The 138,499-nt window shown below is 33.1% G+C and overlaps 6 protein-coding genes across 8 annotated transcripts; 2 read left to right on the top strand and 4 right to left on the bottom strand.

Moving 5' to 3' along the window:
• Nucleotides 1–14,248: 14,248 nt before the first annotated feature.
• LOC133184456 (transcription initiation factor IIE subunit beta-like) lies at nucleotides 14,249–66,536 on the bottom strand. The gene is made up of 2 exons (XM_061319544.1): nucleotides 66,523–66,536; nucleotides 14,249–15,593 (listed from the first exon to the last, which is right to left on the bottom strand). Exon 2 carries the CDS (start codon nucleotides 15,581–15,583, stop codon nucleotides 14,726–14,728), a length of 858 nt encoding a protein of 285 aa, XP_061175528.1. The 5' UTR covers nucleotides 15,584–15,593; nucleotides 66,523–66,536; the 3' UTR covers nucleotides 14,249–14,725.
• LOC133184451 (uncharacterized) lies at nucleotides 16,888–31,018 on the top strand. Its single transcript, XM_061319535.1, has 9 exons — nucleotides 16,888–17,047; nucleotides 17,157–17,379; nucleotides 22,266–22,549; nucleotides 23,952–24,092; nucleotides 24,381–24,479; nucleotides 25,168–25,403; nucleotides 25,711–26,880; nucleotides 27,428–27,677; nucleotides 27,868–31,018. Exons 1-9 carry the CDS (start codon nucleotides 16,895–16,897, stop codon nucleotides 28,351–28,353), a joined length of 3,042 nt encoding a protein of 1,013 aa, XP_061175519.1. The 5' UTR covers nucleotides 16,888–16,894; the 3' UTR covers nucleotides 28,354–31,018.
• On the bottom strand, nucleotides 37,351–55,234 carry LOC133184453 (AP-3 complex subunit delta-1-like). Of its 2 annotated transcripts, none has more exons than XM_061319537.1 (34): nucleotides 55,020–55,234; nucleotides 53,701–53,796; nucleotides 53,458–53,538; nucleotides 52,828–52,908; nucleotides 51,898–52,005; nucleotides 51,547–51,676; nucleotides 50,892–51,031; nucleotides 50,453–50,526; nucleotides 50,296–50,345; nucleotides 48,311–48,339; nucleotides 47,364–47,412; nucleotides 46,935–47,080; nucleotides 46,467–46,615; nucleotides 46,072–46,198; nucleotides 45,779–45,882; nucleotides 45,365–45,596; nucleotides 44,972–45,117; nucleotides 44,518–44,616; nucleotides 44,184–44,244; nucleotides 44,031–44,099; nucleotides 43,847–43,922; nucleotides 43,462–43,634; nucleotides 43,052–43,128; nucleotides 42,658–42,820; nucleotides 42,210–42,353; nucleotides 41,835–41,969; nucleotides 41,561–41,725; nucleotides 41,336–41,383; nucleotides 41,063–41,200; nucleotides 40,039–40,179; nucleotides 39,662–39,747; nucleotides 39,101–39,225; nucleotides 38,713–38,792; nucleotides 37,351–38,563 (listed from the first exon to the last, which is right to left on the bottom strand). In XM_061319537.1, exons 1-34 carry the CDS (start codon nucleotides 55,113–55,115, stop codon nucleotides 38,474–38,476), a joined length of 3,708 nt encoding a protein of 1,235 aa, XP_061175521.1. In that variant the 5' UTR covers nucleotides 55,116–55,234; the 3' UTR covers nucleotides 37,351–38,473. The 2 variants fall into 2 exon arrangements, with proteins under 2 accessions (XP_061175521.1, XP_061175520.1); XM_061319536.1 differs by having other exon boundaries at nucleotides 48,311–48,360.
• Nucleotides 61,850–91,958, top strand: LOC133184457 (uncharacterized). The gene is made up of 17 exons (XM_061319545.1): nucleotides 61,850–61,991; nucleotides 64,976–65,269; nucleotides 67,210–67,330; nucleotides 68,382–68,581; nucleotides 72,400–72,548; nucleotides 77,287–77,449; nucleotides 77,967–78,067; nucleotides 78,703–78,922; nucleotides 79,226–79,347; nucleotides 81,968–82,139; nucleotides 82,739–82,891; nucleotides 83,811–83,984; nucleotides 88,175–88,262; nucleotides 88,765–88,831; nucleotides 89,242–89,352; nucleotides 89,521–89,968; nucleotides 91,330–91,958. The coding sequence occupies exons 1-17, from the start codon at nucleotides 61,901–61,903 to the stop codon at nucleotides 91,845–91,847; spliced, it is 3,192 nt and encodes a 1,063-aa protein (XP_061175529.1). The 5' UTR covers nucleotides 61,850–61,900; the 3' UTR covers nucleotides 91,848–91,958.
• Nucleotides 74,070–76,112, bottom strand: LOC133184477 (uncharacterized). The gene is made up of 8 exons (XM_061319566.1): nucleotides 76,010–76,112; nucleotides 75,702–75,913; nucleotides 75,474–75,600; nucleotides 75,183–75,354; nucleotides 75,009–75,088; nucleotides 74,671–74,879; nucleotides 74,361–74,545; nucleotides 74,070–74,232 (listed from the first exon to the last, which is right to left on the bottom strand). The coding sequence occupies exons 1-8, from the start codon at nucleotides 76,110–76,112 to the stop codon at nucleotides 74,112–74,114; spliced, it is 1,209 nt and encodes a 402-aa protein (XP_061175550.1). The 3' UTR covers nucleotides 74,070–74,111.
• A 4,310-nt stretch (nucleotides 91,959–96,268) lies between the features above and the next one.
• LOC133184454 (nuclear factor 1 X-type-like) lies at nucleotides 96,269–117,315 on the bottom strand. 2 transcript variants are annotated; one of them, XM_061319538.1, is made up of 12 exons: nucleotides 117,102–117,315; nucleotides 114,090–114,245; nucleotides 112,781–113,156; nucleotides 112,411–112,473; nucleotides 106,058–106,150; nucleotides 105,461–105,808; nucleotides 103,894–104,121; nucleotides 103,087–103,232; nucleotides 102,161–102,341; nucleotides 101,682–101,815; nucleotides 100,708–100,942; nucleotides 96,269–100,311 (listed from the first exon to the last, which is right to left on the bottom strand). In XM_061319538.1, the coding sequence occupies exons 1-12, from the start codon at nucleotides 117,108–117,110 to the stop codon at nucleotides 100,130–100,132; spliced, it is 2,151 nt and encodes a 716-aa protein (XP_061175522.1). In that variant the 5' UTR covers nucleotides 117,111–117,315; the 3' UTR covers nucleotides 96,269–100,129. The 2 variants fall into 2 exon arrangements, with proteins under 2 accessions (XP_061175522.1, XP_061175524.1); XM_061319540.1 differs by lacking the exon at nucleotides 103,894–104,121 and having other exon boundaries at nucleotides 117,102–117,314.
• Between the last annotated feature and the right edge of the window lie 21,184 nt (nucleotides 117,316–138,499).

The following is a 138,499-nucleotide window of genomic DNA, read 5'->3' on the forward strand; positions in this document are numbered from 1 at the left end:
ATTTTATTCACCAACTTGTTTAAAAACAGTACATTGCTGAAGTCTAAAACTTTCAGATCTGATAGTCAGTCTTCAGTTTATCTACATCATGTAAAAATCGTACGTTTCCGTCACTTCCGGTCGTGACAGGAAGCGATGAAAAAAAAGTGAATTTTTCAAGTTTTTTTTTCTTTTTACAGAAATGTTAGGCTAATGCAGATGTTAGATAGACTATAACCATGCAATTTATTTTCACCGGAAGTGCCAAACGAAAAACCGGAAGTTGTCTCAAACATGAGTAGTTTTTCATGGAAACTTTTAGGGAGGATCAGTTGTGAATAATTTAGGTGTAGAATGAACATTTTATTCGTTTGGAGTAATTTCGTTCATGATGAAGTACATAAAGAAAACAGGAAAGTAATTCCGTTTGTTTTTCTTTGTATTTACATATCTTTGGAAGCCTTGAGATAACTTTTGTTAATTATTTAGAGTAATCATATTGACAAGACCGTGTTTTTTTTTTCGAAGAAGTCAAGAAAACGGAAGACCTGTTATTGCCTAGGCAATAAGTATCTAGTTTTTTTTTTATTATTCCTGCTGGCCCTGATTCTATTGAAGTCATTTTATAATGACTTCAAACTTCGATTTGTCAAAATAACTCCAAGATAATTTTAACACATGCACTGATAATTTACTGGTATACAGCCTACGGCATTTTTTAAGTACAGTAAAACTCGGTTAAATCGAAGTTCTGGGGACCTGCAAAGAAATATTGCACTCTAACTCTCGATTCCCACCTACATTTTATAAACATTTTATTCAATATTAAATGTCAATTTGGCCATACAATCTTTGTTGAATGCAAGTTCAATGGTAATGGATTGATAATTTTAATACCAGTGTTAAATACTGTAAAATCATATATTTTCATGGGGTTAAATTTTTGGGGACTGAAGAAAAAATATGGGTTCATGGGGATTTGATTGTGTGGATGATGAATAGTTGTGTAGTTAAACATATAAAAATTTACATGGTTTGTGTAGTTAAACATATAAAAATTTACATGGTGGACATGATTTCGTGGGTCTCTTCGCACCTCGAAACCATAAAAATTAACCCCCCCAAAAATTAGTGATTTCACAGTAGTTTTTTTTTTTTTTATTAAAAACATATGCAACATACAACATATTGGGCATAGATTATATTATACATTACAATTAGTATTTTAATGATATATCAGAATTATAATACTTCTGCAGAGAGAGAGAGAAAAAAAAATATGCATCATACCTGTCTAATAAACATTCTACTACTTTTACAGCATTTTCTTTAATCAAGTGTTTTTTTTTTCAGCAAAATTTTTTAAAACACGTATAAAGATTTCACAGTAGTTAATTACTCTCAATTCCAACTCTTTTTATGAGGGTAGATGATGTTTTCCATTAAAATCGACCCTTAAAGCATCACCAGATTTTAAAATATTCATATGGATAAATGTTCTTTAAATCTTTTCTTATGCTCAACACGTATAAAAGTAAACATATATGATTGATAAAATACAATGTTTTAGTTGTAAACCCCTTTGAAATTGGTGATGAAATGAGCATTTTTGCTGGTTTTTGTCTGTAAACCAATCCCTCCCCCCCCCCCCCCCCAACCCCAGTGAAACAACAAAAGCTTTGGAATGAATTTGTTGAATAACAATTCTTTATGCCTGTAAAAGAGAATTTTGCTGGGGATTGAAAAAAACTTCGCTACATCCGTATAATCACTATACTTGTGTTCGTACTTAACAAGTTTTACTGTATATCTAAGCTTGGGTTATTACTGGAAAAATTTACGAACCTACGAACCAAATCCAGAAATCGGTAGATTTTCTGGTTGTTTGGCAAAAAATCAGGTGAAAAGCATGACCCATCATGTCATAAAAAAAAATCAGGTAAGGGGTAAAACAAACAATTATATTCAGGTTGGTTGGCAACTACGGTTACAACATATTTAAAAATCCTTGCATATTTTTTTTATTTAATGTACATTTCATTCACATTAAGTGAAAAAAAGGAATACTGTAAAAGTGGTTATTTACGCTGGTTGTTAAATACGCGTTTGTGACTGTCAAACATTACGCACGGGTGTAATATTGTGCGGTTGCACGAGTTATCGAGAAAAATTTATGCGGCTATCATAACTAACATCGTGATGTTCCCCTTTGAAAAGGTCAAGTAGTTTACACGCATGAATAAGAAAAAATAAATCAGAAATAATTACAAACAAAACAAATTAAAAAATTAATACTGGTCATCGATATGTGCATGTTCCTTGGAATGTTAAATAATGGCTATCTGCACAGTCAAAAGCGGTAAAGTGTGAACAACTAGTGTACGCTGTATTGTAATTATTTACGCAAGCTCAAACTTCTAAGTGGGATCTACTTATCTGTATCTGCGTGGCAAGTGTTGACAATTTTAAAATTCAATAGGTATGTTTGAAGTGACTGTGAGTTTCTGTAACATTTTGGACTAATTATTTGAAATTACAGCAAGAAGGGCATAAACGTACATACAAAGGAAAAGAAAATGAGTATCGATGTTTTGAAGCTCTAATTGCGTGACATTGCTTTAAATTATTTAATATAAAGAGGCATTTTTCATTGCAAAATTAAGGAAATTTTTTTTTACATTTTCCTGAATGTTTGTGATGTAATTATCTACTCATGTGCGTTCAATATCACGACTGGTCTAGAATGATTCCAGAACTTTGAAATTTTGTGACCATACGCGCGGGGGTATTTTACACGGTTCTAGTCTTACCACGTAAGTAGTGTACACTTCCCCCATGGGTAAATAACCACTTTTACAGTAGCTTATTTTAAACAGTAAAAATTTCCATACATGATCATAATGGAGCCCCACGTACCCTAACTACAGTACCCGTCTCAGGGGCCATGAATTTCCCAATTTAGGTAGAAACTCTCTTGTTCATCATAACCATGTACTTAATAGTTTGTATTCTAAATAGTCAGGGGCATATAAGAAGATTTTCAAAGAATTAATGCATTTTCAATATATAATTAAGTCTTCTCTAAAACCAGAACCTGATCCAGGGCAAGAGGCACCCTTGCTCATCACATCTATAGACCGTTTGTCTAGTAAATATACAGGGGAAGGGGGCAAAAAGAAGACTTTCTAAAATGAATTTATGCATTTTTATTATATGATCTCTAAGTTTGTATGATCAAATTACAGGTGACTCTCGATGGCTCAAACTTCGGTAAACATAATAATAGAACCATAATAATCAGACTTAAAAAATTACGGAATTCTTTTGCCTTTCTATCTCTCAAACCCCTCTATCTCTTTAACTTTTTTAAAGGTCCCTTGAACTTCGAAAGATCGAGAGTCAAACCAGCTGTATAATCAAATCCATGATAACTGGAATAAACCTGCTAAACATTAAAATCACATGCCTATCTGTATTACTTAATGCAATTGACTTTATGGTTTCTTCTAACAGAGTTAAATTCTTATAGTGAAAAAAAATGTAGTGCTGTTGATCTTTTTTTTAACACTTTAAATGAAGCAATTTCAGATTGTATGTTGTTTTACTTCCCATTCGAGAATTTTTCACTCATATAGAGACGTCACCATATACCGGTGAAGAGCTTCAAATTTTGACCTTTACTCGGCACTCAGGGCCATTGAGCAGTGAGGGATCTTTATCGTGCCAACGCCTGCCGTGACACAGGGCCATGTTTTTAAGGTCTCATCTGAAGGACCCGCAACTTTCACTTCAAAGTGCCGAACGCAAGGCGAAGGATCAGTTGCTATCCATTTTTTTATCGACTTAGCTCAGTCGCGGCCGAGATTCAAACTCACGACCTCCCGATCACGGAGCGAGCACTCTACCGACTGAGCCACCATGAAGCAATTTCAGAGATAAGCTTCATATTTAAAACATATCCTTTTAATATTCAAGATCTGATGACATAGAAAGATTACATAGTTCAGTGAGAAGAGAGTGGGATAACAACAAAATCCAATCTATCTTTTTAAAAGTTTAAATTATTTATTAAATTTATTCAGAGAGGGAGACGTAAGTAAGATTTGTTTCAAGTTAATCTTTTGACTTATCACTTACCGGAAAGTCCACGACGTAGTCGCTGAACCAGCGGGGGCGCTGCCTAATTCTTGTAGATCGTCTTGGCTCCATCCTATAATAATGAAAACTTGATTACAAAACAAACTTAATTTCCATGAATTTCATTTTATAGTAAAACAGTAGCAAAGCAAACACACTTATAATGAATTTACACTTACAAATCTTTATTCCCCATTGCATTAAAATATTTTTTTTAACTTAAAGCAATTTGAGCTGCATTTTTGAGAATTTAATTTTATTGTTGAACTATGCTATTTTGATAAATTTTTATGTAATTTGAAGCTTTCTAATGAATTTGACTTAAATAAAGTATTAAAATGTTTCAGAAGAAAGACTTCTGTACAATCGAATATATTATAATAGTATTATATAAGAAATCAATATTGTACATGATGACAATAATGTAATTCTGCTTCAACCAAAGCTTAAAAGTAGTTCTTCCATCGCAAATATAAACACATAAGTTTATAAATGTTCTTTTTTCCCTGTATCTTTTCAAGATATTTCGGTTTTGAGGTGGGGGGAGTGTGATAGGATTGGATTTTACTGAGTAAGAAAATAAGGAAAACTTGGATTGGTTAGATCGTTTATTATACTTTCGGAAACTTTCTAGCTTTATACAATGATTCGAGAAACGTCCTTGTCTGGGTTATACACAGAACGTATATTTTGATTGGATAAGAGACACACCTTCAGACCGCAGTGTATTTAAAGTCCAGTATTTCATGTATACTTCAGTTGGTTTGGAACCTTCTCAAAGGTTCGTACCAGCTCACTTTCTAATAATCGGGGTGGATCCCAGTCTCTGTCTCTGTCCCGTTCAAAATTCTTGGTAATGAATTGTCTCGTTCATTCGTTTTAGTTGTCCTTTTTGTTTTCCTTATTTATAGTCCATTTTATTGTTAATTTCCAGTTCCTTATTTCTATTTTTGGTAAACCAGTTAATTAGGTTAGGCATAGTAGATTTTTCGTGCAGGGGTGGGTCACTTCTCTTCGGACTTAGCATTGGGTAGGACGGGCTCTGGACTTAGGTAGGCACTAATTTTTTATTGAGGCCCATAAGTATATAGGAAGGTCGTTAGTACATCAGTTTTTGTTGTAAATATATAAATGTAAATATTTTTGTGCTGTTAATTAAACACAATTGTTGCCATAATAAATACTTGTTAATTTGCAAACTCTTGTTATTAAAATTCTTGGGTTAGTAAGTCACTTTCGTGACTATTTGAGATACAAAAGGTTTATTAATTGGTTAATAAGAAGTTGGTACAAAACGCGAAGTACTATTATTGATAAAGAAAATGTGTGTTATTTAATGAGTTAATTTTGAGAATAAAAGTACTTTCATGCGATCAAATACGGTTACATTGGTGCCGTGAGTGGTACCTAGGTTTGAGGGTAAAACCAAATCCTGTCACACATGATACACCAAAGGCCATTATGCCTAAAATTATCAAGCAAGCCAATCACTTGATAATTTTCCTACATATTTCTATTTAAGACTTTGATCCTCCATTGTGGCCCCACCTGTAGTGTTTGTACTTGTAAGTGTTTCATGTAAGAAAGATTACTCTATTTCTGTATGTTTAATTTTATGTTGAGTTATCACCCTTGTCTTAGTTCCGGTTCAATAAATACATGTCTTCAATGACGACGAGTGTTGAGTCGATCGGGTCTAATCCGTATGTGTAGCAAGTGTGAACGCTACATTAAAGTTGGCGACGAGGATATCATTGAACATGTGGACGAGCCGTGTTCGTGGGTATCTCCAGTTGTTTGTGTACCCAAACATTCAGGTGATGACATCAGACTCTGTGTGGACATGCGCCAGGCCAATACTGCGGTGCAACGAGTTCGTCACCCTATTCCGACAATTGATGAAATTTTGCATGAAATGAATGGTAGTACTGTGTTTAGCAAACTTGATGTTACCTGGGCATATCATCAAATTGAGTTAAAACCCGAATCTCGAGAAATTACTACTTTTGTAACACATAAGGGTTTATTTAGGTATAAACGTCTTATGTTTGGCATTAGTTGTGCCCCAGAAATGTATCAAAAGGTCATGCAACAAGTATTGCAGGGTTGTGAGGGGGTGCATAATATTATGGATGATATCATTGTACATGCAAGTAGTCAAGCAAAACATGATAGATGTCTTGAAAATGTTGTTAAAGTGTTGTATGAAAAGGGGTTTACCCTTAACAGGGACAAATGTGAATTGAACATGTCAGAAGTTGTATTTATGGGTCATGTGTTGTCTGGTCGTGGCATAGGTCCGTCGGATGTCAAAGTCAAAGCTGTTGTTGAAGCGTGTGAACCGAAAACTTCTAGTGAAGTGCGCAGTTTTTTAGGGCTTGTAAATTATAGTTCTAGATTTATTCCAGATCTAGCAACGGTAGCAGCTCCGCTACGGGAGTTGACACGCAAGAATTCAATTTTTAGATGGGGAAAATCGGAACAAGATTCATTTGTAGAGTTAATAAAAGCGTCGTCTTGCAGATGCCAAAACATTGGGTTATTATGACAAATCTGCGCCGACAAAAGTCATAGCTGATGCTAGTCCTGTAGGACTCAGGGCGGTGCTTGTGCAAGAGCAAAGTGGAGAACATCGTGTTCTTTCATATGCAAGCCACAGCTTGAGTGATACAGAGCGCCATTACTCACAGACAGAGAAAGAGGCCCTAGCTTTAGTATGGGCGTGTGAAAGGTTTCATGTTTATCTGTACGGTACAGAGTTCGAGCTACTCACTGACCACAAGCCGCTTGAATGTATATACTCTCCCAAGTCAAAAGTCTGTGCTAGAATAGAACGATGGGTGCTGCGAATGCAACCATACACATTCAAAGTTCAGTATATTCCTGGTCCATGGAATATCGCAGACACGCTTTCGCATCTTGTTAAGAATGACCCTGCTCAAAAGTCACTAGATTTGGAAGATGCTTATGTTAGGTTTGTAGCTAAAGAAGCTACACTGATGGCGATGACAACGCGTGAGATTGAGAGAGCATCAGAGAATGATCCAGAACTGTGTTCTGTAAGACAGTGTCTTGTTACACATGGAGTTTAAGCAATATTTACCAGTACGTGCTGAATTGTGCTCGATTGGAAAGTTAGTATTGCGCGGTACACGAATTGTTATACCCTAACAGTTGCGTGATCAGGTTCTGGAGCTTGCGCATGAAGGCCATCCTGGCATTGTTGCAATGAAATTGCTGTTAAGAAGTAAAGTATGGTGGCCAGGGTTGGATAAGAATGTTGAAAAATTTTGCAAGAGTTGTTACGGTTGTCAGTTAGTGGGTCAACCCAGTAAACCCGAACCGATGAAGCGCACGGAATTGCCTTCCGCGCCATGGCAACATCTTGCCACAGATCTTTTAGGTCCATTGCCAAGTAAAGAGTAAATATTTGTGCTTGTAGACTATTACAGTAGATATTTTGAGGTCGCGGTCACGAAAAACATTTCGTCAGAGAACATAACAAGTTTAATCTCGAAGTTTTGTTTAACTCATGGATTGCCATTTTCAATCCACACTGACAATGGTCCTCAGTTTTTAAGTGAACATTTTAAGGATTTCATGTTAGACAATGGCATAGTTCATCACAGGACAACTCCTCTATGGCCGCAGGCAAATGGCGAGGTAGAGCGGCAAAATAGGTCAATTATGAAACGTGTTCGAATTGCTTTTGCTGAAGGCCAAGATTGGAAATCTGAACTTGACAAATTTCTTGTCATGTATCGAAATACACCACATTCCACAACTGGTGTTTGTCCGTCTCAGTTACTTTTTGGTCCTAAACTTCGCACAAAGTTGCCTGAGCTTTTCGACTATAATGTTGATGATCTTGAATTACGCAACCATGATGCGGAAAGAAAGGAAAAGGGTAAAATGTATTCAGATAAACATCGTAGGGCAACAGAGACCGATATTTGTGTCGGTGACCAAGTTCTTGCGAAACAAGACCGTGAAAATAAATTGTCTACCGGTACTCCGTTCAACACCTCACCTTTTAAAGTTGTTCAAATGAAGGGTAACAGTGCAATTGTAGAATCAGATCATGGAGTACAATACAAATGAAATGTTACTCATTTAAAGAAATTTAATGAGAGAGACAGTACTTGTAGATTAAATGAGTTACAATATAATGAACCACAACCTGTTGCTGGTGATGAAATTGTTGATGATAACTTGATACAAATGCTGATTGTAAACCAGAGAGTGATTGTAGTTCTGACAGACTGCACCTGTTAGTATTTCTAATGATGCAAGTATTGAAAATAGTGATCTAAATGTCAGTCACAGACCTGTAAGAAATAAGAAACTTCCATCAAGGTTTGAAGGATTTTCCATGTATTAGTCTCAGACTGTATATTGTGAACTGGATCATGTATGCTAAATGATGTACTATTAACTGACTGTACATTGTATGTTCTACAATATATGCTTGTCATTTTTCTTTGGACAGTAAACTATGATTTCTGTTGATACAAAGTAGTATCACTTAAGTGTGAATTGTAGAAGATAGTATTAATTGAGAATTATAGTTGTTTTTGAGCAAGAAAGGAAGGGATGTAGTGTTTGTACTTGTAAGTGTTTCATGTAAGAAAGATTACTCTATTTCTGTATGTTTAATTTTATGTTGAGTTATCACCCTTGTCTTAGTTCCGGTTCAATAAATACATGTCTTCAATGACGACGAGTGTTGAGTCGATCGGGTTTAATCCGTATGTGTAGCAAGTGTGAACGCTACACCACCCTATCCCCGGGGGTCATGATTTGAACAAACTTGAATCTACACTACCTGAGGATGCTTCCACATAAATATGACTCATCATTGCTTTGCTGTTCTTGTGAAGAAGATTTTTAAAGATTTTTCCTATATATATCTATGTAAAACTTTGATCCTCCATTGTGGCTCCACCCTACCCCTGGGGATCATGATTTGAATAAATTTGAATCTACACTACCTGAGGATGCTTCAATATAAATATTACCAATCAGGGCTTTGCTGTTCTTGAGAAGAAGATTTTTCCTATATATTTCTCTATCAAACTTTGATCCTCCATTGTGGCCCCACCTTACCCCATGGGGTCATGATTTGAACAAACTTGAATCTAAACTACCTGAGGATGATCCCATATAAATATGACTTATCATGGTTTTGCTGTTCTTGAGAAGAAAATGTTTAAAGTTTTTTCCTAATGGTTCTATATAAAACTTTGATCCTCCATTGTGGCCCCACCCTACCCCTAGAGGTCATGATTGGAACAAACTTGAATCTTCACTGCCTGAGGATGCTTCCAAATAAATATGACCAATCAGGGCTTTGCTGTTCTTGAGAAGAAGATTTTTAAAGATTTTTCCTATATGTTTCTATGTATAACTTTGATCCTCCATTGTGGCCTCGCCCTACCCCCAGGGGTCATGATTTGAACAAACTTGAATCTACACTACCTGAGGATGTTTCCACATGAGTTTCATCTTTCCTGACCCTGTGGTTCTTGAGAAGAAGATTTTTAAATGATGCTATTCATTTTTCACAAATTCTTAATTATCTCCCCTTGAAAGAAGGCGTTCTTCATTTGAAGAAACTTGAACCCCCTTTACCCAAGGATGCTTTGTGGCAAGTTTGGTTGAAACTGGACCAGTGGTTCTGGAGAAGAAGTGGAAATTGTGAAAAGTTTACAGACAGGCAGACAGCTAGACAGACGGACTACAGACAAATGATCAGAAAAGCTCACTTGAGCTTTCAGCTCAGGTGAGCTAAAAATGATACTACAAATACATGCCTGCATTATACAAAAAAATAGAAAGAAAACAAAAAATGCAACTCTAGAATAATTGAGCACGGCATTACATGGGCAGTGTTGACTTTTGTTATTATTGTTTTTAAAATAAACACGTTTTGGTCACCTGAAATTTATTTTGAATTCCCCCCCCCCCCGAGCATGCAGTCATTATGCATGATATCGTTTCCCACTATAACTTACATATTTTAAACTGTACAAATTATACAAAACTAATAAATATGTTTAACTTACAATATATGGTAATAATGTTAACAAATTGTTCATATAGTAATACCAATCTAAATGAGTGGCTAATATTTGACAGTGACCTGAAATGGCGGCGGGAAATTTCGAGTACTCACCGATGTTCACGTTTTCAACAAAAACATTGTATATGGTCACAAATTAAGGATTACAACAAAAATACACTTACCTAAATCTGAAGTAATCTTCTTCTGTGTCTTTTACTGGTGAAAGAATGCTTTGATAGATTGCTTGGAAGGCTTTTGCAAAAGCAAATGCAGATCACTGGTATTGTCAGCTAGGCTTTCAATCTCAGTGTGAGGAATTCTCGTTCAGGGTCAGCTCACGTGATCATTGCTGGTCAATAGAGCGTGATAAACAGTGAAAGGAGAGAGAGAGAGAGAGAGAGATTTACAGAAAGTTTTATTCAATTTAGTTGTTATATAAATAACAAACATAAAAAAGATCGGGTGCGTATTTAAATTGTTTAAAATTCGATGATGGGTAGGAGGCAGTGTTTAAGGGACATGGCTCTAACCATATAAGCTTCTCATTAGAGTCAAGATTAGGGAAATTGGTACATACCTAATTCTGAGACAGATTTTAAAGCTATATATGGCGTGTCTGAGCTAAAAAAAAAAATAATAATAAAAATACGAGATATAGTTTAGGTGAACATGCTATTTATTATTAGAAATTAAAAGTTTCACCGATTTTGAACTTGAATAACTCCGTTTCTTTAGTTAAATTGACTTTAAACTGTGTCTGATATTTAAATGCAGAGTCGGTAAATAAATCGGTTATTGTTTTAAATTTCTAATATCTATGAGAAGCGATTGATTTAAATTGTGTAATTTACAGGAAAGTCCTATCTTTATATAAAGTAATGAAACAAACAGAAAGATCTTTTTAATTTTAGTTAGTCTTAACTTTTCAAAAATACGCCAAATATGACTTTAAGAAAAATTCTCGTTCATCTTTGAATTTAGTGCAATTCAAGAGAAAATGTATTTCGTCCTTCACCTCATATATATCTTCAGGCCCGTAAAATTAAGAGAAAGATCCATCCAACCCCCAACCCCCCACGAAATAGGCTTTTCGAGTTTGGGTAGTTTACGTTTTTTTTATTATTATTTATTTTAGATTACCCCCCCCCCTTTTTTTAAGGAAAAAAACTGCTGAGAGAGAAGCGAACGGCAACTCTCATAGAAGATTGCTACGAAGTTGATCTTTTCGTAAGTAAAAACAACTCTTTTGTTACCCTATCTCTCAATTCTGACTCTCTCGTGCAGTATTCCATTTTAAGATATTAGATTTCAGGTATCATTCCGAGAACATCTTCCTCAACATTTATTTTGATTTGCCCTTGAACGACCCTAGATTAAAACATTTTTGTTTAAATTTATTTACTGGTCATATGATATGGGGGAGGGGTGGGTAAAACAAACAAGCAAAGAGGAATAATTGGTTAATTTGTTTTTCAGTCGGCCAGGGAGAGCAAACTTTCAAAAAATGTTGTACCTAATTGATTGGTATATCAGAACGAGTCCATATTTTCGGCGAAAGTTTAGTTATCACATATAGTACTTTTTTTTGGGGGGGGGGGGGCTTTTTTGCTAGGACAATGTTTTGCTTTTCATTTAGAATGGAAATTTTTACTGACAGCCCCCCCCCCCCTCTTTGTTGTAGTATGGTCAATTCATACAAGGTGAATGATATCCTATGAAAAAAATTCCTATCGCAGAGTTGGAACAGTTGCTGTTAATTTAATACCCCCCTCCCCCGATAAAGATTGCTTGAGTTTGGATAATTTCCAATTTGCTCCTTTTTTGAGGGGGGGGGGGTGCTGTTAATTTAGTATGAACATTTTCACTGACAGTCACCCCCACCCCTCTTTTTTTGCGGTATGGTAACCCAAGAACAACCCCACTCCCGAAAAAAGTTTTTCAACTTTTGGCAATATCCAATTTTCTTTTTTTTTTCTTTTTTATTTGTCAAAATTTTATGACTGTCCAACCCCTTTCAAAAATTATGGTCACGCTACGTACGTGCCTGAATTATATTGACAAAACAATAACCGATTTATTTACCGACTCCGCAATTAAATAACAGACACAATTTAAAGTCAATTTAACTATACAAACATGAGGTTATTCAAGTTCAAAATCGGTAAAAATTTTAATTTGAACGTAAATAACATATATCATGTTTATCTACACTCAACCTTGTGTTTTCATTTTTTAGCTCAGATATGCCATATATAGCTTTAATATAAAATAATGTCTTTCCATTTTTGGATATAACGCCTTTTTCAAACAGACCGGTAGTGCGAGTGGGGGGGGGGGGAGGGGGGGGCTTCCCCTCCCTACTTTTTGGGAGAATAGTCTTGCTATAGTTTAAATATAAAAATTCATCTACTGGCTGCTTGGTCCCTGAAAATTTTATTGCAGTAGGGTCAAACTCTGACAAATTATTGCATTAATATAAAAAGTTTTGCCAATAAGTTAGAAAAAGATGTCCTCGAGTTTAGGCAACTTAGTTTTTCTTCGGGGGGCGGGGGGGGTGTCTTGTATTTAGTTTGCTTGTCTTTTTTTTGGGGGGGGGGGGGAAGGGGGGAGGTTGCCCTCCTTCAAAAGCAATGACCTGTCAAAGGCATAATAATGGCTATTCAAAAGGCATAATAATGCCTTCTGGAAAGGCGTAATAACGCCTTTTAATTTTTGTCCTCCATAGATTGATCCTAATAGGCTTTCGTACAAAAGCACTCAGGAATTAAAAGGTTTTTGGTTCGATCCTCGCATGTAGTGTTAAGGTCAGACGACACGATCCCCAAATATATATTTTGTATACCTTGGTATTATATCAAAATTTATTAAATGTCATTCTCTCGTGATTTCTAACTTGTTTTCAATATGTTTGTAATAATAAGTACACCAAAAATTGTGACATCGGCAATTTAAAAGATTGCCCATAAGGATTATACAAGAAATATCGCCCTCTGGTATCTTGCCCAAATGCCTGGTAAGGTACCTCAATTTTCGATGAGGAAACTTGTTTAGGAAGTTAAACTTCAATGACTAGTTCTTGGAAAAAATTATATATTTTCTAGGAACGTGTCGTCTGACCTTAATTTTTTATGCAATCAATTAAGTCGTTTGTCAGGTTAATTTTATTTACTAATTTATTACAATAGAATAAATAAATTTTGGTTCAGTTGCACCTATATCGAAAGCAATTCTTCCAACATACTGAAACTTTAATATAATTGCATTTAACTATACCCTTCTATCTTATGGGTGTGTATTATTTATATATCTGAAGTGTTACCTTGTTATCGTGACTTCTAAAATAAGCGGAAATATCACAATTTGACAAGGTATTTCATTGCAAATATAACATTCTCCTATGTGTGTGACTGTAAAGTCTGTCCAGCTGTGGTCAGCCGACCAATGGTGGACATTAAAACTACACGTTTTGTATTTATAAATGACTCTGGCCTGCAGATCACATGCCAGATACGCCCATCTTCTCCGGACAAATTAAATATATCTGTATGAATTTTCCTTCCCAGAGAGCTACAGTTTTGCAAAGATACTTAAAACAAAGTTGAGGAAAAGGGGTGGAGTTGGGGATTCGGGTGCAGAGGCTTACAAAAGGAAGAGAAGCTGCAAAAAACAGTCATGGAGATTGAAATGCTGTGCAGCGTTATGTACAAATGTTCTTTTCTATGCTTCTTAAATTCAGCATCACAATCTAATTCTTTCCATTCTATGATCATATGGAAAGCTTGAGTTGTTACTAGTATACTCAGACTTTCAGAACTCCAAATACTGAATTTACTCAAATCTTTAATACTTTTTTTTAAAACAGTCTCTTCAAAATCATTTTTAAATTTTTGAAATGTGAAACCCACTGGTCTATTTTGTCAGTATGATTACATATGAAATACTGTATTCATTGCATTGTAACCATTTTATTTTAATTTTAGATTCACAGGGCTCCTGTATTTGTCCTTCAATAGATAATTCAGTATTTATAAGTGTCATTTACATGACAATGAAGTTATGTGAAATTCATTTCTGCATTCAAACATTTATTTCATGTAAAAAAAAAAAACCTTACCTGACAATTTGTAACTCGAGGAGATGTAAAAAATGACAATTAAATCTGTGATACAGTGAAACAGAATTACAATGAACACAGAAATGCACATAGCAAATAATTGCTTAAAGCAAAGTTAAATTTTGACACTACAAAGTTCATACCACTGAATGTCAAAAAGATATAAATTACATATGAAACAAAATGATTTTTCCTATGCTTAGCATCCCATTTTTTGTACATGTTTTACTGCACATTGTTCGTAAAGCATGTTAAGAAAATAAAATACAAGTACTGAATATGTTTAAAATGTCACAAAATTGGGTGACTGGAACACTAGAGCAATTGAACAAATTGATGGTTTGGAAAAGAATCTAATTAATCTGCTCACAAAAGTCACTGACACATATGCTGCATATTTTCCTGATAAATTTTATCCATCAAGATCTCCATTATTTGACTGTCTCAGAATAATCCTCCAATACTCCATCCAAATGCTCATTGTGCTTCTTAAATGTTTTTCTTTTTCCGCCGCCTTTCTTGCGTTTAATTTGAGCTGCTTTTTTCAATCCAACATCCTGCATAGAGGAAATTCCCTGTTTTTCTAAATATTCTTCTATTTTCTTGTCATCAAGTCCATCTACTGAAACCCCTCTCCAAAGTTTCTGAAATTCTTCATCAACTTTGTATCTGCAATACTTGTCATTATAAAACAGAATCTCTTTTTTGTCATTTGGTCTAACTATTGTGATGATGTGTTCCCCCAAACTTTTGAGAGCTTTCTCAGCATTAGGAAGTGACTCTTCTACATCCTCTTTCAGCACACCACCTAATCCATGCAGGTCTTGATACTTCAGTAACTTCATTAGACTTGTTTTATCACGAATGTCAAACTTGGGCTTAAAAGCATATTTCTGCCCATTTTCAACAACTTTGATTTTAGGATTGTTGTTCAGTGCTTCAGTGATAAGCCAATGTTTAATCTTGCTGCCCACATCCAACTGATTTGTTTCATCTAGAATCTCATCAATTGTCAAAGGATGTGTGTCTCCATTTAAATGTCGGGATTTCATGTATTTCACTATCTTTGCCAAAATAGCGAATTTGAACTGAGAGCTACCAGAGGAACTCTTATAATCAAATGGGGCTGAATTGGACTCACTCTTTGGTTTGAATGAAGAACTGGACTTGTGCTTTTTTGCTGCTCTGTCCTCTGAAACATCTTTGCCTTTCTTTCTTTTTTCGACCACAGGCTGGGCCTTAGCTCGGTCTATAAAAGCCTTCCTCTCTTTTAACAAAGCTGGATCCATTTTTAGGTCACTGTAATAAATTGTATACAATGTAAATGATTGCATTTATTTCAACAGAAAATGCACTGTCATGCAAGATCTTTTTTTCCACACTGATAGTTCATCATGACTATAACAATTTTAATTTTTGGGGGATAGGGGGTATCCTTGTTTTAAATAATTGATGATTTTAGTAAATTTTTGTGTTCAAATTGTTTTGTGTGTGTGTATGTGTGTGTGCGTGATAAAATTAATCATGTTTTACTTATTAATAGGGAATAAAATGACATTTATATTTAAAGGTACATACCACAAACAAATTTTATTATCTCCCACACATACACACACAAAATGCATTGCAATTTTTCAATATTTCTTTCAATTTAATGTCTAATTAGGAAATTCTAATTGTGTAAAATGTAAATATAGAATTTTACAAATGTTTCCCAGAAACTTTACAGTAACAAATCCTCATATATTTTGAAAACTTTGTAATAAAATTATTGAACTGAAAGTTGTAATTTTTCCCATGATTTTCACCAAATTATGTGTCTCTGTCAAACACAATGTTGTTTAAATAAATAGATATCACAAATTATGTGTCTCTGTCAAACACAATGTTGTTTAACTGAATAGATATCACTTCTTTACTGAGCATGGTGAGAGAGGTACTATTTATAAGTAAAGATACTTGAATTTTGGAAGGAAGATTTTTTTGGTATTATTTATCCTTTAAAATGTATTAATAAGTGATATCAATATTATAAGTTTAAAAAAAGGAATTTAAACATTTATTTTCACGACAAAATGTCGCGAATTTAAAGCGTCACGCGCAAAATCCCCCATGGGAATTTTCAAAAGTTGGCATGTAGGAAATAGTCTGACATTTAGATCAGAGGAAACAAGAGAGTAATTTTTATTTAATTTATTTTCGGAAGTTAACACTTTTGCAGTCATATCTCCATTAAGAAATGTTTATGAAGACTACTGGTAAGTTATTTTAAAATGTTTTGTCAACCCTGTGTTTCTTACCAAGTTAATAGTCTTCCATTTTGATTGAGGTAAAAGTGGGAATATTAGTAAATCTGCATTTTTTCCTTTAGAAATTCAACATTGTTATTCTAAAATTAAAAATATTAATCTTGAATATAAAAACTACTGGATAAGAACATTTTAAATAATATGGACACTCGAGGATAATATGGACAATAATATGGACAGTTTGGAGTTTGCCCCCGAAACAATAAAGTACAACTTCTCTATTGCCATTTTTGATATTCTAAAAGTCGGGTAGAGTTCGGCTGAACAATTCCCACAAGCAGACGCCAGAAGATGGAAGAGGATGAATTAGACAGGTTAAAGCTTCCGAAAACACGTCAAGTGGCTAGAGAACGAGAGATCGATATATCAGGTCTAAAAAATATTGGTGAAATTCGCTGTACCCTGAAACGCCATTTATTGAAGGATAGAAAGTCGCGTGATAGTGTGAGTTATCAATCTGTGCAGCTAACGGCTTCTTTCACTTTGTCTGAACATTGAACCACAACGATATAATTTGCATATAATTTTTGTTTGTTGCATTTTTTTTTTTCAGGTAATACAAGGTCTATCATCTGATGCTGAAAATGACAGCATCCTTCGGATGAGGCTTGGTGAAATTTATGTGTCTACCCTTCAGGCTCTTCATGATTTAAAACAGAGTGGTGACACGCTTTTGGATCATCTTGATCATTGCTTTCCTAGCCTGATTACTAATCTGGAAAATGAACAATCCAAGTTACTCAGCAAAAATATGACCTGTCCAATCATGGTGTTAGGTAAGATAAAATGTTAACAAGGTTAATGGGTATTTTATGAAGACCAGAATTCAAAGTTTAACTGCTTAGGCCTTTTTCTCTCGAGTTGCAACAATTTGTGGCTAGATGTTGGAACTTCTCAAAGCCACATTAGTTCATGCAAGCAAACTTTTGGTGGGTTGAAGTGGGCAAAGCTGTACCTGCACCATATTTAAGCATTCAGATACTAGAATATCAATAATGTGTGATTTTTTATACCACCCTGCACACAAAGTTTTCCTTGGGGGGGGGGGGGGGGGGTATATAGTAGTGTTGTACCGATAATCAGAAAACATCGATTGTCGACGAAAAAATGCTACCGATTCCGATGATCGATTATAATGTTTCATAATCGATCATCGGAAACATACTTCTAATACAATACATTCCGGAATATCCATTTCTGGTTTAAAATTTATTTTAAAGAAAATGGCGTCTGCATCTGATACTAGCCAACTAGCACGAAGCAGAGGTGATTAAGAACCGAAAGGTGCATATTCAGAAAGTGTAAAAGAAGCAAAACAACAAAGAAAATAATATATTATATATTTTATATATAAATGTGAAAGAAATAATATGAAATAATTGTACTAGTCTGCTTTTTATATACAAAACTATGACATCCGATTATAATCGGTAAAATCGCATCGGAAGCAGTAACCGATTCCAACCGATGATTGATTATGAAAATTAACCGATGTCCCATCACTAGTATATAGGAATCACCTTGTCCGTCTGTCCATCCGTCTGTCTGTCTAGCTGTCTGTGCAAACGTATCCGGTCCATATCTTTCTTACAGAGGAACATTAAAATCTACTGCTTTACACAAAGATTGTTCATGACCTGAGGGTGTGCCCTGACCTTGACCCAAGGTCATTTGGGCAAGTTCAAGGTCACTGAAAGAAAAAGTTCATAATCCATGTCCAGTCCATATCTTTCTTATGGATAAACTTGGTGAGTTCCCATTTTACACAAAGATTGCTTATGACCTGAGGGTGTGTCATGACCTTGACCCAAGGCCATTTGTGCAAGTTCAAGGTCACTGACAGGAAAAGTTCATAATTCGTGTCCGGTCGGTATATTTCTTAAGGAGAATAATGTTGGGATATTGGGAGTTTCCACTTCATATAAAAATTGCCTATGACCTGAGGGTGAGTCATGATCTTGACCTATAGTCACTGTAAAAAAAAAATGGATAAATAATGCATCCATACTTTTATCTTTACTTTTAATAGAGAAATACTAAAAATGTAATGAACAGTTACTGATAAACTTTCACTCTAAATGTTTAAACAAATTGTCAACACCTCTTAGATCCATCAAATACTAGTATTAGTGACTTGGCACCTTCTATAAAAAAAACAGTGGGGGTATTTGTCCATTTTGGACAGTTCTAGTTTTTAATTTACAGGCCTTGAAACTTGCAAAAGTCAAAGTCAAGAGTTCTTTTTTTTTTAAAAAAAGTCAAAGTCTGCAGCTGGACCTGATATAGCCTAATGGATAGAGTTTTCTCCTCTCCATACTATTAATAATTACTCCTTAATATTTAATTGTATTACAGGAATCTTAAGTTATCTTAAGTTAAAGTTAAGGATATTTTACATGATATTTTTGAACTTTATTTATTTGGATTTCAGCACATGTTAAAATTTAATTAATTTGGTCAAAAATATATTGAACTGGACAGTTGCATCAGTACCTTAAAGAAATCTTTTACCAGTGTTTGATGTATCCTGTGAAAAAAAAGTTTATTGGTTAATAAAGGTTGTAAAATTTAATGTTAGATATTTCTCTACCAGGGATAATCATTCCCTTCACTTGACTTTCAGGCAAGTAAAGTTTAAAACATTATTGTCTGATTCTTATTTTGTATTGCCTAATCTAGTAAAGGGACCAAAAAAAGAGATAAATAAAGTTTATCTAATAGATGGGATGAAATATGAGAACAAATGTGATCTCTATAAAAATTTCTGTGAAGAAGAAAGCTCAGTCTGTAGATATTATGTTGTGTAATTTGTTATTTTATACTTTCATGTAAATAAGTTGAATCTGATAGGTCGAGAAACATTTATTAAAAAACACTATTACCCGTTGAATATTAAGCCACGTCCTCTAGCGTAGCAACAGTCAACATTGCTTGACGACAGGTGATACTCCAAAAAATATTGACTGTGCAGAATTTATGTGCTCAAGGTTCACTGTATTATGTATTTATATAAAACATTCAGTATAATATAATAAATATTACTGGTACATGTGGTTGAGTGTAACATTGACAATTTTCACCCCAAGAAAACCATTGTCAACCGAGGCACAGCCAAGGTTGACAATGGTTTTCTTGGGGTGAAAATTGTCAATGTTACACTCAACTACATGCAATATTTATATATTGTTTCTCATTGTATTCTACTGAATCCATCATTTAACATAAAGATCTCTAAGGATTCATAACAGAAATTTATAGTAGTTTGCATGAAGTAAGCACCACATCATCAAACCTGTTTTTTTAAACTTTTATGTGAATCAGTTTGCTATTCTATACCTCATAGTCGAAACTGAAATCATAGAATACAATTTATATAAACAGTGAACCTCCCCCCCCCCCCCCCCCCCCCCGAAAAAAAAACAAAAAAACAATGTGTCTGAGAATAATGTAATATTGAATTGTATTGGAGTATTTCATAATAACTGGTTCTTTTGTATTGTTTTGATTGGAATGAAATGAATCAATGCTGTTTGCTGATACATTTTAATCTTGAAGTTGTAACTGCTAATATTTTTAAGAAAGTACATGCGTATATTATAAATGAGAAATTTAATTGTAAAAGTAGTACTGGTATATGAGCCCTTAAATAGGTGTTAGTAGGTTTTATTTGTCCAATAAAAAGTTTTAGTGTTCATGTACTAGAGTAGTTAGTGTAAATTCTAATTGTATGCTTTGTTACAACGCACTTTGAAAAATTACGCACTTTGAAAAATTTTTTCAAAGTGCGTTAATTTTGGGACCACGTTAACGCACTTTGAAAAAAAAAAATTTCTTTTCAAAGTGCGTTAATATCGACCATACTAACGCACTTTGAAAAAATGTGCACAGCTTGGTCAATATATTCTTGCAAATTTTAGGTATGATAAATAATTATAATAATTCTTTGAACCTGGTTGGACAACTTTTCGATGATGACGTCAGAATCTGAGATGTAGACGTTTTAAAGATTTTTAGGAGTTGTCTTGTTTCCAAAGGCTCTCGTAACTGTTATAAAAGGGAAATGGGTCTTAGAAGTAATGGAGGAATGATTGTTTAATAGCACAGTTTTTTTTCTTTTTTAAATTTTATCCAGTCTTTAATAAGTTTGGTAGATGTAGGTGTCGATAACTGACTTAAAGTATCTCATTTTTCTTAGGAAAAAGGGAGCAATTATGATTTTTCCATGCCATGAAAATTCTCTCTCTCTCTCTCTCATCTATTTTTCTATCATATTCATCTATCTATTATGAACATATATGAAACAATGGTTGACTCATTTATTTGATGGTAAGAAAATAAACCTTAGCCACATTACTCACTCGACTGAAATTTTTACCTCGTTCACTAATTTTTTTTCTCAAAAAAGTTATGCAGTCAGATTACTTCCAAATCTGTAATTTGATATCATAAAAATGCTCCGGTATATACATGTCAAAAAGCATGTTTTAATTACCATGTAAATGCATTTTTTCTGAGGAATCAGTGTGGATACATTTTGAATAAAGGTTATGTGGCTTTCTTCTTTATTATAATAGGGTGCGTAATTATTTTTTTTTCAGAAAAGCTCATATAAATTTTTTATCTATTATTTGTTCACTCAAATTTATTCAGAGAAATAATAACAATGTCATACCAATTATGTAAATACAAATATTTGTGTAGGAAAGATAGAGTTGGGCTGAGGGACCTACTACATGTCTTCTCCTCGTTCTCGATGAGGGTAGATCAATTCATCAGTTTTTCGGAAGAAATAGAACAAATTAATGCTGTCTATTTTGAAAATCTAAGTCCAGAATTTTTGTTTTATACGTATTTTTTCAAAGTGCGTTAAGTGTCTCCATCGTAAAAAATGTTGATGTACAATCTTAACGCACTTTGCAAAAAATGTTCAAAGTGCGTTGATTTTGTCCAAAATTTAACGCACTTTGAAAAATTTTTTCAAAGTGCGTTGATTTTGTCCCAGTTTTAACGCACTTTGAAAAAATTTTTCAAAGTGCGTAATTTTTTCAAAGTGCGTTGCCACAATGCTTTGAATTTTTGATATTTCAAACCATTTGGGAAAGATTTAAAAAATATTATGCAATAAAGATGGAAACCTGAAACGATACTTTACGCATTACATGATATACAGAGAAAGGTAAAACTTATTCATCAAAACACATGAACATTACACCACAACAGATGATAAGGAAATCTGAAGTTCACACTTTCATATAAGGAAGTTATTAAGTTGGGTTATGAATTATAAGTGACAGTATATGTTGCTGAGTGAAAAAAACAAAAGTAAAGTTTCTCGTTTTTAAATAAAATATTGAGTCTTCCAAAGCATTGCTTTGAAGTTTCAGGACAGAATTAAATGTTCATAAACCTTACTTTAAGCTAGAAGGATTTTAAATTAATTAATGCATATCATAAAAACTTAGCATGCAAAAACCAGAGATTTATTTAATGTTAAGGGAAATGTAGTCATTATACAATAATGGATGGGGAAGGCTAGTCTACCTCGATAGTTCAGATCAAGTGTTACCCACTTAAATTTAGAGCATTATATTCCTGTCATTAACATATCTCTTTTGTATACAATTTACTATTGAAATTACTAGTTCTGCACTGAATATTTCAGGAGAGACAGGATCAGGAAAATCCTCCTTTATTAACCTACTCTTGGGATGTGAGCTGTTGCCTCACTCTTTACTAAGTAACACAAATACCATTTGTGAAATACAGTACGGAGATGATTATAAAGCCTGCTTCCATCCCATTGACAATGCTGAGTCTAAGATGGAGATAGGCTTTGGAAGTTTACAAGAAATGCAAGGAGCTCTAAGTGACAAGATACAGAAGAAAGGAGAACAAAAGTCTCTCTATAAAAGGGTGGAAATTTTTCTACCGAGTGACATTTTGAAGGTATTAATTTAATGACAGACATGGAATGTTAAGATCCATATACTTAGTAACCATAAACTAGCTAATTTCACAAAATCCTGATATCAAAGTAGATTGCTACAATTAATTGTCTTTTTATCAACAAATGGACAATGTTAAAAGAATCATTCCAATATGGTTTTATTTTAATATCTTGAGACACCTGTGCTTGTTAGTGATCAAATTCTCTAATCTGAGTGATATTAGATGGACATTAAACTTCATACACATACACTGGCTGTCCTAGATAAAAGATAAGTAGGTTGACAGTAGGTTTGATGCTATACCTATGTCAACTGTTCAGATCTGTATCTTTGGAACACTTGTTTTGCGGTTGTCATATGGGCACCCATCTAAAGTTCTGAGGACCTGGTTTTGAGTCCTGGTCTTGTCCAGTGCATTCTCTCCACTCCTGTTATATTTAATGTCATAACCATGCCTTGGAAAAGCCATATGAAATGCCTAACAAGAGAAGCTTGGACTGTGTTCTCTAATAATATAGTTGAACTTCATTATTTTGAACATCAATATCTTCAATTCAATAATGAATCAAAGTGATTTGGCAGTCCCAACTACTTTTTAAAAGTTTTTAACCTCATTATCTGGGGATCCTTGGATATCTGAAAGCTTTATCTCTGTCCTATTCAAGATGATAAGGTTTTACAGAAAATATGCTTGAAGAGAGAAGGAATTTCTTCATTTACCCATGGCCAGTTCAGTGGGAAGCCCCTTATCTTGGGTTCAGTTGTCTTGGGTTTGAATCTTTGTTTTCATTGCCAGTTGCCAGGTAGCTTAGTTAGTCGAGTACATGTCAGAAGTCCAGGGAACTGTGTTTCAATCCAGGTCTGGGTCTATTGCATTTTCTTCCTTCATGGTACAACTTGGCATATGCCAAACTTAAATATATTTTAAGTTTTCTTGTTCACAAATATAGTCTTTAGGGCTGTGCAATAACATCGATATTCTGGTATACTGTGATCATTAGCAAAAAATATCGTATTGCGATATGTTTTTTTTTCAGTACCGATATACCGGCAAAATGCATGGGTTTCAGATTTCTAAGGTAAAATGTAAAACTTGATATGTCAGAAACATGTTCAATCGCGCAAAACAGTAAGGTCGTTGTTGTGTGGTAGTATTTTGTCGCAAAACTGTAGTGAAATCATCAAGAACTTTCTTGTAACAATGTATTTATAATAGTTACATGCATTCTGCTTATATATGGAGGTTAAAAGGTAAAATCATTTTAACTGTTATTGAAAATATTGCAATACATATCGCAATACAGATAAAAAAATATTGCATTATATTGCAATATGAAATTTCCAGCCAATACCCAACCCTATTAGTCTTAGTAGAAATTATCATTCAATAATACTTTCAGAGTGGTCTGTTGATAGTGGACAGTCCAGGAATTGCTGACACGGGTGAAATGACTGACATAGTACTGGACTATCTCATCAAAGCATGTGCATTTATTTACATAATCAACAGTGAAAATGCTGGAGGGGTGGCTCCAGACAGGGTAACTATTTCTTAAATCAAATACATGATAGTTAAGGTAGCTATAGAGTATTTTAAAATATATAAATAATAAGTTAAAGATAAAAATTTACATAGGTTTGGTTCCTGTTATGCAACAGACAAAATGCTATTGGTTGCTTTCTGTTAGTTACCTCTGTTTTGATACATGTACGTATATTCAAATCTGTTTTAATCAAAAATAAGTTATCTCAGTTCATTCAAAATATATGTGAATTTCTTTTCAATTCATACATGGAATTAAAATATTGAAAAACGTAATTTTTTGTAGCTTCAATATCTTTTGAAGAAGGTGGTGGAAAAAGCATTTCATGATGAACAGGATTACAGATCAACTTGTGCAATATTCATCTGCAACAAGTGGGACCAGGTAGGTGCAATTCCTACTTGATTTCAGTTACATGTACATCCATCTGTTGTGAATGCCGGACAGAATTATTAATGGATAAACATTCATTGATTTTTATTTTTTCATAGGTGGAAAGAGTTTGAAGGGAAAGTTTCAAATTAAAAAAAAATGCACATTTCTTCTAGCCCTAATACATTATTTACACATTTTGCATTTCATGTAATAGAAATTCATTACTAAATTTTAAAAGGTGATATCTCTTTTAACCACAAAAATTACTTTTAAAGAAACATCTCTTTCAGAACAAGGTTTCTCTCCTTGGATTCTGGAAAGGATTCCTTTGTCTTTAAGAAATGTCTTTGTTTTGAGAAGAAGTAAATATCTCTTTAGATCAGTCTATCTCTTTTGGATGTTCATGCATTCAACATTAAAAAATAAAAAAAATAAACTTTGCATAAATGTACAACAGCATAGTGGAATTCAATTTATTGATTATATACTGAGATGCAAACAAATGCAAGCTGTTTCTGATTTTGAGATGTGGTAAGATATTATCAATGTACATATTTGTCATTGAACCACCATTGGTATGATTTGAAGAAATGGCATCATTCCTGAATTAAAACAGCAAAAAGTTAGAGTCTCATCAGAGACATCTGGGCTTCCATTCAGTCATACTTAATTTTCAGTGATTTATACTACTGTACAGGTACCATTTGAGGAGAGAAGTAGAGTTTATCAAGACACGGTCAAAAAGCTGTGTACAGAATCTACTGGTTGGCCAGGATGTAAAGAGGACCAGATCTTCAGACTGTCCACAAAAGAAGCCATGTTTATACAGCAGACCCCAGAAAAATTTATTGTAGGTCGCTTTGCTGCTATTTTACAGAAGATCAACAATCTCATTCCAGAGAGCAGAAACACACAGCTGTTGAACTCAGCAAGGTGAATGTTATATGGATACACTAATTCATGATGTTAATAAGAGCTGAAAACAATCCTCATGGCTGGGTATAACTTTAAAACATATATTTTCAAAAGACAAGGGTGTCGAGTTATTTATTTTTAAGGTGTCGAGACAGATGAAATTAGATTCTAGACATTTTTTACCTAATTTTTGCTCAAACACAGAAAATACACAGTATGCAACGGATTGTTTAAACTCTTGGACTGATTTGATAAGTAATTAGGCTCTACTTAAATTGTTATGAAATTACAAAGAATTCTGATGAGTAATGTTCTGTTTTTACAGGTTGCTACAGCAGGTTTTGGATAAGGCAGCTATGTCAATAGAGAGTAGTCTCTCTGATGTCCATTTAACTGCAGAGCAGAGGATGATCAAAAACAAGGAGACAGTAGAAGATCTTACAAAATTAAAGAAAGACGTATATGAATTCTTTGAAGTAGAAAAGAAGAATTTTGATAAAGGCCTAGAGGATCTGATCAAAGAGCTAAGAAATCACCTGCAGAATGAGAAAAAGGTAGAGGAATTGTGTAATTTTACACAGACTATGAACATTTCCAATGTTCAGTGGAAAGAGGCAACAATTAAAGTGCGAATCAAATTGTATGATAGTATAACAGAGGAAATTCAAAAGTGGGAGACTGAAAACAAAAAGTTGGAGGTACTTGGTGCTAACATGGCTAAAAACTTTCAAAAGCAGTTTCCAGATTTTGACTCAAAGTTGTTTAATTTACAAAAGAGGTATATTCAACATAATCAATCAGTGAATATAATTGACGAGAATACTGAGCCATTTGTGCCCATTGTAATTGCAGAAAAATTTGACAACATTAACTTAGGATTAAAGGTTTTAGTGGGAATTTCCTTTTCTCCTGTTTTGTTGATTGGTGCTCTTGTCCGATTACCAGTATGGGGAATAAGGGAATTAGCAAGGAAAGTTAAAGGTCAAATGCTGGAGGCAGAGTATTGCAAGGATCCTCGACATTCACTCATGAAGTATGCAGAGGGCATTCTAAAGTCAACAAGTGACCCCATGAAAATGAAACCCATTATGGAAAAGGAGGTTTCTCATTTGTTTAAGTATTTGGAGAATCAGAGGAGGAAAGTTCTCCAGCAGATTGACGCTGAGCTTACTCTGCTGGACAAAAGGAAAGAGGAGAAACAGACCAGGGAATTTATAGCCAAAAACTGCTCAAGTCAAAAAGTCAGGTTTGAAAGATTTCGACGAAGGCTGACATATTTCTACAAGATTGAATTAACCCCCACTTCTTATATGTCATTTTCTGATTTTGAAGAGGAGAGAGTTCTATGGCAGGGTTTGTTTGGAGATGCCTGCAGAGTAATATCTAAAGATGTCAGTAAAACTGGAGATCATGCCGAGGTAGTTGTTGTGAAGAACTGTTATAGCGTTGATGAAGTGAACATCATGGAACATATGAGAGTAGAGGAAGCATATAGGTAATTATCCATCCGTCTGTTTTTATGTCTGTTAACCACATCTGTATCATGTGCTTTATGTGATGCAATTATTTAGATCCAAACACCCCCTCCCCCAATTTAGTGATTTCATATTTAGAACGTAGAGATTGGTGAAAATAAAGACATCTGTACAATTTTGTGGATAATTTAACAATAGTTATGGATACAGTTTTCTATATATATATGTAAGTGTGTGTCAACACTTGATATGAAGCACAATAGCTCAAATTCTGATGAATCTGGAATGACACTCTTTTTGTAGGTATATATATTATGGATGATAAAAAAAAAAAACAAGATCAAAATATTAATATAAGCATATTGTGAAACCTGTGTTGGATTTATCAGTTGATAAAGTACAGTGGGGGGTACCTATTGTATGAAAATCTTAATATGTTAGTTGCAAAATTTTAATGAATATCCATCTTTGATTTCAGAATTGAAACTTTTCATATCCATTGAAATGTTGATCTTTAAAGTATTGACCCAATGCTAAGGTAACTAAAAAGCAAAATTGTATTTGCAGATCAAACAAATTTGTGTACAACATTCCACTTCTTTGCATGATTTTAAGAAGCTCTTCAGAACATCATTTTATTTGGCCTGTCCTTTGTCCAGTAAAATGCAGTCTCAGAGAATTCATGGACTCGAAAACAATTGAGGCTGTAGAGAAGATACATACTCTCTATCTGTACATGGAGCAAGTTATCAGTGGGCTGGACTTCTTGCATACCAAAAAGCTAGTCCATTTAGATGTCTCCCAAGATTCTGTTATGGTAAACTAAACTTGTTCAAAACAATTCTTTATTTCTAGTGTTTCTTTATTTATTGATGTCTAAATGGTTTTTTAAGCATGATTATAGATCAGGAATACAAGATGATTGTTATCTAGATTTGCAGTACATGTAAATGATACAGGGAGCTGGTATTTTTTTCTTCAGTATAATGTATGTTGTTTTTTTTCAGGTTGATCAAAATAAAAGAATAAAGCTCATCCACATTACATATCCTCAAAGGTTGAATGCCAGCAATTTTCCAGAGGAGGCAACAGGCTTAAAAAAATACATGTACTTCCACAGAGATGTTTTGTCATTACCATCTCAGACAGAATACAGCTTTAAGCATGACATGTATGGAGTTGGCTTAATGATGTGGGAGGTCTGGAGAGGTCAGAGGGCATTTCAGGAAATGATTGACAGCCCTGAGTCCAAGACCCTTCATCAATTTATCAGATTTCTCTCCGATGACAAAAATCACCTAAGCCTGGATGTGGAGGATGGTTTAGGGATTCCTCAGGTGAATTTCTGGAATGACGGCATTTTGATGTGCCAGAGCCTGTCCATCACTGCTGCAGGATTACTAGATTTACTACATCCCTGTAAAAATAAGACCAGCGACTATAAACATGCTCAGGTACATGTTTTTAAGTCTCAGACAGACACCTCAGTGTGATTCACCCTGAATAAGGGGAAGAATCATGTAATGTATTGTTAACACCTATGTGAGGTGCAGGCATATCTTCCCTCCCTTTACTCCTACATTTTGTACATACAGTTGGACTTCATTAACTCAAACACAGATATCTTGAATACCAGGGGTAAATGTATTGGCAGTCCGAACTACTTTTAAGCCCACCTGAGCCAAAAGCTCAAGTTAGCTTTTCTGATCAAAATTTGTCTGTTGTCTGTCATCTTTGTTGTTGTAAACTTTTTACAATTTCATCTTTTTCTCCAGAACCACTGATGGGGCCACAACAGAGGATCAATAGTGTACCTAGGAATATATAGGAATATATCTTTAAAAATCTTCTCAAGAACAGCAAAGCCATGATTAGTCATAATTATATAGAAGCATCCTGAGGTAGTGTAGATTCAAGCTTGTTCAAATCATGACCCCCTATGGTAGGGTGGGGCCACAATACGGGATCAAAGTTATACATAGGAATATATAGGAAATATCTCTAAAAATCTTCTTCTCAAGAACAGCAAAGCCATGATTAGTGATAGTAATACCAAAGCATCCTCAAGTAGTGTAGATTAAATTTTTTTTTTTCAAATCATGTCCCCCAGGAATAGGGTGGGGCCACTTTAGAAGATCAAATATTTACATAGAAATATATTGGGGAAAAGTCTTTAAAAATCTAAAGCCATGATTTAGATTAGTCAAAGAAATGTGGAAGCATCCTCTGTTAGTGTAGATTCCAGTTTGTTCAAGTCAAAGAACAAGTCTCAATAAGGCTTATCTGTGGTTACTCATTAAATTTCGAACATTTATTGAAAGCCTTCAGAATTAAATTTTATTATCAACTAATGTCTTTATTACTTAGTCATCATCTAAAAATGTCAAACAATAGATAAAGACAACATATGAAGCTGCGTGTTGAGGATGGGGTCCTTTGATTTTCATGAATATCAATAGAAATCAGTGACAGGTACACACTTCAAATCTTTCTTAAACACAGAGCACGTACAGGTTTGTTCAGAGTCAAGTTTGAAATATGTGTATATTATATGTATAAAGGTTGAGTGAAAATATCTTTATTGTACAACTTTGTGCTCCATGTTTTCCAATTAAAAGTATTGGGATTTTGAATCTATTTGCTGACTTCATTTACATGCAGTTACCCTCTTTATGACCTGTTTAGAATCATAACAAGCCATGTGGATTTGTATTGTTATGGGTAAATGCCCCCAGTACTTACCTCGCAGATGAAACATACTCGGTTTTATATCGACCGGTCAGCATGTACTTGTTTGGTTCATATTGTTTAAGCGTTTTATTGCCAAAGTTTTGTATATAGAAGATTGTATTTGTAGTTGATTGTGAATCTTGAAATTATAATTTGTCTTTGAAAGAAAAATATCATATCAAGAATCTTCTTTTATGGTATCTAGTCTAAATGTCTCCGCCCATTTCCATGAAATAGAGAAACTGTAGCCTGTACGGGGGAAAAATGTTCCGGCATTTTTAAGTGCAGTAGGTTTTAAAAATTGGTTTGTATTTTTTGATATGCTAAATTATTATTTATAAATACACAATGCTTTAATTAGAAATACTTCTTTATACACAATGAAAACAAACAAAATACCATATGATAATATTTAACTGGTAAATCAAGGGTGTAAAAAGGGACCACGCTACAATACTTAAGTAGAATACTCCTTTTAGATTTCTTTATCTGCTCTTAAAATCTTGGCTTTAAAAAAGTAAATTGCATTCAAATTCTTTATCTGCTCTCAAAATCTTGGCTTTAAAAGAGTAAATTGCATTCAAATTCTTTATCTGCTCTCAAAATCTTGGCTTTAAAAGAGTAAATTGCATTCAAATTCTTTATCTGCTCTCAAAATCTTGGCTTTAAAAGAGTAAATTGCATTCAAATTCTTTATCTGCTCTTAAAATCTTGGCTTTAAAAGGGTAAATTGCATTCAAAATCCTCACAAATGAATAACTGACTCCTCATTATAGGACATTTTTAGGAAAAATAGCTAGTTATCTTCAAAATTTTGAGATTGTGAATCAGTTTGAAATGTCAATGGATAAATCTGGAGGTGTGATTACAGTGTTGTTTACAAAATTTGTCCAGGGTATTGTTAACTTGAGATTATGGACATAAAGAACCAGTAGATTGTAAGAACTTTTTTCCCAATTCTTTTGATGTAATAAAATACAGTCAAACCTCATTATCTTGAACTCAACAGGACAGAGAAAAAACTACAAGATAACCGAGGATTTGAGATATCCAGGGTTAATTACTGAAAGAATGAGGGACTTCCACATCACTTTTTCATATCCATAGTATTCGAGATATCAGTGTTCGAGATACCAAAGTTCAACTTTATGTTTAAAACAAAACAAAGCTCAAGTCACTGGAAACAACCATTAATTTACATTACTGAAAGCTTCAGAATGGGGTAAACACCTCTGTGATTAACAATTATTATTTCAATGGATAAATACAAAGATGTGAATTAGCCATTGTCACTTCTCTGGATATATCCAAAGATGGGAATCATCAAAAAGTTGTGAATCAGCCTTCATCATAACAATTGGCAAATCTAAATTTAAATTGATTATTACATATGAATTTCTGTGATACTCATCTTTGCTTTTTAATTCATAAACCAAAATTTTTTGGTGTGTGAATCAATTTTAGATTGATATATATATTTTATGCATACAATTTATTTTGTATACATGTGTACACTGTACTTTATAAACTTTTTTTATAAATGTATTTGCAATTTAGAAATGTGCAATAAAGGTTTTTTTTAGTACACTTCTCCAAAGGATTTTTTGTTGAATTGTAAAGGACATGCTTGTATTACAGGCCAGATATGAGTTTGAAATGCCTAGGTCATGATTTGGCAACTGAGAAAATAGTAGGCAGTAAAGCAGGGTTTGAGTGCAAAGAATGTTGATAATCTCAATTCGAAGTACTCTGTTAGAATGCTCCATTTCTTTTTTTAATTTAGTAAGAGTCTTGTTTTGGAAAAGATAGTTTTTGTATTGAAATTTTTTTATATTAATAATCACATAAAGGTTTGCTGAATGGACACCGATGTACCTAATCTTTCACGTTTGCTTCTCAATCAAAAGACCAATTTTGTTCAAACTTACCATAAAGCATTCTTGGAGAATTTTTATTCCTCAAATGGAGGCTCCTGTTCTATTTCAAGGGGAAGACAATTAAAATATGGTAGAGTCATTCAACAAGAGGCCCAAGGACGTAGAATCGCTCTTCTGATAAATGAATGTGATCTATTTTTGGGTCAATATGTACCATGGCCCAAAAGCATATTAACTGTCATAATTTGTTATTAAATTGTACTAAACCTTTTTAGTATCCAAGCTTAAAAGATTTGACAATAAATAACGCTGAACTGATGATGAATGAATGTGATCTATTTTTGGGTCAATATGTACCATGGCCCAAAAGCATATTAACTGTCAGGATTTGATGTTTAATTGTACTGAAACTTTTAGTATCCAAGCTTAAAAGATTTGACAATGAATAACTCTGAAATTTTGAATTAAGGTCACTCCAATCTACTTTTGTATTGACACATCCCTGTACCCTAAGACACATTTTTGTTCTAGGTTAGGTGACCCTACATGTTGTATTGTTCAAAATTTAAAGTTAAAAGATTTCAAAATTAAGTCATAAAATTGAGAAACATTGTCACTGTGACCTTCTTCAAGGTCAACTCATTGCAATGTCTTAAAATGCATCAACTGACAAAATTTGATGTGGCCTTCTTTGGGTCAGCATATACCAGGGCTCCTTGATGCATCAAATGATAAGGTTTGATGATCATTGGCCTCTTAGAATCCAAGTTGAACAGAATTTCGCAGTGAATAATGATAAAATTTAATAATAAGGTTACTGTGACCTACTTTTGAATTAACAAATCCCGTAGCCTGAAGTTTGGTTTGTTGATCCTACATGTCATAGTGTAATTAGTGTTCAGAATTTATAGATTAAAAAATATGCCATAAAGTTTAGAAAGTAGGTCACCATGACCTACCTTTTTAGTAAACACACCTCAAGACCCCAGAATACATCAACTATGAAAGTTGATGATGTTAAACCTCTTACGTATCCCAAACTTTAACTGGGGAATTTCTGAAAATGAATAGCCTTAATATTCAGAAAGTATATCACCATGGCTTACTGTAAATCCAAAATTCATGAAAACTTATTTTGGCAAGATAGTTACTTGGTACCTATAAGCGGGACAAAATTTTCACAAAAATTCTGGTTATTGCTGCATTTAATCTATACCATTAAATATATACAGTAAAACATGCTTATAACACATAATTGGTTATATCTGTTAAGTTCACAATATATCTTAAAGCCCCAGGGAATGAATATCACTTCCCTGTAAGCATCATTTCATAATAAGCATTTTGTTACAAGGATGTTTTACTGTATGTGATAACTAAATTTTCATGAGCAGCTGGTCTTGCGGAATTAAGCAAAAATACCTTGTGAATAAAAATTAATTTATTAATTTAAAACAAAAGTGCAGAATTACAAGACCTTTCCAATGATATCATGAAGATATTTTTTGGTTGATACACTCCAAGGTCCCAAGATGCCTCAATTGACAAAAGAAGAAGGTACAGTTTGGGCTTTATTGTGCCCTAAAAATTTAATGTTCTTAAAAGGTTATAAAATTGGCTATAACATGAGTTGAGTAGATGAATATGATAAATCATTAAAGAATATGGCATAAAGGAGGACCATTCTGGAAATATGAGGTCATTAATTTGGTACATTTCTAAGTTTTTTGCAGAAAAACCTCAAAATGACTCATTTCTGTGCTTATTTTCCTTTAGAAAATAGTGTCCGCAGCTCTTGCCCACTTCAATTTTTAGATATATTTTGTAAAATGCTTTGAAAAATCACATATATCAAAATCTTTGTGGGCGATGCATGCGCTGTATGTTTTTTGAAAGAAAATTCCACTGAAAATTAATGTCTTCTGCAACTTTTAAAGAAAATACGGGAAAAGGCACAAGTTCATGACGTCACAATTAGCATTTAGGAGGTCATACTGGAAAATCGATTTGTATGTTCTTACTGCATGGAATTTCAATAATTCAGAAAGGATGAATTTAAATTTCTTACATCACTTCTAAATTTTAGAAAAATACAGGGCCAGATATGAATTGAAACCCTACCTTGTTCTTTGATGATCATGGGCTTCACAGTATCCAAAATATGCTCCTAAAACAATTTAAAGATGAAAACATAAGTAATCAAAGATTACAAAGCTCACCTCGAGGAATGTTATCTATAAGTAAGGCAAATTTCACATCATATTTTTTTCTAGTTAGTGTACATCCCAAGATCAAAATCCATGCAAGTTTGGTTTAAGTAGGACTTGTAGTTACTTGGAAATAGACCTGCTCAGAAAGCTTTTAACCTGTTTACTAATCAAAAAAATTTTGGTCAGTTCCAGCATCCAAAGCATATCTGGAAGTTTTCATCCTTAGATGCATCATCTATGCAAGTTTAATCATAACAGGCCATAATATTATATAGCTAGTTTAAAACACCAGAAGTCTCTGATGAGACTGTAGCTCTGATGGTCTGTATGTACAACAAAGGAAAAGTAGCACTTGGATTTGAAACTTTGCAACATGCAGCAATTAACAGAATTATATAGCTTAAGGTAGTCTACTTGTGTGCCAAGTTATATTGAAATCAAACCGAAAACATAGGTAATCAGAGATTACAGAGCTCACCTCAACGAATGTTGTCTTTAAGTAAGGCAAAGTCCCACACTAAACTAATAATCTAGGAGTGTGCATCCCTAGATGCAACATTTATGCAATTTTGGTCTGATAGGGCTTGCAGTTACATGGGAATAGACTTATCTGAAAACTTAAAACTATTCACTCATCCAGAAAATGTAAGTCAAATCCAGCATCCAAGGCAAGTTTGAGATTGTTCGTCCCTTGATGCATCATCCATGCAAGTTTGGTCAATATAGGACTTATAGTTACTTGGAAATGACATCTGCTGCAAAAACTTTAACCTGGTCACTCATCCAGAAAATGTAGGTCAGATCCAGCATCTGAAGCAAGTCCAGTAATCTGCATCCTTAGATGTATCATCCATGCAAGTTTAGTCAATATAGGGCTTATAGTCACTTGGAAATGAGATCTGCTCCAAAAACTTTGACCTGGTTACTCATCCGGAAAATATAGGTCAGATCCAGCATCTGAAGCAAGTCCAGTAGTGTGCATCCTTAGATGCATCATCCATGCAAGTTTAGTCAATGTAGGGTTTAAAGATACTTGGAAATGACATCTGCTCCAAAAACTTTAACCTGGTTACTCATCCGGAAAATATAGGTCAGATTCAGCATCCGAAGCAAGTCCAGTAGTGTGCATCCTTAGATGTATCATCCATGCAAGTTTAGTCAATATAGGGCTTTTAGTTACTTGGAAATGAGACCTGCTCCAAAAACTTTAACCTGCTCCAAAAACATTAACATGGTCATTCTTTAGCTGAAATTGTAGCATCTGAAACCTTGACTGGTACAATGAAAGACACTAGAAGCATCCTTCATGCATCTCTGACTAATATAGGCCATAGAAGTACTTGAAAAGAAAACTGCTCCAAAAACCTTAACCTGGGACACCGACGCTGGGGGTATTGCATAAGCTCCCCAAACTTCGTTGAGGTGAGCTAAAAACCAAAACTGTAGGAGGAGTATAGCATTTGGAAAATACATGTATTTCACAGAAATTTCTATTCTTATTAACCATGGCAACACCGTTCATCAAAATCAAAAGCCAATGCACTAAATTATGTATCATAGTGTAGTATACTTTCGTGCATAATTATATTGAAATCGGACCAAAACTAGAAGGAGTAGTGTTTTGAAAAATTGTTTACAGACAGACCGACAGAAGACAGATGAACACCTTACTATTGCATAAGCTCTTCTGGTCTCTGACCAGGTGAGCTAAAAATTACCCTGGTCACTCGTCTGAAAAATCTAGGTCAGAATCGGAATCTAAATCAAGTCTGGAAGTGTCCATCCCTAGATACATCATCCATGCTAATCTGGTTAAAATATGGCTAAAATTCACTCATGTGGAAAATCTAGGTCAGATCAAGCATCCAAAGCAGGTCAGTGTACATCCCTTGATGCATCATCCATGCAAGTTTGGGCAAGATAGGGCTTATAGTTACCCGGGAGTTGACTTACTCCAAAAACTTTAACCTAGTCACTCATCTGGAAAATCTAGGTCAGATCCAGCATCCGAAGCAAGCAGTGCAATGTCCATCCCTAGATGCATCATCCATGCAAGTTTGGTCCAGGTAGGACTTATAGTGACTTATAGTAACTTGGGAACGGACCTCCTCCAAAAACTTTAACCTGGTAACTCATCTGGAAAATCTAGGTCAGATCGAACATCCAAAACAAGTGTAGTAGTGTCAATCCCTTTATGAATCATCCATGCAAGTTTAGCCCTAGCTTATAGGTTACTCATCTAGGAAATCTATGTCAGGTCCAACATCCAAAGCAAGTGATGTAGTGTCCATCCCTAGATGCATTATCCATGCAAGTTTGGTCCAGGTAGGGCTTGTAATTACTTGGGAATCGACTTGCTTCTAAAACTTTAACCGGGATGCTGATGCCAACACCGACGCCGGGGGTATAGCATTCTGTCCAGATGAGCTTAAAATGCAAAATTCAAAACATAAGTCGAGAAATAACGCATTTACACTATTTAATCAACAGAGCCCCCACCCCTTCAACACACACCAGAACCCCTGACCCTGGGGTCACAAATTTCACAACTCCGAAGAAGCACCCTTGCTCATCACAATTATCAGAGACATATCTGTTATATGTCTCTGCAATTATGCACTCAGTTTATCTGCTAAATACACAGGAGCATAGATGTTTTTCAAAGAATTAATGCATTTTCACTATATAATCAATAGAACCCCACCCTAACACTGGAGCCCCTTACCAAGGGACCATGAAATTCACAATTTTGGAAGAGGCATCTTTGCTCATCATAACTGCATCTAGTTTATCTGCTAAATACCCAGAGGCAGAGAAGTAGTTTTCAAAGAAATAATGCATTTCACTATATAATCAATAGAGCCCCCACCAGACCCCACAACCCATGATCCTTGGGCCATGAATTTCAAAATTTTTGAAGAGGTGCTCTTGCTCATCATAGCAATGCACCTAGTTTATCTGCTAAATATACAGGGGGAGACAAGATTTTTAAAGAATTTATACATTTTCACTCTATGTCATTAGAGCCCTGCCCTAACTCCAGAACCCCTGACCCTGGGGTCATGAATTTCAAAAATTTTGATGAAGGGCTCAATGCTTATTACAATCAGGCCAACAGTTTGACTGCTTCATGTTCAGAAGTAAAGATGCATTAAAAAAGCACTAATTTTGATGGTTTTTGCCCCACCCCTCAGGCCCCAAAGAGGAAGGGACCATGAAATACACAGTTTTTTACCCCTTCACCCATTGATGCTATATGCCAAAACTGGTTGAAATTGGTTCAATGGTTCAAAAGAAGAAACTAAATTTGGTCAAAAGTTTACCAATGATGCACATTGAAGGATGAAAACAGACAGCAATAGGTCACCTGAGTGACTCAGGTGACCTAATAATGAGGTATTCCCCATTTTCAATATATGTGCATCAGTGTTTGACCCAATGCGACAGTGCCTGAGAAACTATAAATTAATTTACTAGTAACAGGTGTAAAGCATCACTTTGTGTGCTGGGGAAGGGAGAGGATTGTCTGAAAGAACAAAACAATATTGCAGTAAATTCTATACAATGGTAAGGCCTTCAGTACATGCTGGTACATGTAATGGTAAATAGGTACAATACAACCCTAATAAACATTACTTTTGGTTCATTATGTTAATGACATGGCTACAGAAACTTCAATTTTTATTCACTTTATTATATTGAATAAACAGACACAATATTTGCATATGGTACATTTATCACTTGCTTCCAATATACAAATTTTTTGTTGATATATGATGAAATATTGCACAATAACAACCAAAATATATTAAGGATTTGTTTTTAAATTTCTCATAGTATGCCTATTCTAAATAACATTCTCTAAAAACCTTTTTATTTCTATAAATTATAGCACTGTTCATTCAGAATAATACAGGATATGCATGAACTGCTTCTGTACATTTTTCATTTTTTCCATTAGTTATGGTTAGCACTTCAAGATCAATTAAACAAAATTCTGCTGTTCAAAATCAAATTTACTCTAACATATTCTCTTGTATCTGTTTTGTAAGTTAATTTACTACTTGTAAATTCGACTAATCAAAATGCATCATGAACAAAAATTTGTTAATCTACAAAAAAAGAACACATTTCTTTAACAGAAACTCCCAGGACATAAAGCACATCACCCCTACTTATCAATTTCTGACAAATCATTGCAGGTCAGTTTCTGAAATCAGTTACATAGGTGGGTCTACATAATTTTAACTAGTACAGCTTCCCCCTTTTAAATACTCTATACATCTTTTTTTTCAAAATAAGTACATATTTTACTTTTGAAAAATAACAAACTAAACTCGTCCAAGTGATTTCTAGAAAATGATCTAATATCTTTTTAGCACAACCAGCTACATTAATTCAGTCATTCTTTAAATACATGTAGTTCAAGTGCAAACTTTCACATGCTTTAGATGATATTTATCCTGATACATTCACAGGATTTTGGTGAAAATTCAATGACCACCACTTAATACCAACTTTACAATTTAATAAACATCACAAGTAAACTCAACAAGACTGCACAGATCATAACATAATCATTATAGTATTTCCATTAAATTAATCATTAATTAAGGATCAATTAACACACATTTTTGACGAAATAAAACTGAATGTATGGAGAATGACTGTGGAATTATTAGGCTGCTCCCTCGTACATCACAGATAATGCAAAGATATTTAGACAAAGCATGTCATATAAAGAGAGAATTATAAAGGTGTCTTTGTGACATTCAACTCTGACAAGAAATTATTCACTACACAAGTGTTGTTTTAATTTCCTGAAGCACATTGGATAAAAGGTTTCCTTCCGTACTTTTCCCATCAATTTTTATATCACCATTTATCTGAAAATTAAATGTAAATTGATATGATAATTCAAATTTTAAAAAAAACTAAAACAGAATCATTTATAATGATCTTGTTCTGTGTTGTACATACATGTATATAAACATTAAACAGCAGCTTTAATGTAATGTTGAAGACGATTAAATACCTTTTTTATAAGCAGACATACAGGGTGGCCCTGTATGGATTTACTGTATACAGAAGCATTCTTTTCAACTTGTTCAACAACTGTGAAAAAAATATAACATTTGATAATCTTGCCATAGAGAAACTACATGTATATGCAAGAAGGACTTTCACATTTTTTTTTTTTTGAAGAAAACATACATATTATGCAAAATTGAATATCGGGTCAAATACTTAATACATGTAGTGACTTAACAGTGGTAAGTTTTCGAGCTTGTTAACCTGTCATTCTTCAAGTTGTCTTGTTTATGAATAAGAATGCATCAGTTTCTTCACAATAAAGTTGTAAATACACGTATCTTCAAAATCACAAAAACCAAAAACAAACTTCACACAAAAGTAAATTTTACCTCTGAAGTGGTGGTAGAAGCAGACTTTGGCTAGGATGATCTGGAATTCAGAATCCTGGGGGGTGAACTGAATGGACGATTTTTCTGTCAGGTCTCCACTCTCCAGAAGTGTAGTGAAAGCAGAGCTGTGGTAACAAGTGATAGTTCTTCATAAAACAATATAAAAATTTGGGGAGGGGTGTCAAAAATCACCTATATCTTCTATAAATGAAGACAATATGTATACTAAAAAAATTTAGATACTGCAGAAGCACAAATTTTCGTGGGGATATAATTTCGTTGATTTTTCATCTAAAAAGTTTTCGCATGCAAAGAGTACCCTTATCTAATATACGTAAATAGTCATATAAACATTTCGTATGGGATTTAATTTCATTGATAATTATAAAAAAACAAAATAAATTTAATCCCCAACAATTTTTTCTGCTTTTAAGATATGTAAAATTTGGGTGTATTATTTTAGTATAACTCAAACATTGACATCCGAATGCAAATTTTTAACAGACAACCAGAGAGCTACAGTTCTGCAGCTATTTCAGACCGTGTTATGTCTAAACTTACCCTTTACAAGGTGTTGCGACTAGAAAGGAACTACATGGAAAGACCAATTTAAAATCAACTTTTTCATGTGTTGATCCTTCATCCATCTATAAATACATATACATTATAATTATATAAATAATATAACTGTTAATCAGATTGTAAATTCAGAGTACATAAACTAAGCTTGTATGAAAGTCACTTCACTTTTAATAAATTAAAACCTTGTGTATCACAAAAATCAGGAACGTAAATTAAAAGTACATAAACTATGTTTAAAAAAAAGGAAAGTCATTCTAGTTATCAGCCTCATTTACATGCATCACAATCAAAATATTAATGGTCACAAATAGCAAGTATACCTGTACATTACTTAAGACATAATTACTATTAAGTACCTTAAGAATATATGTAAGTGTTCCCTTTAGTTTTTGAGCCACTTTAATCTCATGAACAGTGAAGGCGAATTGTCCTTCATTTTGAGAATTAGGCAGCAGTATGAAGGGAACTTTAATAGGATCATGATGTGTACTACCCATCTAAAAAAAAGAACATTTAATATATTATAATCATCATAGAGAAAAGTAAAGAAATTGAAGTAAAGCTGAACATGATTCGTAAAAGGAATTTATCCACAATATTCTTTTATTCAGTAGTTAGTTATATCTAAGGGCTCCTATATAAGCCATTCACTTAGTCACTGTTCAGTGTAATCAGTTGTTACATGTGTAAATGGATGTATGCTACATAGCTCTTCTAAAAAACTTAGTAGTGACAAAAGTAACTTTGTGCTTCTCATGGCAGGAGAGAAAGATACCAAAGAAACTTACAACAGTTGCACAGGTTAGTGCAGTATACAAACATAAATACACTAAACTGCAATAAAATGTAAACAAAGGTAATTTAAGATAACCAGCAAGAACATGCATAGTCCATTCCATGCAGGTACCCATGACATGAAAGAAGTCAGGTGTAACGAATGTGAAGGGTACACCCCAGTGCTGATATCGGAGATAGCAAATCAAATATGGCATTTGCCTATTTACGAGTCGTATTCAGCTTAAATGTACATAATATCCTGGAATATGATTTCATTATTTCAGCAAATACACTAGCTCCAATATGAATGTAGCCCTCTCATTTTTTTTTCATTATGAAGATCCATTTTTAATTGTAGCCCTTTCAAGAAAACATGTTTAAAAGAATTGGAGAGGGCTACATTAATGCAGCTTCAAAAAATCCAATATTTCCATAATTTTCATACCTTCAAAAGAGCAATAATTACTAACACATGTACATTTACTTAACTTTCCAAAATTTTCACACGAATTCAAATGTGTACGCTTCCAAATGACAGATTCCTGACCCATTGAGCTGATATCCACTTCTCTTTAACTACTGCTTACAAAGTAAGATACTTACTGATCTTATTAACTTTAAATTCATGGTTTCCATGACATTGAATTCTAAATCCTTTATTGTGTGTTCAGTCAGATTGGAGAATACCACTGATACAATGATTTGGTCCCCTCTCTGGTGACTAGCTCTAATGTCATATGTCTGAAGGAAAATTCATATTAGATCTATTATTGACAATGAATTGTATTTCACTCTTAGTTGAAATTAGGTTTTTAACAGGACATAGCAATCATACATGTTTGTTATGATTTAGAAATAAACTCTCAAATAACTTACCATTTTTATGGAATCATTTTCTCCTAAAGTTACATATGATGACATGGGCTGAAAAATGAAAAAAATATAGGGTGTACAAAATATTTTTTTTTTAACTTTCCATCAATTGAGTAAAATGTTTCCTAAAAAATCAAACACTTTTCTTAGGTTTGTTTTGTAAATGGGAATGAAAATATTTTAGCCATTCTGTATTTCCTATAACCACATTTTATATAACTAACTTACTGGGAGCTGAACTGCAACAGGTGTTTCAGCTTGAGAAGGGGGCACTTGTTCTTTAGAAGGGGTGGTAATTCCTTCTGCCTCCTCATAATCAGCTCTTAATAACTTCTTATCTTTTTTACTCTTCTTTTCTTTCTTGGGCTTCTTCTCTTTCTTTTTCTTTGTTTTCTGATAAAAACAAATGAATTGGCTTATAAATCATTCTGAAACATTTATTGTTCATTTGTATATATTTAGAGGTCAGGTATAAACGTTTGTACTGGTTATCTCCCTTTACCTTTTCTTTCTGACTTTCCTCCTCACTGGATACATTTGCGTACTCTACACTGACCTCTGGAGTTTTAATCACATTCTCTGTTGATTTAGAAGTTGCTGTGGAATTATTGTTCATCCAGAAGTCCAAATCATTTTCCTTAAAATACATGTAAAAATCACTAACATGTACATGTATCTTGATTGAAATAATTCACATACATGTATATTCAGTAATTTCAAATCAAAGATTCCATACATCATGGATTTCTTTTTTAAAAATTGCAAGATTGATGAAATGTCCTTGAAAATAAATTTTAAATGGATCTTGTTTATTTAAAAAAACATTCATATCCATTCAAAGGAATCTCTTTATCCTGTGACTTTACATCTGTGATACCTTTTCTTGATCTGCTTTCTCTTGTTCAGGTGACTGTGGAAGACCATTAGCTACAGGGACATGCTCTGGTGAACTCTCTCCAGTCATTAACAGGTTAGAGGCAGACCCAGAGGCTTCATCAGCTTTCTGCTTTTTCTTAGACTTCTAAAAATAAAATATTATTGGAAGAATTGTTAAGCTTTTTATTTCCACTTTAAATAGTCTCTCTCTCTCTCTCTATCTCTCTCTCACTGAAAACTTGTGTAAATACTTTTGCCACCCCTTAAAGATATAGACTTGCAGACTGTACTGTGTATGTCCCTTAAAACTTTTAATGTAATGACCTAAGTAAACGTAATAAATTAAATCTGTAAATTCAGTGGGTGAAATATTAAATCTAGAATTAAGTTTGTGTCAGTGGGTGAAATCTATAATCAGGATTAAGTTTGTACCAACACTGAATTCTAACCTTTTCCTTTCCTTCCTTGCGATGTTTCTTTTTCTCCTCTTTGTCTTTGTCCTTGACCTTCTTGTGTTTCTTCTTTGGTTTGACCTCCTCATCCCCAGGTTCTATGGAATCCATTACAATTCTATGAGATCGAACAGGCAGAATCTCATCATCTCTTAAAGGCCTGTAAAATAAATATTTGTTAGTTGGCAAGAATTAAATTTGATCAGAACAATCAAATTACTTGACAAAGAAAAGTTTCACATTTTCAATTCAAGTCTGTCATCAAGAAAAATATTCAAAGCAGTTGTCTATAACTTTTCTAGATACATTTTCAATTACATTATGGATATGAAAATCCCTATTCTTATTCAATGTGCATAATCCTGCACCTCAACACTTCAAAAGATCTTACTGATCTAAGTCCATGTCTAGACGCTTGAAAGGGTCAGAGCTATTTCTCTCATCTTCTTTGTCAGAGGTGTTTGCTCCCTGTAAAATGAACAAAATAATGTAAATACTCTGAATTTTCTCAACTGATGGGGGATTCAGAGATAAAGTTAAGCTAGTACATGAATGACATTTGTGGGGTACTTTTACATACATGTCCATGTGCTTTAATAAATGTACCATACAGAAGTACCATTTTGCAAAGGAAAGTTCTTACATTTTATTTATAGCAATTTAAACATAAAAGTTAGAGATGGAAATGCTAAAAGGTAAAGTGCACGTACATGTATGTATTTACTCTGTATTATAAATAAGATAGCTGTATAGGCATTTAGAGAGTGTAGATAAGAACCAAATTGCACAAGTAAGATTTACCTCTGGCATGTCCACTAGCGTACTGACAGCATGCTGGGTCGGGACGTCTTCATCAGACTCTTCCTCTGGCTGTCCCTTCTTCTTCTTCTTGTGTTTACCATGCTTAGTCTTCTTCCTCGACTTCTCACGATCTTGAGAAGCAAGCTTCAAGTATTTGTCTGATGAAGCAAGTCCTTAATTTTTTGTTGAAAAAGAATTAATACATTAATCATGCTTTTGATAATGTTCCGCAGTAGACGTATTTGAAACCCAATTTCTTAATTATGAGAATACTTCATATTCAAGTTTTCATAAATGATATAACAAATAGCAGACCTCATATCTGCAACTCTATCTTTAGAACTTTTAATTCTATAGGAGTATCACATAATGATGATGTGTATACCTGGTACATGTAGAGGTATGGATAAGTCTATCTGCATTACAGGACTCTCCTCAGCTTCTTCAACTTTACTGCTTTTCTACAATCGTAAAACTCAACCAGTTATTTAAATGAATGAGAAAGTCATTTTAAAATTCTTTTAATTCACAAGGATATGAAATTTTCTATTAAAAAAAAAAATTATTACCTTTGATTTTTTATCCATTCGCAGATAATGGGGATTATGCATTTGTTCTATCTTTCTCTGTTCTCTTCGCTAAAATAATTGCAAAATTAAAACATCACACCCTTGAAACAGCCTTAAGATGTGTCAAATTCTTCAGATATCAAAGAAACACACCTTTTCTAGTTCTTCCTCTGTGGGTTCTGGGACATTTCTCTTCTCTTCTTTATAGAATGCTCTGAAGAAAAATATGATACTTTTACACAAAGGTCTAAAAGCAGGACTTTCTTTCGATTTCAGTGTAGTTCTAAATGTCTGGTTATACAATGATTTATGTTCTCTACTTGCTGAGTCATAATGTAAAAATCGTAAGTAATTAAATAACTCATAATTTCTTCCAAGTCACTTCAATATCACCAGTTAGACAATGTAACAAATACCTGTAACTTTCCTTAACATTTGCAATAGAATATTTTTTATGCGACACCACAATTGCTGTGTATGAACATACTTGGAATCTTCATGGTTGATGGCAAATATGGAGGTTGTTGGTTCTTCATCTGATGAACTCTCCGACAGGGGCTCATTAATCCATTTGTCCAAGTCCAACCTGCAAAAAAAATTATGGTAATCCAGATCTTGGGTATATCTTTTGGGAAGCTCTTAACTTTAAAATACTTTTTGTAATTCTTTACTTGATTCTTATTATTTTTAAAATATACACTTTAACTTGCCAAAAATATTTCTCTCTTCCATATACAGTAAAAAATGCTGAAAGTGAAGTGCCTGGGATGGAAAAATTTGTTTCTTTATAAACATTTTTCGTTATATCCCTAATGTTCACTAAACGACAGGGAAGGAAAATAACTTCACCGTAAGCTTGAATTCATTATAAGTGTGTTTTACTGTAAATAATAAATTGAAACTTAAGTGTGCCAAAGATTAGTTTTCCTCCAACTGCTTACCCTTCTGGAACTGGCACTTTACGCTGCGCCTTGGGAGCCACAGGATTTAAATCCCCAGCAAACAGACCACAAACTTCATCACCCACTTTGGCACCTTTTTCTATCAGTTTCTGAACATATTTTACTAACTGAAGCATACAGCAGGCCTGTAATTAGAGAATACACTGGAATAAGTTTTCAAAACTTCATTCCATTTTAAAGTAACTTTCACAAAGCTCTACTTTTTATATAAAAGTAACAAGTCTCAAAATGCATCTGAATTTTGCTGTAGAAACACAACATTTCTGCAATATTAATAATTGTGCTCTACGTCTTTAAGGAACATGGTTAACAAATCATGTGTGAAATATACCACTTCTAATGCATGGTAGACACTAATTAATATGCCCTCACCCTTTCCTGGACCTCTAGATCAGCACTCTGTACAAATATTGGCAGTTTACTGGTCAATAGCTGACAAAGCTCCTTCATGTTTTCCTGGTCTTCATTCTCTTCTGAAGTTTTCAAAATGCTGCCAAATAACTTGAGTATGTTTTGTACAAATACACTTTGTATATGCCCAGGTAAAGTTGTTATTTTAGGTTTAAGCATTGCTTCTAATGCCTCTCTAGGGTTCTTCAAATGCCTGCAAATAATAGAAAAAAATTAAAAGTTTGTTGTCTGTAATACTTATGTGTAAGTCTATTAAGACATGCTGAGGAATCAACATGTAATTTCATATTTATTGTAAGGCTCATGCAGCCAATGTGTCATAAAAAATTTTTTTCCTCTAAATCTACTAGTAAAAAAAAATCCTTGTACACTTACTGAGAAAACTCTCCACAAATCCAAGCAGCTGCATATAATACCTCACATATTCCATTTCTTTGTGAATTATTTGCCAAGATATACGAATTCTCCAATAATAGGGCCTAAATCATTAAAAAAAATTAAAATTAAACTTCCATTTGTCATACATACATGTACTTGTACATATTACTCTTTAAATATGAAAACAAGACCTTTATCATGTTATTATATTATTTATCATGTTATTATGTTATTTATACTTCATGTTCTTTTCTTATTTTGAATAGGAAAAGATTCCACTGTTGACTTACCATCTGAGCCACAGCAAATGGTCTGATAGCTTGCACTCTGATGGCAACGTCTAACATCTGTGAGGCTATCATACGACCATGTCTGGTCCCCTCCATTCTGGTTAATTCAACCAATACACTTACATACCTAAAACAAACAAGTTTTTATTTTTTTTTACTACATAGATTACATGCACATCATAATGCCCTCTGGAGATATATACACTTAAATTTAGCAATGTGACTGGCCATTGGATGGTGTGGTAAATGTCTAAGATGTCATTGGTTGAAGAACCAGAACAACATTTCATAATTAAGAAAAACTACATGTACTTTAAATATCGTTCAAAGCTTAACAGAAAGGGGAGTACCTGTCTGATGTTAATGACACAGAATGTCATTCTTAATTAACCTACCACTCAAAGTTGGTGATATACTGATAGTTGGACTGGCTGGAGATTTCCACAATCTTGGCCAGCAGTTCATCTCTGTAATGGGTTCCCTCAGCTTTGTCCATGTGAACCATTAACTTTTTCACTATCTCCATTAAGTTCTTCTTTGATACCTATAAATGTCATGTGAAATTATAAGAATAAAAAACACTCCATAATCTATTCTCATGCAAAAATAAAACATGCATAATACAAGTACATAAACAGGAATTAAAGCTTGTTCTTTTCTTGTAATTATACAGATGTGTATAATATTTTATTCTAAAATGAATATTTTATAAATTGTTACATTTAGATAAACTGTTACTGCTCAAATATATGAAATGTTAAATCAACTGTTGACATAGTTTTAATCATTTTTTTTTCTATTGAACCTATCCATTAAAATATTAAAAACTGCTCTCTCAGTATACTGTCCCTAGTTTTACCCACCATTCCATAAATGAGGTCCAGTGCCCTTAATCGAATGGACTCGTCCTTGTCATCTAGACACTGAAGTATCAGATCTTTATGTGACTGGACACTCTTGGGATGAGTGGCTAGAATTTTGGACATGGCTAGCAGACCAAGATACTTCACTGAAATATTTTTTAAAAGGTTTAATTTTATTTCACACTGTAAATATCTTAATAGAGCATTTACACAGTCAATTTATAAAGAAATCTTAAGTGGACCTTTTCTTTTTTCGACAAGTGTCCGAAAGTATTAAGCTCAATCTTCATAATCAAATAAACCAATGTTTTTTTAAACAAAATTTCAAATGATAGAAATAATCTGATATGATTGATTTAGTTACGAGCACAGATCTTTTTTTTAATATCTGGCCAGTATATGCATATTAATTAAAGTTATTCTACTTACAGTTCTGGTCTGAGTCTTCTATCAAAATCCTTAACTTCTGAACACATAGCTATTTGAAAATACCAAGAGAACAGTGTTATCTTATAGAATTAAATCCTGTTAACAGATCTGATCATCTTTACTGCTGAAGTAGAGACAAATTTTTACATATGGATTTCCAAATGGGTAGATTTGGTGTGAAACTACAAGAGGTTCTATAGTCCTCCCACCAAGCATCAGTGTACATCAGTTATGTGTTTAAGGATGGTCACTACTCAGGTTGCATAAAGAATATTTTTTGAGGATTTTTTTTTTTGCAAAGTATGTCTTATGATATCATCATTTGTAAAAAAAATATTGTGTAGTTACTGCTTTTTGTCACATGATATGTCTGAAATGAACTTTCTGCACTTGTCCAATAAAATCCCATTTTCCATTTACTACCACTCTTATTACGATACCGTAGATGGATAATACAGCATACATGGATGTAACCAAATATGAACGAACAAAATTGATATTGTCCCTTAAATGGAAGTGTATAGTGACCAAGACAAGTAAATTTATAATTCTTAATTACATTTAAAATTACATTTTTCAATTTATATTAATATGAACCTGCAGTGACCAACCTCCAGAGGTACATGAACCATGCAGCAAGAAGCTATGGAATACTGAGGAAATATTGGAAATACCTGGTAATGCAGTTTGACCAATTAACCACAATATGTCAATTTACTTTATTGTATCACAAAGGAAAACAGAAAAAAATATCAAATACTTGTATGTGTACATGAAAATACAGCTTCAACATTCTTAAATCATCTTAGCAGTGAATGTTTGACTTAAATAACCAGAGAATCCATAATGAAATGAAATTCTTCAAAATTCAATCAAGAAATAATTTTTGATAATCCAGTAATTCACTGTCAAACACTCAGTGCTTCCAATACCCAGTAGTAGATTACCTGAATTGAGGCGGTGTGATTGGGGATGCCTGAAGATATAGAAATGAGTACTGTAAGTAAAGGAAGAAAAATAATTATAACTCAATATTGTGCCAGCAGTGGTCTCCCTTTGATAACTCTCTTCAAGCAGTTATTGTTCCTGCAGATTCTGTTAAAGCATACATCATACATGTATATACTGTAAGTGTAGTTACTTTTCCAACATTTTGCATCAAGCTTAAGGAGGTTGGATCCTGACATCAAAAGTAATGAGAATTTTTTATGAAGTATATTTTTAGAATTTATACACATAGCTTAATTAAAAATCAAAACAAAAAATTGGGGTCAATGCGCTTCCTTTGGCGCTACAGAGCATTTAGTTTGACCTTTTTGCACTGTAAAAACGTCTTACACATAAATCAGTTTTTTAATTTTTTCCTCTGATATTTTTTATTCAAATAAGTTATGGGAACAAACACAGTTTTATTTCATCTTGAATAGACCCATTAAAATTTTTGACAACGAAATTTTTTTTTAAATTACTCCGCAGGTTCAATTATTTGACCTTTTGGCACTCAAAAAATTTCATTTTGCTAGCATTACAAATTTAACAAGCAAAAAACTCATTTAAAAGTAATGACATTTTACTGAATTTAAGAAGAATGGTTAAAAGTATCTTGTATATTCAGAAAAGAAAGTTAAAAGTGGGGGTCTGTGATGTTAATTTTTAGATATTACTAAAATAGTGCTAATTTCGAGCTTAAATTAGGGCTATTTTTTTTTCTCTTGATTTTCACAATATATTTGATTTATTTATCAAATATGATGATTGAATTCATGACAGTTTATTAAATATATAATTTAGGACCAGTATAAAACAGTTCACTGCTCAAAATAATTCTGTGTGCAGACTGCATGTAAAAATAGGAATCCAAACTTAACATACTTTAAATACTTCGAAAGAGGAAAACTGATCATTTTCTTCTAAAAAACCTTCCGCCACAAAATATAGTTCCTCAGTTAATGCTTTTGGTATGGAATTTAATCATGCAGTTTTAACTGAATATAGTTTATTTGGCATTGTAGAATCCAAATTTATTGTAAGAATTAAAACATTACGCAGATTTTTTTAAATATAGGTTAAAATAAAACTCTGCTCAAAAGCTCAGGAGCGAACCTTGTTAACATGATTTTTTAGCAAACTTTGCATGATACACTGAATTTGTGATAAAGAAGATTCTCTAAATCTCATATAAAGCAAAACGCTTATGAATTATGCTATAACATTTCTATCTAGTCTTTAGGTTATGGTTAAAACTGCTAATTTCAACAAAAATGCTATTTTCTAGCTGGGATATGTGTTCTAGCTGTGCAGCTATGAGAGTGATTGAAGCATTTGTCACACCAATTAAATTGTTCTATGAATCAAAATCAGTAGCTGAAATGTATGAAATTTATGCTAGTGCAAACTTTTTAATAAGTCAAATTTGAAAAACATGCCACAAAATGTGCTTCATATACAGTACATGTACTTTAACTACAATCCATAATACAAATATTTTGGTGATTGACACATATAAAAGTGGTTAATTATTTAGTAACATGATTTATAAATGTATATCAGAAAGACAATTACTGCAGGCACAATATTTTAATGCTTTTTCCAAGAGGAAGTTGATAATATAAGGAACCATTCAAGAAAGAAATTAAAATGTTTGAAAAATGGAAAAAAAAATTGTAAACTTTAAAATTGTTCAAAAAATTTAAAAATGTCCAGCAATAAAAGTAATATATACATGTATAATATATCTTTCCTCTTGAAATCAACTTTAAGACCTATTCAAAATGAATGTTTAAAAAAAAAATCACAAGAACATAAAGGTGATAAAAAAAATCATGGAAAATCAAATCAAATGTCTATAACATATCTACATGACCCAATAAATGGAACTAATAACCATCAAAAGAGTGAATTAAAGGTAAAATTTTACGCTAAAACCCCTTACCTGCTATGACAGTGTTGATACATTCATAAAGTAGAGACATTGCTGAAGTACTGTCAAAAAAAGAGAAAAAAAGAATTAAAACACGACATCCTTGGTAAGAATACATCTAGGATATAAGATCAAGATTCTATATTAATTTAGCATTTCAAAATCTCACCTATGAATTAGATTAGTTAATGGCTCTATAAGTTTTTTCCCGAGACGAGGCTCCAAGGGAGTTAATGCACTGAACTAAAATGTGAAACATTTAAGTCTCTCAATACTGAAAAACTGATACAATTAGCTTGTTTAAATAAGAATATCAAGAGACCCACTGGCACAATGCACCCGAGTCACAAGACATATATATACATTCATGATTGCAAGATTGTTGTATCAATTATACAATGCCATAGTCTCGTAATTCTTTACGATATCTCTATATACCGATTATTTATATCAAAATGAGCTTAAAAAGTTTTATTTTTTTCTCCCATCTTTTATTGATGGGCATGCTTCTACATTAAATAGAAGTTTCATAATTAAAATTTAATCATTTCACTTCTCCAGTTGCTAAATAACAGGTCATCATAATCAAAGCATAAGATTGAACTTACAAGTTTGATGATTTTAATGAGGACCCAATTGTTTGTGGAACTTGTCATCAGCTTGAAGAAGAGGGGTGCCAGAGAGAGGTAGTTCTGGGGATTCTTTCTGGCCAGTTCACAAATTACATTGACAGCAGCTGATTGAACTCCTGTAAAGAATTAAATACATCAAAATCAGTAACATCCCAATCTTTTCTAAAACCGAAAGGGGGGGGGGGGGGATTCAACAATTTATACAGCACTGAGCAAACTACACTTATAATTCTTAATGTACTAAAATATCACAAATTCAACAGACTTTCTCAAAGCAGATCACTGAGTTTGTACACGTATAATAAAAACACAGAAAATAAAATCAAAGTGATAGGATTTAAATATGATATTCTTCAAAATAGAATAACCCCCCCCCCCCCCCCCCCCCCCCCCGTTTTTCTAAACTATATACAAGTACATATACAGTTGAACTTCAGTATCTCGAACACTGATATCTCGAACACCATGGAATGTCGAAGTGAATTGGAAGTCCCAACCTCTTATTTTACCCCCGATATCTCGAAGCCTTGGATATCTTGAAGTTTAAATAATATATCTGTAAATGTATGTGATAGGAACAACTATTTCTGGGCTATTTACTACACTAAAAAGTCTTCTTATTCTTTCTTACCTTGGTCAGGATCTTCCAATTTTTCCTTGAGCCTTGGAAATGCAGGTCTTAATGCCTCAGGAAACTGCAGGAAAACTTTGTACATAATAAGTACTGCCTTCTTTCTTAGGTATGGACGAGTTGATGTCATCTGAAATTTACAATTTGACAAAGAACTCAGCAAAGCAATATGCCTTTTACCATAATTTTAACACAAGTAATTCATTTATTAAAAATAGACACAAATTATTTGAATTGAATTCAGGCAATATAACTGTATATTTTCATGCAGCAAAATTATATTGAAATCCTGATTTGGTTATTCAATATTAAATGTAAGCTGAAACTTAAAATAGTTGGACTAAAACTTACAAGAGTCATGATGTCATTAGCAAGATCTCTGGCCAGATCTGGTGTGACAAAGCAGGATAGACCAGACAGGGCAATACCAGCATCATACATGTTCTGACTGCTTAGATCCTGTAAGATCAATCTGATAAAAATCAGCTGTTCAAAAAATCAATATCTATCAAGCTAAAATCTTCATATAGTGTATTTCTGCACAATAAAAAAAAAACAACAAAGGTATATTCTACATGCTCTAAAGTTGTCAAAAGCAGAAAAGTTTCCAGATGAAACATGAGGGAAATTAAATGTGCCAGTGAATAGTTTTGATAAGTTTCTGGCAAATGGCACAACAACTATCATTCATGATAGAGTTGTTTATGTTTATTTGACATATTTCTATATAGAAAAAATACAAAGGGGTACAATAATTTCAGCAAGAACTCTATATACTGCAATTTTTGAAACTGGTTTGCAATGTTATTAATCTTCTGCATAAATTTTCCTTCTGTATATTTTTCCCATAAAATAAGAAATATTTTCTCAAAGAAAATCTTCAGTTCTCTGTTACTTGGATTAAACATACATTTAGAGGGACTGTTTGAAGACCTTTAATGTGCCTTATTGGCTCCAAGTTCTTTTATGTCCAGATTAATTTTGTTGTTGTTATTGTAAATTGATCTAATATTGACATTCTCAACAATGCCTGCCTTTCTTTGTTTAGTAAAGGACTTTGTATGTTGGTAAAAATATATATATATATATATATATATATATATATATATATATATATATATATATATATATATATATATATATATATATATATATATATATATATATATATATATAAAAGATGTATAAGGAGAGCAAGAGAAAGTTTTTTTAACCAATTAACTTTAAAATGCACAGATAAAAACTGAGATGATAAAATGAACAAAGAAGAAAAAAAATCACCTTTCTGATCATGTTGGTGGTCAACATTAAAACATCTGTGTTTTCATGGAAACTCTGTGATGCTGCTATATAACCAATTCTCTGTAAAAAAAAAAAAAAAAAATTACACATTAGATGAATTTAAGTTATTTTATTACATAAACATGTACTTACTCATTTACTGAAAATTTTAGAATTGCCCAAGATTTGTACCTTCTGCTAAGCAAACTTTCAACATAAAATGTAAAAATACAAATAAACATAGTACAAATTGCTAGCCCTACATCAGCCTCAATAAAATAAGTGTCAGGTTTCTAGAAATTTGTATACTGCTATCTGTACCATTCTTGACTTCTTACGCTGAAGCACCAGCTTGATATCAAAAGTCAATATTAAACTGCTTTGTCATATAATTTTTTCAATCATGTGAAATACAATGTATAAACACAATAATTTGAAATACAATGTATTAACACAGCAATGTTTCTTCTGTAATGTCACATTCACCATAGCAAGCATGTCGTCTTCTGGTTTACTCACATGAAATCGAGTTGAACTCATACTGAGGTACTCCTCAGAACAGATTGCCTACACCAATCAGGAAACATCAAAATTCCTCAATATTAATAAATGATCATAACTAGCTATCACCTTAATTGTATATTTTGTTGAACTCATCACTTCAATGATGTGAAAGGCTGCCCAACTTATGTCATATCCCAGCATCTGAAGCTGTCAAAGTTAAAAAAGACAAGATATACTAAAAATAACTTGAAAAAAAAAACATTATCCAATATTGCACTACCAGGACAAGGTGCAGACATAAGAATATACAAAAATATCACATAATTCCAATTAAAAATAGACACAAGTAATTGTGGAAATGATGCTTACATAGATAAGCTTGTTCACAGCATTGGCTTTTACTGCTTGGTTTTCCTGTCGTAGTTCTTGCTTTATTTCATCAATGCATTCAGCAATATACTTTCCCTGGGGAAAAAAATCACCAATAAGCATGTGATTAAGCTGTGTTTCTATTTGTAATGTTATACGGTTTCATGTCTGCAGTTTGGGCTGAAGCAAACAGCAGATTGTAAACATGAAAGCTCTATATTCAACTATTGTTACTATAAATTCTAATGTTTGTTTTTGTTTTTTGTTGTTGTTTTTTAGCCAGGGCTGATTACATGCAACATATGGACGTGATCAACAAAATCTCTTGATTTAGCTACATAGCTTGAAATAGCTATATAGCTTTATAAAGCTATTCAAAATAGCTTGAAAGCTATTTATATGCAGTTTTTCAGAAAAATGTTTTTTGTAAGAAATGGACAAAAAGTTACAAGTATTTGACTATTCATATATGGTCTACAGGCTATCGAAACAACAACCAAAATCAAAGATAGTTCTAACATTGCAGCATTTGAATACTTTTAAGCAAAAGATGTATTTCCATTGTTTGAGTAACTGTACACTAGCTTGTGTGCGTTGAGGCATGGATAAGTATGATTGCTTCTCATTATACTGAATTATTACCAATCACTTATCTTGTTGACCATAATTGGCCTCCTTTATAATTTCATAGCAGAAGTAACTGTATCAATTGCTTTATATAGCCCAAAAACTTTTAGAACTTTGAGTACAAAGTCTCCTAAGGAGACGCAATTTGATGAGTGAGTTTTACATGCGTTGATTTTCAGAAGAGTTCAAGGTTGAATATTATCACTGCACCAAGGTGCGACTTTTTATGCATGCTGAGAAAATAACACATTTAAGAAAAAAGTGTGATAAAATAGCTAAATCAAGTTATTCGGAATAGCTAAATCAAGCTATATAGCTAAATCAAGAGATTGTGCCGACCTGCTGATATTTTTGTTGGGCATCACAAATCATTCTATTCACATGCTTTAAGAAAAAATTGTAAAAGCATGTGATACAAAGAGTAATGACCTGAAGCAAATGAAAAAAAAGGACTGACTGACTGTGTTTTATTTTACTTATACGTCCTTGACCAGATGGAACTGGTATGAAAGGTAACTCTAAACACATATATTTCGTGTCATTTTGTAGGCTTCAAGTATGTTTAAAAAAATCATCATATTTTACTGCAGGTACAAACGCCCCACAATCATGATAATATTATCTCTATTTGTAAACACTTCGTTGTCTCTCGACTTCAAGCTTCAAACTGATATTGATTTTTATCATCCCACCTCATTTTCTTTGTGGTTGCGAATGCCACGAACCAAATCTTGGAGATTTTTGTCCAGCACTCGCTCCAGAGTGCCTTTGACTTTCTTGAGAGCCATTATTACACCGGTCAAGTCCAATATATACACTAATCCATGCTATGATGTTCCCTACAACTCAACAGGAAAGCCAAAATGGATCCAATCTAAATCATGTGAGATGTTGACGTGTGGGGTTAGGAAATTCTAAAACTCAAACCAACAAGAAATCCGGATTTTTTCCAAATAAACATAGGAATAAAAATTGACCTTTTTCCCTAAAAAGGTAATCTTATACTAAAGTTATTTAACCTTTATGCTAAGTTGTGTGAACCCTGTTTCCATTATTAATGCAATTAGCGCTTTTAATTGAATCTAACAATCTGTTAAAAAAGTCTTCTTTTTTTTTCATATTTGTGTAATGTAAGTTGATTAAGTATATTAAAAATAGTGCTATACCACTACTATCACTTTTGTAAATGAATATTATACTTGTATGTAATGTTTGATAATCATGTATGTCATATGCTCAAACGGGCCCTATAGGAAGACATTTCAGTTCTTTTTTTTTGGGGGGGGGGGTACATTTTCATTTGGGGGCACTATCATTATCAACAACCAAAAATTCTTTCACAAGAAAAGAAAAAAAGTCATCAGACGTTATTATTGAGGGGGGGGGGGGGGGGGCACAAGCATATAATAGCTATGTTTTCTATAGTATTCCATATATCGGCAAAATTATTAGGGGGGGGGGGGGGGGGGGCTCCTCCTCCCTGTTCATACGGCCATGTAATTCTATATGTGCATGTGTTTTGCATGCTAAACTGACTATTGTTTTATATTTTCTTATCTTTTGTAATATACTTTCTTGTATGTGATGGTCGGTTGAAGAGCTCTACAGAGCTTATGTTGTTTGCTATATAGATCTAATGTACACAGTACCGTCTTTACTTTACAGTTTATCTCAAGTAATACCTAATCAGTGTTCAACTCGGAGAAAGATGAATGACATTTGCAACAAATATCAATTCTATCAAATAAAGGGGGGGTTATCTTTTTAAAATATTAAGTGAAAAGTCTTACAGTATTTACCAGCAAAGTGCAGTAGTACGTTGTTTGTCGCCAGCTTGAGTGATCACTGTGATGTACTTATCCAGGCCTGTAAGATCCACGTGCCTTTACTTGCCTTGTTTTCATCTCTAACAGTTGTGTTTGGACAAAATGGAGATTTGACAAAAATATATTGTGTTTATTCTCGTAATCCAAAACGTACTTGACATTTTGGGTTCTTTAAATTATTCAAATGACTTAACACAGGGAAATGCAAATTTAAGGACAGCGGATGCCACAAACAAACCCCCCCTTTTTCTTTCAAAAATCTTGAAAATTACAGCTTAATATATAAACGAATAAGTTTAATCATATAGTTTCATTATTCATTAAAAATTCCTCAGTTATGTCATATAAGGTGATTAAACAATTCAATTATTTTATAATTATAAAGGTGATAAAAAAAAATGGTTTGCAATTTCTGTTAAAATATTTTAGAGATTTGATATACTAGTATGCATCATTTACGACCAAAATGTACCAATCCGACCATGCGCATTCGTGTGAACAGGGCACACGTTTTTTGTTTGTACTGCATGTGTCATCAGGGGCGGATCCAGGATTTTTTTCCAAGGGGTGGGGGTCCACATGTCAGACTCTACAGAAATTTGTTGAATTTTTTGAAATTTGTTAAAATAAAAAGGGGAGATACATGATTCTCGTTACCGTTAAAACAGAGGTCCTGTTTCCTAGGGGAGGACCCAACGTCATTTTTCGTTACTTTTTACATAGAAATTTAATAACTCTGGAAATTCCGGGGAGGGGGGGGGGGCAGAACCCCTGGACCCCGATCAATAACTTTCGCAAAAGTGGTCAATAATACCGAAGCTCGAACTTGATTTGTAGTTATCATAATCAAGATACATAAAAGGCAGCTCTTCATGATCGAACAAGCACAGAAACAATATTGCACATATCGGACAGATAATGCCAGTCTAAAAATGTGTGTTTCCGAGGTAAACAACATATCGAACAATTTAGCTAAGCTTATAAAATTAATAAGTCAGGATGATGATGACACGACACTGTAAAGGATCCACTGAAGTATAAAATAAACCAAACTTAACTGATAAGTGAAGCTTTGTCACCCAAAAGCAAGGAAAATAAGATGCACAGGGATCAACAAAATAATTAGACTAGTACAGTAAAACACGCTTATAGCGAACAAGCTTATGATGAATTTACGCTTACAGCAAAGTGATTTTCATTCCCCATGACCTTAAAATATATTGTAAACTTGAAGGATATAACAAATTACTCTAATAACGAAGCAAAATCGTCCTTCCCTGGCACTTCGTTATAAGCATGTTTTACTGTACTCATAAACAACTCTTTTAAAAGTAGCTACAGGTATATTCACTTGCCTGACTTGCCCATATTTACATGTTCAAAGAAATAGTACATTTTTACTATAGATTCAACACAGTCCCAACCTTCCACCAGAACCCATGACCCAAGGTCATGAAATTCACGAATTAGGAAGAGGTACTCTCACTCATCATACAATCGAAGCTTCGAAGCGGACAAACAACCTCGAATGTGTTACGTAGGCGTCCATGACAACCCCCTTTTCACAAACTTTGAAATAAAAGTAGGGAGACCTCTTATCTGTAATTTTTGGAGCTCAACTTTATTGAGTGAAAAGATATTATCCAATATACTACAGGAGTGACTTTTTACTCTGTCTTTCCAATTTAATAAATAGGAAGCGACTCCATAGTGTATAATTTTTTAACACCCGGTGATGTTAATACATTCGAGTTGGTTTTTCCGACCTCTGAGGGAAAGGTCCGAGATGATGCGATTGGCTCATCATAATTATGCACTTAGTTGAAGATTTTAAAAGAATTAGCACATTTTCACTATATAATAAATAGAGCCCCCTCCAAAAACACCAGTCTGAGAACCCCTGAGACCACAAGTTTTAAAAATTTTGGAAGAAGCACCCGAACCCCTGACCCTGGGGCCACAAATTTAATAATTTTGGAAGAGGAACTCTTGATCATCATAGACTTGTAATTAATTTATCTGCTAAATACCCAGGAGCTGAGATGAAGATTTTCAAAGAATTCATGCATTTGATAGAGCTCTAACCTAAGACCAGCACCCCGATCAAGGGGCCATGAATTTCACAATTTTGGAAGAGCTTATCATAACTATATACTTGGTTTGTTTGTTTAATTGTTTAATAGACAGGAGCAGAAAAGAAGATTTTCAAAGAAATCAACAGAACCCAACCCCAACCCCCTACACACACACCCTCACACACACACCAGAACCCCTGACCCTGGGGCCACTATTTTCACAATTTTGGAAGAGGCACCCTTGATTATCATAACCATGCACCTATTTTATCTGCTTTATATACAAGGGGATAGAAGATTTTTAAAGAATTTTTTAAAAAGTATTTTCACTGTATGTTCATAAGAGCCCCACCCTAACTCCAGAATTCTTGACTCTGGGGCCATGAATTACACAGCTTTGGTAGAGGGCTTAATGATTATTACAACCATGCTGTCAGTTTGACTGCTTGATGTCGATGAGTAAAGAAAAGGATTTTTAAAGATACCACAAATTTTAATGGTTTTAGCTCCACCCCTAAGGTCCCAGGGGGGTAGGGACCATGAAATTCACTATTTTGCCCCCCTAAACTCATTGATGATATATGCTATAAAAGGTTGAAATTGGTTCAGCAGTTACAGAGAAGAAGCTGGAAATGTTCAAATGTTAACGCACGACAGACGACGCACTCCGACGGAAAACAGATAGCATTTGGTCATCTGTGTGACTCAGGTGTCCTTAAAAGGCATTAGAACACAAAGAAAGGCGTAATTATCCCTCTCAAAAGGCAAAATAACGCGAAATGAAAAGTCATTATTATGTCTTTCAAAAAGCGTAGACAGTCTCGGTAGCTCAGTCGGTCCGTGATCGGGAGGTGTGTTCGAATCACTGCCGCGATTTACCTTTATCGGATAAAAATAGATAGCAACTGTTCTTTCGCCAAGTGCTCGGCACTTTGAAGTGAAAGTTGCGGGTCATTCGATTGAGACCTTATAGGCCGAGGCCCCGTGTCACAGCAGGCGTTGGCACGATAGAACCTTCACTGCTCAATTGCCCTGAGTGCCGAGTAAAGGTACGCGTCTAAATTTGAAGCCCTTCACCGGTATATATTGACGTATATAGTAACAACATACAATCAATCAATCAATCAAAAAGCGTAATTACACAAAGTGAAATGGCGCCCAGTATGTGACTTTGTCACATGCACAGCAAGTTCTTCACCTGGAGGAGATATAAAGCTATTTCTAATCTCGGATAAAGACATTTGAAAATGTAAATATTTCATGGAAGATTGATATATATGAAATATCGCTTCTTTGAATATATGCCTATTTGAATGATACATACTGCACTTGTGTAGCTAAATTGAGGAAGAAAAGCTCTTACTGTTCAAAGTGAGCGTGGATATTGATTTATGAACGTTTATAACGTTGCATTTATGACCTCTCCGTCCGTGTTTTGACACACAAAGAACCTCCAATATATACTGTTCGATGACGTCAAAATAAAAATCATTTAGTTTAACCTTTTGCCCCCCCCCCCCCCACACACACACACTCTGGTCGTATTATGGTGATTTGAATGCTAGAGTTTTCAACAAATTTTACACGAAAATACATCCAGAATGTAAACATCGATCAATATTTGACTATAGATTTTTTTTTATATCATTTGGAAGGAGGCGTAAATTTGTTCATTCTTTTTTATTTTGTTGATTATTTACCTCTAATAAAGTAAAATTTATTACCATGTCATGTCTACCGACATATGAAAGTTGTCTTCATGTACAAAAACTTTCATGCTATAATTTAACTTTATTATTGTTGTATGGATTTTTTTAAAACGTTATACGTCAATTCGTCAATTTCCTATGGGCTAAGGTTACCCCCCCCCCCCCCATCCCCAAGTTCAATACTACGCAATCTTCTATATTAAATTTTTGTTGTTCAACAGTTTTCTAAATTATCTTTCAATTGTCCGTTAATTAAAAACATCGTCTATTGATTTATGATAATTGAACTGACAAGGAAGTTATATTCTAATAAGCAATTAAGGCGAAGTTTAAAACACTTAGTGTAAATTTTTACATCGCTATCTCGAGTTAGGACTTCCCTTAAGTATCCATGTCAAACACTCTCGGAAACGTCCTCTTTTAATGTATCAAACATGTAGAGAGTTGTAATGAATTATATAGTATCCGTATCCTGTAAATCACAGATTAAATCATTGAGATAAAAACTACTTCTTCAATGATGTTTGTTCGGCCGGAAAAGGGAAGAATTTTAAAGTTTATAATACTTCATTTCACAACAAATCGTGTCGGGTTCTTTGTTTAGCCCCAGTTTTAAAGAATCTGGGTGCCAGCAAAGTGTCAGGTTGCTTTCTGGAAACTTGTCCTCTTGTAAAAGGTAACCAATAATATGAAATGATTAATATTTTCTTGGAAACATCATTGTCGCATTGAACAATAGGAATATATAATTGTTTTAACTATATATGACAATACTGATCTCTTGGAGGTGTTCATTATAGGAGTATAAATACCTATGTGTTGTGTTGTGAGTACTTGAAAATGTCTATGTAATTTCGAATATTTCTCGACGGTTTAATAAAAAATTGATTCCAACATGTGTAGGTAAATCAACTGAAACCAACCACTTTATTGTGGCTATTTCCAGGCAGTATCTCAGAGCAACAATGAACTAAACCGTAAAGCTAAGGAAATATTTTTGTTTTGTTTGTTTGTTGTTGTTATTATTATCATTTTTATTTTACCATTTTTTCTTCATTGTTTGTTTGCCAAGTTTGACAGCATTTAGCAAAAATGAGTTAACTTTTAGATTTTTTAAAATTCACGATGACTTCGTGATAGTTAGTCCACTTGTACCCATAGAAATATGAATTCCGGAAATGCGTACCATACTAGCTTTTACTTTTATATGTGTCATGCCACTTCCACAACATGTAAACAGGAAATGTTGAACAAATGTTTTTGCGTTATCATGTTCCTTTCTGAAAGAGAACAGGATGACACTGTAAACAGAGGAAATGATTGGGCAATTGGTGTCAAGAATGGCGTATGTTGTGCATTGTTTGATAGACTTTTTACTCGATACACTAAACAATTAACTTCCTTTTAAGACGTTTGTTTACTGGATTACCATGCATAAAACAGCTTTCTAAAGTGTTAATGTGGGAAATTCCCTGTTGGAAAATTCGTGTATCAGAAATAATATCCTGAATTGTATGTTGTTATAGTGGATTTACTATCATATCATGTGAAATTAGATAAACAAAGGAATTAACATATGATCTCAAGTTTGTCCAAGTGTTTATTCAACTGAGCTGTTCATATGCCATTTGGTTCACAGAAACATGTTTGGCGATTGTATTGTTGCCAAAATAGTACGTTATTTTAAATTGTATTATATTCCATAATTTTGTTATTTTGATAAGGTTTCTCTGCTTGTTTTACTTGACATATTGTACTATATATATTCACTTACAAATGCAATTATAAAAGGTAATCTCCAAAGAGATTACATATTAAAGTATGTACAGTGAGTGTCAAACAATGAATTCATACATTTTTATATTACAGAGCGAAAATGTTACCAGTAGTTTGATAACCTGTTGGGGGATTGTATTCAAAGCAGGACATTATCAGCAGTAAATTAATCCATAGGAAAATAGCAATGGATTCCATCTTCAGTGTTTTGTTTCCATTACTTCTTTTCACTGTGGTCCCAGTATGGCCTTGTTTCAGATCATGTTGCAAGTGTGGAAGTGAGTTCAAGTGGTAATCTAGTGTAGGCAGGTTATTGCCAGTACATGGACTTAATACTAGGGGTGTAATGACACAGCCAAAGCATATCATGATATATCATGATACACTGGGGCTGTATCATGATACATATTTTAAATATAAATTTTACGTCTATGTAACTTCCTTTTACAATGTAAAAGGATGAAAGTTGTAGATTATTTCAGCAACTTCACAAATTACAATTATGTAACATTTTATAAGCTCTGAACATAATAATCAAAACTCATCATAAATAGATAAAGAAAATCATCTTTATTAGGTAAACCTTAAAAGAAATAACATAAATTGCTTAGAATGTAATACATGTATATTGTGGTACACAAGTATACAGGTTTTGTACCATGATACAGGGTTCGACACTAACTTTTTAAGGCTTTAGTCCAGCCGGACTAGTGCTTCATTACTTTTACTAGTCCGCACGCGATTTTATTAGTCCGTCAAAAAAGAAAAAAAGAAACATCAATGTTTTTTAACATTAATTTAACGTGACAATTAATATACGTATTATTTTTTTTAAATAAACAAGTATTTACGTGAAATATATTATTCCACAGATTCATTGAAATCTCGCAATCAGCGAGTATGATCGTATTCCCGATCTCCTCTTTTTTTTTTTTTTTTTTCTTTTTTGTTTGTCTTTACATTACATCCAAAACATCCAACATCCTTCTTAAAAGTGTCATACTAAATCATGATTGCTAAAACCTTATACTTCATATCGATCAGTCGAAAAATTAAGCGCTGAATTGACTCTGGCCATCATTGCGTATTACCCGCCAAAAGCTAGAAATCTAAAAATACATGCGGGGTTTTCCAGTAAAAGTTGTCGAGAATCGGACATCGGTAATTTATTCATATTGTTTTTCAGAAATTTTTATTGGTCCGTTCAGACTAATTAGCCACATATTTTATTAGTCCGAATGAAAATGTATTAGTCTGAGACTAACGGACTAACGTTAGTGTTGAACCCTGTGATATAAAACAGTTTCTCATGTATTGCAGTATACCGATATATCATTATATTGTTACACCTCTATTTAATACACACCATATTAATTAGCAAGTTATTTTTTAATCATAATGGGAAAAAGTAATAAAACAGGTAATATATTTAGGTAACCTGAGTTACACTGTGTGACTTTTTGCTCTCCTTTCCTATAGTTCATCTTGCATTTTCTGGTTATGTATCATGCATTAACTGTTTACATTTTATCTTCTACTTATGCACTGAGTTGATTTCAAACTAACTGACACTGTAGTTATGTCAAAGAAACGACTATGTCTCCTGTCAAGAGAAGGAATTATAAATCAAAGAGAATATGGTTGATTTATTCAAAAATCTTCTCTAGAACCGCTGACCTGCCCTATACATGTACATGTATGAGTAGATTGAATCATGTTCAAATCACAACCAATTGGCAGATATGTACCAAAATTAAGGCTTAGCTCATACAGTTACCTTATATGGAGGGGGAAACCTGAACATTTATTTCAGGAATAACAAGACTATTATTTGTCACATTAATCAACAAGTATGTAGTCAGATTTAATTTTGTTTAAATTGTTGTCCCCAGGGCTGGGATGAGGCCACATAAGGGTTATAAGTATAGATACAGTTGTATTTACATAGCAATGCATAGGAATGTAAAAAATCTATAAACATGAATAAAGTCTTCTTAAAACCTGCTTGAAAACATGTCATTTGATTGTGCAATAATCTTTGTCTTGAACATATTCAAGATTGTTCAAATTATGGCTCCTATGGAGAGAGCAGGGCATGATAGGGTTATCGTATTTTAAATTGGAATAAATAAGGAAAACAATAAGAAAAGATTTCCTATTAAGGAAAAACCTACAAATTCACAGTTCATCAATTTCATATATAGACAATGTCATGTAGTGTGACATAAGTTGGTTCAAATAATAACTCCCAGGATGAGATGGGTCTCAAAGGTGGTTCAGATTTTGACATTTTAGTCTAGATGATAAAATACTCTTAATATGATAATTTTTTCCCAGAAACAAGAATACAAGAGTTTGTCAAATTAATATGCAATTATGGTTCAAGTTTTACAAGCAATAGAAGAGATACTCTCATAGAAATGAGGGTTAAATGCAAGCAATCTTTAAATGCAAGCTATCTTACCAAGGTGTATGCTCTAAAATGCTTAAAGCATGGCTCCCATGAGGCCTAACTAGTAACAAAAATTTTAGAAGATGCTTTATGGTATGGCATCCTATAAAATTTTGCTGTAAAGGTTATGATTTTCCAAAAATCTCAAAATTATTGTTGAAATGGGAAAAATTTCAGAATACTTTGCAGTCCAAAATTTGACAGAAATTGCCATTTAAATTGACAATTTTTTAAAGGGAATAAGATTTATTAATCAAAGTGAGAGTCAAGGAACCTTAAATCACATTCAGTTTTTAGAACTTTATTTATTCATGTTATATTACACTTTTAATGAGCAGTAACAGGAAGTATTTCTAATAACTTACTGGTATTATGTAAATGATATGCAAATATTATGTCCTGTGAATATTTACAATGCTGTTGTCACATAAAAATGAATTCATGCAATTGAAATTACTAGAGATTAATACATTTACTGTGAAATCACTAATTTTCATGGGGGTTGTTTTTGAGGTATGGAGAGATCCACGAATTTATGACCACCACGAAATGTAAAATTTCATATGCATAACTATTAAACATTCTCCAACCACGAAATCAAATTCCCACAAATTTTTTTCACCAAACCTTGTAAATTTGACCCCATGAAAATTTGTGATTTTACAGTAGGTGGAAAAAAATCAGATTTTTCAGAAAATTGGCGCATTATTTGTAGATTTGTCTAAGCATCAGAATTATTTCATATGTTAATTAAATCATCATCAAGATTATGAGAAATCATTGCAGCTTTTTTCATTGCTTCACACACAGGCATGACACCACAAGATCCATACATACTACTTGACTCAGAGCTGGTCTTGAAGTGCACTATCAACTCCTCTGCTCCTTACGATTCCTCAAGATTGTATTTCTCAATTAAACCCAATAATTTATCCATTCCTGAGAAGGAAATCCCTATGAACTATACCACCATTATCAACAATAAGACCATATCATTAAGGAAGACTATGAGATCACTAGAGGAGGCGGGCTACTATTCCTGTAAGATTAGAGATGTTCAGCAGTCTATCAGTACAGTTGACAGGCAGGTGGTAGAACTAGAGTGTAAGTATGAGTTGTTGTTTTTTTTTTTTAATTCAGTTATACCCTTTCCCAACAAGGAAAACGTGTGTGTGTAGGGTGGAGGTGGGGGTGGAATCATCTTGTTTTTCTGTCCATCTGTCCATTTTGCTTCATGTCTGGGCTGTACTTCTATTACATGTAAGACAATTCAAGTTGGAATTAAGAAAGTTACATAGATGCCTTTGAGAAATTCTTCCTTTTCAGTTTTGGACAATGGAAATAATAGTCTCTTCTACATATTACAGTGTTAAATTTGAAAAGAAATTAAAAAATATGTATAATATAAAAATTTCTTTACATACACCCAGGTTCAATTAGGTCAGTTCCCAGAGAGGGGCTAGGTTTATCCTGTATTGAAAATGTATATCTTTGAAAATCTTCATCTCTACTCTAGGAACTACTGTATACAGGGTTATTTTTGCCCTTTCACACTTGCAAACAATTTTTCCCCATTTTAAATTCACACCGTCACAATTCTGTTTAAGAAATTATACTGTGTTTTTTGATTTGCCCTGTTTTCAATTTGCCCACCTCTGAGTAGGGCAAAAGGGGCAAAAATAAAATGGGGGCAAAAACTTCCCTGTATACCATATGCTGGTAGCAGGCAAACTGTTTATCCAACTTGATTTTAATGTACCTAAATTATGTTTATTGAATCCTCTTGATTATATGTGCATGACCAAGGATAGGTTCAAATTGATCATAATTGAAAACATATTGAATATTTTGAAGTCTTTTTCCTTATCCCTTAACAGTTCACAGGCAAAATGCCTGTATTAATGCATTGAACTGTAAGCCCTATATGGCTGTTGTAAAATTGTTAAATTTCTTTCTAGTTAATTTTCAGTTCTGTGCTCCAGGGTCAAGCTACATTTGAAAACACATTTAAACTTGTGAAAGATTTTCTTCCATACATCTAAACATCCATCAAAGAAATATGTTTACATAATTATCAGATAATTCTAATCCCTCTTCTTAAATTACAGAATACAATTCCACTGAGTATAAGGTCTTGAGCTAAGTTTGAAGATCTTCAAACATATTTGTCTGTACTCTGAGAATCATCCAGTATACTGTTTGCATGGTGATTAGGGTCAATGAGTCTTTTTGAAAACAGTCAAGACCTTTTATGTGTAGTTTGGGTGAACATGTGACTCATTAAAAATTATCTTACTAAATCTAGAATGGTTTTGATCTCTTTTGGGTCACAAGTTCAAAGGGCATCAATTTGTAACTAAAGTTAAAAATCTGGTTGATATGCAATAGCTTGAATTTTGTTTGATTGTTTTTGCTTTTTTTTTGGAGGGGGGAGGGGGTAAACTTATCTAATGATATTTTGACAATGTCAGGCTCAGTGGGAAAGGAAAATAAATTTTTTCAGCTTAATTAAAAAAAAATGGAAAAGTTGAGACAAAAAAACGTGAAATATGGGAGCTTATGTGTAGGGAGTATACATAGAGAAAGTTGCAGCATGATTGATGCTCAATGTCTATGAAGGCTGATGTTAGATCTTGATTGCATGCAGAATATTGGTTTAAAGAACCATTTTGACGATAATATTCATAACCAACTTCACTATGAATTATTTCAGATTTAAATTAGGTAACAGGTTATATATATAAAAACAGTTATAAGGCTTATATGCACAGACTTCAACCGAAATCTAGAAAGCAGTTCATTGTTATATTTGAGGAAAATCCACTATAAATACAAATAATTCAGTAATTAAACATACAGTATCTTGAACATTGATATCTTGAATAACATGGTATGTTGAAGTAAGTTAGAAGTCCCAACCATTTTTGCTTTATGGTCAATATCTCAAACCCTCAGATATCTCAGAATTTTTTTCTCAGTCCCATTGAGTTTTGAATTGTATATACATGTATACATTATTAAATTGAATCTGTTTGACTTCATAGATCCTCTCCGAAATGTGACAAACTTCCATTGTGAAATCTATGATTGGGATGTAAACAAGACCTGCACCTGGGATCTTGGATACTATGCTAATCCAAACAACATCAATGTTACTCTGTATGGGTAAGTCATTTCTATAATATTGGGAACACGAACATAAAGCTCTGTAGTCATACTGTTGTTGTGCATTTTTTTTTAGCTCATTTGAGCTTAAGCTAGCTCTTCTGATCATAGTTTGTTTATAAAGTGCTGGTTATTTTCTCTCTGTGCTTCATAACCTTTTACATATTTCATTGCTTCTCTGGGACTGCTGGATTAATTTCAGTGGAAGCTGACAAAAAACTTTTTTAGTGAAAAGTAAAATGACTTTTTATCATGGCATTAACAGCCAGGAACATTAATAAAACATCCATATTTCAAATTCGAAGCATCCTATTAGACTGTAATTCTCGTTTTTGTAGAAAAACATTGGTTAAAAAATAAAGGCTCAAGCTTTGATAAAGGAATACAATGGAAACAAGTTTTAAAATGTAAATCTCAATAGCAGTAAAGACTGCTATTATTAAAGCGTAAATCATAGTTTCGTTGAGAAAATGTAAAAATGTCTACTCGGTAGACCTCATTTTACCCAACAAAATCTCTAGAATCCGGGAACTTCCGGGGGCTTGACCCCCTGGGCCCCCACTAGGGCTTTGCCCTGGACCCACTGGGGGCCTCAATGTGGCTCCCAGACCCCCTGCCTACTTATGTCCCCCCCCCCCCCCCCCAGCTTCAATTCCTGTATCCGTGCCTGGATATATATGTATAAAAGTATATATGTATATTATTAATATCATTTCTTTTATAAATGATAATCTGGCTAGTCATGTTTGCAGTGTGTCCCCCCCATCAGGGATTTTCAATTTTTTTAAATTTTAGAGGATGTCTAAGTCAGTTTTCATATACTGCATTCTTTTTGATATGATTTGTTGCAATGATGTCTTTCTTTGCATATAATTTTGTCTCAATTTTGATTATTTATTCCATATGTTGGACCTTGTTTTTATAAATGCCATTTCAAGCCATTTTTACATAGCGAACTTTGTCCTTTTAGGAGTGAAGGAAATCATATTTAATTAATAGGATCTAATTTGACAAATCACTCCAAATCAATAAGAGTTATTAAACATTTCAGGAAACACTGTTTTGGTGTCAGGACTTGTAAAAAATCCATGTTCATAAAATGTCCTTCTCTAAGCCCAAAGCAGTGCAGATGGCATTTTGGGTCATCCAACTTTGACAGTAGATATTTTCTGGTCTATTTGTTGGTGAGAAATCTTAAGCTAAAAGACCTGATACTACGCTTCACATTCTGGCTAGAAGTAGAAAATCTAGGTATCCTTATCCTTGTTGAGTTGTATTATTTACTGTCTGTCTACATGCTTCATCAGTAGTGTAGAAAGGTTTTTTTCTTGACCATAATTTGAGATGTGTACTCTGCAGACATTGATGTACACTTATAATGTTGCATTTGTAAAGTTAATCATAGACAAATGAAGTGAAAGGAAACTATGATTTATGTCAAATTTAATAATTCCAAAGTTCACTGATGAGGCATGTTGTCGCTGAACCCTGTTTTGTTTTTTTACACAGCTGTTCTACTCACCCACTGAAATATTGTCATACAATCTTGTTTTGGTTTTACACAGGTTTCACTCACACTTTCATGCACATCATCAAGCATGGTGTAAATTTTACTTTGTTATACTTTTATTAGAAAGTTGGGAAATGTTAATTTGTACTTTTTATTTCATGAAAAATCTAATGTATATAGTTGTAAAAGAATTATTAGCTGTTGGTGAATTTAGATACTAATTTTGTGTATCAACACACATCAGGAAGAAATTTGTGTACTGTGTATGTTACAAAAAATGAATACATGTCCAGTTTACTTTTGCAAAGCAGTGCTTGTTTTGCATGAAACATCAATAAATAATGTTTTACAACAACAAATTAATAAAAAATAAATCTTTTTGAGAAAAATTTTAGGGGATGCAAAAAAATAGGTACAATCAAGAACTTGAACACTTAGCTAGGAAACAGAAAACAAATTGTTCTCACATATTAATAATTATAGGAAAAATGGCCTTCATGGGGTCATTCATCAGTGCCCTGTGCAGGGCCTCACCAGCTGTGTCTGGCCCAACCCCTCCCAGAGTAATGGCAGAATTGTGATCAATGGAGGGGCGTCATGGACCTATATAGTCAGGGTGAAAAATCTTCACAGCAAGGAGACGATTGTTAGAAATGTTTTCTTCATCCAGTGTTTAAATACAATTGGTAAAATACTTCATATGGATCATAGATACAGGCTGAAAGAGGATTAAACTGGGTCTAGCCTCTTGCTTTATAGATTGTTACATGTCTCAGGCTTTTAGGTCACTGGGCTTAAATGATTTTTCTGATCAGATGTTTTGTCTGTATTCTGTTTTGTGACATTTTCAGCTTTTTAGGTTGGTCTTGCGTAGTCTAAGCCTTCAGTATCATAACTTGACATATATGATATACATATAAGTGATAGAAAAATAACAACAGTAACTTGTTTACACATCCACACACTTCCAATATTCCATAAGTAATTAAGTGGCTTTGTTTTGTCTTCCTATTGATCAGATGCCATTACAAATACTGTGGCTTCAAAAGATGAAGGGTTTTCTCCTTCCATTTTCCTCTCCTTTTAATCACTTTAAAATGGATTAACAAATACTCGTACTTGAGTATAAGATGTTATTAATTTTGTTCAAAGTTTAACCAAGATGAGTACAGTAAAATTCGGTTAATTAGCGAAGTCCTGGGGACCTGTGAATTTACTTTGCTATATCCATATTTCATTATATCCGTATAATGAATTCGTTAAAGTAAAAATATATATAGCAAATTTGCAATATGCATTCTTTCCTTGATGTATGACCACCAAATATGTTCTGGGAGGTATTAGATACAAAATTTTCCTTGGGGTACTAAAGATTTTTGATAAATTGATTTTCAAGTTTAAATACTTTTGAATATGATGTCAGTTTAATATTTTGAATTTAAAGATATTGAAAATTTGATATTAAAGATGTAATTTTTGATATTTTAAACCTCTATGGGATACAAATCAATTCACTATATCCATAAAATTGTATCAGAATTCATTATAAACATAATTTTTTTCTAAGATTTGTCAAGAATTTCGCCAGGGATTCCATAAAACTTCACTAAATCAGTGAATTTGCTATATCAGTGTTCATACTAAATGATTTGACTGTATGTACTGAATATTATGGAAGAATTTCATTATTTCAATATATTTAGCTTATTACCTCACATGTTCACAAAGCTCTATTGAACTTTTCTGAAACTTCATTGCTTTAAGTCTGTCATAATTTTCTTTATTTTTAAAACTTAATTGCTTTAGTGCTTATATCCTAAAGGTATTATGCAAAGGTCCCACTCATCTTTGCAATTTTGACAGAAGTGTGAGATTTTTTAATACAATAAATATTTGTTACATATGAGTAAAGTATAATCCAGATTTAGAGGGTAAAGTTGCAAAATTATAATTAAGGACTGGGTCCCCACTGATATAAATCAATCTGGATCAACTTAACCCAGCATATTTAATCCATATCATATCCACTTATTGGGCATCAACTAATTTTTACCATCTAATGTTATTGTAAAATAATGATGCAACAACCAAATCTGGATTAAGTCAACCTGCAGTATTGACATTATTTAAGATTACTCACATTTACTTGAGTTTATCTGGATTAAATTTGCAGTGTATAGACTGATCCTAAGTGACAATTTAAAAATTATTAATCTTCGATAAATACTTAACATCTTAGTAAATTTATTAAATGTTTGTAAATTTTATGTCCTTGAGCTTAACTCTCTATCCTTTCAAACTTAAAAAGTAATTTATTTATGAGATTAATTTCTCTAAATCAAGATAAAAGTCAGAGGTGAGTGTTGTGGCCCATGGGCCTCTTATCAGTGAAGAATAATGAGAAGGTGAAGGGAACCAGATTTACCCTGTGTATGTTTTAAATGAATTGACTGATCATTTGTAGGAATAATGGAGGATGGCATCCATGCCCCAGAATGCCAAATAACCAAAAGTGTGTCTGGGATCAAACAAAAGATAACGTTGTTATTAGCTCAGGGAGTTCTTGGACCTATAGTATCGTTGCTAAAAACATCAAACTAGACAAAATCAAACATATCCAGCATTCTATTAAAGAACTTACAGCAATAGGTATTCCAAGCTTTAAAGAATAATCTTATATAAACTTTTACTTAAATATATCTACACTATAGCAATGCATCAAATACCTGCTTTAAGAAGGCTTGCTACAAAATTTATTAAAATATCAAAAATCCTGCCATCAAATTAACTAATGCATATGAATAAGCTTAATGCAGATTTTTAAACCTTGACATTTATAATACATGTATACTTCTTTATATCTCTCTCTCTCTCCATTGTATTTCTTTGTACTAGTACACAATTTGTGAAGATGATACAGTTTGTATCATTTGAATATTTCATATTAAGATTTATAACTGAGCTACATACCAGCATACATTCAAATGTAGGAATGCATTTTGTCATGAAAGTACTTGTGAAGTAGGTTTCTGTAGTATTTTCTTTATGTACAATCTACTGGTACACTATAGAAAATCTATTGGTAATTACCGGTAATCAATGTTATGACTATAGATTTATGGCTAACTTTTCACTATATCTACAGCTATAATATATTAAAGCTTGATGAATTGCATGTGCATGTACATTTTGTTTAGTAACCATGTTCTTTGAAATGCACTATCATTTAATGCCTCTTCCATCATGGGTGTTTCATTTATTTCCATTATGAGGTTTGAAGCTTTTACTAATGAACAACATTTCTGATTACTCTGATGAAGTTAAATAAAAATCAGGGAACATGTATAAGATGCAAGAATATTCTGAAGTTTCCAATGGTCATTCAATATTACCAAAATGAAATGAACATAATGAAGTACATGTATTTGTTTAAACAATGAAATTTTGGTTATTATGGATAATATTTAAAGATTTTTTTTCACAATATATACATGAACAATTTTTTATTGATGATATTCATCTCATGAATATTTCAAATCTTTGTAATTTTATAATGCAGTGAGACCGTCTCCAGTTAAATCCTTGAGTGTTTACAACATGACAGATAAAGACTGTGTGAATGTAACCTGGGAATATAATCGACCAAATCGGGTACAGGCAGTGGAGATAAGGTACTCCAAACACCAGAGAGACAATGCTTTAGTTAAGGTAACTTCAATAATAATATATCTGAGAAATTTTTAGCTCACCTGAGTCAAAAGCTTGGGTAAGCTTTTCTGATAAAAGTTTCCTCATTGTCTGTGGGTGCCGTCATAAACTTTTCACATTTTCATCTTCTTCTCTAGAACCACTGGATCAATCTAAACTTAGCACAAAGTATCCTTGGTTGAAGGGTTTTTCAGATTATCAAATGAAAGGTAACATTCACACGGCAAAAAAAGGGTGATTGCCTTAAAAAAAATTCCTCTCAAGAACAACTGGTTCTTGACACTACTAGGTAAAAAAGTAACCTTTTATGACTTAGTTAGTAGATGTGAAAAAGGTTATGGCCATTGCCTTATTGAAAGCCACCGACTTGAATTCCCTCTCTGTCTTAGAAACTTGGAAAATTAGGAGCAAGAGCAGGTTACAAACAAAATTCAAGTAAATAATACTGAAATTCCACTAGCAATGGCTTCTCTAAAGGTGTGAAAAATACACAATAAATCAAAGTAAAACATTACATTCAATTCTGTTTTAACTGAAGCACTACCTTCTAGTACATTCCTCGCTGCTTCTTTAGACAACCTGGCAGCTTTTAATTCCAATCGACGTTTCTTTGTGGTGGGTAAACTCTGCATCAGACGCTTCCGTTTGAGCTTGTTGGCAAGTCTAATGGTATGTTTCATTGTGAAATTGCCTGGTGACAATGCCATTTTCTTGTTCAACTGTAAAATATAATTCATGTTTCAGTAAATTTTTAATTTTGTGAGTGTTCCATATTCAAATCAAATGGTTAATAAGAACAGGGATTATAGTTTTGAATGTGAATTTCTTAGTAAATCCATATCTTTATGTACTTTATGTACATGTTTATTTAGATAAACATGATTGTAAACATCTTTTTAAAAAGCTACATGTATTTATAGTTTATAATATTTATTGTGGAAAACCATTAAAATCAAAATAAACTTCTAGGACACTAAACACATGTGAACATAACTTTCTTAGGTTTGCCATGAAAAAGAAAGAAAACAAAACATAACAAACAATAAATGTAGAGAAAAACAAATTTAAAAATGATCAACTTGAAAATTTTAACACATTTTTCTACCTCTGATATGTAACCATAACCCATATTCTTTTGACATACAGTGGCTGAGAGTCTAGCATGTAGACTTTCTGAACCTCCATAAAACCTAACAACACATTTTTTTGCAATTTGAATCTCATATTTCAGACTCAATTTAAAAGATTATACCTAGAATTTTTGTTTTAAACAAAGAGAAATAAACCAAAGTACTTACAATCTTTTGGGGGCTTTAGTGGAGACCATATGGTTGAAATTCTCATTGACTTGGGTGGACCCCATCATGGCTAGCTCTTCTGCCTTACAGCAATACTTTTTGAATAGACCTTCTAAAGCTTCTCGAAGTAAGGTGCAGGAGAGAGGCTTTCCATACGGCAAATTTCGTGGTTTATAGTCAGTCTTTTTACTCTGGCACCAAGTTCCACAGTATTCATGTTCACCTTCAAAAAAAAAAGTAGTTAAAATATTTTCACTCTTCATTCCTAATTTTGTAATGACTTTTTTATTGATACACTTACCATATAAATGTGGAACAATTTTGCCAAGTTCAATTCAAGCTCTTTAGCCTTGCCCCTGTTTTGCTGTACACAATATGTAAAACATCTAAAACAAAGAAGGAAAAGATACTTATTTTATAATTAGCTATCGCACTTACAATTAACAAGGTTTTTGTTGGACCACAGTTGATCAAGGGATATTTTACTGAAATATTACACTTCAAAAACACAAACCTTTCAATGTGACCTCTAAGTTTTTGATTTTTCAAAACTTTGTGAGTATTGGCAAGCTCAATCAAAGCTCCTGTGAAACCTTTTTTTGTGTGGTTTTTGTCAGCTCTTTTGTTGATGGTTGGGTCCACAGTGGCTTTTACATGCGCAATAGTTGTTGAGTCATTGTCCATGACTAAAGTTCCTATCTGTAAAATACATTGGAAATATGTACTTTAATTAAAACAGCAAAGTTTTAATATATAATGTAGTCAACTTTACAGACATATTTGGCATTGCTCTAATAAGAATCAAACATTCAATGAAAAGTTACCTTGCACCCTTCATCTTGGATTGCACTCAGCATTTCACAGGCCATGGCTGGCTCCATTGCCTTTGCCGATCCATGCCAATTCCTTCGGCAGTTGTGTTTTCTGGGTGGAACTCCTTTACCTGATGCAGCTGAGCAAATTCTGCATTTTTTACTCTTCGAAGAGAAACTTACTATCTTTTTAGTTTTTTCTCCTACTAGAGATGCATAACCTGTAACAAGATAAATACTGCTAGTACATAACTACATGTATGTGTATTAAAATATGTTACTCTATAAGAAATCTCAATCCTTCTTGAGGAGGGAGAATCAAAACATGTAACATTATCACCAGGGCATACCAGTAAGACTATTGTATCCTCTACCAGTACCTCTCTTCTGCCAGGCACCATCAAAAGACACAGTGATGTCTCCATCACTCCTACAAAGTAATTAACACAAATGTGCAAATATTAACAAATAACATGTAAATACAAAGCAAAATTTAAATATCAATATTTGGTATATAAAATTACAGTTTCATTTCTTCTTGAAGAACTTTATTACAACTCTGCCCTGCCATTTCCTCTAGGTGTTCCCCAACCTCTCTTTCTCTGCTTTTTAGACTCCTGTTTGTGATCCCTGGGATATTCAGTGCAGCCAGTAATGCATTTACATGAGTTATTCCATAACCACCATTTAGCATACCTAAGATATCACAGAAAAAAAATGAAAAGAAAATAGTTCTTTCAGATGTAAACTTTTGTATAACTGGAAATAATTTATTTTTATCTGCTTATTTACAAAATAAAATTTTTGATTTATACCTGCAGCAAGTTTTGTGTTGACATCCCAAGCATATTGCTTCATATCTGCTTTAACCCTATGCTTACTGCCCGTGGGTATGTCATTAACATGGGCACAGGTGGAATGTGTGCATTTTATCTGAAGAACCTGCATTTGGTCAAAAATTAATGTAAAGGGTATACAACATCTTTAAAAACAAATCTTTGAAATACAAAGTCATTGACAATATTATAAAAAATAATAAATACCTGCCCTAGTCCAAATTTCCTTTCACCTATAGTGTTAACAAGCTGAAGTGCATTCCCACACATGGCGCAACCTCTTTTCAGATTATCTACAAGAGTGCCAAGTTCAACAATTCGTCTTCCAACACGCCATGAACTTTCTGCACTTTGACACTCAACACTTCGTAGAACAGGGGAAGAATCATTCTCCAAGCATAGGCCATCATTTTCAACATCTAATATTTACACAATAAATGATTGAATCTTTTGCTACATATTCCAACAGTCCATAGCAGAACGCTTACACAATAATTATTAATACAGACACTTACCCTGTTTACCTTTTAACGCACGGGCTTCTCTTGCTCTCCTTAGACCCTCAAGTCTCCGGAGGAACGAAGCTTTCACGAACGTTCCTTTTTTAGATCGGGGCATTCTTGTATTTTTATATAATCACACGAAATTTATGATAAATGACCAGACTGAATGTTTTGCGCCAAAGCCGAGTCATAACCGGAAGTCTAGAGTCGGTGTATAAAATTTAAAACCGGAAGCGAAAAACTATGGCCTTTGCTTTCAATGATGTAGCCATGCATGCTTTCAAGATCTTTCTTAGTACAACATGTATATTGCTTTTAGCTCACCTCAATGAAGTTTGGGGAGCTTATGTAATACCATCAGCATTGGTGTCCCAGGTTAAAGTTTTTGAAACAGATTTCCAAGTATTTCTGTCAACTTGCATGGATGATGGATCCATAGTTTCATACTACTGGGTTCATTCCAGCCTTAACTTGATCAAACTTACATAGATGATGCATCTAGGGTTGCACCTACCAGATTTTCTTCAATTGCTGATGAGTGACAAGATTAAACTTTCTTTATGCGCCCGGATCGATAGATCGGGGGCGCATATTGTTTTTGTCCTGTCTGTCTGTTTGTCTGTTTGTCTGTCTGTTGTCAACTTTAACCTTCACCACAACTTTTGAACCATGAGAGATAGAGACTTCATATTTGGTATGCACACTCAACTAATTAAGTTCTTTCAAATGACACCAAGGTTAATGACCTTGTGACCTAGACTGTGACCTATATGCTAAAAATAGCTTTTTCGAACTTTGTTGCCGCCGGGTGCATAGTGTTTCACAAACACATCTTGTTTTTATTTGAAAAGGTTCATTCCATGCTTGTATTAGCCATATGCTGACAAACTTGCATAGATGAGGCATCTAATATATGCACACTCCTGACTTGCATTGGATGCTGAATCTTACTTACATTTTACACTTGATTGAACAGAAAAATTTGGGGGGGGGGGGGGGGAGTCCATTCCCAAGTTTATAAAATATTACCTAGACCAAACTTGCTTGGATGTTGTATCTAGGGATGCACACTAAGAGAACATTCGTTCAGTGTGAGACTTTGTTTTCCTCAAAGATAACAATTGTTGAGGTGAGCTATGTAATGTATAATTACCTAGTATGTTTTTATTCTCTGTTGGAAACATACTCTAAAATTCTTTAGTCAGAAGATCAAAACCAATTTGCTGCATATTTTTCCTTAATTTTTTAAGAGTTTATATATTATGGAAACCTGATTAAATGTATTACAGACAATGATATTGAAGAACAGTGCTGTCAATGCTACAGTATGTAACCTAACTGCCTACACTGACTATATGTTTGAGATTCGAGTTAAACCACAGAACTATGCTGGAAAGATTACTGGCTATTGGAGTAAATCTACCAGAAAACTCTTTAAAACCATTGGTGATAGTGAGTTTTCATGTTTTTCAAGTAAAATAAAAATAAGATTTAAAGATTAAGGCATAATTCAGTTATCTATTTAGGCATAAAATAATAACAGACTAACAGACAAAGAAATATTTGTGTGTATGGCAAGATATCTCTCTTAATTAGCATTATATGATCTGGATACAGTGCTGTAGATGTATTTTCTTTTCCATGTGGTATAAATTTACGCTATGTATGTGGTAAAAAATTTTCTGCAAAAATTGTCACAGTGTATTTATTTTTAAGACATACAAGGCAATGCAAGAAATCTGCATAATTTTTCACCCATGTATTGAGCAGAAATTGTGAATCTGGGGAATTATGACCCACATGAAAAAAAGTATATATGCAGTACAGTGTATATGAAAATAATATACCGGTAGCTTTGACATGAGTTAGTGAAGTGTCCTTTTCTTCAAAGTTTAAAATAGGCAAATATATGTTGTAAAAGAAAATGATGGTGATGAAATAAGTAAAAATAAATTCTAACATGTTTCAGATCCAAGTGCAGCCCCTGTACTTGCCTTAGGAAGTTACATCAATGATCAAGAACATTGTGTCAGTGATATGGATGACCGTCGAGTTGTAGTTTTGTGGAAGGTAATCCTCAATGGTTATGATAATTTCATAAACATTAATGTAAGCTGTCTTGATGCAAAAAGTCATGAAGTACCACTCTCATTACTAGTGGTTACATAAATGTTTTCAATTAAAACAGAATATGAGCTCTTCATAAATTTAGTTTAACAAGGCCATCAAAATGTCCAGTGGTAGTGCTGTTAGCAGGTATTTTGATATAAAGAAATCAGAATTATTCAAGTATAAATCATACAAAAGTGGTCTTGAAAAGTTTTTACCGATTTTCTAGGATTCCAACATTATAGATAGTTTGCTTTTATTTAGATCTATTCTTTAAAAAAGAACCAAATGTAGCAGTCTCGATTTTGATACAGATTATTTGACTTGTAAAGACAAACATTTGTCATTTAGATTGATATTGTGCACTTAAGGTCTTGTAAAATTATAACATAATTTTTCTGATACTTTACACGCAACAAGGAGAATGATTATTAAAGGATGCATGGTTTAAATAAATATGATGTAAGTTTTGATAACATAGCTATTGAAATCAGTATTCAGAACTTTATAAAGGAATAGAAAGGCAAAACAAAGAAGGTACAGGTAATTACAAATTTACATAAAACTCAGGAAAATGTTGTCTTAAAATGTTCTAGTCAATAACAAATATGGAATCCCACGGAAAAGACACGTACTACGAAGTCCACTACCGTCAGATTGGGGACACAAGGACAGATAAAATGGTGGTCAAGGAGAGGATAATGAAAGTAGACTTGGATCTCAAGTGTAGAAAGGGCTACAACATCCAGGTCTATGCTGTCAATGAGTTTGGCTTGTCTTCTGTGTTTGGATCTATTCATATTCCACCCAATGGGAGTAAGTATTTCTGATGAAGTGTACAGTCAAGATCTATTCGTCCAGATGCTTTGATTACTGAAATGTATCTTTCATGATTGGTAGATATTAATGTAAATTCTTTTTCCACATAATTCGTCAAGAAGGCAAATCATCTGGATTATTATGGCTTGACTATATCATGATAAAGTATAAATGTTTACAATTTCTTTTTTGCACAAGTCAATGTACACTGAAGCCTTTGGTTACATGCAGTTCTTATTAATTTACAAGATAATATGTGATATTGATATCTTTTTACTGATTTAAGTTTTAACATTGTAGCTTTAGAAGTGCCAAAAAATGTTCAGGTTGAGACTGATAACAAAATTGTTAATGTTTCCTGGGACTACAATCCACAGAAAAATGTCAACTTCACTGTCTACTGGTGTAGCAAACGAGGACTGGTAAGTGTATTTTAATTCTAATACATAATGGAAATTTTACTATGTGCATCCTGTGAAATCTCTAATTTTTTTCATTGGGTTAATTTGGGTCCCTGCATAAAATGCTGGAGCTGTATTGTAATCACATTGTCTATCCATCTAGCTGTCCATTTAACTTTACAATTGTGGCGTCACAATGAGACGATGGAAATGATTAAAAAAAATATAGGACAGCAAAAAAATTCAAATATTGAGTGTATTTTTGTTGGTTTTAAAGTAGGGATGTCAACGAGTACCCGGTTAACCGGGTACTCGATCGAATGTCCGAGTATCGAATACTAAAAATGGTACTCGGTAACTCGGATGTGTATTTTTTCTTATTTCAAAGTACTTATTTTTATCAAAAATTTATCAAAAACTAATTTAAATACATGTATCCATATGGTAATTATAGCATGTAGTCTTCTACACCTCTAAAACACCAATTATCGCCTGTGGCTGTGTATATACAGTAATTAGTGATCCAGCTGTTCTCACCTATTGTGGTCCTTAATTTTTGGATGGCTTCAGTGATTGTTTTCAGTGAACATCGATGCTCTATTATCTTCAAATCATCTTTAAATTATTTAGTTAATATACGGCAGCGAAATCGGACATGCATAGAAATGCCGCTACTCACTTCAAAAGTGAAGAAATACTTAGAAATAACTAAATATTTAAAAAAAAAATGTTGAAAGTCAGCGTAGTAAGTTTAGTCAGTTAGTGTATACGGGGGAAGCAATCAACATATAAAATTGTTTCCCCTTAAACACTAAACTTACTATAATATAAGACTAAACTTACTAATAATATTAGACTAGCGATCCCAACAACGTCCGTTGCTTCTCTTTCGCTAGTCTAATCATCACAAACCTGCGTAACAGAGTGTCCTCCTTTTGATGAAATATAGATTCTAAACAAGAACTGTAAACCATTTGTAATTATTATACCCCCGCTCCGAAGGAGAGGGGGGTATACTGTTTTACCCTTGTGTGTCTGTCTGTCTGTCCGTCTGTCTGTCTGTCTGTCTCTCCGTAACAAATTTTGGTCGCAGTTTTCTCAGCAACTACTCATTGCAGAAGCTTGAAATTTTAGCACAATCTTTGTTTAGGCATGCCATATGGTGGGATTCATTTTTGTACGAATTCGATGTCAACTTCCTGTTTATCCGTGCGTCTGTCCGTACCATACATAACAAATTTTGGTCGCAGTTTTCTCAGCAACTACTCATTGCAGAAGCTTGAAATTTTAGCACAATCTTTGTTTAGGCATGCCATATGGTGGGATTCATTTTTGTATGAATCTGATGTCAACTTCCTGTTTATCCGTGCGTCTGTCCTTACCATACATAACAAACTTTGGTCGCAGTTTTCTCAGCATCTACTCATTGCAGATGCTTGAAATTTTAACACACTCTTTGTTTAGGCATGCCATATGGTGGGATTCATTTTTGTATGAATTCGATGTCAACTTCCTGTTTATCCGTGGGTCTGTCCGTACCATACATAACAAATTATGGTCGTAGTTTTCTTAGCAACTACTCATGGCAGAAGCTTGAAATTTTAGCACAATCTTTGTTTAGGCATGCCATATGGTGGGATTCATTTTTGTATGAATTCGATGTCAACTTCCTGTTTATCCGTGCTTCTGTCCGTACCATACATAACAAACTTTGGTCGCAGTTTTCTCAGCAACTACTCATTGCAGATGCTTGAAATTTTAACACACTCTTTGTTTAGGCATGCCATATGGTGGGATTCATTTTTGTACGAATCTGATGTAAATTTCCTGTTTATCCGTGGGTCTGTCCGTACCATACATAACAAATTTTGGTCGTAGTTTTCTCAGCAACTACTCATTGCAGGTGCTTGAAATCTTAACACAATGTTTGTTTAGGCATGCCATATGTTGGGATTCATTTTTTACTAATCCAATGTCAATTTCCTGATTATCACTGTGTTTGTCCATAATTGAACTTGTGTATTCACATCAGAGCGGGGGTATTATTAGTGAGCATTGGCTCACAGACTTCTTGTTTTTGATCTAATAATTATGTCTTTTGTGTTTATTTGATAAATAAATTTAATGCCAAAAATCATTTACGTTGGAATCAGTGTTTATATAGTACATTTATACACGTTATAAAAACAGCCTTGGGGTTTAACGGGGTTCAAGAAAATTAACACACTTGTATTTACACTTTTACCGAGTACCCGGGTACTCGATCGGAAAAACGTCCGAGTAACCGATTATCAAAAATTGACAGATTTGACATCCCTATTTTAAAGCATTGAAATGTAAATATAAAGAATGTTTTTTAGTTTGTGATTGTTATTGGTGTGTAAATTACACAGACTTGCATGTAGGCATATTTTTCAGGAGGCGCTAGCATTGCTCATGAAATATGCCTAAGTGACAAGTCTTTGTGATTTAAAAACACCAAAAACAATCAAAAAACAAAATATCATTCCTTAATTATTTCTAATTATCTTTAAAAGCGTGCACACAGTAGACAAAATAAAGATGTATGTGTAGTTATAAACATGATTGAGTTTTTAACAACCATCAAGGATTGAAGGATTTGTAAATTTGAAAAATACAGAGAAAAGAAGTCAGCTGGAAAATAGCAGGGTTTGGGAAGTCTTCCATGGTATTTAATGCCAAGGATTTTCATGAGATCAGTGACCTCAAGTTTGGCGTATCAGCTGATTCGCTGACCGACAACATCAGTAGTGGATTTGAATGGATTACTTGTGTTTACAATAGCAATGAAGGTATTTTAAAAAAAAATTTTTATTTTGAATTTAATCTCATAGAGGTATATAAAAATAAATAATCATCAGATTTCTAAAAAAAAAAAAAAACCCAGAATCCATATCATGGGTTGATTCCAAAAAGGGAAGTTAACTTCTAAAAATAAAGGTTGTGGCACTCAGTCTTAATCTGAAGAAGATTGGGATTGATGGTATCTGGTTACTCATTTATTGATGGATGAGCATGATAAGATTAACAATGCAGGTATACATATCATTAATTTTTTAGGTCAGTAGGTCATATATTAAAGATGTGAATATATATTCCAAAATCAATGTCAGTTTTGAAGTGTGTTCATAATGGTTTTGGGTATTCTAATTCAGTTTTTTATATGACATATCTGAAAATTACAAAATCACCAAAAAGTGATGCTTGAGGTATGGTCAAGAAATACAATATAAATTTAAACTACTACCATGTAACTGCTGTTCACTTGTATCCATATAGATCTCTGAAAGGATAGACAATTTATATCATTTCCCTTCTGTTAATTTGAAAAAAAAAACCCAGATGTCACTATGGCAATATCTCACATTGTTGATTTAATTCTGTATTCCAGCACCTGCATCTCCAAGGAAGGTTTCCATTTTATCCAACAAAAATGGCCTGGTCATCAACTGGATTCCACCTACCTGTGATGGTTTAACCTCCAAACCAGTCAAGTATCAACTCTCCTGGTGTCAAACAAAGGATAAATCTGACATTTGTCAAGGTACATGCACTTATATTTTGAAGAGAAGAAAAATTTTAAACAATTTGGTCAGAAATTCCAAGAGTGGGTGTCAATCAGCTGTGCTGGACAGTTTGTACTCGTAGTACTTCAATGATAGAGTACACTGCACTCATTGACTTGCTGGCTTACATAACAGATTTTCTGAAAATTGTATTTGAAATTGTAGGCAAGTAATTTCATCATAAAATCAACTGAAATTGTGCTGGGATTTCCTTATACTTCTTAAAGCAGGTCAATTTCCCAAAGTAATGAAAGGCCTTTCCTGAGTCACACTTGATTTTTCTGGGAATGTGTACTTCAAGTCATGCTTTGATGCTGCATCTGACCTTTGATCAAGTTAAATGGCCAAGAAAAAATTTTTGCTGACCTTGATGTTGAGAAGAGTGGATGCTATACCATCGGCATCAGTGTTAGTGTTGCCTCCCTGTTAAAGTTTTAGGAGCAAGTCCATTCCCAAGTACATGTAACTGTAAGCCCTACCTGGGCCAAACTTGCATGGATGATGCATCTAGAGATGGATATTACCCAACCTGCTTCTGATACTTGATCTGACCTACATTTTCCAAATGAGTGACCAGGTTAGTTTATAGAGCATGTCCATTCCCCAAGTAACTACTTTAAGCCCTCCTGGACCAAATTTGCATGTATGATGCATCTACAGATGGACACTTCAAGAATTGCTTTTGTTGCTGGATCTGACCTACATTTTTCAGATGAGTGACAATGTTTATGTGCGAGAAAATCACTATGATTTTCCCTAAAAAATTTCAAAAAGTTAATTACACTAATAATATATACCCATTCTTAGGCTAAAATGGCTAAATTTGTCATTAAAATGTTAAAAACCTGTTATATTGTATAAATGTTGAGACTCATGATTTCTGATAATTTCTTTAAGGTCCTTTGATGACCAGGTATATCCAGGCTCACGATTCTGTGGATTATGTCTATCAGTTATCAGAGGGGGATATAGAGATGTCCAAGTGGTATGGTATTGTCATCAGATCCATTTCCAGTTTGGAGAAGGTGTCTCCTCCAACAGATATGTTTCATGGCAGACCAATCAGAACCTGTAAGTGTTTTTTGTGTCATATATACAATTAATAATACATGTATTTTTTTGTTCACCAAACTTCAGATATACATAATGTAATTCTGTATATGTGTAGTTGAAAGTTCAAATTACAGGTAAACTTTGGTATTTTGAATGACATCTTGATTACAATGGATATGTTGAAGTGAGTCGGTAGTGCCAGCCACTTTTTCCTTATGTACTTTATTTTAATCTTGATATCTCAAATCCTCAGATATCCTGATATTTTTCTTGGCCCGGTTTGACTATGTATTTAATATGGTACATAATTAGATGTACATCGTATTGGGTAATTTTTCATTTCTCTTTGAAATGTTCACACTTGAGTCTTAACAGCAAGATCAAGCAATGAGGAATATAATGCATGCATATAGCATCTGTATACGAAGGGGAGAAAAAATTGTTAAATTCATGACCCCTACCCCCCTGGGGCCTGAGTGGTGGGGCTAAAACCATCAAAATTAATGCAATCTTTAAAAATCTTCTTCTTTACTCCTGGACATCAAGCAGGCAAACTGTTGGCATGAATGTAATAAGCATTGAGCCCTCTACCTAAATTGTGAAATTTATGGCCCCAGGGTCAGGGGTTCTGGTGCTAGGGTGGGGCTCTGTTGAATATGTAGTGAAAATGCACTATTCTTAAAAATTCTTCTCCTCTGCTCTTGGGTATTAAGTAGGGATGTCAACGAATAGTCGACTATTCGACCATCAGTCAAATGGACCGACGATCGAATAACGGAACGACATTTGAATAAATAAATTCAATAAAAGAGTGATAAAGAGATGGAATTCTCATCCAATACATTTGATTTCCATTAGTGAACTCTTCAAAATTAAAGGCGCATTTGGTCGCCTGACTGGGACGGCATGAACGTTGCGGATAATACAAAACATGCCAATCTCAATCCAATTTTAAATGTTAAATGTATTTGTCATTCCATTTAAAGAATAGAAGAACTAAAAGACATATGTAAAAGAGCGAGAGCCCTAAATTTATCATCCATTAATAAACAATACGATATTTCTGAGGCATGTGTATTGTATTAGATGTACCATACGATAAATAGATACATACGATCAACAATAGATATAAATTGACATCGTTGTCATACCTACTCTTGATGTATATTAAGTCCACAACAATAAAATATTTCATTTGCATTTTGTTAGGATTTGTTCATCGACATTCAACATATTGTTTACATGTTTATGTTACGTTTATCCCAGAAATCCTGCGAAATTTGTACATTTTCTGACTTTTTCACAAAAGAGCGCACTAAGAAGTATAACTCTTCCATAGTGGAAATAGAACGTATTGAGAAACCGTCTTTCCCCAGACACAGTCGATAAGATAATTTTCCTCATTAAAAACTGCTGACTTTACATGTAGAAAGTACAGTGATTAGAAATGCTTCACTTCCGCGAGAATTATTTTTCAATTAATGTGTTGTTTTTGTAATAGAATTATCTCATCATACTGCGCTTTCTTTGTAAATTTATTAATTGGACTTGATCTCATACCATGTACCCACTATAGCCGTGACATGTTTGGACAGTAGGATAATTATTATAAAATTAATATTCTTTTACATATTTTAAAGACATTTTGATAATTGGTACAAAAAAGTATATTCAAATATTTAACATTATCATGGGCACTGTGTGCCCCCCCCCCCCCCCCCCCCCTCATTTAAATAAGCTTTAAATTGTAATTTTTTTATGTTTCCTAAAAAACCGACTTTACAGACCGATTTATGAACAAGATTGACGGGGAAATCCTACATTTTGGAGAAATTAGCGGTCTATATTAAGTAAATATAAACACGCTATTAACATTTTAACTCCAAGTGAACATCTGTGTGTAACATTTGATGTAACTTTTTAATCAATTTAAAAATGGGGGATTTGGGGTTAAGTACGTGATGTACCAGTGAAGTTTGAAATAAAATTTTAGTTTCCAAAAAGTTTTGAATATATTCGACTATCATTCGAATAATGCAATCAAATATTCAACTAAAGAAAATAAATATTTTGACATCCCTAGTATTAAGGAAACAAACAATATGCATAGTTATGATGAGGAAAGGTGTCTCTTCTAAAATTGTGAGTTTCATGGCCCCTGGGTCAGGGGTTCTGGTGTTAGGGCGGGGATCTAATGATTATATAGTGAAAATGCATTAATTATTCAAAAATCTTCTCCTCTGCTCCTGGGTATCAAGCTGATGAACTAAGTACATACAGTAGTTATGATGAGAAAGAGTGCCTCTTCCAAAATTCTGAATTTCATGTCTCAAGGGTCAGGGGTTCTGGTGTTAGGGTGGGGCTCTGTTGAATATATAGTGATAATGCATTATTTCTTTAAAAAGCTTCTTCTATGTTCTTGGATATTATGAAAACAAAATAAATACATAGTTATGATGATGAAAGGTGCCTCTTCCAAAATTGTGAATTTCATGGCCCCAGGATCAGGGGTTCTGGTGTCAGGGCAGGGTTCAATTGAATATATAGTGAAAATGCATTATTTCTTTTAAAAATCTTCTCTGATCCAGGGCAAACAAACTGAATGCATAGTTATGATGAGTAAAGGTGCCTATTCCTATATTGTGAATTTCATGGCCCTTGGTCAAGAGTTCTGGTTTTAGGGCGGGGCTCTAATGATTACATAGTAAAAATGCAATAATTCTTTGACAATCTTCTCCTTTTCTCATGGGTATTAAGCCAATGAACTAAGAGTATAGTTATTATATGTAAGGGTTCCTGTTCCAAAATTGTGAAATTCATGGCCCCTGGGTCAGAGGTTCTGGTGTAAGGGCGGGGCTCTGTTGAATATATAGTGAAAATGCATTATTTCTTTAAAAATCTTTTTCTTTGATCCTGGGTATTTAGCAAACAAACTGATGCATGATGAGTAAAGGTGCCTCTTCCAAAATTATGAATTCATGGCCCCAGGGTCAGGGGTTCTGGTGGGTGGGGCTCTAATGATTACAAAGTAAAAATGCAATAATTGTTTGAAAATCTTTTTTTCTCCTGGGTATTAAGCTGATGAACTAAGAGTATAGTTATGATATGTAAGGATGCCTCTTCCAAATTTGTGAATCTTATGGCCCCTGGGTCATAGCTCTGGTGTTAGGGCAGGGCTCTAATGATTACATATTGAAAATGCATTAATTCTTTGATAATCCTCTGCTCTCTTTCTGGGTGTTAAGTAAGGTTACTAAATGTAAAATTATGAAGAGCAAGTGTGCCTCTTTTGAAATTGTGAATTTCATGGCCTCTGGTTTAGAACATGAATCCAATTTAATTGTGGCGAAGTTGTTGCATGATACTCAGGTGACCTATAAGGCTCCTGGGCCTCTTGTTGATGAATGATGTTGCCATGGTTACTAAATTAAAATAGAAATTTCTGTAAAATACTTTCAAAATACTACTGACCTTACAGTATGATCTGACTTTGATATAACTTGGCATGGATGTAGACTGCACTGAGATACATAATTGTCTTTATCATCTTGATCATTTTTTGATTTTGATGAATGATGTTGCCATAGTTACTAAAAATAGAAATTTCTGTAAAATTCTGCCAAAAGGCTACTCTGCCTACAGTTTTAGTCTGATTGCAATTAATCTTGCCACAAAAACAGACTAAACCAAGGATCATTATTCTATTTATTTCTGTGGCAAAGTTTCAAGTCCCAAGTGCTACTTTTCTCTTCTTTTTCTAAAACTTAGGCAGAGTATTTTTTTCCCTAGAAGTTAATCATGTCAGAGTTGGTGAATGGGTTGTAGCTTTTTAGTTCAGTGCTTTGTGGTATTGCTTTGCACTTAAGAGTTATTAAATGTTTATACAATTATGAAAATCATTTCTATAGAGAAATATAGTACTGGAAATCCCTTTTTATTTGTAAGAACTTTATTTTTGCAGAATTACACCAGACTGTCTGCTCTTGAATTTTTGTTATCGCGTATATTTTTTATTAGTATTTACTAAATATAGCAATAACCAGAATTCATGAAAATTGTGTCCTGCTTATGAGAACCAAGTACCTATCTTGTGAAAATAATGTATCACAAAAATTTGGTGATCTACAGTATTTATTTATCACCGGTAGAGTAAATGGGCCACATTCCAGTTCTGAGCATTAGTAATGTGACATTGCTTTATTTTGTAGATATGATCACTGAGGAGATTATAGGAATTGCATTAGCAGCTGTCATTGGTTTGATTTTCTTTGCTGTTGGTGTGTTGTTTATCATTAAGTAAGTGAAATTTTCCTTCATTAATCCATGCAGGATAGTACAAGATAGCAAAAATCTTCCCTTTAAACCATAGGTTTAAATTTGTATGTTATTCTATTATGTAAGTCAATAAATCATATTGGATTGCTTAATGTCGTGTGTTAAATTATAATATTTTTTCAATATGGACTTGAGATGGGGAAAATCCAAAGATAAAAAGTTTAAGACATTCAAGGTGACTAATATCTAAAACCTTCTATAATGACTTTGTCTCTTAATTTTCAACTGAAAATAATACAACAAATGTAGCCCTTTTATCCAGTCAATCTGTAGTTATATCCAATTCACAGAAAATAATATTAACCTTAAACAATATGCTTTTCTAAGTAGTCAGTATATCTTAGGATTGATAATAAAAATGGGCTTTATTTGTACAGTAACTTGCCATTGTGGGAGACCAAGCACTTGTTGAATATTTAGAAGGGTAGGATACTGTGAATGAAATATTCCATATTTTATTTAGACACTGTTACCATGCTGTGAAGAGTGCTGTAAAACTAGATCCCATTCATCTACCCACAGTTCAAACTGTAAGTCAGGTGCTATGGAAATTGTATTCTACAATTAAAGGAATTTAAACCTCTTTATTATAATGAAAATTTGTTTGAATGATTTATCCATAAAATTGTTTTTCCAACCTTAATTCATGTGCATTGTTTTTGTACCAGTACATTTGATTTCTGGAATCATAGTAAAAGTTGCTGATAAAATAAAAATCTAATGAGTGAGCATTTTTGGTATCAAATAATTTATTTAATTTGACAACATTCATGCTGTTATTTTATAACAGCATTGTAAATTTGGTACCCAAATATTTGTGTAAATTGCATGATATTTCAGGTTTCTCAACATTATAAATTAGACTCATTACACTGTTCAAGCTGCGATATATAGATGTAGAAATGATGCACAGTATAAGATGTTACATTTTTCCCTTCAGAGCAACACAGCAGGGAGTGGTGTATTGTCTGCTTACAAAGAAAACTCGACAGAGACTGAGCCTCAAAGTCCAATACAAATACCCCAATCTACCTCACCCCTCATCAAACAGGTAATGTCACCCCATCACAACCGTACAATATCCCAGTCTACCTCCCACCTCATCAAACAGGTAATGTCACCCCATCACCACCTGACATATATTACTTTGTCAGAGGTAGGAAAATATAAAAATTTTGTTTATTTTTAAAATATTTACAAAATGTCACTTCTTTTGCAGAATGGGGTCCCTTTCCAATTTCAGTACAGCATGGACAGTGGAAGAGGCAGTCTTCCAGTGGAGGATTTCCTGGATCATGACCTCAAACACCATCCAATTCCAGAGATTGCTACTCCCAATGGATCCATACCAAAAGACCCAGTTCCATTTCTTTCTCTATCCTCACCTTTATCATCACCAAGCCATGAAAGTTGCTTGAATGTGGAGGCAGTTGATAACTGCCTTAAAGCCAGCAGTTTTGAAGGAAGTGTAGAGTGGACCTCCTCCCCTGCTCACTATAGAACAATTTGCCAAGACACAGAATCTGACTCTTCATCGGATGAGACTAGTAGTGTGGCCAGTGAGATGCAAGAAGAAGAAATTAAACCTTATGTTAAAGCTGGCTCTCATAGTTCCTTGGACAATATGGTCACATTGCCTGGCTACATGAATGATTGTGTCACCTCAGGTTAGTTAGTTAATCCATGCTGAGAATCTGCCAATAATGTTCAAAGGAAAAGATACCACATCAACAAATCTTCTAATAATTAATATGAAAACATGTACCTTACACTGAGTATGTATTTACATATATTGATGTGATCTGTTAATCATCTTTTGTAATTTTACTTCCTTTAATCTTAATGTTTGATTTTGATTAGGGATGGCATTTTGTAATCGGTTAACCGGTTACTCGGTCGGAACGATGGTAATCGGTTGGAAAATCTGAAATCGGTTAGTTGGAAAAAAATTAATATATGTGTAAATTTGAATAGAATTTCCTGAAAATTCAATTTAAAAAATACAGATAAAATTTTCTGAAATGTTAGCATGTTCATCTATTTAAGCTGATTTGGAGATAATTAAGGCTCTCCAGATTGACATAGCATGAGGGTAATTGGTCACTTTTCGAGTTGTTAATTGCTGTCTAAACACATGTCATTACCCACCCTGTCCTGTGTTTCTTTAATGATTTTAATTAAATGATCGTTGACTTCTGTGAACTGATCATAATGTGTACCTTACCCCATCTATCCTTTGCAGTTACCTATCAAATTATATTCTAAAAAAAACATCGTAAGATAAGCGATAATTCAGACTTAATTTTGATTATGGTGACAATGCAGACTGAACTTCCGTGACATTTTTTCTGAAAATTTTTTAATGCATCTGCAACCTCATGATGTTTCATGGGTTTCTTAATTTTTTCTTTGCTTTTTTCCTTTTTTTTTAGCCCATTAAAATTGAAATACAATATATGCTATGTAGTATTCTGATCATATATAAATATAAGCATAATATTACTACATGAACATCTTTATAGTCTTACTTATTTGAGTGTAGCTATGTCGAGAATTTTTGGTACGATTAACCGACTAATTGGTCGGAAAGTCTTGCGGTTAACCGATTGGCAATTCTGTATTCGATTGCCATCCCTAATTTTGATACTTTCATTAATAGCAGTAACAACTTATCAGAAAAAGAAAAAAATAAAGAATGTAATCAGGCATGAACTGATCAATTACCTTTTATTAACCACTGTAAATCACTTTTTATTTTAAGAGAACTTTATTTTTAATATTACGTGAGACTGTCTGCTTGCAAAAATGTCATTCTCACATATAATTCTACTATTCAAGAATATATCGAGCAATAACCAAAATTCATGAAAATTTTGTATTACATATAATTACCAAACAACAATCTCGCAAAAATAAGGTGGGACAAAAATTAAGTGATCTACAGTAATTAACCCTGTAACGAACTGGCTGACTGCCTGTAACAAACTTATTAACCCTGTAATGAATTGGTTAACTGCCTTCTTTACAGGATCACCAGAATCAGATGGAGAAAGGCATGTGAAATGTTGCTCAACAACAAACAAATTACTAACACACTCCTCACTAAAAGTAACAAACTGTATCTGCTGTATAGAGCGAGAAAATGTTAGTCAGAACTTAGCTAAGAAGACATCTCTACAAAATACCTCGCCAATGCTCAAAGTTCAAGTCATATCAAGTAGTACTCATCCTAACCCTGCATTTGATCAAGGTGAATTGCCATCCAATGGAGTGATGAAACTCCCTGCTCTAGAAATGTGTAACATTCTAATGGCTGTTGACAGCTCTTGTTCAATAGAGAAAAGACTGTGTGCTGATGAGGTGGATAATGTATCAGTGAATTCAACTGATTCCACAGACTCCCAAACTTCAGCTGATAAGGACATGGGCAGTGTTTTAACTTCCAGTGGTGATATGATGGCCAGTTCAGACTATTTACCTGTAGATTCAGTACAGTTTGGTTCCTCATGTTTTTCTCTATATGATAGTAGCACTTATGTTTCTTGATTCTGTTTGTCATTTCAATATTCAATGTCCAATTGTAAAAATGTCCAAAATAAGGGTTTAACATGAGGTGCCTCATAAAATTATTTTCAGAGAGAATGAAGTATTTTTTGTGTGTAATTAGTTTTCCATTGATTGTTATATGTTGTGTATTAGTATTAGATAAGGTTATGGTTCAAGTTTAGGCTCACTGGAGCCAAATTCAGGATTTAGTCAGCTTTTCTGATTATATTTTGTCCATAGTCTATATGTCTATTAAAGGTGTTTTTTTAATTTACAAACCTAAAAACTCAGTCCCAGAACATTATTGTTTTCACTAGTCTTAGTGAAAAAAAATATGGCTTTCTGCAGTGTCTGGAATACCAAAATGGCTGCCATGATTTCTAATTTCCTGTTTCCTGAAGGACAGGATGTGATGTCAGATCACCAAACCTGGCAACGTGTACCTCCAAAAGTTTTACAATGGTGTAATTGTACTTACAAGGTGCTCTGGTGGCTTTTGATTGGCTTTTTTACTACTATAAAACAACTTTCTGCTCAAGCAATAAGCTTGGCACAGATTTTCAGATATTAGATGTGTTGAATTATTTTGTAGATTGATTGAAATTCCTAGTTCAATGGCTGTAGTAATTGATTTTGGATCTGCTTGGATATTTTTTTTTTTTACTGTTTTCTCTACTATAACTACATGTTAAACCTCTTGTCTTCTCAAATAAAATAATATACTTATTTTCTCAATTAATTTTTTTACCTCATGAAAATACTTAAAATTTTCTCATCATTTATGCATCTTTTCACATATATTTAAATGCTTTCTTATATGAAGTTTTCATTGTCATAAATGTTATTTACTCAGGTGAGTAATGTGGTACATGGGTTCCTTTGTATGATATTATCTTTTGATGGTACAGTTATAACTTAGACGCACATTTTAATGAGAATGATACATGTTTATATTTAAACTTGTTCTCACAATACTTTTCTGCATTTAAAAATTTATTGATACCAGGTTATTCTTGGTCTATGCTGTCAAATCAGCATTTCTAAACCGTTGGTTGATTTATATGAATATTTTAGTTCCTTTTACATAAATGTCTTATTTTTTTTGTTTATGACATGCAACAGTCAGCTTTATAAATTTGTTGTTAATTGGTAAAGCTAGAGGGGTGCAATATCTCTTCAGGGACATTTTGTTTACCGGTACATCAGTTAAATACTGTACTTGTTTACTGGTACATAGTATGCCAAATAATTCTAGTCATAAAGAAAAGCTTTAAATTACTGGCAATTCATGTACTGTGTTCTTCAATTGTGTTCATTTTTTAAATTCCAGTCACAAATGATTATGGTACACTGTCTCATTTTATAAGATAGAATCTTTTTTTGTCTACTTAACCTTTCACAGTTGGTAAATCCATGTGTGAATATTTGTGCCATGTATTTTGATATATTTGATATACTTAAATTTTTGGGAAACAAATGTTAGTTGTTGTATAAAAGCATCATATATTTTGAATACATATTTCTGTTTATACATCACAAAGAGAATACTTTGTGTCTGAGTTCATACATTGCAAAAAATGTTACATTGTTAAACTCAGATCTCTTTTTATGACCAAAAAATTTAACCAGGTTGATGCTTTTTTTGCTTTTCGTGCATTCCCTGTTTTTCATTTGAAAATATTGTTCGGGTTTTATTAACTACCTCAATAACCATATCATACACATTCCTCATTATTTCTTTAAATTTTATGTACTTGCAATTCATTTCATCATTGTATTTCATCCATATTTTTGGTAGTGGGTCAGATATTCAAAATATGAAAAAGAATATAATAGGCAAATAATATCCCCTCCCTCAAACAAAGGTTTGGGGAGGGAGGTTTATTGGAATCACCATATCTGTCTGTCCAGGTAATATGACTTTGTAACTCATACTTTGCCAATATTTTCTGTCAACCAGAATGTGTATGATTACCTTGAATTAATTTAGTTCATGAAGGTCACAATCCTTGTTCAGGTCATAACATGTAAAGAAAAATATCAGAAACTTATACTTGCCCAACATCATTAGGTCATAAATCAAGGTCAAGTTCGCAGGTTTTCAAACTTACTGGCCAAATTGACATAACTTTGATAGCAGTAGAGCACACTAGGCTTATTCTGATTACCTTTGACCAGACAGGTGTAATATGACCCTGATTCAAGGTCATTTGAATAAGTTAAGGTAAAGTATTCAAAGTAGTATTTACCAGGTCATAGCAATGTTTTGAAGAAATTCCCTGATAGCTGCTTATGGTCAGGGGACGTGCATATTTTCAAATATGGATGTTTTGAGTATGCTCTGCGGGGAATATTAGTCTGATTAGGAGTGTTCTTTTTGTCAGAATTTTTAACAAGTGGCTATATTGAGATTTTTTTTCTTTTTGGTGTAGATTTTCTATTCTGTGATTAACTAGATATGATTGACAGTTATCTGTCAAAACATATTCAAATTCTTGTAATGGGGGAAAAAATGAAGTTGGAAGTGCACTTTTTCTTTATAAAAATGGTAAAACAAGAATTGTCTTCTGTTTTTCAAATGGGGCAAAAGAATTGCTGTAATTTTATATGCATTCAACAAAATATTCAATAGACTAGTCATAATGATCTCTTGTAATAATGGGAACAGCTTTTTTTTCAAAGACAGGGTACAGATTTGAATAATGGTGACTCAACGTTAGTGAACTTGCAATATGGAGTGTAAGATCGTTAACTTTTCCTTGGATGCTTAATTGTGATTGGTGGAATTTGCACAAATATCAAGCATGGCCTTGGAGCATAAATTGTTCACAGCCTTTTGTAAATTTGAAACTTCAGTTAGGGGTTATTATTCCCCTATATGGTAGATGTTCAATCTAAGTTTATTTTCAATCATCTTTGCAAAGAGAAGTAACTCTTGAATGACACAGCACTGGAATGACATAGCACTTAAAAATCTACAAAATTTTCATTCTCAAAAATTGCCCTGTATCTAAACTAAACCTACTTGAATTTTCATTTTTATCACTGTCTTCTCTAAGAAAAATAATTAAAATTAAAGACTTTAAAGTACTAAACCATAATGTTATTCTTTCTCTTCCGACCTCTCTCTGTAACTCAATGCAGTAAAATTAGTTTAACAACCAGCCAAAACTTTTGACAAGCTTGTGATGAGAAGAATGCATGGTCACGCTCAAATTCAGAATTGAATACATATCATAAGCTTCAACAACACACAATTATATTGCTCAATTTGTCTTCCACAGAGTCTTGGTTAAATAATGTAGAATAGTGAAACATTTCAGTTGTACATATTTGAAAGAAATAAAGATTTTTTGTGACTGTGTTAACAAAATGTTAATAAATGAAAAATTTACCCCAATTTCATCTGGTGTGTTTTTTTGTTATATTTACTGGTTAAAGACCAAAAAGCCCATGCATCAGTAGTCTTATACATAGGTCAAGATTTGTTGTCTGAATTTTTTACTGTAATAGAAACCACATGAAATTTGAAATGTTATTAAAGTTTTTTTTTTCCATTTTATGCCATTAATTTTAATTTTCAAGCATCAGTTTCTAATAAATATTAATGTTATGAATGACTGAAATTTTGACTCGGGTCCAAGACTGCTTCGTGAACCTGGGGCCTGAGATGAGCTCATCCAAGTTTTGTGGACCTGGCTCCTGGGCCATAGAACTTTAAGACTAGCTCACTTTTGATCTATCTCACTTTTACATAAGGAATCAATAAATAGTGGAAAAGTGAGACTAACATCAAAAGTGAGCTTGTGTCCAAGTTTTATGGCCGTGAAGCCTGGTGCTTCCAGTAGATCTAGTCTCTAAAAATAAATGCCAACTCACTTTATGAAATACTTTGGTGAAACCTTCATATAAACTATTTAAATTTTTAAAGTACGGTGTAAGCCTGGTATACTTTCTCTAGGTCTAGGATTAAGGACATATGCAACGTAGTTTGAACTTAATTGTCTTTTTCCCTGGAGTTGAAGAGTTCTGATACTTAAAGGAACTTTGTGCTACATTTGGAATGTCTATACATGCTGTTGTACACTTCTTTTAAAAACAAGTTTGGATAAACAAAACATCTAGAATATATGTTTAGTAATTTTTGTATATTTTTCTTTGAATTATACAAGAATTTTCATCAATTGATATCTTTTCAAAACCCCTGGTAATGCATGCTGATTTTCTGTCTAATTATCAGTAGATATGTCCTTAAAGATTTTCTTAAATGTAAGGCATTTTCAGTACATCACCATCTTAAGTTCACCAAAGGAAAGGGATAGCAATACGTCACCTGGGTAACTCAAACTTCCTAGATATTTCTGTAACTCATAACCAGTTATGAATCAATAATCAATTTCAGCCATAAATAACGACACAGATTTGACATCAGATTTTTATTCAAACTTGTGATAAAGATGGTGAGACATGTTCAACCATCTTCAAACGAAAAAGCTGACCCCACACTGGTTTCACCATAGCCAGATATGTCCCCTTGCTCCTGTCAGCAAGTTTTGTAATACAATTCAACGGAAGAAAAATAAATAAAACAGCCATAACAAAGTAACTATCAACTTTAAAAAACATAAAAACAAAACATTTGTTAATAAAGTCGATATAAATACTTGTTAAACTTGTTTGAGTTCAACAGTGTTAATATGCACATTACTAAAAAAGCACTGTTCTATGATGTTGCTAAAACTTGAAATCAAGGTCTTTGATAAAAACCATGCTTTCTACACCTCCGGATTTTTCTGGCTATGGGTGTTTGCATATTAGATATGATAACATACGGTGAAATCTAGAATTAATAATAACAACCAATTAAATACATACATTTATGTGTATTTTTTTTTGTTTTTTTTATCGTTTTTGACATGATAAAAACGTGATAATTTTTTTCATACCATTTTACACAAAGAAAAAAAAAACAAAGTCCAAATTGAATAAATAATTACTACTGCTTCTGAAATAATAACTGCATCACAGATCACTGTTATATCTCAAACATGCACTCCCTTCAACTATAATATAGTAACAAACTCATCATTCGTAATATAGGCACACCCATCGTAAAACCACATGGTTAAATCAGTCTCACTTTTGCATAATAAATAAATAATCAATCTTTTTGTTTTTTTACAAAATGTACAGTGCCTCTACAGAAAGCAAAATGATGTACATGTTTCTACAATAAAATTACACATGCATTTTTCAACAATTCAGCTAATCAACTTAACGATATCAAGATTCCATTCCAGTCCCATTGCCAATTGTTGACACAGCGTTTGTTAGTGAGGGATCAAATGTCATAAGAATATACTACTGGTAGGTACTTCATTTCTCAAAGAAACAAAAGCTTTGTTATTATAACCACTGAATAATAAATGAAAAGTCATGTTTGGTAAAGCTAATCAACCAACTTAAAAAAAGAAACAAGACATGATAGTACTAAAAAGTAAGTAAACTGGATAAGTTAAAAACAACACAATCGATTCTATTATGATCATTAAATGGATTTCTTTCAAATGGATGTGGCTATACTGTAAAAAAAAAATCAATAAATAAGGTTATGCATGATATACAAAACATGGCCATTTCTGTGATTCTATGTACATAACATTTGAGTATTTTACAAAGCTACCATACATGTACTTCTATCAATAATACATTTATTACTTCTTTTTATAAATTCAAATCTACTTTAAATTAATATGAGAAAGTTTTCTGGGTTTTGTTTTTTTTTTTAACAAACCACTTTTTTGACAACTCAGAGAAATCTGTAATTCATGTAGATTTTTTTCATTAAACGCCATCCTTTTTTTGGGGGTGGGGGGGGTTTGAAATCTAGAAATCTACAAGGCCTAGATTAATATACACAAAAACCAACAAAAACATGATGACAAATGACTTTGCAATGATAAAAAAAAAATTCACAGTAATAAAACAATACATAGCTGCATAGATTGGCGGTATTTTGGGGGAGATACACACAGATTTGTACACAGCAAAGTTGACACTACATGAGAAAATGACACAGCAACAGCAAAATGACAGATTGTGACAATGCTAAGTCATACTCTCAAACAAAATGTTGGCCCAATTGTCTACAGAATATACCACAAAATTTTGTTGTCAAAAGATTTTTGAAGGGCTAAATTGCAAAACAAATGTTGTGCCCCAGCTAACAGGGATAACAATAAATAAAAAGTAATCAGAATGTACTGAATAAATTCACTTGAACAATAGTAAAAATAGATCCTTTCTATCAAAAACACAGTTTTATACATTTTAGAGAATGCTTCATAAAATCTTATTATGTTAATGGGAAAAATTTTTAATGATAAAAGCAACAAGATGGCCAACATTTGCATAAAACTGGATGGAAATCTCTCTTTTATCACATAGTAATTTACGAGGTAGTCTTCATATCTTTCACAACATTAACACAAACTTGTTGTATACAAGCTCAATAGGGTACCACAAACAAACTGTACATTTGATTAAAGATAAACATCCTACTTAGCATTCAATGTACTCGATTTCTTTTTGATAAAAAAAAAAATACCTTGCAATATTGACTTACACATACTCCAGAAACTTAATTTGCATCATTTTTTTTCTTCAGTGAAATTATTTTTTCTGTATGACACTGTACAATCTTTATAATAAAATTGCTAAAATAAATAAAGAAAACTTTTTCATTAATACTTATTTACATTATTGTCAGCCTATGAAGACTGCTTGTATGCAGTTTGAAATGATCAATACCTAATTACATTACAATTATAGTTAAAAGTGTTCAGCCACCTAATGATATGTTGAATATGTAATGTTTAACATGAAACAAACAACTTTCCAATCACAAGAGAAAAAAAAACTTTATCCCATATATTATAAAAAACAATTCTCAACAGTAATAAATATGATTTAACATCTTATTGTATCAATACATTTCCAGTTTTAATCTTTCTTTCATTTCATATTAAAGATAAGGAGCCAATAAAATTTTAAAGTTAAAGAACAGAAAACTTTACTGTAAAATATGCAAAAATGTCCTTAAAGAGCACAAAATTTTCCATCAGTCATTATGGCGTAAACTTTGCATATATCATTTCCATTTGCCAAAATCTTGCAAGTACTTGTGTGACTAGTTAATGTGCAAAAACATGGAATATATTACTTGTACAAGAATGATATTTTTAAGTAGTAGTCACAAATATGGAATATACAAAGACACTTAGAATTTGTACATACATTGTATTTATAAGTTCTTCCATCTCAATGCATTTTTTTTGCATAGATTCAGTGATTTTGTCAAAAAACTTTATGCACAGAAAACATGTACATGACAAACTAAACTTGGTATTATTTATCAAAGTATTTGGCTCTAGTACACATAATATCACCCAGTACAGTTAATACATAATTAATACTTAGCATAGTAAGGGAATACAAACTAAAGCTCATAACAATCTCAATGCTGAGTACAGACAAAAAAACTTCTTCAAAAATAATTATTCACACACCTGATTATAATATTTTACACACCCTGTTAATTTTTTTTTTTCCAAATTTCATGCATATTTTCAAAAACACAGAGATTATATGAAGACCTGATCCAAGAAATGATACATTAATATCACTTCAGATTGTTTGAGAGCCATGGCCGCAACAGTCAGGTAGAAACAAACACATTCTTGGAATGTTTGGGGAAAAAAAGTCAGTCTAAATTTTTCCTACCTTTTCAAAGGTGAGCTAATAGAAATAGAATGCAAAATTAATTTGTAATGTCTAAGACAAACAGACTGGTGGACACATGACACAAATACATAATAATGCTATCACAGCCAATTTCAGAGCACTTAACCGGGCCACAAAATGATCAGAAAAAACTGGGACACACTGTGTCCAAAAAATTGGCACATTCGGCAAGAGGAGTTGTTCACATATGGATGTACAACAACCAAGGGGAATAATACGTAAATTTTGTTCTTGGACATTACATGAATATTATTTCCCCTTATTTAGTACTTTTTTTTTTTTCAATTTTCAACATTACAAAAGACATTTTACAAGATGTCTGATTTACATGACTAGCTTGAAAAAAAAAAAAATAAACAAAAATCAGATCTATTAACAACAAAAAAAATCAACTCCTTGAAAATATCACAGCCTGCAACACATTTACTTTTGCAAGTTCAAAAGGTCACTTCTGATCATTCTGTGGTGTCCTGTTGACATCAAGTTTGCTGTTGAGAGGGGGTATGAGGTTTGGAGCTGCTGGGGGCCTGAGGTGTCCCAGGGGGGTGAGAACTGTGGGACGATCCTCCACCTCCACTCCCACCTGATGTACCCGTATGATGACCATTGTTTGAGTTGTTTGAACCTTCCATTCCCTCATTGTTGTGTGCAAAGAAACGATCTGCAGAGGAACAATGTTGACTGTTATTGGTTCATTGTTAAAACTACACATAGTACAATTGATCAGATTTTTATACAAACTGTAAAATCATATATTTCATTGGGGTCAAATTTTCATGGTTTAAGAAATGAATATACATGTAGATCCATGGAGCTTTTCATCCCTTGAAAACAGCAAAAAAAATTAACCCCCCCCCCAACAAAATTATGATTTCACAGTATAAATATACTTTTATAACTTTTTTAAAATACCTTTTAAACATTTTAAATAATACTGCATATATGCAGTCTCCAGAACAAAGCAATTTTGTTTTCTTATTGTCTTAGGCTTGTTCTCAACTAAATAAAGATTAATTCTTCCTACAATATGGTCTCTTTAATTATTTTGATACTTTACCTTCATTAAGTAAGGGTTCATCACTGTTGACTCCATGCATGAAACTTGCCAACATATTATAATCCATCCCCATGCCCTCGTCTAGGGGAATAAAAGGAGTGGTCCAGCGTGGGATAGGAGTGGATCTTGGAGTTGACCGGGGTGTGGCTACTGGGGATGCAATCAGACTAAGAGTGGTGGGGCTAATGACCCCACTGATTGCATTGACTGGGCTCAGACTGGGATAAGTAAAAACCTGAAATTTGTTCTTAAGACATTAATAATATTCATTCATATATCAATACAGCACAAGACAATTGTGAACCTGAATTTTATTCCAATGTAAAATTGAACAATGAATTACTAATATTTAAAATCTTAATGTATAGACATATTGTAAGTGTGCTATGACTAGAGTACAACTCACTCACTATGAAGATTTTTTTTCTATATATTGTTTTAAATAAAAATTTAAGTTTGAACAGTTTATCATGATCACATGTTAACAATACAGGAACAAAACAACAATTAACAATTCCAATGGAGTACTTTCAACAACTATTTCCTGAATGTTTCATCTTTTAACAGAGTTTTTATTCAAACACTCATAGCTATAATAAAATTGTTCCAGTGCTTCAGTATATTAATTTTTCCTATTAAATCATCAACTGCCTCCTCTTTTTCTAAATATACTGGTATGTTTTCTTAAAAATCTAATGATGCTCCTCATAAATTTCATTTACTGAAAACATATTAATCTACTCTTAAGGATTAATTTCTTTCCCTTAGTATTTTTGCCTTTATTATAAAAATTGGGATTTTTTTTTTCCTTGAGTGTGTATACTACAAAACCATGACAACTAAGTAGCAGATCATTTCATCACAAGTGAACAAATCTTACTTTAATTCAATATTTTTAAATAATCTAACCTCATTGTTCTTAATTTTTTGATAATAGGGTTTGTTCCATCAATCAATAAATAATTCATTTTCACCTGATGTGCTTGTGGGTGTATGTGAGGAAAGGCATGCTCAGGCCTTGTCAGAACCGAAAAGGGACTGCTCATGATGGTCCGGTTCACAGGAGGAGTACCTGGGGAGCTACTCACCCCCATACTCGAGTTTGAAGCTGTCAATAAATAATAATCAAGCATTTAGTGATTAGATGACTAAAAATTACAATAGTTGGTTGTCATGACAATGCTTCTCATTTAGAACTTTAACTATGACTTATTAGAGTTGGTTGTCATGACAGTGCTTTAACAGTGACTTACTAGAGTTGGTTGTCATGACAGTGCTTTAACAATGACTCACTAGAGTTGGTTGTCATGACAGTGCTTTAACAGTGTCTTACTAGAGTTGGTTGTCATGACAGTGCTTCAACAATGACTTACTAGAGTTGGTTGTCATGACAGTGCTTCAACAATGACTTACTAGAGTTGGTTGTCATGACAGTGCTTAAACAATGACTTACTAGAGTTGGTTGTCATGACAGTGCTTCCACTGCTGATGACAGTCTGTCCATCAGATGTCCGTAAAATCGCCACAGGCCTCGCCACTGTGGGTGGGGGTGGCGGTGGTGGGGGTAACATACCCGGGGAGAAGAAGTGCGGCAGTTTGGTGGGACTTTTCATTGGAGGTGTGGTGGAACTTGCCTAAACATGCCATTCCAACATTAGATATTTAAAACATAGGTAATTAAAGATTATGAACTTCAGTTTGATCAACATTATCAGTAAGTAAGGCAAAATCTAACATCAAATGAATATTCTGGTATTCTAGAATATTCTGGTAGATCAGTTGTATCTGAGTAGGACTTATATTTATACGGGAATAGACTTTAATGGTCCAATCATCCAGAAAATGTTTGTGAGAAGCAGTATCTGAAGCAAGTTTGGTCCAGGTAACCAGGGTATATAGTTACTTGGGACTGGACCTGCTCTAAAAGCTTTGACCTGGTCAATCATCTGGAAAATAGGTCAGATGCAGCATCCAAAGTATGTCTGGAAAAGAGCATCCCTAGATGTATGCAAGTTTGATCTAGTTAGGGTTATATTTGTTTTGAATGGACTTAAACTTTAATCAAAGACAATGACATCATGGGTGTAGCAGAAGCCAATCTCAACTTTGTCAAGGTGAGCTAAAAAAACTACTTGCACTCCTTAAATAAATCGCTGGGAAAAAGGTAATTCTCAAAAATAGTTGCAAAGTGCTTTGTCCTCAATTTCCCTTATTCATTTTCTACTCTTCCAGATAAAAAGAACATGGGCTTTCTTTTGTCAAAGCATGAAGAAATACCTTTTCTGAAGAATGACCTAAACAAGTTGAACCCTTTTGCTTGAAATAATGACATTTTTTTTTTAACACATGTAACATTCTTCAAAGAATTTTCACCACTACCTGACTGTGAGAGTTCTGTGCCTCTTGGCAGACCAAAGAAACGAAATCTGAAAATGTGTCCCCTCCTGGGTGTTCCTGATACTTCATCGCATGGTGGCTGGGACCTGGGGCTGCTCCTGAGGGTAACACCAGGGACTGTTGAAGCCCTGAAAAGATGGCAGGATTAGTAACCCTAGTCTCACAACACGGAGTCATGCAGATACACACAAGTATCTTCAACCATGCACTACACATCACACACCAAACAATTCACCACCATTATACAAGATACATTTATCTAGTCTGTTCTCCAAAAATTTATCAGCTTTGTCTTTGTTTCTAAATACAAAAAATTGCACTTAACTAATTTTTCTTTATTACAATTTAATCTGTGAATAATAATACAGATATCTCATACAAATTTAACACTAGAAATTTGAGCACTCTTTGAGAGCAATCAAATATAAAAAGAGTGTACTGGTTTTACAAAAGATACAATGTATGTCAACTAAATTTATAGATCAATGAAAAAACATATTGAGTAGTTCTAAGCTGGGCTCATTGCTCATAGCACAATAGCTGGCTACTGTAATTAAGTACATGTATTTTCAAAATATGACCTTCCCAAAAGTACCTGAAAAAGAACTACGGAAGCTTACACTGACCCTGTGTATATAAAGAAATGAAAAATGGTGTGAAACATGAAATATATTAGATGAAATGAAAATTGACTGATTGAGGTTTAAAATCAAGATTTCTTCGATTGACAATGTAAGAGTGAAGAGATGAGAGAAATGTCCATAATCATAAGATTTACTAGGTGAATACCTGTACTAGCACTAAGAGGGGGTGTGGTTCGGGAGGGGGGCCTGGCCTTCATCTCACCCGGAGTGGGGGCGTCCCGTGGAGGGGTGCTGCTGCTTTGGGGCACATGCTGCAAGATGAGTGTGTTGCCGGAGGTTACGGGCGTAAAGCCGCTGTTAGCTTCGTTAATCTTTGGTTTATTAGCGAGGATGACAAGAGTTGATGAATGCATGGCTGGGCTAGGTGCTACACCTAAATATAAATGATATAACACACAACAAAACTCACAACAACAGCAACACCCTTGATATTTTTTCTCTTTTTTTTTAATTTAGGCCAAAGGGGGACATTAGTAACATTTTCTCCATGTATGAATACTACTTGACACATGTTTTGCTTCTCGACAATTTACCAAGTAATTCGTGAGTGAACAACTTACTAATTAATTTGTGAATGGCAAATTGTTTTATGAAAATGATACATGTTTGTGAAAAATGACAGTAATGAAGTTATCAGTTAATTACAGCAAATATTTTGCAAAATATTAGTTTTTAAGATGAGTTTGTGATTGAGTACAAGGTATAAATGTATTTCTGTATAAAGGTTCAAAACACCAACTAGCCATTCAACATAAACTAGAAATAAATTTCGATAAAATGCACAAGCAAAATATTATATATTCGACTCACACAAGATAAGCCTAGTCTAGTCCCCACCAGTGAAGTTTTCAACAAGAATGATGTACATGTATACATTACAGCAAAATTAAGCACATGCATTTAATTCGAATTCTAAGAGCCATGCTGAGTGCTTTATCTATTTCAGCATAGACTTAATGAAATATTGACTATACCTAGTAAAACTCAGGATGTCTTGCACTACATTTTTTTTTATATTCTATAACAAACATCATGCAGTCTTTCCTTATATTTTGAATATAAACATTTCAACTAAAAGTTTATTTTGGAGGTATTGCTTAGCATAGAAGTTTTTCCTTTGTTTGGACTAATAATTCACTGGTAGGGGATATCCAATTTCATTATATATCATATATTCAGTGCATCAAGTGACCCAGAATTCTAAATCAAACAACAGCTGAACTCAGTGTTTGGTCAAGCAAAGCTTGACACACTGACATCCTGTGATATTGTCAATAAATAAAATAAAAACTCTGTTCATGCTACTTATAATGAAAGTATTTTTTGAAGCTTTCATCATTCTCCCTTCCATTACATTTCATTATCTAATTTGACAACTTTTTTTTCTTATTAATATATGCAAATTTTGATTTGTAGGACTATATAACAATATATGTAGTCATTAACAGATAGATTTAATTTTATTACTACTTTATTACATGTATATAAATAAATTTTCAAATTTTTAAATTCATTACGAAAGTATATTGCAATATGCTCAGACATAACATATGTACATGTACTTGTAAAACACCCTTAAGATAAATAATATTCTATGTTCTTTGTTCAAACAATATCACAGTATGCATTCTAACTGAAGGTGGATAAGGAAAAAAAGTCAAACTCTCTACTTATTAACCAGTTATGGTAATATTTATATCTACAAATTTTACCTGGATCTGCCATATGACTTCCCTCCTGCCATCCAGATGACCCGCTACTGTTTAGCGTTGAGGAGGATTTCCCGTAATAGCTGCTCATACTTTCATTTTCATCCCCCACACTTTCTGCGTCTTCGTCGGCTGATGAGATCGAGCTGATGGTATTGCGTTTCAACCGTTTGTGGGGGTGCCCAGAGGGGCTCAGTGCAGACTGTCCATTGGACATACCAGGGTGCATCCCAGAGCCCATGGGTTGATCTTGGGGGTGGGGACTATAGTTATAGTAACTTCCTGGACTATCCATCTGCTTCTGTGGCAGTAACATAGGGTGTGTTCCATTAGGTGGCATCATTATTGAAGCTGGAACCAAAAAAAAAACCATCTGAATAATGCTAAGAATAGTCCAGAAAATTCAAAATTACTGTAACATGAAGTACACTTAGAGTCACTTAATACACGGTCTCCTCAACACTTTAATTCCTACAACAAAGGGACAATAAATGTATATATCCCAATATATTGTGTGCATCCAATGTGTAACAGATGCCAGTATGACTTTTTCACTAGGAACTCAAATGTATTTGACGATAAATAAATAAGTCAACTTACGTCGTGTGACCCTCAGTAACTCTCGTGCCGAAAACACTCCAGTGGCCATGATACTGTCATTTCCAGAAACACCAGAATGGATATTTCCAGGCACTAAAACATAGAAAAACATTACAACTGATGATGCGCTCAAATTATTCATTGCATATCATGTTCATGCTAAATCAGATCACATTCAAACTGACATGCTCAACTTCTATCTAATGACTTTTAAATTTCTCTGTGTATGATATTTTCATCCACGATGATGTTTATGATTTAAATTAAAGAAAGCGCAGCTTTCAGAGTTTTAATGCTGATTTACAAGTTTAAAACAAACATATTCGCTAAATATCTATTTCACTCAGACATTTTATACATAACATCATTTACAACTTAGCAGAAAGGAACACAACCCCCTTTTCTATGCACTGTCAATGAATGAGCCTTAACAAATATAATGGCCATTCATGATTGCTTGCACCCCAGTTTATCTAGCAGTTATTAACACATTTTCTTTCTGTCAATTATTGATTGTGGTATGTATGCAGACAGTCTGCACATGTGAACATCGCTGAAGATTGATCAATGCTGTGTGTGCTTGCCCCGCTCTTTTTGCACTTAATCAGCAGTTTTTTCCTTCCTTCTTTAGCTACTTCCTAAGGCTCAATTGATATGTATATTTTGTACTCATGGGGGACGTCTTACAGGTGTTTTACATGTGTACACATTCTCCATCCTACCATGTCAATGTCAGATGTAACACACACCTACATATAACACACTCCAATGCATCTCGCAAGGAAATATTACATTGACCTGTACATTTCTATACATTCTGTCAAAGTCTGTGTACACAAATTCACTGTGATAATATTCCTAGGTAAAGGTTTACATATATACATCTACGTTTACCTCTCAACCATGCATACAGCATATCTTGATCATGTTTATAATTGTTGAATCTTATTGAAATCAAAAATATATATATCAAATGTTCTGCTTAGTGAATGGACATTTTGGGTTTCTGGGTGTATGAATTATACATTTATGTGTTACTAATAATCCGTAACAGATATTCAGTGATGACACAAACAACAAAGCATCATCCGTCACAACATAACGATTATTTTCTATTAATTATAAGAGGAGTTCATTATCTGCACTTTGTATACATAACATTCACATTTAATTTCCCAAAGGGGTAACATAAATAATGAGAGCTGATATTTTTTTAGGTGTTGTACGGTATGATGTATATTTATACAAATACATCAAGCCAGGTCAAACTTAGTAATTAATAAACCAACTCATATCAGAGCCACAAAATCATTACAAATTTTTTAGTTTCCAGTTTCAGACAACATTTGGGTAGATTTATTATTACAAATTTTAATACCAGACAAAGAATATGTGTATACTAGAGTTTATTCAATTAATTGATTTAAAATGTTATCAGGGTCAAGCATAATTTTTATCTCCCACTACAACCCTGAATGCACTGTATTATACCCTTGACATGTATTTCTCCTCCGAGTTTGATTAAATTTAAAACATTAATTCCTGATTAAGATTTAAAACCAAGCATTCATTGTTGGTAGACTTTAAAACTGCAAAGATTACCAAGACCAATCCTTGTTTTTCTGTTAAGAGGAATGGCTTGACCACTGATTGAGGTCTATTTTACATAATAGTTTTAAGATAAAAAACACTTCTCATACATACATATAACTAATAAGAAATAACTGAAATTACATTAGGTGTAGTTAACATTTAGTTACTCACAGTGAAAGACAAATATGTATAAATTTTAGATGCAATACCAATATAATGTGTAACAATCTTTTTTATGCTGTCATACTTAATAAAATATACATGTATAACTAAACATCTACACAAAATTTACATATCATCTAACTTTCCAAATTCAAAAAACAGAAGAACTGAGTGACTACCCAATTCCAATATAAAGCTGATTTTGTGTGATATCTTGTTATAACACTGACACAATATTCTGGTGGTTTACCCTTTAGTGCAATACTCAGATTACATGGAGTGTGTGCACCGCAGGCTTGACATAAGGAGATAATTTTTTTTATTGTTCATTACTGATAAATTTGAAATGTAAAAGTCAAATAATCATGTACATATATACACATCTTATCAAGTGCATGTAAACATATAATGCATCTACTAAAGTGTCAGCTAGATGATATTATATATATGTACTTGTATCAAAGTTTCTTATAAATCTATATAGCACAGGAATAGACTAGTATATATGTAGGTAATACATAAATCTATGGAGTACTGTACATGTTTTAAGAGCAGTTGGGTAGCCAAGATGGGGATGGGAGCAAAAGAATGTCTTTTTAATAAATTCGGTGAACTGATTTTTAATATATATGCAATGACTGTTGTTTACAAAAAGTACACATTACTGATTATGAAAGAGAAGAAAAACAAAATTAGAGGAAATCATTGTACCTTCATAAAAAATGACTAAATCTATACATTTATTTACATAATGTTTCTTTCAAAGGAACATAAGGAAACCTTTTGTTTTAGAAATGTATACAAAATAAACTGGGTTTTTTTGACCTGGATTAGTAACAGTTTTCCATCACTAAACTTTTATGGTATTTAAAACAGGTAGATACATACATCTTTCAAAGTAGTCATCCAGATGCCGATCTACAGTATACCATACATGGTCTATCGTTTTAGGCTTTTATGTATAAATATTTTATTCTCTAAGTCACTCAACATGTTTTACTTGTTTTATTCAACCCCCACCTCCAGTATCCCAATCAAGGGCCCTAGAATACATTTTTAATACCTGTCCAATACATTTTCACTGGTCAACAAATAAATTATAATGGTCTAGATGACCAACAAAGATGATTGCAAATACATGTACTAGACCCACTTTCATGTATATTGTCCAGGGATTCTGACCAAAACTAATCTCTCATTTCCAGGATTGATTACTCAATAGCCAAATCTTTTCTTCCTGATTAGACTCATTTATTGTGACGTTCATTTTCTGTCTTTCCCTCATCACAAAAATTTTCTGAATGTCATATTTTAACATTCACATTCACTCAGTGAAACTTTTTTTAATATTATACAATTAATGGAGACAGGATAACCTCTCCAGAACAACAATTGAATCTTTTTATTCGTAATGGCAATGCTTAGGCCTAGATAAATAAATTGTGTGTTTCCGGTTCCCCAACCGACCCTTAAATGTATGAGCCGACCTTAAAAAATTTATCGGCAGATAAATTTCCAGGAGTAAACTATTCCAGTTTCACTATTAGAAATCCTAATTTCGTTAACTTCCGTGTTTCAGGAAATGCATATCCTATACACATTAATCAGAAATGTTTTGACAACGATTTCCCTGGGGAAAAATGGTAGCGTGCTTGCCAATAAAATATTAAAATAAAATAAAATGTTTTCCCTACCTACCTACCCTATTTTTTCTCAGGTTGGAATAGGAAACACACTATTTATTTACCTTGGCCTTATCAACAAGTTATGATGAATATGATAGTGATGCATTAATGCAGTGTTGCAAAATCAGACCAAATTTACTGTTGATTATCAAATTGAATCTGTAGCATACAATCCATCATATGGTTGATGATTTTAACTTTAATTTAAAGGCTACATTAAATAAAGTTAACCATAAAATATTCAGATATCCTCAGAAATGAAAACAATTTTTCAATACAAATCTGTGAGACCAACTTCAATTAATGCTTAGTGGGAAAATTTGTGTGCGCCAATCGCAAGAAAAATTGAGGAAAGTCCTTTGATAATGTTAAAAGATAAACCATTTTGTTTAAAAAATATATTTTGAAAAAAAATTAGCGACTATCAATTTTAAAATTTTCTATCGATTGTCGCCAATGTGCTGCCATCAGCAATGAGTTTTCGATAGTTGGCAACTATCGTAACAACACTTCAACAAAGCGTCACCAAGCATCCAGAATGTGGTCAAAAGGTCAATTAAGAACTTACCCCTACTACATAAAAGCACATACTTTTAATGTGGAAATAAATCGGTTAAGGAAAAAAAATATCAAAATTTGGTTCTCTACTTGAAAGCATTTCAGTAATTGTCAAAGCTCTTGGACATGAGAAGTAAGAAATCAGGAAAAGATAAACATGCATATATCAGTATTTCTGAATTTACTCCAAACAACCCCATTCCCAAAGTATTTTCAAACCTAGTGGCAGTTACTTTGCTTCAGTGTGCCAAGTATTTGCTCTAGTACATGGTACAATGACAAGTACATTACACATATCCAGATACAGCTCACTATCTTTTCAGAGATGATTAGAATAAATGTTGAACATCATTTTTGATAAAAAAAAATATCTAACATCATGTTCAGTTGTTTCAAATTGAGGAGATTTAAAGGCAATAGCAGCCCTAGTATATAACTATAGAGAACAGGTTCAGATTATTTATGTTTTGTTGTATGTTATTAAAATTATATGATTACATATATATGTATATAAATCAGGTAAAAATATTTTACTTTATGTAATTGCAGTCCTAGAGCATGACTATCAAGATCAAGTATTATATCTTATTGCAATTCATTGCAGTCCTAGCAGGGCTCGACATTAACGCGTGTCCGCTTGTCCGGTACCAGTGAAAAAAAATTACGGACAAGTGAATATTGCTGGGCGCTTGTCCGATTGGACAAGTGCATTTAAATGTAAAGAAGTCTCAAAATAATAAAAAGAACGACTGTCGAACGTTTACCGGTACTGAAGTTCAAAGACGGAAGTAGTATGTTCCTAATACCGAACTTAGATTCCAATATGGATCACTATGTAGTTGAGTTCATACTTGATTGGGATCGAAGTTTACTAATTGCATACTACTGCAAAGGCATGGTATTTATGAAGTTTGGATTCTGTTTGATGTTGACAGTCCCATTTATGTTGTTGTTAGGACAGAAAGTCTAGATAAAATTGTGTTATGTGTTTGTTGTATTTATCAATAACATCATGAATCAATCAAGCACATGTAATGGAATTCATTTTCGTTTTCAAGTTGACAGTATTAGATCTTTATTGAAATTTTTTTCGGACAAGTGAAGTTGAAGTTCGGACAAGTAAATGTCTTGGTCGCTTGTCCAAATGGACAAGTAGGAAAAAAAGTTAATGTCAAGCCCTGCCTAGTGTATTCATGACTATTTATATTCTGTTCTAAATGCAGTCCTGGTGAAAGACTTTTTTTGATATTTTGTTGTAATTGCAGTCCTATTCAATGATATTGAGAGAGTGATTTATTTTTGATTGTCATTGCAGTTCTAGTTTAAGACAACTGAGATAATCTAATTATATTTGGTAAGTAAATGTAGTACAAGTCTATGTCTACTTAGATCAGGTATTTATATTTTGTTGTAAGTCACTGCAGTCCTAGTATTTCTACTTAGATCAGGTATTTATATCTAAATTTGTTGTAATAGATTTTGTTACATGCTATTGCAGTTCTAGTGTATCACTATTGAGATAGGTACTATATTTTTATTTTGTTAATTGCAGTTTTAGTGTATGACTATTTGTAGTACATCATTGCTGTACTAGTTTATGACTATTGAGATCAGGTATTTGTGTTTTGTAGTACCGTTAAGTCAAAGTAGTTCTAGTGCATGACTACTGAGATCAGGTATTTGTGTTTTCTTGTACATCGTTGCTGTACTAGTTTATGACTATCAAGATCAGGTATTTATGTTTTGTAGTAAGTCAAAGTAGTTCTAGTGTATGACTATTGAGATATAAAAGGTATATGTGTTTTGTAGTAAGTAAAAATAGTTCTAGTATATGACTATTGAGATCAGGTATTTATGTTTTGTAGTAAGTCAAAGTAGTTCTAGCGTATTGACTATTGAGATCAGGTATTTATGTTTTGTAGTAAGTCAAAGTAGTTCTAGCGTATTGACTATTGAGATCAGGTATTTCTGTTTTGTAGTAAGTCAAAGTAGTTCTAGCGTATTGACTATTGAGATCAGGTATTTATGTTTTGTTGTACATGTACATCATTGCTTTACTAGTTTTGATCTATCGAGATCAGGGATTTGTTTTTGTTGTATGTCACTGCAGTCAAAGTGTATTTCATTTGCTGGATGCTTTGACAGTTTTGTAACTTCTAGAAAGTGGTCTTTAGTAGAGATACATGCTTGATAAAGCACTAGTCTAATATCAACCATTGCTGCTCTCGGCCAGCATTCTGGGCTCCGTTTGTTTGTGCCCCACTCCTTCAGTTCTTGCCATTATTCAGATTCTCGAAGATATAAAAAAAAATCAAGTATATCTATGAGCCAAGAAAGTAGGCCTTAATTACATACCTTTGATATCTTGTTCACTGTTCATCTGTTGCAAGTCCACATAATCATTACGGGGGTCAGGAACTGAAAACAAAAACTTATAATGATTACATGTAGTCTTTTTTTTTTCATTTTTATTTCAAGTATCTCAACATCCATTTCTAATCTAAATTTCACTGCATTTAATTTTTAAAACTTTGTGAGATCTAAAAATTTCAACAATAGATCAAAAAGGTTGGTATTCCAAAAACAAAAATTTTACAATATAAGATATTAAAGACTAAAGTAGCCTAGAAAGGGATGCTGATCTATAATCTTTGAAATAACACACATCAGCTAATTTTAAAATAATGTATGGTAGCTTCTTTAGAAATTTTCATTCAGAACTTACCATAACTGTGAATGAAATTTGCAAGGTACAGGTCTAATTCTCTCACAGAAACGCTTATATGATGCGGGTTTACACACAACATTGGATTGACACAGTCCATGGATTTCTCCAAACGTTCTCCGTCTGTGCTTTCAAGTGGAATAGCTTTAAACAAAATCACCATCACTAAGTCCAAACGCCACACTTTATCCGCCTGTCGCAGGCAGTCAATTCGACGCATTTTCCCCTTCTGATCAGGGTTACTTAACACACATAAAGGAGGTCTTTTGTTAGTCACACTTAGCACAAAGTCCTCACGACATTCCTGAGTAATATCTTTCCGTAATTTTGCCAACAATCGAGAAGCCCATTTCTGTTTGATTTCTGGTTTTTCATTCTGAAAACAGACAAAACCATGTGATACTTCACCAACATAACCAAACAACAAGAGTTTGCAAACTACTGCAGATATTGTAAGTCTACATGCTTCCTCTCTGATTTGTTTCTTATAGTAAATTGTACAAGTAACTTGCACTTCCTGAGACTAATGTTTTAAAGAATATTGTGTTTACAATATTTTACCAATTGAATTTTATCAAATAACTTTCCTATACTCCACAACTCTGCAAACACTCATGTATTAAAACATTCTAAACCAGTATTGTCTATAGATACCAGTATGTTGAGCAGTTCATAGTTTTCAAGTGTCATCACAGTGTACAATTGCACAGCTCCTTTCAAATCACCAGAATTCTAGAAATCTACCTTTACATACATTTATGCAGATTGAAGCAGCTTTTATTTTTGGATGAAATTTTTGAGACCTAGCTAACAAGATTTATAGAAAAGTTTGGTGTGTTGATATAAGTGTGTGCAATACATCTGTATTGCAGGAGGAAAAGTTAACCCTTGGGGTTGACTTATAAACATAAGGTTGACTTCAAAGAGATTGCTTGCCTTGTTGAATTGCCTAGTGTTTATAGAGACTAACACGTTAATATTTTTCAAAATAATCAAAATGAAATTCTTCAGATCTACAGCATTTTTAAAATTTCAGTGACTTGTATTTAAACAAAGAAACAAGTGCAATTTAAATATAAATATCTGATGCAACATATAAGAACTGTTTTGGAACTTCAGTTAAAAATGAACTTAAATAAATATGCAATACATTTATTTGTACATGTAGGTGAAACAGTAGTAGAATACAACATTTAGTATTATGTAACTAAATCTTCAGCATTTTCCTAATTTTATAACTTTCAACTAAATCCGACACTTCTCCAACACTGTGTATTGCTTTCAATTTCGAGTACTCCATTCAAGTTACCTGCAATTCTTCCTTGACTCTCCTCTCTTCCTCCATTGACATTCGTTTCTCATGTTTTTTGTAGTATTTGCGTTTGGCTGCCTGTAGATTAAACCATGTGTAGGAGAAAGCCTTCACATGAGGCAGCAGAGCCTCGATGAAGGGGTGGAACTCATCCTGCAAAGTGAAAAAATATATATAATATAATGAAAGACTAATTCACTTACCAGAAATCAATTCATGTAATGTAATGGGTTATGACTTTCACTGTAATGGCATGTAAAATTAAGGTTCAATTCTGTGCACTGAATGAATAAATGAATGAACGAAACAAATCAAAAGAACATCCACTTGTCTGCCATGGATTTTTTTTAAAATAATTAATATTTGTTTGTAACATATTCTAGCAGGATTGGAAAAAAGTAAATATGGCCCAAATTTTACCAAAGCTGGGTTTTGTTATGACAGGCACTTGCTGTAGCTGAGTTAGGGAAATCACTTTTTCCATATTCTGTTTTCAGCAAAGTTGCTACCTGATCACCAGAACACAATGTACACTAAAGTTTCTTTAATTTAAAGCCTACAACCAAATCTTTGTGGAACACTGTTTGAGCATTATATTTTTTGCTATCAAATAGTGCTAAATTTCATTTATCGGTATATTTTTTATGAGAGTAGAATTTATTTTCAGGGCTCTCGATTCTCTATAATTGGGGCCATTGAACGGCCCCATTCCCAATGCAAAAAATGTACCTTTTTTCCCAAAAGCAAAGTGTAAATTACCCAATTCTTTTATGGCAAAATATTTTTTTTAAATCTTAATCGATGAAACTTAATTGCCAAAAAGTGAGAGTGAAACAAACTAGTTCTGTGTTGAACTGTATAAATTAGTGCATGCCACCTATATTCGTAAGCTGACTCGGCTTTGATAAAGAACCAGGTTTTCCCAATTTTCCCCAAAATGACAAAAATTTTCCCAATTTGAACAGCCCGGCCCCAGTCCAAAAAAGTGGTGTGAGAGCCCTGATTTTTTATATCCCTTGTTAGTTTAATTTTTAAAGATTGTAAACATACTTATTTTAGCGGTAATCATATTTTAGAGCCTTTGGAGCTACTTTGTGTCTGCTAATACATATACACACTATTATATGATTCAAACTAATATGTGTCGTTTTCCAAGAATCAGCTGTGTTAATTTTTGGGGAGGAAGAGGACAATTGCGTTAAATTTTTTGAGTGCACAAATTTATGTAACATAGCTGATTTTTTCAATCAGATTTTCTTGATTGAAGTTTTTCCCCAGATGATGGGTGTTAAAAGCCTGCACTTCTAACTATCAAAACAATTACCGGTAGATATTTTTAATTAGGATATCTACCTGGTAGATCAAGTTTTTTGGGGGTATGGGAGTGGGGGGGGGGGGGGAGGGAGGGGTCGAGGATTTCTATGCTTCGGTAGAGATTTGAAGTCTCTCATCAGTGTCAAAGGTTAAGCTTGAAAAAAGGAGTTGATGACACTAATCTTTTCTGCATGGATCTATGTTTACAGTTAGGACTTATCAAGTAAATTATCTCATTCAATGTTTACAATTTATGATAACTTCAATACGTAGGAGGACTAGAGTATGAAATCAGTTTGAAACCTCAATATATGTCTTATGGAGTAATATTTGTAAAGACAAATTGGTTTTCAAAAACATTCTGATAAGGGCCAATGCAATCCAGCATAAACAACTGTAGTCATAATATGTTACTTCATTTTACTAAAATATGGGATCTTGAAGTTTCAGGAACAATTTAAAGTGCTTTAATAGACCTGTTATGTGATTGGGGGGATGTAAAAATTTTTTTGAAGTCATGCATGTATTAAATGTGTGCCATGTGAATGGGAGAGCTCGGTGATTTTTTTTTCTTTAGCTGACGTATGTAACTCCTATATCCTGCATGTTTACATGTACTTTGTAGATGGTACTTTCTTTCAAAGAAATTTGCAAAGAAAATACATTGTCTTGTCATGAAAGAAAACTAAGACTACTCCTCACTCATCTATTAGAATCAAACATCTGGTATATTGAACAAAATACATGTACATTTCTGTTACTTTCAGGATAAAACCTCCAAACAGTGCAGGAAAGAGATTCCTCCATTTTTATTTGTAGCAATCTCTATCAATACATCAATATGCCTGATACATCATTACAGATTCTGGTTAGCATTCATGATAAATTACAGAGAGACCCCTACTGTGAGATAAAGATCTGTGTGCTAGTTGAGGGGCAAGTAAACTTCAGAAAGTTCAGTGCAGTAGTGCAGGCATGGAGAATATCATAAAATAAACCACTAAAGAAGACTTTGTGCACATACATGTGTCATTCTACTCAGTATGATGACCCTGATTTAACTCAGTACCCAATGTTTGACAAATAGTTGGCAAATCAAGCATCATCACATATATGTGTAAAAACATAAAAAGTCAACCTTTCAAAGTTTAATGAAGGAGAAATTTTTTAGATTATAACTACAGATTATGAAAGAGTGTCTGTAACTGCGCAGTGTGTACTTCCATACACATGTCAGCATTGATATGTGCAGCCACAACACTGCACTGCCCATATCCATGTGTGTACTGTTGTAATGGATGTAGGAGGCCCTGTAGCGATAACATAGTGAATTTCAAGCCTTTTCGACAATTGCTTCTGTTGCATGTGAGAGTTTAATAATACTTTATTGCTTTATTAGCTTTTAATGTCAGTATTTTTAGTTTAGGAAGAAAAATATCAGGGAAATGTATTTTGACAGGCACGTTAGAACACGAATTTATAAACTTCGGCAGCCATTTTGAAAAAAATAATCCCTAGCGCTCTGACTGCATTTAAACGTTTCAGGTAAAATACATAGTATATTCTGCTTGCCCAAAGTTATAAACATTTGATTTACTTTGATACACACTATGAACCAATTCTTTCATCCGATAAATACAAGATAAACTTTCTCATTAGTTCACTATCAGCGCGGAGGAAACCTGAATACTTTACCATGGTCATCTTTTGCTAACTAACACATCCATTTGTGCGTTCGTTTCGTCCTCATTAGAAATTTATCCGATGTACTTTTAAATCACTGTTTTCGTGGATGATGTTTCGGATATTATTATGGTCTTCTTCTGGCACTGTGACTGGGAAATGAGCCAACGATTTCCTGACCCCGAGTTCTCCTCGAATCTACTGTGGCGTAGTATGTTTTGAAGACGGGACTGTTGTTGTTGTCGCATTCCTTATTTGGAAAATAGGGTCAGCACCACAAAGCGATTGACCAATCAACAGAGCTGTCAGAAGATGATTGACTGGTCAACGAACAAACTTGCAATACTGTCATTCATTCATAAAATCTTATTTTTAATCGAAGTTTTACAATATTTATATTTAAAGTTTGAACACAGGAAATAAATAACTGCAAATTCCTTGTACAGAGTGTTTTTGTGCATTTATATTAAAATATTGCCACTTTAAAGGGGAAAATAAATCATATTAAAATTTCCAAAAAGAAAAAAGTAAGCTTCGCACAAAAATTAGGAAATATTATCTATGCAGCTAAATCTTTTCTACTGCTTAATATTCCCAAGTCTTAATGATGGGGAAATGCACACATTATAAAACTTACAATTTAAAAATTAACACAGGGTCTAAATCGTCTCAAGTCTTCATAAATTGTCCGGGTCTTTCAGGCTTAAAAAAAAAATCTCATCGATCAGGTCATGCTTTGAGAAAATGGAGGTAAAATTCCATATAATAATTAAAAATAAAATATAGGACAGCACGCATTGTATGATTCACTGAATGAAGCGAGCGACAAGGTACGACAACGTGGTTCGGACACCCCTTCCTTAAAAAAAAAAGCCGGCGTTACATACATAACTTGACAGTAATTTCTGGTTTCTAGACACCAAAATATTATACATATGTACATACAGGATAGTCACAGAAAACATACAGTCATGCGCGCTCTTTTAAAATTTCAACCGGCAATGTCGACTGTGTGTGGCCTAATTTTATAAAAATAATCTTGAAGATTTGGAAAGTTGTGAGGATCTCACTGTCTGTGTACCTGGTATATGCGAACACTAGTTGGCTAGTCTTTCTTTTTCACATTATATTTTTTGTATTTAGACTAGTTTCTAAAAATAAAATACAATAAACGTAAAATATTTATCAACACTAACGACAGATCAGTCCCATAAAAAAATTCTTTAATTGAAAAAAATATATATTAAAAAATATCAGTCTGTGTACCAGACGACACAATAAATTGTCTATAATTCGGATTCCCAGTCAAAAAAAATTTCTAATCCAAAAATTTCTTGACAAGCAAACAAAAAAAAACAAAAACAAAACGAAAAAAAAGAAAAATCCATTTCCCAAACGCGAAAAATACCTATTTTGTGGTGGTGATGGCGGGGTCCACGTTTTCTAGGGGGGTCCACAGTCTTTTTCATTTGCTTCAGTACATACTTTTAACAACTCTGCATATTTCAGGGGGGGGGTCCGGACCCCCCTCCCCCGACCACTCCCCTCTAGATCCGCTCATGTTAAATCAAAGCATGTGGTTATGTGGCATCTTGTCAATTGTGATGGAAATAGAAATATTTAGGTAGTGATATAATCACAGTGAACTCCCCTTTCCCGTTACGATCTACGAAATCGATGCCGCTTTATTGTGCCAGCATGCTCTATAATGTATTATAATTAATCAATTTATTATTATTTATCTATTGTGGGATCTCTTGGTATATGTACTTTGTAGACTTTTTCATTTCAAAATATTCAAGTGCTTAATCTTGTTGTATGGCCAACAGTAGTATTTTCTAATTTTTTAAGGAAGCACCCCATGATCAAGTTTAATTATAAACTTTGGGAAGGGGCAGCAAAATTATGAAAAAAACATTTAATATTGGATAACTCATTTACCTGTACACTATACTGGATACACAAATGAATCCGGAAAGGAAACTGGACGGAAAGCTCTCCTCTTTATTAAATTGTTGATAAAATGGGCAAGTTAATTCACACAGGGAAATAGAACGTAAAGAAAATAATATGATATATGGTGTAAAATGATTATTTCATAACTTTCTTGTCATCGAAATAAGATCCTCACAGAACGAGTACAGTATGTAGGAACTATGCAGGTCAGGGTAACGCAGCTATCAGGTTCGTTGTTGAACCGTGGAGTTCAGACACATGCAGAGTGTCCTCAACTAAAACCAGACCCGTAGGAAGCATTTTTAATTTTGTAAAAGGGGGGGGGGGGGGGCAACTCAATAGAAATTCCTTGACAAGCTAAAAAAAAAAGTCAATCGTGTTCATTTAGGGGGGGGGGGGCACAACCGTTATTTAGTTTTGTTTCTGCTGTATATATTTGTAGTATACTCATATTCTGGCAAAATTATCTGGGAATCCCCACGGGGAGGGAGGGAGAGAGGAGACTGGTACGGGTCTGAAGACACAGCGATTAACAACGAATTATACTGGGAAGAAAGAAAAATAAACGATTTTAATTTAAAAAGAAATACAGCACCATTTTGATAAATACAACTGAAGACCAAATTTAATCAAATCTTTATGTGTTACAAACACTGACGTTTAGTACATTTTATATGATCCAAAGTGACGAGTTCGAGGAAACTATAGATATGCAAGCTATGTCATCATAATATCTATTCTATTTTGCATGGTATTTTGTAAATATGTATGAAAGGAAAACTAGGAAAACTTTTATACCAACTGCACAGAGGGGATCTAATTTGACGGTAATTTTTTAAGAAGTTAGAGTTATCTGTCCTTCGATTTAAAATGGAATAAACTGAAATCTATCGTTTAATTTAAATAATTAAATATTCTTAACATTTTATTAGACCAAAATGAAACAACTGAATACTTCATTTGTATGTGTTTTCTCCATTTAAGTGATTTCAGTTCATCAATACTTTGTTGTCTTTGAGCATTTTTCCTGGGACACAGTAGCAGGTACCCTAGAGATGTTGAAGACACCTTTATACAATATAAATTTCTCAAAGTCCAAAACTGTTTTTCATTGGTGTATAGCGGGTCCTTGCGTTCAGACGACACGCTCCTCAATAATGTATATTTTTTCCGAAAAATTTGTTACTTGTCATATATAGCTACTCTAACAAGTTTCCTCACAAATAAAATGAAGGTACATTACAAGTATTTGAGCAAGAATTTCAGGATGGTATTTCCTATAAAATCTTATTGGAAATCACGTAAATTGCTGATATCGTCATTTTTAGTTTATATGTACATGTAGTCTTTAGACATTTTGAAGACAGCTTAGAAATCATAAGATACTACTAATAATGTTTGTAAATAATTGTCCCCCGCTTTCGCGAAAGCGAGGGGGCATTAAATCTCATTCGTCTGTCAGTCTTTGTCACAAAAATTTTAACTTTGGTCATAACTTTTGAATGAGAAGAGATATGGATTTCATATTTCACATGTACATTACCCGTGACAAAACCTTTCCAAATATACTAAGATTTTTTTTAACCCATGACCTTGACCTTGAAATTTGACCCCCTTTTCAAAAATTACTAGTAGAATGTTAGTTTTAATTTTTGAATGAGAGAAGATAGGGTTTTCATATTTGACATGTGCATTACCTGTGACAAGCCGTTTCCAAAAATGCCATGATTTGTCACCCATGACCTTGACTTTGAAGTTTGACCTAATTTAAAAAAAACCCAACAACATTGGTGATAACTTTCGAATGAGAGAAGATAGGGTGTTCATCTTTGACAAGTGCATTACCTGCATGAGACAAGAAGTTTCCGAATGCACTATGATATTTGACCCCATAACCTTGACTTTAAAGTTTGACCCAGTTTTCCAAAATTTTATCATTGCTGCTCACGTTTGAATCAGAAAAGAAACGGCATTCATAATTGACATGCTCATTACCTGTTTCAAGACCTTTCCAGAAGTATTCTGGTTTTTGACTTTGACCTTAAAGTTTAATCTACAGTCTTTATCATTTTTTTTACATTGGTAACAACTTTTGAATGAGAGAAGATAGGGCATTAAGATGATCATTACCTATGACAAACCTTTCAGAAAGACATGTCACGTGTTAACTTGACATAGAAGTTTGATCTCCTTATCAAATTTGTTAGCTTTGCCCATAACTTTTGCTCCAGAAGAGGCTTTCATATTTTTTTTTTCACATGTGCATTACTAGTGACAAGACCTTTCGAATTGTATTATGAAATTTGACCTCATGACCTTGATCTTGAAGTTTGATGAAGTTTGAGAAACTTTAATCTTTGCCATAATTTTTATTAATTCAATAAATAGGTCTTTTGTATGATGGACAGACAAGAAAGGACACATGCACAAACAAGACATTTACAATGTGCTATAAGTAATTGCATCCCAGACACTAAGATACCGAAAGTGGGGGACCACAATTCTTTGAATTTGCTTGTTTTGGTATGTTACAAAACAAAAACAAAAAACAAAACAAAACAAAAACAGAAATTTGAAGAACGTGTCGTTTAACACTCTCGCTTCCAGACGGAATCTCGAATTGTCCTTTAGCTTTTGAAATTTTATATCCCTATGACTTGAAATGAATTATTTTATCCCTATGACTTGGAGAAAACCGCTTTTGATTTTGAGGTCAAAAAATCATTATTGCATGAAATGTTTTTGAAAAAAATTTCAAAAAGGTCAAACTTTAATAACAGGTATGTATAAAATGGTTCCAGGTGATAGTTTTAGTTCTCTGTAATCTTTTGAAATTATTTTTTAATAAATACCCATGGCTTAAAAAAAGACCGCCATTAGTTTGAGAGCAAAAGGTCATAGGTCAAGATCAGAAATTCATTTAATGCATTAAGTGATTGTAGATGACACCTTTGTTCTCTTTCACTTTTTGCAATCCAACTTAAGCCAGAAGAGGAAAGGTCAAGGCCAACCATTCTTTTCTATTTCCATCGGCATTTTTAAGGCCTTCCTCCTAATTTTTTTGTCCTTAAGCGGGATACAGAAATTCTCTGAATTATCTTGATTTATTGTAGCTACGCGAATAATGGAGGGTGGATTATCAGGAGATGTTTTTTATAGCACAAAAGAAAAAAAATCCTGTACACTTTCATGATTACAACTTGAAATTTATTAAATTTCATAACAGGACACGCCTTGTGCTGAATGAGGCTGACGCAGTAGTAAATTCATGAAATACATGCATGTCAGCCAAAATACGACCCAGTGATAGGTTATTTTGCTAAGAAGATCATTGCAACTGTTTTGAAAAATATCGCAACATAGTTGATGATCTTAATTTTTGACTATATATAGGTCTACGCCAGCTGCAAATAAAAAATTAATAAAATAAAAATCTACATGTACTCTAATTTTTATGAACGAATACTGAACGAATACTATTTTCGGAGGAAAAATGCGATGGATTATACAAATTTCATAGAAACCCAGAATCTCTCCTTAATTCCCTTTTATTAAGTTATGTCATTCTCTCTTTCGGTGGAGAAATAGATAAAATATTAAAAATATCTTTTTAAAAAATGTGAAATCTTGAATATGTGGAAATAGGGGTTTGTATTATTACAGGCCCAATAGGAAGCAATTTCATTTTTGGGGTGGGGGACCAAATATTTTAGTTGAGGGGGCACTATCAAGCAAAAATTTCTTGACAAACAAAAGAAAATAATGGAAAAAGGGGGGCATCAGACGTTGTTCTTGAGAGGACACAAGCATAAATAGCTATGTTTTTTATTCTATATTATACTATATATCGGCAAAGTTATTGGGGAGGAGGGCATGGCGCCCATGTCGTTCCTACGGTCATGTATTAAAAAAATTGTGGTGAAGGTGAAAATTATATGTAGAAATCATAATGATAAACTTAGTAAAAAAATTTCAAAAGTAGGGTATTAAGAAATACAGAGAGAGAGAGAGAGAGAGAGAGAGAGAGAGAGAGAGAGGGGAGAACTTCCCACGCCGAGAATGCATTGAGATATTAGCATTTCTCAGTAATTGCTAAAGTATAATCATTGAGATTACGACTACATACTATCTAGACCATTCTTAATGAAGGGAATCGACGCCTTACAAGCCGTGCAGTCAAGCCTTGGCTTTTTATAAACCACAAAAATCGCGTGAACAAGAAATGGGACAGAATTAATAGCACCGCGGCACGCGCTGATTATTTCCAGACAGGAGAAGAGGCAAGCACCTGGTACAGAAAAGGGAAAATATACAATTCAAGCAAAGAACGATGAATTTTCCTTGTTGTATGTTAGGTAAAAATGTTTAATTCTGTTATTTTTTAACCATAGTTTATTCATTATATTCAAAAGATATATAGCTCTGGGTGGGGTAGCTGCTTAACCTATTTGAGGCCTCCCCCATAGGTAGACACAGCAATCGCTTCCTTTTTTCTTGAAGAATTCATTTTCTCAAATATAGCTGGCAGATTTCCTCCAAATAATATGACGATCTGCGTTTCGACTTTTCAGGAAAAATGCTTTTTCATGAAATGTCTATTATTCCAATCAAACACATCGCTCTAAGTACGTGACACATTAAACTTTTCACATTCACGTGTCTCTCGGTCATACATGCTACAAATCTTATTTCATTACGTTTGGAAAGAGATTTAATAAATATTGAAATCTTCGCGCATTTATAACTGTCCTAGAAGCATTGTGCTGCTCCATTTGGTAATCCAGGATTTCTAGATCAGACTTCAGATTTTATTGAACCAATACACAAGTATATATAGCCACCTCACAGTATGGGAAGTATATCTCTTTCCTAATTAATTAAAAATAAATCAACACCGTTTTTTTCTGTCACAGTTTTCTCCCAGAAGTATGTTTTCAGACGATGCAGAGCTCATTTATTAAAATGTCAACTAATTTGGGCAATTAACGAAGAATCCCGGGTCAATGTAAAGTTAAGAATAATAAATGAATGGTATCTTGACTTTTGTGGAAGTAAGGTTTTTTGTATATGTAATAAGCGTTACAACAGCAGAACTTCAAAAGCCTTTTCCATTAATTCAGTTAACCCGAAAAAAGTAATGAGGCTTAGAACACAAAGTTGTACGTCTAGCTTTGATAAATTAGTAATTGGACGCAATTACGATAAGATAGCAGAGAGTGTTCAAACCCGCGCAAGAAACCCTGATCATTATATCTAAGAAAAAATATATAACAGTTAAGACGTATCTTTAATTGAAACATGAGATATATAGTATTTGGTAAGAGAAGCCTTCGGAAGCTTGCAGACTAGCCTTCTGTTGATGATTAAGACCTGTAATAAGGTCTTGTTAACCGCACAATGTGTTTTATACTTGCAATATTTACATGGTAGACGGATATAAAAAAAAGAGGCGCGGTCAATAAATCTACATAGTGACTTGAATATTCATAATTCTGGTTTCGTGATTTGTTTAATATGTTTTGTCTTTCTATATCTTCCAAATCTTGCTTTGTTTTGTATTTTTAAAACAATTTTGAATTGCATAAATAGTTTCCTTTGTTGAATTCAAAAATACAGTGGCTTCGGGATCTGATAAGTACGAAATCCAGACTGTACTGTATTATTTCCTTCAAACTACTTTTTATGTCTTTACCTCAAAGAAAAGGTGATAGACTTGAATAATAAAAGTAATTTCACAAGTTATTTCCACAAGAGCTTGGGTTGTACTGTATATGAATACATACATATGGTAGAATTTACAAGATCGTAAATCTGTCAAAATTGTTATCTATTATTGATATTCCTTTGCCGTATCATCGTACTTTGAATTCTGAATAGTGTAATGTTCTAGTTACAGTCATTTCTTTATAGCAGCGTTTTAAATGCTTTGGGACAGACAAAAGCGTTAGTTTATCCATGTTCATAAAGCACGTCAATCATATATTATGGCACACAATAACAGAATGTGTAACACAGGAAACTTTTGTTTATTTTTGTTTAGATTTAAATAAAAAATGCGTGTAAATTACAACATAATGCTTGATAAATACATACCGGTATGAAAAATTTGAAGTAATTGTAAAGTTTAACCGCCTGTACTTTTAAGGGTAAGGAAAAAGTATTGTGTAAGCTCATGTTTATCGTTAGCTGCAATAATGTAGCCCTCTCCCTTTTTTTTTTTTTTTTTTTTTTTTTTTTTTTTTTTTTTTTTGATAAATATCAGATAAAAAAAATCGGAGAGGGCTACATTATTGCAGCTAGTTTATCGTCCTCTAGGGAAAACGACCAAAGCAACGAGAGAGAGAGAGAGAGAGAGAGAGAGAGAGAGAATTTTCTGTTCCACATGCTTGTGTTAGATGTGTACAGTAGAAATGTTATTTTGCAAGTATTCCATAAATATGAGTGAAAAATTCAAATTTACATAATGTTAACACGTATCATCATCCCTGTATTTAAAATGAGCGATCGATTTTAAATGAATTAATTTTGGTTTCTTTTTTAGTACAATTTATTTTAATTCAAGGGTATCATTGGTGCTTTTTTGTGTGAGAGCATGAGGTTTATAATGGTTTATTCAAGGTTCATAATTATTCACATTCTTTATTAGATTTGATGATTTCAGTGGATTTCCAAAGTAATTATGCATTTTACGATTTTTTAATGAAATGGAAGTTCACTACGCCCAATTCCAGAAATTTGAGCTAGTATTTTAAAATTTGTTATTTATATAAATTGAAATTTTCACAGGATATGAAACCCTGACCGCATAATGCAGGTTTTAATATATTCTGAATGATTATATTCTTATTAAAAAAAATAGCAAATGAATTCAATTTTAGAAATAGGTATATGTATGTAGAAAAAAAAATCAGTCAAAATATGCAGAAAATTTCATAGATAATTAATATTGGTCACAAAGGAAGCAAAAAAAAAAAAAAAAAAAAAAAAAAACTCTCACAAAAAAGAAACAAAATGCATCATATTTTATAATTATATTCATTTATGATTTTATAATCATCTAAAAATGTTTTATATATACACATATATATATATATATATATATATATATATATATATATATATATATATATATATATATATATATATATATATATATATATATATATATATATATATAGCAGTAGGAAAAGCAAAGTTTTTTTTCTCAGAAAAGCAGTCTCGATTTGTGGAAAAGTGGAACATTTGAATAAATACTTCTGCATTTATTTTGGACTCTCAAAAATTCAACTATAATCTTATAGTTGAGTATATATTTATATAACTTCCTGTTTCTATGAATTACCTGGCATGGCACACATCGCGACACAGATCCAAATCTATGTGAAAATAGATTGACACTCAAACAGTATTGTACCATGTAAAATTGTTAATGATGTATTTGTAAACATTTTTACTTTCCGATAATTCGCCATAATAATATTCAAATATTGTAGAAAACAGAAAACAATTATTTGATCTACTTTAATTATATTAAATTTTTTGTTCATTCAGTATCAACCCGTGTCAGTAAGTTTATTCTTTATCTAGTTAATTCGTACACTACATGTAAAAACTTGTTACTAGATAATGCATATATACATATATTGGTAATTATCCGTAAACTTTTGACCACGAGCAAGAGGCATCATTCACCAAGCAATAACACGTGGTTGCAAACATAAGAACGCATACATACATTGTATGTTGTTATAGGATGGCAATCAGACTGGATCCTTTTAACCATGAGAAATAAGCATGAATCCTTGTTTTTTGTACACATTATTTCATAATTAATTAATGAAGACATGTAATGTTACGTGATGTTTTCCTTTGATAAGTGCAACTCGAAAGACGATGCTCGCAGTGTTTTCCTTTCATGCTTCGCCGTAGAGACACCGATTCACCTGATTACCCAATACATGTACAAGAAAATCATAAGAATTATATTGGTGTCAAAAGATATTTAGAATTATCACCCCAACCTAGAAAATGTGGAGATATACAAATGTTTTATGAAAAGTGCAACTTAAAAGTAATAGATAGATCATAACATTTCTTACGTTCCAACAGTGCACAAACAGCAATTTTAAGTATAGGATGTAATTTTGATGCAATCGGTTCACTAGTGAGGTTAACCTTGATTTCATTCTCTTCCCCATCAAAAGCTTTCTAAAATAAATATTATTTTGGCATGATCTATTCTAATTTTTAACATGTACAATGATTTTTAGCATGTTTACCCTTGTATCCAGTGGATATTCCCAGAATCCAGTTGATGTCATTCTTCAGATTTTTTAGTATATCTCAATTGCACGCTGTATTCGTATGTTGTTTGAACTTATTTAACAAATAAAGGCAGAATTCTTAATACATATTAATCTGTTGATAAACTAAAATACCCACAAATGCACATTTGGCTATATCTCACAATGCATCATCTTTCACAACTTAATATTTTCGACTTGTTATGAGGCCTGAAGTGTTCGAAAAAAAAAATCGGATAGGGTATTTAAACGCTGAGATATTTTATTGAGATTGGTACAGTTTGTATTTAAAAAAAAAAACGGTGGATAAAGAGATTAATGTGATTTCAACCATTATTTTTTCTTCAATTAAAGTACATTGTTAAGAAAAAATAATAAAACGAAAATTTTGTGTTCTAGATTAAGGTTTGACATAGTTAAATGATTGGGATTAGGACACTACTTTGCAAATAAGAGTTGCAGATCGAGTATGAACTTCTTGAAAGTTAATATTTCTTGGATTATGTGTCTTTTAATATTTACTGAAAATTGAACATATTGATTGATGAAAAGATCCGTTTCCGGTAGTTTATTAGTATCTACGGTCAAATCTCGTTATCTCGAAGTCCATGGGACCAAGAAAAAACTTTGAGATATCTGAGGATTCGAGATATCGAGGGTAAATATTTAAAGAATAATTGGTTGTGATTTCTAAATCACTTCGAAATATCCATGGTATTTGAGATATCGGTGATCGAGATACTGAAGTTAAACTGTGTATGTATTTAGATTATAGAAGATTTCTGATCAAGTTTGACTTTCTTATTATTTCAACCTTTTTTTTTTTATATATACATGTATGTATTGTAAGAATAATAATGCTTTAAAAAAACCATAATGACACGCAATTTTTCATTTTGCGTTATTACACTTTTCTATATAGCGTTTCAACGCATTTTGCAAGGATCCCCTCAACCCCCCCCCCCCCGCGTTATTACGACTTTTTCGCATTGAAAATGTTCACTTTGCGTTATTACATCTTTTTGTAAGGTGTAACTACACCTTTTTAGTAATCATTATTACGCCTTTTGTTATAAAACCTTTTTTCATTGATAGGTTACCTCGTGTTGAATTCTAACACCAACATACTAAATTCTGGCCCATCATTACTGACAACTGATTTTTTTTCTCTTCGGGAATCCTTTTGGATGGCTTGGTCTTAACGCGTTTCATTAATAGTTTAAGCGCTCTTGAAAAACATAAAAGTGAGAGAGTCGAAGTTTTATTATATTCATTGTCCACAGCTAAGGTGTTCTATGAAGTACATAGATTCAGAATACTAGCGTTCGGGAAGGATGCTAATTTTATTAGAGTGGCTACTGACTACGTATATACCTACATGTAAACGTTAACCTTATTGTGACTATTTTCAATATACAGTAAAACACGGTTACAGTGAACACGTTTATAATGAATTCACCCTTAAAGCAAAGTGATCTTCATTCTTTTCAGTTTTAAAACTATAATAAACGTATTAGAGATAAAGAGTTACGTATATAATGTTTGTCCTTAGCACTTCGCTATAAGCATGTTTTACTGTAGCACCAGTACTGAGGACCATATTGCTTTGAAGCAATATTCTCAAATTGTTTGATTAAGGACATCTATCCACTGCACACTAAAAAAGTTCTAATTCCATGGTACTTTTTTGGCAGTGAGAGTGATCTGCCCCTTGATCTTAAATGAAAAAAAAAAACGAAAAAATTTGAGATATACAGCGTATTACTCAAATTGTAATTAAGTTGAGCATTCTTAACATTTAATCAGGCCATGATAAATTAATTGAACACTTTATATGCATGTATTTCCCCCCATTTGCATTGGTGTGTAAGGAGTTCTTTAGAATTCATTCATTTCTCGGTAAGTAAATAAATAAATAAATAAAATAAAACAGAGATTTTTTTTAAACGTTCATCTACATACTGAAATTGCTTTTTTTGTCTACAATATAAATGTGTACATCCTTGCTTATACGTATGCGTTACGCCTGCTGCTTAATCCATTTATTCAACATGCGTAATGAAATATTGTTTAAACAGAAAAAAAAGAAATCCCACTGCTTTGAGCAATCGTTTAATAGTGCTCGTAATCACTACCACGAATCTGAAAATCACCTAGAATTTACTGGACGCCAGCGATAGGTAAGTTTCGTCCACGCATTTAACACAATTACTATGTAAGTACTGCATGTTTAAAAAATCCCGATAAGAAGGCCTCTTTGTATGTTATCAGTATGTTCAATTGTAATCTTTTACTCCGTGCATGTTACAATCATAAGCTAAATTGTGAATCCTCGATAACAAGCCCTAGTTTCGTAATCATCAAAGCAGCCTCACTTAACCTGTGTTTTCTATTACATAACATCTTTTAAACCATCTGTGGCTTCTCCGAGACAACCCCGAGAATTCAGTAAGAGGGTTAAAAAGATAAAATTGACAAAAGATTCAAATCAAACAAAAACCCCCAACACGTGGCGATAAATCAAATTCTTCAAGCTGTAGAAAAAGGCTCGCAAAATAGCTATATAAATAACGTAAAAATGCATGACTGATACACCAAGGTTCACCCATGTGCAATTCGGATGTAGCTATATTATAATCAGTATTGCTGGAGTTTTATATTTTTATGTAATGTAACCAACTCACTAAATTATATTACTTTGTGTTGTTTTTTTTAATCAAAACAAGCGATATTGTTCTGTCTAGTATAAGTTTCAAACACCATGTATTATAAAAAGTTCCTGATGCAAGTAACGAGGAACAAGATACAAAACAGAAATACACAAATCCATTGAATTCCACGTCTACTGTGAACTAGAACAAATATTTGGTGATGGGCACCTTTATCTAAATATAAAATGTAATATCATAAATGTAATCAATCGACTGTGGTTGTATAAAATACATTTTATTAAATAAACGATACATAAGGTTAAAAGAGAAAGAAAAGAAACTGCCTCTAAAACGAGTGTAGGGCGATCCCCGGTTCAATAACACATTATAATTAGGATGAACATCGCGTTTTCTAACCCACCAGTAATGTTTGGTCTAAACATCTGCGCATTCCGGGAAGATATTGCATAGACAGAGCAAATGTTTTATACACGTGTGAACACCAACTATAAAAAGATTTTCCATGTTTTCACTTCCAGGCAATTTTTCAGTGTTTGAAATTCCAATTACCTTCATCATTTGGACAAAAACATAAAGAATCACTAGCACAACCCTATGGTGACTGCTCAGATCAAATTTATAGAGCAGTGCGCGTTAATTATAGGTATTTTGTGAATTTTAGACTCACTACCCGGATAAGTGTGATATGCATGTAGACAAGTACCCTGAACCCTACTCCCTTCTTAACTTACACCATACTCCTGCCCCTCCCATTAAAAGAAAAAAAAAATAGTAGTTTCCAATAAATGAAACATGATTTTATTTTAATATATAACTTTTATGTACGGTGGCCAGATTTAAATACTAGTATATCATTTGGCATCTGCTACAGTTAACAGTTATTGATGGACGTGTTTCCATGTACAGGGGCCATGCAAATACTTGCTTCCAACAAAGTAAATTAACTCCTCCATAAAAATCTGACTTTCTAAGCATTTCCTAGTTCATATTGTGGCGTTATGCCATTTCTGGAGGAAAGTACATAACCTAGTATATATATATATATATATATATATATATATATATATATATATATATATATATATATATATATATATATATAAGTATAAATGCTTTTATATAAAGTGTCCGTCTCAATAAATAAACTGGTATTCAGGATTTTTATAGCTTGGGTTCAATCCCCATGGACACCGCCTATTTTTTTGAAGCATAGAATAATTTTTGCCAAGAAATTTTCCTCAGAAAAGTAATGTTTGTCATAATTTTCATACATTTTAATAATATAAACTTTGTCCTCAATACTCTTTTCACAACAAGAATTTTATTTTTATACATTCGAGGCTACAGATATTACCCATGCCTTATCCACCCTTGTTCTTTACAGTATTTCATATTATTTACTGACTTAATCTAAAATCTACAATATGAGAGCATAAAGATGCAATTTTCAGGATATAATCAGATATATCACAAACAATAAAAACATTTATAAATATCTTTTTAGACAAAATTTGCAAAATCGTACGTCTGATTTTAAAAATAAAATTATTTTCTCAAAAAATGCTTAGATGCAGACATTCAGCCAGTCAACATGTTCATATCAAAGTGCCAAATGCTGAATATCTTAATGAACTGTAACAAATAACTCGACTGCGCCATTCTATCATAGTTTCTAATAAAGAAAAATATGTATGTCGAGGGCACCGTTATTTGTTTAGAGTTTTTATCAACTTGCAATAAATCACTGCGCGAAGGGTACCATCACCTAAGACACTAGATTCTTTGAGTTTTCCTAATGAATCAAAAGAACAACTTGCAGAGCGGATTAGCTTTTGCGTTTGTATAAACACCAATACGTGTAGGAGTCTTGTTAGAAAAAGCAGCAAAAAACTGCACAGAATGAAGAACCGTCTAACACTCAGCAGGCCCCACATTTTTTCCCTTTTTTTTCAAATGGGTAAGAAATATATTTGACTAAAATTTTTGTCGCTAGAAAAAATATACAATGTTTTCACGTATGTATAAAATAAAAGATAATCTTAAAAAAAAACCCAACTCAATTTCAGTTAAAAACAACAGTCTTGAACCTTTTAATTAATTGCATTAATTCTATTATATGCACTATATTTCAAGTTACATATAGGAAAGAGACACAGTACGACCAAAGTCCTCCAGCCTGTCAATTAAGGTCCTCGTTTATGATGAGACCAAAAAAGATTACGAGTGATAATACGTTACATTAGATGTACAATTCGCTGTCCGACTAAAGAAATTAAAACGAAATCTCCATTTTAATAATTTGTATATTCTCTGTCAATTATATATATTTTAAATTTAATATTTGTTACAGGATACTAGTATACTCAACTAAAATACAGATAATAAATATTAATTTTATATTGGGAAGCAATGTGCATTTTTTTTTGGTAGGCAATATTTAAGAACGCAGTGCACACGTGGAAAAAAGATTGTGTGCAAAGGCTATCAAACCTTTAGCTCATAAAGATTTTTACGTAGTAACCTTTCAGATTGCTATTGAACTTTTTAATAAAACTTGTAATTTGGGTAGCATCTACAACATTCAGAGGGCAGTAATGACGTCTAGAGCCGGAACAGTACTTAAAGTTGTACAGCTTTGATGGAAATTTTATGAAATGATTAAATGCGTTATGTCTACAAAACTGCTAATTATGGCTCAAAAATACCACTACAAACTTCTACAAGTTTTCTTCGTCAAAGTATTGCTAAAAACTGGAGCTGACACAAGCGGCCGTGTTTCGTGTTTATATTAGTCGTTTATGGGTATTGTAGTGGCGGGAAACATAGATCGTCTGCCACCATTCTACCTCGACTTAACGGTGTATACAAATCGTGGAAACTTTATAGATCCAGTGTTTCTTTCTCCCTGTTGTAAAAAACCCAATAATCTGTAAAAGCAAACCTTTATTTAGTCATAACTGTGATTTTTTGTCAATAAATAAAGAATCAGAATTGATATTTATTGCGTACGCAAGATTTACGAAATGTCTCTCCGAGTTAATTTTGTCACCGAAAGAATGATGATATTTCGCTTCAAATATTAACAAATATTTCCCTCATGGAATAAAAATACAAAAAAAGCTTCATTTAAGGAGATATATGTTATATTTTTTTCGTCAGCAAACGTAATACATGTCATCATCAAATGTGATATTGACATGCATTTCATAAATCTAAAGAGACTTTCTATAACATTTAAGTACAATGACACTCATCAGGAGAGGATATTTCAATTTTACGCAAATGTACCATTAATAAAAGGAGATTAAAAACCACACACATAATTTTGATGAGCTTTTAGGTATATTTTGATGGAACTAATTCCCGACACAGCGAATATAACGATCATGGCAATAATTTAAATAAAGTAAGAAATAAAAAAAATTATTTTACTTGTGTAATTTCTGGTTATTCGACAAGATGTGACAAACTGACAACTAGAATTTAAAAAAACGATAAAATGTGGATTTTAGCACAGAATTATTGCATTGAATAAATATCTTTATAGTGTTTGGGGGGGGGGGGGGGGGCAGGGCAGGTAGAACTACGGACACTTCGCTGATTGTAATACATCATTAAATTCAAAAATACGAAGTTGTTTTTTTTTTTATTTCTTTTACTTAGTTTCGTTACATTTTATAGTTTTTGTAAGCAAATAACAGGCATTATGATACATAACTTATGTGTTTATTGTCATCTTGCATAACGCATTACAAAAAGTCGCTGTTTTAGTATTTGTTCACATGTATTTTGCCTTTAAGAACAACTCCGATGTAATCGATAAATGCTTTAAAAAATGCAAATAATAGAAATATATCGTATTATCATTTTAAAAAATTTCCATTTTAAAACTGTAAACTTGTCGAAATGCGCCAAAATTAAACCCTCCTTAAATCTATACCCCGGTCTACCCTGCATGAACATCTTCATTCATTATATCAATGTATTTAATCCTATTTATAATATTTATACTGTCCCATATTAGATACAAAGCAACTCAAACAACATAGAATTCTATGTCATCACAATTCAACATTATAAAGATATTTCATGTTTTTGTTTAAGAATCCATTTTTAAGTAATAAAATGATAATTAATTAAAAATTGAAACCTTGCCTCAATTATTTGAAGAGATGAATCAAATTATAGTTATTTTAAGTAAAATGTAGAAGATATAAACAATATAAAAATCTAATAAAAATATGCATGTCCAGTTTGAATATTATATACATGTATAAAGAATCGGCTTGATCGTTTTATCAAACCCTATGGTACTTCGTAACTATGTCTCTTAGTTAAGGAAATCGTATCATTACACAGTTATACATGTGTTGTTTACTGATTTTTATTTGAAAATTAAAATAAGTACACGACTTTATATATAGTCTTACAATTATTTTAATTTTCAAATAAAAATCAGTAAACGACACATGTACCTTAACGCCATGACCAATTCCTCTCCTAATCTTTTCTTCTTTGTTGTTGCTCGAGTAGTTGAAACTATTGGGTCGTTTTCTACCTCTATTTCTAGGACAGAATCAAACATTAAATTCGTGCAAGTAAAACACTTTGTGCAATGATAATTTGTTTTAATTTTCTTAAAGTTTATTAATTTCACTGGAACTGTTTGTTCATGTAACATTCAGTAATTTTTTCTATGAATTCTGAATGCACACACACGGCTTCACAAAAATACAGTATCGTCAATTCATTGTACATGCCTTCCATACACTGTTGGTGGATTTACTGCTTCAGTATATCGATCTGCTTTTTTTTTTTTTTTTTGTATGTAATTTGGACTATTGTAGGACTCATGCAATAAAATCGTAATAATGAATGTTAAATGTTAAAATCTACCACCTGCGCTCAAACCGTGGTCATTCGGTGGTATATACCAGGTCATGACTAACGATTCTGGTTGCTGATAATAGCAGAACTATACATATGTACCCTTTAAGCTTTTTTTTGTAGTAACGTTATTGTCTTAATATCTATATACCTTGTTTATACTTCTTGCTCACCATTCCGACAACACACTATCGTACTTAAACAGGTGTCCAGCTTCTTGAAATGTATAACAGGTATCGCAGCCAAGGGGTAAATTCAAAAGAGAGCTTTCGTGAAGAATTAAGCTTTTTTCAAAAATTTAATAGGTATTAGTGTTCATATTCAGTTCTGTAAAGAAAGATTAGCCTTGGGTCTTGCTGTGATGACCATGTTCTGAAAGTCGACAAGACTCATCGCAACCAAAGGACACATTCCAAATAGTCTTTGAATCAAAAACAGTTTTTCTTTTTCCTTTTATATTCAATAGCGTCCATTTCAAATTTTTGTTCCTTTTCGTCGAGATGGGAAATGAGCCGTTGAAGAGAATTGCCTTTATTTTCCTTGGAATTGTGAGTACTATCTTGTCAGAATAAGCTAATAGCAAATAATGACCCTTTTCTAAATAACCTTTGCAAACACGGCAATTATTTTTTGGGAATTCAGAAATGGCAGTAGTTAAGACTAGAACATTCTTGTTACTGATACATGTTCAAACATTATTATTATTATTTTTTTTTTTTTTAGAATTCTTTAGAAAAAAAGTTTTTGTCCAGAAAAGACACAGTCACTGTAAGTATAGCTTGTAATAAATTTACTCCATTAATTGTGAAAAAAAAATCCTGCTGAAAAAACACCCACAATTTGTTCTTTATTTGACATATTGCTAACTTTGTATTTATCTCTAACTAGCCAATAAAAATTTATATCATGGCACGTTAAATAAATGTTTTGTGTTATAGAAATATATTCACTAAGAAAAGAAATGTCAGTCAGTCTTACCGGAGGATAAGCTTCGTACGGCAGACACCTGTCCGGGGGTCGCAGGAACCCGGATTGAGGGTCACGAATACACATCATGGCCCTTCAGAAAAACCCAGAGTTCGATGCTGGTCAATCAATTCGAAAAATCCTTCAAAGTTCATGTTTTCATACTGTTGTCTATTCCACTCTGAGAGAAGAATACCGCAGCATTTTTTCTCTCTTTCAGAGGAAAGAAATCAAAAGGCTCTGCTGATTACGTTTGGTTACGGTCACTCTCGTCTATTTGGGATTGCAGACAGTATGTCTAGATCATACTGTACGGTGATAACCGGCGTCTTCGACAGACAGCCTGAATGAAATCAAATAAATATCTTAATTCCACCTCTCCATTACACATTTCATCTAGACACCACTTACCGCATCAAGTGTACGCGCTTTATTTTCGGATCCGATTAGTGAGTGCCGCGCAGTGGAGAGGTTACGACCGACTAGGATACATATGGACTACAGGTACAAGACGCCGTATTGCCCGCATCAGCAACAAGTTTTTTTTTTCGAGAAAGAAGTTCATCAAACGCGTGTGTATGGCGGACGAGCACCTGGGTCAATAATACTACGCGCAGTAACTTGTATGTATGTCTGCTTTGTTTGCATCGGATGGGCCAGACAAGAATATAAAAATCCGAATAAAAGTATACACTTCAAACACCACAGCGTGAGTACCATTATCTTCGTCACCAATCAAAGGAAAGCATTCTTATCATAAAACAGACGTTTGCTCCAATCACAAAACTTGTCATTAGCAAATCGATACTGTTAAGTGTTTTTATGTACTTTTTTATTACCCTCTCCCCATTCAAAATGCTACAAACAGACGGAAAATGTAGTTAAAAACACATATAGATTATAAAATTGAATCATTCGTATAGGATGAACCATTTTTTGTCATTGGCCATGAAAAAATTTCATATGCAAGTTCTGGATTTTCAAATCCCGCCCAGTGATGTGAAAATTATCAATACACAAGTAGGATATAAAAATTTGATGCTAATGCCAGGCAATCCTTTATATAGTTTTATGTACTACAAACGGCCAATGAACTTTTCTATCTGAATCAATGAAAACCAACGATTCATTCTTTGTAAAATTCAAAATAATTATTAGAAACAATTACAATATCAAATAAAATATAAACATTAACTGAAGAAAACTCATCCTAAAATGACTCCAACGTTTTATAAAAGTTTCATTTTGAAGAATTGAATTTAAAGTACGTCAACATTTTCGCCAATCTTGCTTTTTTGGCAAATAATAAGAGAATAAAAAAAGGATGAAATAGTTCCCAGCCCTTTTTACAAATAGGAAAATGATAATTACTTTTGCTTCATCATCATATAATAGTACAATAAATGCGGAAGTGCTTTCTGTGCAAGTGTTACATTTTTGGAGATGTGAAAATACTTATTTTCTAAGAAATAAAAATAGATTGTTACAACAGGAACTCGCAATTATTTTGTACAAAAAAAAAAATGATTTGTAACAATAAAAGACGCACTTTTTAAAATTAATGTATATACTGCTTATAACATTTTTTTTTCTTGAGACGGTTAATATACGCATAACATATTTTTTGATTATCGTTTCACATTTTCAAGACTCTTGATTTTGTACAGTGTGAGTAACATTGCACTGTCCACAAGTTAATTTTGTTCATCAAAAATTGACGCTTAATTACTAACAATTTGTGTTAGAAGGACAATTGCATCAGAAGTAGTAGTCTTTAACCTATCTTTGCTTTAGTGGAAAATTGTAGTTTACCTTTGGCTATGTTATATTAAAAGTTTAAATCTAAAGTTTAAACTTATCTATAGTTAAGTTTAAACTTTAGATTTAAACTTTTAATAACATATATACAAGTATATTCTTAGGCATGACCTGATATATTAGTACAAATATAGTTCATGTATATACTATATAATCTACTACCGTTATGACCAAGGTAAATATTGTGTACAAACCGACAGATAATTATTAAACCTGAACTTTAGGAGCACAAATCTTCCGATCTCAGCAATATTTACGTATTACAAGTGAATAATTTAAAGAAATTGGATTTCCAATGTACTTTCAAATCTTATAAGTTACCGGAATAAAACTTTTAAAACCTAATCCAAATACCTGAACGGTTGATAGAACCCAACCCGAATACCTTAACCTTGAGTATGCCTGAACGGTGGATAAACCAATTCCGAATAACTGAACTGTAGATCAACCTGAACGGTGGATAAAACCCAATCCGAATACCTGAACTGTGGATATACCTGAACGGTGGATAAAACCCAATCCGAATACCTGAACTGTGGATATATCTGAACGGTGGATAAAACCCAATCAGAATACCTGAACTGTATGTGGATACACTAAGGTAGAAATTAAATAAAAAATATCGCTTAAATTTAAACAAAATTACAATTATATTGTTTGACAGTGTGAATTTTCTCAGTAAATAAACATATACGCGGGGTACAATCAATTCCTTCCATATAAATGTTTATTGCATTCGTGAAAATATATATCCCTGTTTCAACTGAATTGATGGCGTAAGCACCATCTTCGTTTGTAAACGCAAGTC

Source organism: Saccostrea echinata, unplaced genomic scaffold (genome assembly GCF_033153115.1).
Source record: "Saccostrea echinata isolate AGI-Se365-2 ecotype Australia unplaced genomic scaffold, CSIRO_AGI_Sech_v1 ptg000010l, whole genome shotgun sequence".
NCBI lineage: Eukaryota > Metazoa > Mollusca > Bivalvia > Ostreida > Ostreidae > Saccostrea > Saccostrea echinata.

Bases quoted from the DNA above. Each gene is read 5' to 3' on its own strand.
- LOC133184456 (XM_061319544.1), bottom strand. From the start codon at position 15,583: ATGGATCCAGCTTTGTTAAAAGAGAGGAAGGCTTTTATAGACCGAGCT.
- LOC133184451 (XM_061319535.1), top strand. From the start codon at position 16,895: ATGGAAGAGGATGAATTAGACAGGTTAAAGCTTCCGAAAACACGTCAA. The intron at 26,881-27,427 runs GTAATTATCCAT...TTGTATTTGCAG, and splicing joins AGAGTAGAGGAAGCATATAG to ATCAAACAAATTTGTGTACA. The intron at 27,678-27,867 runs GTAAACTAAACT...GTTTTTTTTCAG, and splicing joins TCTCCCAAGATTCTGTTATG to GTTGATCAAAATAAAAGAAT.
- LOC133184453 (XM_061319536.1), bottom strand. From the start codon at position 55,115: ATGGCTCTCAAGAAAGTCAAAGGCACTCTGGAGCGAGTGCTGGACAAA. The intron at 46,616-46,934 runs GTGGGTAAAACT...TGACATTTATAG, and splicing joins TGGACCTCATTTATGGAATG to GTATCAAAGAAGAACTTAAT. The intron at 43,129-43,461 runs GTAAATCTTACT...TTCATTTTACAG, and splicing joins CGCTAGTGGACATGCCAGAG to GGAGCAAACACCTCTGACAA.
- LOC133184457 (XM_061319545.1), top strand. From the start codon at position 61,901: ATGGATTCCATCTTCAGTGTTTTGTTTCCATTACTTCTTTTCACTGTG. The intron at 77,450-77,966 runs GTGAGTTTTCAT...AACATGTTTCAG, and splicing joins CTTTAAAACCATTGGTGATA to ATCCAAGTGCAGCCCCTGTA. The intron at 88,832-89,241 runs GTAAGTCAGGTG...TTTTCCCTTCAG, and splicing joins ATCTACCCACAGTTCAAACT to AGCAACACAGCAGGGAGTGG.
- LOC133184477 (XM_061319566.1), bottom strand. From the start codon at position 76,112: ATGCCCCGATCTAAAAAAGGAACGTTCGTGAAAGCTTCGTTCCTCCGG. The intron at 74,880-75,008 runs GTATGCCCTGGT...ATCTTGTTACAG, and splicing joins AGGATACAATAGTCTTACTG to GTTATGCATCTCTAGTAGGA. The intron at 74,233-74,360 runs GTTTGTGTTTTT...TCTTTGTTTTAG, and splicing joins CTTAGAGGTCACATTGAAAG to ATGTTTTACATATTGTGTAC.
- LOC133184454 (XM_061319538.1), bottom strand. The intron at 113,157-114,089 runs GTAACTTGAATG...GTCTGTTTTCAG, and splicing joins GAGTCAAGGAAGAATTGCAG to AATGAAAAACCAGAAATCAA. The intron at 100,943-101,681 runs GTGAAAATGAAT...AACAAATTTCAG, and splicing joins TACACCCACAAGCACATCAG to GTTTTTACTTATCCCAGTCT.